Source organism: Zootoca vivipara, chromosome 3, assembly GCF_965207765.1.
Source record: "Zootoca vivipara chromosome 3, rZooViv2.hap1.1, whole genome shotgun sequence".
Classification (NCBI taxonomy): domain Eukaryota; kingdom Metazoa; phylum Chordata; class Lepidosauria; order Squamata; family Lacertidae; genus Zootoca; species Zootoca vivipara.
Window position 1 is genome coordinate 118,550,147 of NC_142586.1, and position 117,840 is coordinate 118,667,986.

Consider the following 117,840-nt stretch of genomic DNA (forward strand, 5'->3'; position numbering starts at 1 on the left):
ATACTTTGGCCACCTCATGAGAAGAGAAGACTCCCTGGAAAAGACCCTGATGTTGGGAAAGATGGAGGGCACTAGGAGAAGGGGACGACAGAGGACGAGATGGTTGGACAGTGTTCTCGAAGCTACGAACATGAGTTTGACCAAACTGCGGGAGGCAGTGCAAGACAGGAGTGCTTGGCGTGCTATGGTCCATGGGGTCACGAAGAGTCGGACACGAATAAATGACTCAACAACAACAACAAAGTAAATGGCTTGTATGTGGAATCAAACAGAATATTATAATCTCAGGGTCGTGGGTTTGACCCTCCATGTTGGGTGAAAGATTCCCAAATGGCAGGGGGTTGGACTAGATGACCCTCATGGTTCTTTCTGACTCTATGATTCTCTTAATCCTCACGGGTGCACAAAAACACCTCACACCAATTCAAAATTTCATCTTCATTATTGACATTTTTGGCTGCAGTGTAGCAGCCCCGGTGGCCTTTCAATCAGTTGCCTGGTAGCCAAGCAGGAGAGGTGGTATCTGTTCCTATACCCAGGACCCCTACATGTCAGGATGGGTGGGACAAAGAGGGAACCCCTAAGGGAATCCCCAGAGGAAGAAGGCCCAGAGCCAAGGGTGGGGGGTGGGACATCGAGGAGAGGTCAAAGGGAGAAGATTGGGAGGAGAGGAGGGGATGGGTGCCAATGGGGCAACGGGGTTTAGTGAGCAGGAAGAGCCGGCGATAGGGAGCAGTACAGACTGTAATAATAATAATAATAATAATAATAATAATAATAATAATAATTTATTATTTGTACCCCGCCCATCTGGCTGGGTTTTCCCAGACACTCTGGGCGGCTTACAACAAAAATACAAAATACACAAAAATGTCACACATTGAAAACTTCCCTGAACAGGGCTGCCTCCAGATATCTTCTAAATGTCAGGTAAAATAAAAAAAATTCCTTCAGTAGCACCTTAAAGACCAACTAAGTTTATATTTTGGTATGAGCTTTCATGTGCATGCACGCTTCTTCAGATACACAGGTAGTTATTTATCTCTTTGACATCTGATGGGAGGGCATTCCACCAAGAAGGCCCTCTGCCTGGTTCCCTGTAGCTTTGCTTCTCGCAGTGAGGGAACCACCAGAAGGCCCTTGGTACTGCATACTCCAAGGGTGAAAGGGGGGGGGGGTCAAGAGGCTGATGGAGAATCCTGGGAGTCCTTGAACACCTCCTCCTGGCTGGTGGCACATGACTTTTTGCAAACACCTTTGAGGTGTGTGTGTGTGTGTGTGTGTGTGTGAAATTTTTATTTATTTATTCCACAGGGCAGGCTCCACCACCAAGAAGGCCCTCTGCCTGTTTCCCTGTAACCTCACTTCTCGCAGGCAGGGAACCGCCAGAAGGTCCTCAGTGCTCGATCTCAGTGTCCGGGCAGAACGATGGGGGTGGAGACGCTCCTTCAGGTATACAGGGCCAAGGCCAGGGGTCAGCAAACTTTTTCAGCAGGGGGCCAGTCCACTGTCCCTCAGACCTTGTGGGGGCCAGACTATATTTTGGGGGAAAATATGAACGAATTCCTATGCCCCACAAATAACCCAGAGATGCATTTTAAATAAAAGAAGATTCCACCTAAACATTAGGAAGAACTTCCTGACAGTAAGAGCTGTTCGGCAGTGGAATTTGCTGCCAAGGAGTGTGGTGGAGTCTCCTTCTTTGGAGGTCTTTAAGCAGAGGCTTGACAGCCATATGTCAAGAATGCTTTGATGGTGTTTCCTGCTTGGCAGGGGGTTGGACTGGATGGCCCTTGTGGTCTCTTCCAACTCTATGATTCTATGATTCTATAAAAGGACACATTCTACACATGTAAAAACATGCTGATTCCGGGACCATCTGTGGGACGGATTTAGAAGGCGATTGGGCCGCATCTGGCCCCCGGGCCTTAGTTTGGGAACCCCTGGCCAAGGCCGTTTAGGGCTAGTACCCACCCATAGCCCTTTCATCCTCCATGAATTTGTCCAATCCTTTTTTCAAGCCACCCACCTTGGGAGCCATCACTGCCTCCTCCTGTGGCAGGGAGTTCCACAGTCCTGCTTGCCGGTTTCTCACAGGCGTCTAAATTGGTTTCTGGGAGGGTCCATTAATGCTCTTCTTCCTTATGGCACCGGGACAAGCTGGCTTCATGCTCACTCCCATTCCAGCACATGGCAGGGGTGGCTGTGGGTAGCAGGAGCACGGAAGCTGCGCTGCTCCTGCCAGGTGATCTGGGCTTGGTCTTCCTGCCAGTCTGCGCTGGACCACCCACAGAGCCTCGCTGATCCCTCCCCCCCACCCCTGCCCTTCCCCTTTATAACTCCCACATTTGGCCCCAGTCCCAGAAGGCAGAGTCAACTGAGGACGCCATTCCCCCACCCCACCCTAGCCCTCCTGCTCCCCTCGTGGGCCCCTGGTCATGCCATCGGACTTTGCCCACAGCCCTCTGGGCATCATTGCGGCTCCCATCCAGGGCTCCGCTGAGCCATCCCCAGTTTACATTGCAGCACATTTCTGGAGGAATGCAGCGGTTAGCAAAATATACCTCTTCCCTCCCCCCCCCCACTTCCACTCCCCAAATAATTAATTAATTGATTAACGGAGAGGATAATCTCTTCTGAGGAAGCACACAGGGGGGTGACTGAGACTTGGCTAGGTTTAATCCCAACTGCAAGGCTGTTTGCCAAGCAACCCCGCCCCCACCCCCTTGGCAGCAGGGCCAGAGGCCATTCCCACCCTGGAGGAGAAGCCCCCTCCCCACCCAGGGCTGGAATGATGCTCAGCAAGGTCTGGTGCAGAGAGGCCTCCCCCTGGATGGACCAGGCGGGGAGAGGAGCGACTGAATGAATGAAGGCCCTAGCAGAACGACCAGCAGAAGGGCCCAGGTTTATTTCCTGGCATTTATTTCATGAAATTTATATACTACCTGATTATATATATAGCTGTGTATCAGCTCCATCTGGTACGCAGACTGAGACCCTCCCTGCCTGCAGACTGTCTCGCTAGAGTGGTGCATGCTCTGGTTATCTCCCGCTTGGACTACTGCAATGTTCTCTACGTGGGGCTACCTTTGAAGGTGACCCGGAAACTACAACTAATCCAGAATGCGGCAGCAAGAGTGGTGACTGGGAGCAGCCACCGAGACCACATAACACTGGTCCTGAAAGACCTACATTGGCTCCCAGTACGTTTCCGAGCACAATTCAAAGTGTTGGTGTTGACCTTTAAAGCCCTAAACGGCCTCGGATCAGTATACCTGAAGGAGCGTCTCCACCCCCATCGTTCTGCCCGGACACTGAGGTCCAGCGCCGAGGGCCTTCTGTCGGTTCCCTCGCTGCGAGAAGCCAAGTTACAAGGAACCAGGCAGAGGGGCCTTCTCGGTGGTGGCGCCCGCCGTGTGGAACACCCTCCCATCAGACGTCAAGGAAATAAACAACTATCTGACTTTTACAAGACATCTGAAGGCAGTCCCTGTTTAGGGAAGTTTTTAAATGTTTGATTCTATTTTTAATATCCTGTTGGGAGCCGACCAGAGTGGCTGGGGAAACCCAGCCAGATGGGAGGGGTATAAATAAATAAATAAATAAATAAATAAATAAATAAATAAATAAATAAATTGTTGTTGTTGTTGCCGCCACATACCCTCCGAGTGCCCCTATTTTCCAGGGACAGTCCCGGAATTACAGAAGCCACCCCGGTTTCTCAGCTGATTCCAGAATGACCCCCCCCCCTTTCCTTCGTTTCTCCCATCCATGTCTCGGAGAACATGGGTGGGTGGGTGAAAAAGGGGAGTCCTGTTTGTACTGAAAATAAAATCCCCGCACCCAGTGAAGGAGGTGGTGAAGCTGGCAGACAAAGACCTCCCTCTAATCTTGAAGGAAAAGGTCACCCATCGCCTGGCGATGGAAGCGGGAGGGACTGCCCCTTCCCCTCCCTTCCCAATGTGCTGACTTGGTAGCAGGAGGGGGGGCTGGGTGAGGGAGTGGGAACGCAGCCTCTCCCTGGCTTAACTGTGCCTGGCAAAGCTGCCAGGGCCTGGCGGGCGGAGGGGGTGGGGAGGTGGCCCCCTGACACTCTTCTCCTGGGATTCAGGCTTCCACAGGCCGGCTCCATCCCTCGCTCAGGTCTGCCCGCCGACACTTGCCTTTTTATGGGTGGCTGCAAATGTCTTGCTGGGGGCTGGCTCAGCAGCTCTCCCTTGAAGCTGAGGAAATTCTCTCTGAAAAGGCAGGAATTTTTGCTTTCCACAAACCCAAAGCGGAGAGTGTGCCAAACTCCAGTTTCCCAGAAGGCTCAGCAGCTGGCGCAGTGCGCTGGGTGTCTCAAGGGAGCTTTTTCTCCAAGGCTAGACCACTGGGCGACCATGGGGCTCTCACCTTTGCCGCTCGCCTCTCCTGTCTTTGACCTTTGAATGTACTGTGGGATTCTTGCAGTACCATTTGGGGGGGGGGCTGTTTTTAGGATGATTCTGTCCCCCTCCTGCTTTAGTTGATGTTGTTTGGCATGGGTAGGGCTGTAGCTCAGTGGGCAGGCAATCCACTCTTCATGAAGAGGGGCCTGGGTTCAAGTCCAGCTGGCATCTCCAGGTAGAGCCATTGCTGCCAGTCAGTGTAGGCAACACTGAACTACCGGTAGGTGGATTGGCAGTGCTCAATGTTCCTATGTTTGTTTTTATCAGTGATATATACAGTACAGTAAATGTGTGTGTGTGATATTTATTGTTCAAAGATATACAAAAGTTCATGCCCAATGCAAAGTATTTTTATAATACACTGAAATAAAAGAAATGTTTGAATCTTAAAGGGAATGGAGTTGGAAAGAAAAAATAAAAGGGGAAAGAAGAATCATTAATATAATATTATTATAACAGTGGTATATTATGACGATGACAATGATGGTATACTATAAACCACGCCGAACATTTCTGCTGAAGGATGGTGTGTTTGTGTGTGCTTAATAAACAAATAAATAAGAAAAGCTAGCTTTTCAAAAGCTCTGCAACCTCTGAGCATCTTCCCCCCATGTGCCTTGCCTCCGCTGCTACAGAGAAGGCCTGAGATATATGTGGATGAAACCTGCTGTGGGAAATGCAAAGGGCAAATCTTCTGGCATCTTCCTCCCGCCTTACTTAATGCTCCACTGGTAAACTTCACCTGCCCTTTGAACTTGTGCAGGAGAAATTCATGAGAACACAAGGGGAGCCTGGCGGCAGGATCCGACCCAAGGCCTTCCTGGTGGTTCATGCCTTGTGAGTGACATCTGCTTGTCCTTTCCTCTGCTGCAGCACCCAGATCAAGCCATCCCCTGTCCAGGCCATGCCTCATGATAAGGCTGCCAGCCTGAGCTCAGTGTTCACTTAGCCTGGAGAAGAGAAGGTTAAGGGGTGATATGATAGCCATGTTCAAATATATGAAAGGATGTCATATGGAGGAGGGAGAAAGATTGTTTTCTGCTGCTCCAGAGAAGCGGACACGGAGCAATGGATTCAAACTTCAAGAAAGAAGATTCCACCTAAACATTAGGAAGAACTTCCTGACAGTAAGAGCTGTTCGGCAGTGGAATTTGCTACCAAGGAGTGTGGTGGAGTCTCTTTCTTTGGAGGTCTTTAAGCAGAGGCTTGACAGGCATATGTCAAGAATGCTTTGATGGTGTTTCCTGCTTGGCAGGGGGTTGGACTGGATGGCCCTTGTGGTCTCTTCCAACTCTGTGATTCTATGATTCACAACCCCCAACTTGCCAGCCAAGCGAGACCCATAAATCATAGAATCATAGAATCGTAGAGTTGGAAGAGACCACAAGGGCCATCCAGTCCAACCCCCTGCCGAGCAGGAAACACCATCAAAGCATTCTTGACATATGCCTGTCAAGCCTCTGCTTAAAGACCTCCAAAGAAGGAGACTCCACTACACTCCTTGGTAGCAAATTCCACTGCCGAACAGCTCTTACTGATGGTAACAGCTCTTAATGATGATGGTGTTTTAAAGGGTCACCCAGAGGAGAGGCCGTATACACAGAATGTGCTCAAAATATGCCCAGAGACCATCATTCAGTCCCTCCAACAACCCTGCGAGGCAGATGAAGAACCTAAGCCCAGGTGGGAACTGGCCCCAGGTCACTCCCAGGTCACTTCATGGCCGAGGGACGGCATACGAAACCCGGTCTCTTCCAGGTCCAAGGAAGAGCACTCCAGCCAGCAGCACTCTAACCACTACACCCCGCTGCCGGCTCCCACTACCCTTCTCAGCCCCTGCTGCCTCGAGCAGCCGGGAGTCTTCCCGCTGCAGAGCGCTGCCCACCCTCGCCCTGGCAGCAGAAGCCAGCCTGCTTTGCTCTGCGGCAGCAGCGGCCTTGGGTACCAGCCGCCGCGCATCCCTCTCTCTCCGCCGCTGCATCCCTCCCTCCCGCGCGCAGCCTGCAACAAAGGCGGGACTCCAGCCCCCGGCGTGCTTTGCGAGGCATGGGTGGGGCCAAGGAAGGGAAGGAGGGGCTGCTGGTGGGCTGGGTCTGGGGACAAGAGGGAGCCCTCCCCTCCCCCTCCCCCTCCCCCCCCCACCGCTCGGCAGCATCAGCATCTCGCCCCTCCCTCGCGCCCTCCCTCCTGTTTTGCTCCTTCATTCTCTCGCATCCGCGGAGGCAGCAGCTGCTTCTGCTGAGCTGCAATGAATGAGGCTCCCGCCCGGGGAGCCCGGAGCCTTGCCCGGCCGCGCCGCCGCCTGGAACCGCCGGTGGGTCCCCTCGGGAGGAGGCGCGGGCACTAGGCGGGCAGCCAGCTAGCCCCGCGCCGAGGTAGGAAGCGAGGCCAACCAGCCAGCCTGCTAGCCAGACCCCCCCCCAGCTCCAAAACAAGAGGGGAGGGCTGAAGACCTCTCCCTCCAGCCCAGCCCAGCCCTGCCTTGCCCAGCGGCGGGATGCGGCAGGATGCGTGGCCCGGGGCGCTCCAGGGCTGCGGCGGGATGCCCGGAGCGGGTGACGCCTAGCCGCATCCATTGTGCCCAGCGAGGGGACCGCTAGCCGCCAGCGCAGCCTCTTGCTGTCAGCAGCGGTGCCAGTGTCGCAGCAACAGCAGCCCGAGGGAGGAGACGCCCCCATGCCCAGCCCGCCCCCCTGACAGCCACAGGTCGAGGGGGAGCCCGCCAGGGGCAGGGGTGCCGCCATGGCCACCCGGCCGCCCAAGAGCAGCGAGGCCCTGAAGGTGGTGGTGCGCTGCCGGCCCATGCACCGGAAGGAGGAGGCGGCAGGCTACGAGCGGATCCTGGACCTGGACGTCAAGCTGGGGCAGGTGACCATCCGGAACCCCAAGGCCTCCCCGGGGGAGCTGGCCAAGACCTTCACCTTCGACGCCGTCTACGACGCCAGCTCCAAGCAGGCCGACCTGTACGACGAGACCGTGCGCCCGCTGATTGACTCGGTGCTGCAGGGCTTCAACGGGACCATCTTCGCCTACGGGCAGACGGGCACGGGCAAGACCTACACCATGCAAGGCGCCTGGGCCGAGCCGGAGAAGAGGGGCGTCATCCCCATCTCCTTCGAGCACATCTTCACCCACATCTCCCGCTCGCAGAACCAGCAGTATCTAGTGAGGGCCTCGTACCTGGAGATCTACCAGGAGGAGATCCGGGATCTGCTGGCGAAGGACCAGAGCAAGAAGCTGGAGCTGAAGGAGAACCCGGAGAGCGGCGTCTACATCAAGGACCTGTCCTCCTTCGTGACCAAGAACGTCAAGGAGATCGAGCACGTCATGAACCTGGGCAACCAGGCGCGCTCAGTCGGCAGCACCAACATGAACGAGTACAGCTCCCGCTCGCACGCCATCTTCGTCATCACGGTGGAGTGCAGCGAGGAGGGGCCCGACGGCGAGGACCACATCCGCGTGGGGAAGCTGAACCTGGTGGATCTGGCCGGGAGCGAGCGCCAGAGCAAGATGGGCACCCAGGGGGAGCGCCCCAAGGAGGCCTCCAAGATCAACCTGTCCCTCTCCGCCCTGGGCAACGTCATCTCGGCCCTGGTGGACGGCAAGAGCACCCACATCCCCTACCGGGACTCCAAGCTCACCCGGCTGCTGCAGGACTCCCTGGGCGGGAACGCCAAGACCATCATGGTGGCCACGCTGGGCCCGGCCTCGCACAGCTACGACGAGAGCCTGTCCACGCTGCGCTTCGCCAACAGGGCCAAGAACATCAAGAACAAGCCGCGGGTCAACGAGGACCCCAAGGACACGCTCCTGCGGGAGTTCCAGGAGGAGATCACCCGGCTGAAGGCTCAGCTGGAGAAGAGGGGGATGCTCAGCAAGAAGAGGAGGAGGAACAGCCGGAGGAAGAAGTCGGCCGGAGGGGAAGGGACCCCCGAGGCAGAGGACGGAGAGGAGGACGGGGGCCTAGAGAAGGACATGAAGAACTACTTGAAGGAGCAGGAGGAGAGGCTGGAGGAGGAGAAGGCAGCCATCCAGGACGACCACAGCCTGGTGAGCGAGGAGAAGCAGAAGCTGCTGCAGGAGAAGGAGAAGATGATCGAGGAGCTGCGGAAGGAGCAGGAGGCCACGCAACTCCTGGCCACAAAGTATAAGGTAAGGCTCGGCCGTTTCTAAGTGGCACTTTGCACATGCACATAGCATGGGCTGGGCCTTGTATTCATGGAATCGTAGAATGGTAGAGATGGAAGGGACCTTGAGGGTCCTCTTGTCCAACCCCCTGCAATGCAGGAACCATATCTAAAGAACCCCTGAGAGATGGCCATCCAACCTCTGTATAAGACCACCTTTCGAGGGAGACCGTTCTACTGCTGAACATCTCTTATTGTCAGAAGGTTCTTCCTCATGTTGAGTCGGAATCCCCTCCATTGTCCTTTGAACCCATTGGTTGGGGTCCTTCCCTCCAGGACAGGAGAAAACAAGCTTGCTCTGTCTTCCATGGGGGCAGCCCTTCAGATCTCTGAAGGTGGCTCTCATTTCATCTTTCAGCCTCCTCTTTTCCAGGCTAAACAGACACAGCTCCCTCAACTGTATCCAGGCCCATTACTCAGGGGAGCGAGCAGGGGGGTGGGGAGGGGGACAAAGACTCTGCAAAGGACACCCAGGCTGTCTTCAAGGCCACATGCACGATGGTTGAAGGCAGGCCTTTGGCAGCCCTGCCCACTTCCCCTCCCAGCTCTCTCCCTTCCATCGGAGGTGAAGCTGGCCTTCTGGTTCTCAGTGCTGACTGCCAGTGGTCCTGGGGATGTTAGCTATCTGAGGAATGGTGGGATCCTGCGAGCGGCGGCTCCAGGGATCCACAGCTCACATTCCGCCTGCTGGGCCGCGATGCATCTGGGCGCACCTGGGTGTCCGGCTTGCGCTGGCCGCAGTGGCGGCTGGGCCTGCTGCCTCGGTTTCTGCGCTGTCATGTCTCAGATTCCTTTGCAGGGGCTGTCAGAGGCCGCTCCATCTGGCCTCGCCATGGGAGTGGCTGAGCCGAGGGGGCAACAAAGCCCAGGAGGGGGTCCGGGGCTAATCAGCTCCCGCCACACAACAAAAGCAGCCGTGCAGAAACCGCCACATCCCTCCCAGTGCGGAGCTGACCTCCTGCACGCGCATTGGCCAGCCCGAGGCAGGGAGGGGGCTGGCTAAGAGGACCCTCCTGCCCCTCCAAGGGGGTCTCCTTTTGTCTCTCCAAGTGGCTGTTGACAGAAGCCGCTGCCGCTGCCTCCCTACCTATGGCATCTTCAGGGAAACCTTCCTTTCCCGCAGCATGGAAATGGGTCTGGGGGTGCAACTGAGGGCTTCTCTCCCCTGGCCCTGCCTTTGGCTGTGGACAAGCACAGTGTGTGCACCCTGGGGGGCGGGGAGGAGCACCCTGTGGACCAGGATGTGTCTCAGGACTCCCAGCGCCGCCCTCCCCCAGCCCAAGACTTGGCCTCCAGCCCACTCTGGGGAGAGATGCCTGCCATGGGGTGCTGGCCACTGTGAGTCAGGCTCCGTGCTGTCCTCTCTGGGGTGGCGCTGGGGGCACAAGCCCAAGTTTACAGGGAGGTCCAGGAGAGAAGGCCGGGGTCTTGGCGCCCAGACTCCACTCTCGGAGAGCCCTGCTCTGACCCACTGAGGTGCCCCCCCCCCAGAGAATCCAAGGATCCAGTTCTGCAGAAACCCCACACAATTTCATGCTGATGGCAGCAGAGACGCGTCCCAGGCTGGCCTGCTCCCCCACCCAAAATAAACGCAGCATTTTAAAAGTTGCTCAATCAGGGAGACCCAGGCGGAGACACTTACCCTTAAGGAGGCTCACTACGTGACCTTGCGCCACTTGTTCTCGCTCAGGCTGGCCTACCTCAGGAGGCCGTTGTGAGGGTAAAGTGTGTGTGTGTGTGTGTGTGTGTGCGTGCGTGTGTGTGTGTGTGAGAGAGAGAGAGAGAGAGAGAGAGAGAGAGAGAGAGAGAGAGACCCTTCCAGCCTTCCCCCATGCCTCATTGGAGGGAGAGCAGCAATAAACGAAAGATGAAAGTAGATCGCATTCTCCTTAAAGAAATCGTATTCCACACACCCTGCTCTCTCTTTCTCTTCTCTCTCTTCTCTCTCTTCTCTCTCTTCTCTCTCTCTCTCTCTCTCTCTCTCTCTCTCTCTCTCTCATCTGTGGAGGCCAAGGCTTAATTGGATCACGTGAGGAGGGCCGTCTTTAGCCTATGTGCCGCCGGGGTGCAAAGATCCACCAAGCACCCCAAATTTAGTTAATTTTGCATGCACGGCGCTGTTGAGAATGACAAGCGCCGCTGCTGGCACAGCGCGTCTTTGGTAAATAAATGCACAAAGTCAAAAGTCCTTTAGTGAAACAGTAGGTATACATTTTGGTAATAACTAACAGGTGGATAGTTAAGAGCTTAGGAGGCTTCAGCAGCGGGCGCCTGGCGCTCCCCAGAATTCGGCCCCCGGGTGCCCCGCACCCCTTGCAGCCCCAGGTAAAGACAGCCCTGCATGTGAGAGCCTCATAACAAAGAGGGTGTCTCTGAGCATAGCCAGAGTGCTTCCCCCTGGACCCCCTTTGAGCTCTGTCTCTGCCAGGTGTGTCCTCCCCTGTCCCCCCCCCCACGACTCCCAGGGGCTTGCCTGGGGGGCTCAGCCTGAACCAGAACAGAGCAGGAACTGCACCCTGTACTCAACCTGCACCCAGTATTCAAAGCGTATTATATATATATATATATATATATATATATATATATATATATATATATAATGATTTTTATTAATTTTATAAACACAAAAGAGAAAAGAAAAAGCAGGAAAATCAACAACAACTTAAAGAACAATAAGACACATTAAAATACAATGTTGTTGTTGTTCAGTTGTTTAGTCGTGTCCGACTCTTCGTGACCCCATGGACCAGAGCACGCCAGGCACTCCTGTCTTGCACTGCCTCCCGCAGTTTGGTCAAACTCATGTTCGTAGCTTCGAGAACACTGTCCAACCATCTTGTCCTCTGTCGTCCCCTTCTCTTTGTGCCCTCCATCTTTCCCAACATCAGGGTCTTTTCCAGGGAGTCTTCTCTTCTCGTGAGGTGGCCAAAGTACTGGAGCCTCAGCTTCAGGATCTGTCCTTCCAGTGAGCACTCAGGGTTGATTTCCTTCAGAATTGATAGGTTTGATCTTCTTGCAGTCCATGGGACTCTCAAGCGTCTCCTCCAGCACCAGAATTCAAAAGCATCAATTCTTCGGCGATCAGCCTTCTTTATGGTCCAGCTCTCACTTCCATACATCACTACTGGGAAAACCATAGCTTTATCTATACGGACCTTTGTCGGCAAGGTGATGTCTCTGCTTTTTAAGGTGCTGTCTAGGTTTGTCATTGCTTTTCTCCCAAGAAGCAGGCGTCTTTTAATTTCGTGACTGCTGTCACCATCTGCAGTGATCAAGGAGCCCAAGAAAGTAAAATCTCTCACTGCCTCCATTTCTTCCCCTTCTATTTGCCAGGAGGTGATGGGACCAGTGGCCATGATCTTGGTTTTTTTGATGTTGAGCTTCAGACCATATTTTGCGCTCTCCTCTTTCACCCTCATTAAAAGGTTCTTTAATTCCTCCTCGCTTTCTGCCATCAAGGTTGTGTCATCTGCATATCTGAGGTTGTTGATATTTCTTCCAGCAATCTTAATTCCGGCTTGGGATTCATCTAGTCCAGCCTAAAATACAATAACATAACAATAAAGAAAAAAACATCTAAATCCAAATCCAAATTTCTTTAACATTGTATATAGGGACCTCCTCGAGTTCCCTCCATCTGCGCTTCATTTCATTTTTATCTTTTGGCAATTTCCAATGCATTTTCATATAAATTTCTTAGAATTTCAAATCTATCCTTTCTATATACTTCACTCAGACTCTAAATCCTCAGCTTCTATACAATTCTAAATCTAATCTTAATATACAATTTTTGTATATTTTTTCAAATAGGTTTTAAAACCTATTTCAAAGCGTATTCTCAGTCCCGGGGCCTAGGAGGCGAAATCATGCACCAACCACTGGCCCATCTTGGTCAAGGAACCACAGCCACTGACCCAGGCACACTTCTCTCTTCACGCTCTCAGATGCCCTACAGGATGAGCGTGAATTAAAGCATGCACCGACTCCCTTACCAACCTCCACCCATTGCCCACAGCCTTAGGCAGGGAGGGTCACAATCCTGCTTCTCTCCCCCCCCCCTCCCCTGTTTCTGACTGTGCAAAAGGGTCTGTTGCATGACAGAAAAAAATCCCCTTGAATGTGTCGCTTTGACCAGACAGGGCTGGAGAAACTTCCCTGAAACTCTTGGTGGAGAGGGATTTCATTTGACTCTGCTCACTGGTGTGGGAACAGTCCTCTCTGCACATGCCCAGAGGCACTCTCTTCTAGGTTCTCTGGGAGTCTTCTTGACACTGAAAGCTGAGCCGTGGAGATCCTTGAGACAGAATCCAATCCAGGGCCCCTCTGTGGATTTGTGAGCCTGGGAGAAGGCAGTGTGGGGGACAGGATGGCATGTCTGGTGAGGTAGAGATCAGAGGACTCAGAGCATGTGCAGAGTGCAAAAACTGGCCCTTGAGTAGGTCTCCCCTTGGGACCTTGGAGGAGGGGCTAATGAGCCACAGCAAATCAGGGAGAGAGCGAGTTCTGTGGCCAAAGCATCTCTCAGGTAGTAGGGGGGTGGAAGTTTTCATTGGGACTGCGGCAGGGCGAAAGGGTTAGGCCAGGCACCCCCAAACTGCGGCCCTCCAGATGTTTTGGCCTACAATTCCCATGATCCCTAGCTAACAGGACCAGTGGTCGGGGAAGATGGGAATTGTAGTCCAAAACATCTGGAGGGCCGAAGTTTGGGGATGCCTGGGTTAGGCTGTCAACACATTTGCATGTTTCCAATATGAGTGTGAAGAATGATATTTAGCCTGGCGAAGAGGAGACTGAGAGGGGACCGGAGAGCCATCTTCAACTGTCTGAAGGGCTGCCCCATGGAAGAGGGAACAAGCTTGTTTCTGCCTGCTCCCGAGGGTAGGACTTGAACTCATGGCTTCAGGTTACAAGAAGGGAGATTCCGGCTGAACATCAGGGAGACCTTTCTGAGGGCAAGAGCTGTCCGGCAGAGGAACGCTCTCCCCTGGGAGGTGATGACCTCTCCTTCCTTGGAGGTTGGGTGGCCGCCTGTCAGGGATTCTTAGGCCGTGATTTCTGCATTTCATGGGGTTGGACTAGATGTCCCTTGGGGGTCCCTTGCAACGCCATGCTTCTGAGAGAGGCAGGGTTTGGCTGGGACACAGAGTGGGGCCTTCCTAGCCACCAGCATTTTACCTCGCAACATCCCCAGATCTCCTGCCCCACCCACCTCCTTCCACTATGATGATATCCTGGAACCCGTTGGCTGCCATCTCTGGATCCTGGCTGCAGTTGCTCAGTGGTGAGAGACACGCCCTCTGCGCATGCCCAGGGACACTCTCTTGCTTGTTGTTTCTGGGCTCAGCCAGGCTCATCCTTGCTTGAGCTTCCAGAGGGTGCCTGCTGCATCCGGCCGACCCCTCGCAGCTGCACAGGAAAGGGGGCAGCGCCTGCATGAATGGCCCCCTCTGTCCGGCACTGTAGCTCCCCCCCCCCAGTGAACAAGGACAATGCCATTAGCGAGGGGCAGGCGTGGGCCGAGGGCAGCCTTGGGAATCAAGGGCCCTGTTGTCTTCGGATGGCGATTGAGGTGGCTTTGCGAAGAGAGGGGTGGGAAGGGGGTCACGCAGGGAATCCCTCCCTGCCTGCCCCCCCCAAGGGGGGCTCCAGCGGCCGTCCAGCTTCCCAGTCCCCTATCTGGGCTGGTCGGGTGTGTCATCTCCACTCCCCCCTTGCCATGGGAGTCCTGGGGAAGCTGCCCTCTCTCAGTCCCCACGGTGTGGGCAGAAGGAGAGCAAGTGTGGTCAGAGTGTTGGACATGGAGAAGAGAAGGTTAAGGGGTGATATGATAGCCATGTTCAAATATATGAAAGGATGTCATATAGAGGAGGGAGAAAGGTTGTTTTCTGCTGCTCCAGAGAAGCGGACACGGAGCAATGGATTCAAACTACAAGAAAGAAGATTCCACCTAAACATTAGGAAGAACTTCCTGACAGTAAGAGCTGTTCGGCAGTGGAATTTGCTGCCAAGGAGTGTGGTGGAGTCTCCTTCTTTGGAGGTCTTTAAGCAGAGGCTTGACAGGCATATGTCAAGAATGCTTTGATGGTGGTTCCTGCTTGGCAGGGGGTTGGACTGGATGGCCCTTGTGGTCTCTTCCAACTCTATGATTCTATGCAGGACCAGGGTGCGAATCCTCACTCAGCCATGGAGCTTACTGGGCGTGAGCTTGGGCTAGTCACTCGCTTTCGGCCTTGCCTACCTCGCAGGGGGGTTGTGGGGATTAGGTGAGGAAGGGGAGGACCAGGGGCTTCTTGGAGGAAAACGTGAGACAGAAACGCCCTGGATGAATGAATGAATGCATGGATACTCTGGGCTTTTCATGGCAGGGGGAGATGGGGAGGGCTCATCTGCCCCCGCCCTTTGAACAGGAGGGTGAAGGGGCTGCCAGGAGGCCCGTGTGACCAGCTGCTAATATAGTTGCACAGAATTGTAGAGTTAGAAGTGACCCATGGGGTCATCTAGTCCAGCCCCCCTGCAATGCATGTTTAGGAAGTCCAAGATCCAGTGTCAGAGTCAAGCCAATGCCCCAAGCATTTCCAAGTCAGGTGTGTGTCCCCCTCAAGAAAACGTGTGTTTCCTCCTCCTCCAACTTCCTTCCTCCAAATTGATAATCATAATCATTACTATTAATTGCCCCCCCTTCAAGCTAAGGACCTAGGCGAAGCCCCCAGGTCCAATGCTTGGCACAGCCAATCCAGAGGCTCCTTCGGGAGAAAGGGGGGGGGTGTACATTTCACAAAGTAAAGAAAGGGAGAGCCGCCCCTGCCCAGAGGATGGGACTCAGAGTAGGGCCAGCCTGGGGAGGGGAGGGAGGGAGGACAGCAATCCTGGTGCCTGATAGCTTCTTGAAGGGGCTCCCTGGCTGGAGGGATGTGAATGGCAGGAGGAGGAGGGGGCAGGCTCCCCTGCTGCTCCCCTGGCGATGCTTGCTGCTCGCCTTAGGTGAGCCAATGAGAAGCCAGCGGGCAGCCTCTGCTGGTGGCCAAAGTGGCCTCTGCAAAAGGCCGCCTTTCACAGGGGGGGATCTTCAGGGGCAAAAGGGAGCAAGCACAATGCATTCCGCCAACCTCCATGGCGTTGAGGACTCTGAAGGGCCAAGCGGTCAGGCGCTTGGAGCGACGAAGGTCCTTGCTGGGCCAAAGCAGGCCAAAAATCCCATTAGCCTGTCTGTTGCCACCGGCAGCTGCGCTCCAGGGTTCTAGGCCAGTGGCTAAGTGGGATGGAGGCCAAAGGGAATGAACCCGGGTCCTTAGAATCATAGCGTTGGAAGGGACCCCCAGGGGTCATCTAGTCCAACCCCCTGCAATGCAGGAGCCTCGGCTACAGCATCCATGACAGATGGCCACCCAACCTCTGCTTCAAAACCTCCCCTCCACACAGAGCAGGTTCTCTACCACCGAACAACAACCTGGAATAGCAGGAGATGGTCAGCAAAGAGTTTGAAAAATCAACAAATACTTTCTCTTTCCCATAGCCCTCCCCCCCCCCCAATCTGTGACTCGGGTATTAAAACACCTTTGTGTTTGGTTTCCATTTGCAGGATTTGTAGCACTGATAACAATGGCGTGCTTTTTATAAAATGTGTGTGTGTGTATTACTACCATGTTACGAAGAAATCATTTCTGAGCAGGGATCTTGAGAAGCGCAATTGTGAGAGGAGCCTGACCTAATTTTGACAGCAAATGGGGCGAGAGTCGTACTGAGTAACCAGGTTTCCTCCGGGAATGACTCTGTGTGCAGGCAGAGATGTGATTCTTCCTGGCAGAACAGTCTGGTGGAGGAGGCAGCGGCAGCATCCTGATAATGGGGGCGGCGGGGGGGGGGGAACAGTGCTGGGCAACAAAGCCCGGCTCCTCTCCCTCCCCCCTCCGTTTCGCTGGCATTCAAACGGAAGGCTGTTGCTGGACAGCTTTCAGCTCTGCTCATATTTTGCTCTCTCCTTCCTGCAAGGCCGTGCGGGAGCGTTGCAGTTGTGGAGGAGCAGGGCGGAAGCGCAGGAGGCTGTGGAGGGCATCTTCTCCCAGCCAGGCCTCTTGAGAAGGTCAGCTTCCCTTTGGTGGCCAAGTGGGCCTTGAGAGCCTAGAGCTGGTGTCAGGAAGCCAGAGGAGGGAGGGATCTCAGGTGGCAGAGGCCGTTCCCTGCCATCAGCAATGCTGGGATGCTGGGAAGGAATAAGATAAGAACTGCAGAGCAATTTTTTTTTTGCCCAAGTACTACACTTGGGCAAAAAAAATGAAAGGCACAAATACAGGATGGGGGACACCTGGCTTGAGAGCAGTACATGTGAAAAGGATCGAGGAGTCTTGGTAGACCACAAACTTGACATGAGTCAGCAGTGTGATGCAGCAGCTAAAAAAGCCAATGCAATTCTGGGCTGCATCAATAGGAGTATAGCATCTAGATCTAGGGAGGTAATAGTACCATTGTATTCTGCTCTGGTCAGACCTCACCTGGAGTACTGTGTCCAGTTCTGGGCACCACAGTTCAAGAAGGATACTGACAAGCTGGAACGTGTCCAGAAGAGGGCAACCAAAATGGTCAAAGGCCTGGAAACGATGCCTTATGAGGAACGGCTTAGGGAGCTGGGTATGTTTAGCCTGGAGAAGAGAAGGTTAAGGGGCGATATGATAGCCATGTTCAAATATATGAAAGGATGTCATATGGAGGAGGGAGAAAGATTGTTTTCTGCTACTCCAGAGAAGCGGACACGGAGCAATGGATTTAAGCTACAAGAAAGAAGATTCCACCTAAACATTAGGAAGAACTTCCTGACAGTAAGAGCTGTTTGGCAGTGGAATTTGCTGCCAAGGAGTGTGGTGGAGTCTCCTTCTTTGGAGGTCTATAAGCAGAGGCTTGACAGGCATATGTCAAGAATGCTTTGATGGTGTTTCCTGCTTGGCAGGGGGTTGGACTGGATGGCCCTTGTGGTCTCTTCCAACTCTACGATTCTATGAAATAGCGCAAGGTAGCAGGGGTGGTTCAGGTTGCAGAATTCACATTTCCCTTGCTCTGTTTTGTTTTGTACATGCAGCCCCATGCAAGGGGCATCCTGAGAGGCCCATCGGTCAGGCCCAAGATGCCTGGCCTGGCCAGCTGCTTCATAGAATCATAGAGTTGGACGAGACCCCTGAGGGTCATCTAGTCCAACCCCGGCAATGCAGGAATCACAACTAAAGAATCCCCTGACAGATGGTCCTCCCACCTCCTCTCTCTCTCCCCTGAACCTTCCTCTCTGGCCCCCGGTGGCTGCTCTTACCCCAATTTGCTCTTTGAAAACACATTTGCAGGGCGGGGGTCCATCCCGTGGGTCTAAGATACACATCTGCTGCAGTGTGGGTACACGATGGGCAGGGAGTGGGGAAGGAGGATCTGTGCCCCTGCCTTGCAGTCCGTCCAGGCTGTTGGCACCATACGAGTACAGAGACCAACATCAATACAGGCAGATCTTGGAGGCTGGAGAGTAGGAAGAAGCATTTGCCAACACGAGAGATCTTTGAGCAGAGCATCTCCGGAGGGAAAAGGTGGGAGGAGAACCTGTTGCCTGGCAACCGACTCCGCTGAGCATCGTTGCAGGGAATTCTCTTCTCCAGAGCAAAGATCTGTAAGGCACCTCCTTTGGTGGCATTTAGGCAGGATCCGTTACCATAGCTCCCCATGTTCATCTTCGCCCCACAAAAGTCGAGCGGTGGTGGTTGCTTTTTTGGCTTAAAGGTAAAGGTAAAGGGACCCCTGACCATTAGGTCTAGTCGTGACCGACTCTGGGGTTGCGGTGCTCATCTCGCATTATTGGCCGAGGGAGCCGGCGTATAGCTTCCAGGTCATGTGGCCAGCAGGACTAAGCTGCTTCTGGCAAACCAGAGCAGCACATGGAAACACCGTTTACCTTCCCGCTGTAGTGGTACCTATTTATCTACTTGCACTTTGAGGTGCTTTCGAACTGCTAGGTTGGCAGGAGCTGGGACTGAGCAACGGGAGCTCACCCCATCATGGGGATTCGAACCGCCAACCTTCTGGTCGGCAAGCCCTAGGCTCTGTGGTTTAACCCACAGCGCCACCCACGCTGTCCTGGACTGGCTGGATGGTGAGGTGTGGTAGGAGATACCAGTTAGGGAACCCCCAAGAAAACCCTCAAAGGAAGAAGGCTCAGAGCCAGGGAATGGCGGTGGGATGATGATGCCTGGTCAGAGGGAGCAGACTGGGGGTAGGAGGTGCCGGAAGCAGAAGAGGCAACAGGGTTTAGTGAGCAGGAAGAGTCTGTGGCAGAGAGCAGTACAGATCCAGAGGCAGCAGTTAAAGCAGGAGGCCAAGAGGCAGGAATCAGTCAGGGGGTCTCCCCCTCCTGCTGCAACAAGCTCTCCTCCCAACTGGTCTCCCAAGACCAGGAGAGATATGAAGCAGGAGGAGCAAAGGCAGAGACACCGGCATAGTCTCAGATTGCTTGGGAAGGACTGGGGGGGGGAAAGAGATTTAGGCAGCTGTGGGAAGGCAGGAAACCTCAGTCCCCACAGCTGCCCTATAGGGGGCAAGATCTCCTGGGATGAACTGCTGTGCTCACTAGCGGCAGGTAGACTGGTGACTGGGAGCGGCCCCCGAGACCACATAACACCAGTCTTGAAAGATCTACATTGGCTCCCAGTACGTTTCCGAGCACAATTCAAAGTGTTGGTGCTGACCTTTAAAGCCCTAAACGGCCTCGGTCCAATATACCTGAAGGAGCATCTCCTCCCCCCCCCATCGTTCTGCCCGGACACTGAGGTCCAGCGCCGAGGGCCTTCTGGCGGTTCCCTCGCTGCGAGAAGCCAAGCTGTAGGGAACCAGGCAGAGGGCCTTCTCGGTGGTGGCGCCCCCACTGTGGCACGCCCTCCCATCAGATGTCAAGGAAATAAACAACCATCTGATGTTTAGAAGACATCTGAAGGCAGCCCTGTTTAGGGAAGCTTTTAATGTTTAACAGACCATTGTATTTTAATATTTTGTTGGAAGCCACCCAGAGTGGCTGGGGAAACCCAGCCAGATGGGGCGGGGTATAAATAACAACAACAACAACAACAACAACAACAACAACAACAACTAGGCCTGGCCTCCTGAGTAGACCTTGTTTCCATTAATAAAGAGTTAACTGCACTTACACCGTGTGATTTATTGCTGACCTGCTCCTTGGCGTGGCTGTCCAGACTGATAGCTGCTTTGCATGCAGAAGGTCCTGGGCTCAGCCCCCACGGTGTCTCTGGGTAAGGCTGGCCACCACCACCCCCGCCCTGTCCAAAACCCTTGAGAGCTTCTGCCGACCAGCGTCCTAAGCGCTGCTGAGCCGGGTGCACCCAGAACGGTCTGACCTGGCGCCTAAGGCAGCTCCCTGCGTTGCGGTGCCGATCGCCTGCCCTGCACGGGTCTGGGGAGGTGATGCCAATCAAAGGAGCTCTCGGGCAGCCTCAGCTGCGAGGAAAAAAATGTTGCCAGCGCTTGTTTGCCTTGTCAGAGTAGCCGAGCTGATGTTGAGCTCAGACCCGGGGTCGTTTCTGCCTGAAAGCAGGGAGTGCCCTTTTAAAGGCCGGAAGTAATTTCCCACAATGTTATCAGCATGATATGAAGAGGAGCTGGCGGAATAGGCAGAGAGCGACACGAGGGCCTGTAATATCTGGGAAATTAATTCCATGCCGTCTCAGTTACGGCCGCGTCCTTTCGAGGGTGGGCTGCTTTGCAAGCATGCAGCCACTCTCCCCTTTTTGCACACGGGCAAACCGTGCGGCAAGCTCAGCCGTGTCGTAAGTTGCCGAAGGATGCTGCGAAATCTCAAGGAAGGGCTGGCTGGCAGGAGAGTCTTCTGCAGCTCTCCACCATCCTCCCTAATGATCCTAGTTTGCTTTAGGGAAGAGAAGTGTTCCCAAATGGCTTTAGGTCCCTCTCTTGGTTCCCTAAACTCATCCCCAGGGCCTGCCCTGCAGGAAGCATCACTCAGAATAGCAGCATGCACCAAGGCAGACAGCAACACCATAACATTCAGAACGATGAATTCCACATTGATTCAAAATCCTATCAAAACTATTTAGTTGAGTTAATTCAACAAAACTGATGAACTTGATCCCATGAAACCAGCTTTCCAAAGTCATTTCCCCCGTTGCCTCCTAGCACCCCCCGAGGTATTTCCATCACACATGCACCCCTAGATATTTGGAAGACCAGGTGACCTCAGAAGGTGGTGGACTCTCCTTCAGGGGAGGTTTTTAAACAGGTTGGATGGCTGTGATCCCTGCATTGCAGGGGGTTGGACTAGATGAGCCTTGGGGGTCCCTTCTAACTCTTAAAATTCTGTGATTCTATGGGTGGTCTGGCTGAGAAGGCTTCTTTCAAGGGTGCTTCCTCCAGCCAGTGGTGTCGCAACGGGGGCGGGGGGAGGCGGGGGGCCCTGGGTCCCATGAAAGCGGGGGTGACAAGAAGTCACCCCGCAGGGGCTTACGGTGGCACGAGCAGCCATCGCGCCACCACAGCCACATGTGGAGGATCCTCTGTTCACGGCTGCAGCCGCGAGCAGAGGATCACGGCACCGTCCATACGGGCACTGGAGCGCCGTCGCCGGCAAACCGCTATGTACAGCGCATGTGCGCCATCGCTATGTAAGGCGCATGCATCATACGTAGCGACTCCCACCCCGGGTGTCACAACGCCTTCCTTTGCCCCTGCCTCCAGCATATTCCAGGGAGAGAAGTGGGAATGGAAACAAAGCATGAGATAATGTTTAAAAAAGACAGAAAGGGGAGGGGGGCAATTTATTGGTCCCTGTTTGACGGATGAAAAGCTTTCTTGTGTAATGAAAGACAAAGATGAGTTCCTGGCGGGGGCTGTTCGTCATCCCTCCCAGATGATCCCCAGACTACCAACCACATGGCATCATTTAGCATTTAATATTGTCTGAGTCTCTCAATCTAGGAGGGAGGGGGGAAGGAAGAGAGATGAGGAGATGAGAAATAGTCAGCCCTCCGTTGAACTGAGAAGCATTTTTTTTAAAGCCCAGGATGCCCTGCCACATCACAGAGAATGCTGAAATATGACCCCTGGATTGCACAAGATGCCTCTCAGAGTGGGGAAGGGCCATGTGGTTCAGTGGGTGGAGCACACGCTTTGCATGCAGAGAGGTCCCAGGTTTAACCCCCCCCCACACACACACCCTGCCCCACACCCATCTCTCTAGGGAGGGCTGGGAAAAGACTCTTGCCGGAAATCCTGGAGAGCTCTTGAAATTCAGCGCAGACGGTCAGGGCAGGGAAGAAATCCTGTTCCATTTGCATTCCTGACTCCTTGGCAGCTGGCCTTTGAAATTCTCACTTCTCCAGATTCTGTGATGTGGCTCCCCGACCAGATAAGACAAAACCACACAGAAATGAGGCTGTGTAAAATGCACATGGTGGTGACAATAACTGTAGAAACATGGGTGGTATTAGCAGGCGTTGCTTGCGAAAGCAAAAATGTGTCTGTCAGGGAAAATAGCACACAAACTGTTGCAGAATGTGGAGGATTTAAGCTTGGAGAAATGAGAAATAGAGAGGAAAAGAAACGGAACCATCCACTTTGCTTTTGACTTGTTCTTAAATCTCCTTTTGAACTCTTTGAAGGATTGTTCTTCTCTGACCAATCCAAGAGAACCTTTTATTAAAAAAGAAGAAGAAGAAAGGAAATATAGATATCTCTCCCCATTGCAATAAGCCTCCCCACACCAGCGCTCATCCCAAACTGCTCTCTGGGCCTTGATAATAATCAGAAGCAGCTTCCCCCTCCCACAACTGCATCGCCCAAAGATCGCGTCTGTTCACTGGAAAAGAGGGATGCTCACATACAGAGACATCCCAGCTTGTTCCAATTATGACAGCAGCAGTTATCTTTTGTTCCAAAAGCACAACACAGTCGCTTCATGCAGCCTGGCAATGCCTGAACCTCCTGCCAGGGAGAGAGGGAAAGTGTTTGTGTGACTTTCACCATTAGACAAATTCATGGGGGAGGAGAGGGCTAGGATGGCTCTGCTCTGCCTCCACGGGAGGGGAGAGTCGCAGGGTTAGAAACTCAAATATATAACTGAATTGCCAAATGGCACCCTAAACTTAGGTTATGGTCGCCAAAATAGAATCAGAACCTCCAAGTGTCCCTATTTTCCAGGGACATCCCTGATTTAGAGAAGCCGTCCCAGTTTCTGATTTGATCCCGGAATGTCCCGCTTTTCCTTAGAACGTCCTTATTTTCATTGGAGAAATGTTGGAGGATATGGAGTTATCCGACCCCCGAGCCGTCTGAAGGCAGCTCGGTATGTTGTTGTTGTTGTTGTTTAGTCGTTTAGTCGTGTCCGACTCTTCGTGACCCCATGGACCAGAGCACGCCAGGCACTCCTGTTTTCCACTGCCTGCTGCTGTTTGGTTAGACTCATGTTCGTAGCTTCGAGAACACTGTCCAACCATCTTGTCCTCTGTCGTCCCCTTCTCCTAGTGCCCTCCATCTTTCCCAACATCAGGGTCTTTTCCAGGGAGTCTTCTCTTCTCGTGAGGTGGCCAAAGTACTGGAGCCTCAGCTTCAGGATCTGTCCTTCCAGTGAGCACTCAGGGCTGATTTCCTTCAGAATGGATAGGTTTGATCTTCTTGCAGTCCAGGGGACTCTCAAGAGTCTCCTCCAGCACCACAATTCAAAAGCATCAATTCTTCGGCGATCAGCCTTCTTGATGGTCCAGCTCTCACTTCCATACATCACTAGTGGGAAAACCATAGCTTTAACTATACGGACCTTTGTCGGCAAGGTGATGTCTCTGCTTTTTAAGACGTTGTCTAGGTTCGTCATTGCTTTTCTCCCAGCTCGGTATAGGGAAGTTTTTTTATGTTTCATAATTGTTACGTTTTTATATATTTTGAAAGCTGCCCAGAGTGGCTGGGGCAACCCAGTAAGATATGTGGGGTATAAATAGTAAAATTATCGTTGTGGAGTGGAACGTTCCTATTTTCAACAGGGAAACATTGGAGGGGATGTCGAATGCCTAGGTGCCTTTGTTTTTTGTTGCTGTTTTCATTTCTATACTGCATTATATTTTAAAGAACAAGTCTCAAGGCAGTTTACAAGCACATTAAAACATCAAATAAAACAATCCAGAATAAAACAAAATCAAGCTTCAAGGAAATTATTTCGGGTCCATCTCTGAGAGACTCTTTGCTTTCCCCAGTTGCCAACCTGGCACCCAGAGATCTCCGTGCGGTTGCCATTGGACCTGCGCCTGGCGCAAAAGGCGCCTGGCTGATTTCTAACATTGGAGAGATGGCATGGTGCTTGAATCCTCGCAGGTGTCCTCTCTGGAGCACCTTGTTGAACAGGATGCTGGACTCGATGGGCCCCTGGCCTGATGATGATGATGATGTTATTCTTCTCCTTGCAATGCATCCTTGTGAAACTGAAGAAGGTTGTCACGGAACGGTGTGTGACGTGTTAGCCCTCCGAGATGGATTCCTCTGGGTCTCCTCCAGAGCAGATGGCGCACGTGCTCGGTCTGTTAGTGCCAGGCTTCCTCCGAAGGCGCAGCGAGTGTGCCTCTTAAGTGCAAATAAGTGTGTCATTGGCAGAGGTGTGTTTACGGCGCCGGCGGTTTCCAGTTTCACTCTTTAATCTATTTCGTTAGCCTGCTCCTGACGCAAGGGCCTCCCCAGAGCCAGATGCGGGTGAAATTGCAACGCAGGCAAGGAGAAGAAGCAGGCAGAAACCCTTTCGAGCCACCCCCACAACACCCGCCTGCCCTGGGAAGCACCCCCTGGGAAGGAGGGAGGCTTCGAAGCATAGAATAGCTTGAGGGGGGGGGAGGAGAAATAGTTACAGCCATGCCAACGGAAGTGCATTGGCTGCTTGTAGTGACCTATATAAGCGTGCTAGAAGCAGGGTATGTGGAGCAGTAGACCCCCTGAGCTTGCAGCCAGTGAGCAGCGAAAGGTGGTCAGGAGGCCTCCTTGCTACCTTCCCCCCAGTGCCCCCCCCCGAGACCATCCCTTCCACGCCCCTTTGCCTTCACCCATCCATCCATCGCCTCCTTGCGCGTATCTTCCTTTACGCAAAAGAACGAGCCTCAAAAGACATAACAAAACGTGAATATAGGTAGAGAGCAGAAGAAAACCCCAAACCAGAAATCTTAGAAGGGAAAGATAAAAAGAGAGAGGAGAAAAAGAAATAAGGACTACCGATTGTCCATCGGCCGATGATGTATATAAAGATTATTCGAAATGTTCAATCCAGGATCATGTCCAGCTGTTCTTCAATCTGCCAGGCGGTGTTTCAAGTGAAACAGTTTTTTTAAAAAATAAGCAAGTAAATAAATACACCGATGAGTAGCACTCCAAACCCTCCCTCCCGGAATTTATCCCCAGAGACCAGTGGGACTTTTTGTTCTCTCCCTTCCTTGAGTGGCCGTGTCTGGAAGTGTCTGTCTTGCAAGGGCTGCACAAGCAGCTGTTTCATCCAAGGTGGGCAATTTCCAAAGAAAGCTTACCGGTATTTTGCTGGTGAGCTGAGTTGCAGCAATAATCCCACAGATTACAATATACAGAAATTGGCTTACCTCCAAGGGCTCAGTTTAATGGGATTGTGCATCAGTTGGATGGAAAGTTTGCCCTAATGGATCGCCAAAATCTACTGTACCTTGTTGCAATTTAAACTCACTGATGCACATCTTTTCTCCGGGAGAGGAGATGAACAGCAATTCCCTACTTCCTCATCCTTTTATTTGAAAATTGTCAGCATATCTGCACACAGACACTCCTTCTCTGAAGGCAAAACATTCTCCTGCTCCCTTGGTGCAAGAACTCGCTAGAGTCAGCAAATGAAACAGGGAGCTCCTCCGGACGACCTCCTTATTCAGCATTCATCCTGATTTGTTTGTGGAGTGGTTATATGAAATGAGCATCCCTTCTCATTTGGTTTGGGGATGTTATAAGAAAAAAATACTGCTCCTTTCCCCTTATGGGGTATTCCGGAGCCCATATCGAGCTCTTCCCCTATCGGTAGGAGAAAATAACAGAGGCCAAGCAGAGAATATTGAGAAGCAAAGCAGCTAGGAAGCCTGATCTTTATTCAACTGTTGCAACAGGGTCCTCACCCCATGCAGGAGGGAGGAGAGGAACCCAGAACAATGGTGTGCAAGCTCTTATATAGACTTTTGAAATTGTCCATTCTGTTGTCCAGGACCACTTCCAAAACCATCATACATACATCACAGAAGGAAGCGGTCTACAGCAGAAATCCTGCCTGCCAGGATACCTGATAATGGTCACTGATTGCATTACCTGGGCAGCCTGGCCATTCTTTTGCATAGCTGCCAAGTTTTCCCTTTTCTCACGAGGAAGCCTATTCAGCATAAGGGAATTTCCCTTGAAAAAAAGGGATAACTTGGCAGCTATGTTCTTTTGTGATGGTCAATACTTCAGTTCCTGAATCCAGGTCACAGCCTCACCCTATTCATACACAAATACTCCCTTAAGACAGTATTTGTAAGCAAAAAGACAATGAGAAGGCTTTCTCCATTTCCTCCCTCCTGGCAGAGAAATATATTGAGGTCAATTTGTGAGAGTCAAAATGGCTCCAGGATTGCTCTCCTGTACCATTTCAGACTATGGTTCATTCAGACTAAGCTATGGTTTTCCCAGTAGAGATGTATGGAAGTGAGAGCTGGACCATAAAGAAGGCTGATCGCCGAAGAATTGATGCTTTTGAATTATGGTGCTGGAGGAGACTCTTGAGAGTCCCATGGACTGCAAGAAGATCAAACCGATCCATTCTGAAGGAAATCAGCCCTGAGTGCTCCCTGGAAGGACAGATCCTGAAGCTGAGGCTCCAATACTTTGGCCACCTCATGAGAAGAGAAGAATCCTTGGAAAAGACCCTGATGTTGGGAAAGATTGAGGGCACTAGGAGAAGGGGACGACAGAGGACGAGATGGTTGGACAGTGTTCTCGAAGCTACGAACATGAGTTTGACCAAACTGCGGGAGGCAGTGCAAGACAGGAGTGCCTGGCGTGCTATGGTCCATGGGGTCACGAAGAGTCGGACACGACTAAACGACTAAACAACAACAACAACCATTTCAGACACGTGGTTTATAGATGTACAGTGGTGCCTCGGGTTACAAATGCTTCAGGTTACAAACTCCACTAACCCAGAAATAGTACCTCAGGTTAAGAACTTTGCTTCAGGATGAGAACAGAAATTGTGCTCCGGCGGCCCAGCGGCACCAGGAGGCCCCATTAGCTAAAGTGGTGCTTCAGGTTAAGAACAGTTTCAGGTTAAGAACGGACCTCCGGAACAAATTAAGTTCTTAACCAGAGGTGCCACTGTATGTGTTTGCCTTGTACATTCATGAACATTTATTTTATATTTGGGAATTTATAATAATTCTTATAAAAGAGGTGTTCTGATGTCTTCTCATTACTCGTTTGCTCATCCAACATTTTGCAGTGCATTCCCCCCTCATTTTCCAAACTGCAATCCTATTTGTTTCTTCTTTAAAGTGGATTTGTTAGGCTAAGGCAACAGAGTGCTTTTAATTCAATTGCACAAACCTGTCTTTCTCAGTATGGGCTTGGACCTCCGCCCCCTGTGAAATACTGACACTCTGCCAGTGTCCTGACTCTGTTCCTTCATACCAGTCTGAACTGGTGGTGACCAAGAATGAGACCTTGGGGTTGTAGCAGATTGCTCAGTGAAGCTGTTCCTAGTCTCTGCTTCATGTTTCTTAACCACTTACTGATGCACTAGACTAGAGGATCTCTCTTCTCCTATAGCTGTTGTTGTTGTTTAGTCGTTTAGTCTTGTCCGACTCTTCGTGACCCCATGGACCAGAGCACACCAGGCACTCCTGTCTTCTACTGCCTCCCGCAGTTTGGTCAAACTCATGTTCGTAGCTTCGAGAACACTGTCCAACCATCTCATCCTCTGTCGTCCCCTTCTCCTAGTGCCCTCCATCTTTCCCAACATCAGGGTCTTTTCCAAGGATTCTTCTCTTCTCATGAGGTGGCCAAAGTATTGGAGCCTCAGCTTCATGATCTGTCCTTCCAGGGAGCACTCAGGGCTGATTTCCTTCAGAATGGATAGGTTTGATCTTCTTGCAGTCCATGGTACTCTCAAGAGTCTCCTCCAGCACCATAATTCAAAAGCACAATTCTTCGGCGATCAGCCTTCTTTATGGTCCAGCTCTCACTTCCATACATCACTACTGGGAAAACCATAGCTTTAACTATGCAGACCTTTGTCGGCAAGGTGATGTCTCTGCTTTTTAAGATGCTGTCTAGGTTTGTCATTGCTTTTCTCCCAAGAAGCAGGCGTCTTTTAATTTCGTGACTGCTGTCCCCATCTGCAGTGATCAAGGAGCCCAAGAAAGTAAAATCTCTCACTGCCTCCATTTCTTCCCCTTCTATTTGCCAGGAGGTGATGGGACCAGTGGCCATGATCTTGGTTTTTTTGATGTTGAGCTTCAGACCATATTTTGCGCTCTCCTCTTTCACCCTCATTAAAAGGTTCTTTAATTCCTCCTCGCTTTCTGCCATCAAGGTTGTGTCATCTGCATATCGGAGGTTGTTGATATTTCTTCCGGCAATCTATAGCTGTTAAGCTTACTCAATCTTTGGTGAAGTACTTTGTCAAAAGCTTTTTGAAAGGCTAAGGCTAAGGCCAACTGCATCACCTTCCACCTATTTGCTTGTTGACGCTCTCAAAGACGCGGTTTACTTACCCTTGCAGAAGCCATGTTGGTTCTGCTTTGGCGAGCCTTGTTCTTCGATATGCTTCATAATTCTACCTTTAAGAAAGTCTTCCACCCTGGCTGGGGCTGCTGGGAGTTGGACTCCAACAACCTTATGGAATATAGGAAGCTGCTTAGACGAAGGGAGCCTCCAGATTGTCTGTCTTTTGTGGGAGGGATTCGGGAGCATCCCAGAACTTTACATGCATGCATTTACAGTGGAGTAAAAGCACTCTGTCTGGCAGTAAGAGCCGTTTGGCAACGGAAGGGACCTCCTGTCTTGGACTCTCCTTCCCTGGAGGTTTTTAAACAGAGGTTGGATGCCCACCTGCCAGGGCTTCTTCAGCTGAGATTCCAGCATTGCAGGAGGTTGGCCTAGATGACCCTCAGGGTCCCCTCGAGCTTTACAATCCTGTGATTCTGCGATCCCCAGCAACTGGGCTTCTGAGGCAGCCTGGCTCTAAATATAGCCACCCGTGTGGGAAGCAGCCGAGCCCGTTGACAAAGGCCAGGGTGAGGGGACCAAGAAGGGGGGGGCAGGCTTTGCCCTTCCTGTATGTGCCTGAAAGGGTGGGGGCGATGGTGGCCAGGCTTACCCTCTGCGGTGGCGGGGGGGGGCTTGTTGATGTGCATGGGGAGAGCATGTTTGCTTTCCCAAGGCCCCTGAGATGTTATGAGAGCTGACAGGGACCTCCTGTGGGAGAGGAGGGAGGGAGGCGGAGGTTTTGAGAGGAAGCTGGTGGCTGCATCCCCCTGGGAGCTTGGCAGTCTCCGACAAGGACTCTGTCCGATTGTGTGGGTGAGCTGCGGTGCCTTTGCCTTTTTTTGCTCCTCTTTTTTCCTCCATTTGGGGAAAATCCTGGAGTGGAATCCAATGGCGATGATTTTTCAGGATGCCAAATTATTTGGGGCCAGGCTATTTTGGCACCTGAAGAATTCATGGCCGTTACCTGTTCATTACACCTGTGCCCTGCCTTTTTCCTCAAAGAGTTCGAGGTGGCAAGGGCGTACCCACCATGCGGCAAGTTAGGGCAGCTGCCCTACTCTAGAAGCAGGGCTGGTGGGCAGAGGCGGAGCACAGCCCGGCGGAGCGCGAGTTCGCCATTCCCGCTGCACCGCGCCGCACCCTCCCTCCAGCTCCCCGGCGCGCCCTCAGGCAAGGCCAAGCGCGGCGGGGAACCAGGGAGCGCGGCGGGTGGGCGGGAACGCCAAACTCGCGCTCCGCTGGGCTGGGCTCCGCCTCCGCCCACCAGCCCTGCTGCTAGGGAGGGGCACAGCCCGGCAGAGCGCGAGTTCGCCGTTCCCGCCCGCCGCGCTGCGCCCTCCCTCCAGCTCCCCGTCGCGCCCTCTGGCAAGGCCAAGCGCGGCGGGGAACCAGAGAGCGCGGCGCGGCGGGCAGGAACGCTGAACTCGCGCTCCGCTGGGCTGGGCTCCGCCTCCGCCCACCAGCCCTGCTGCTAGGGAGGGGCACAGCCCGGTGGAGCGCGAGTTCGCTGTTCCCGCCCACTTTGTGGCCCCTCCCCTTCCGTGCCTTGGCCCCTCCCCTTGCCCCCCCCTAGTTTTGATCCTGGGTACGCCCATGCGAGGTGGCGTAACATAGCTGCCTCCCTTATTTTACCCCAACCACCCCAATGATTAAGTGGGCCCAAGATCTCGGATATAACATCAATACAGTATAGAACAATGGGAGAGATTGTGGGAGAAAGATCTAAAATTTACAGCATGTTATAACCTAAGAGAGAATTGTATGAAAATGATATACCGTTGGCATTTAACACCATGTAAACTGGCTAAAATGTATGGGGGTATAAATCCGAGGTGCTGGAGGTGCAAGAAAGAAGACGGCACGTACTACCACATGTGGTGGTCCTGCAAAAATATAAAAGAATATTGGAACAAGATATACGAAGAACTAAAGAAAATGTTTAAAATAATATTTAAAAAAATACCCGAAATGTTCCTTTTAAATATCTTACCACCAGAAATAAATAAGGAAATAAGATCTATATGTTTATACGGTGTGACCCCTGCTAGAATTTTGGTAGCTAAAAATTGGAAGAGCGAGACGCTGCCCACGGTAATAGACTGGCAAACACAAATGTTAAATTATATAAGGATGGCAAGGTTGACAGACTCAAGGAGAGATATACCCGTACAAAAGACAGCGAAAGAGTGGAGTGTGTATAAGAATTATCTCAAAACATGTTACCCAAACAGTCCTCTACTCACGGATATTGAATGATGCTTGAGAAAAATAGAAATGATTAAAATGATAATGAGGAGGAAAAAGGGATACCGTTAACATAAGCCTGTGAAACATAAGATATTGAAAAGTGTGAAACAAAAGGGACAGGAAGTATCTATATGTAGTGTATCTGTTTTGTATTTATATTTGTTTTGTAAATTTGTGAGGATAAGTTTCGATGAAATATTGTGAGACAAGGTTTTTTTTCTTTTTTTCTTTCTTTTTTTCTTTCTTCCTCTGTACTTTATTGTTGATTTACTGCTTTTTATCTTTATTTATTTTTTCTTACCCTATTATCCCTTTTTATGTATATGTGTATTTGTTGCTTCTGTGGTTTTTAAACAATAAAAATTATTTTAAAAATTTTAAAAAAAACCAACGACCACCCTGCGAGGTAGGTTATGCCGAGAGGCAGTGACTGGTTCCCGCCCCCCCGCCAGGTCAGCCGGTGAGCTTCATGGCCGAGTGGGGGATTTGAAACCAGGTCCTAGTCCAACACGGCCAGCTCCCCACATGGTTAGCATAGCAGGGGCACAGATTGGCTGGGGGTCCTCAGGGTCCTAGCCCCCTTCAGATGGGAAGGAGACGGGCATCGCTCGGTTCAAAAGGGCTTCCTGGAGGATTTTGCAACACGGATCAGGATCTCGGCAACCTTCAGTGAGGCCACAAGTCCATCCCCTGGGGCGGCTGCACAGGGAACCATTTATTATTATTATTCTTTTATTATTCTTTATTGAATTTATGTACAGTACCACCCTATACCTGGGGGTCTCAGGGCGGGTCACAGAATAAAATCAAGATATAAAACCACAAAATACATAGTAAAAATAAAAACAACAACCCACTCGCCCCTCACCCCACCAAAAAAACACATTTTAAAAAGGGCATAGGATGTCAGTCGAATGAACCAAAGGCCTGGTTAAAAAGGAACGTTTTTGCCTGGCACCTGAAGGTGTCTAATGAAGGCACCAGGCAAGCTTCCCTGGGGAGAGCATGGCATAGGCAGGGAGCCACTGCAGAGAAGGCCCCGTTCTCATGTTGCCAACCTTCCGAACCTCTCAAGGAGGAGGCACATGATGGAGGGCCTCAGGAAATGATCTCAGGGTCCGGGTAGGTTCATATGGAAAGAGGCGGTCCTTGAGGCATTGCGGTCCTGAGTTCATTTGCGGTCCTGAGTTCTTTGGTCTGGTACCTCCTCATTGGCGCTTCTTCCTCCCTGTTCCAAAACATCGCCCCTGATCTGCTTCCTTGGAGGTTTTTAGGCAGAAGTTGATGGCCATCTTTAATTGAGATTCCTGCGTTGTAGGGGGTTGGACTAGATGACCCTTGGTGTTCCTTCCAACTCTACAATGCTGTGATGCTGTGATCATCTCAATCAAAGTCCACATCTTCCCTAGTTCTCTGCCCATGGAATCCTGACACCCCCGAGTTGCCCCAACTCAGAACCCGAGCTTTCTTTTGCAAAGAAAACAACTTCTCTGCCCCTCATGAACGGACAGCGGGCGCCAGGGGGCGAGTTCACATGCCCTCATAGCTCCAGCCAGATCCCCTTCCGTGGGGGGGGGCGGTGGCCCTCATTGGGGGCTGGTTTCTCCATGGAAAATCCCCAGTCCCTGACTGCCTTGAAAGCCCCTTGCCTGCCGGCCTTCCAGGTGGGGGCTTCCGCCGCTGGGGTTTGTGTGGGGAGGGGGCTGCTCTGGGCAAGAAGGGAAGGGTGCCTTGCAAGGTGGGGCTGCAGCTGTTTTGCAGGCGGCGGCAGCAGCTGTGGAGCCCGACAGCTGTGCGGAAGGGAGGGAGGAAGGAAGGGAGGGAGGGAGGAAAGACAGAGGGAGAGACGTGGTCCTGGCCGTGGGCCAGGCCAGCGTGGGATGTGTCACCACCAAGGCCTGGGAACAGGCGCCCAAGGGGGCACGGTGCCCACAGCTCCTTCCTCACCAGAGGTCGGCAGGCCCTACGTACGGCTGGGGGCATTCTTGAACTCTGCTAACTGAAGTCTTTGCCTTTGCATCTTGATTTTGTGTGTTTCTTATCAGGGGCCACCGCACAAGTGCTGCTGAGATGCCGGGATTCATCCCTATCCTACTTACTGTGCTGGGATCATAGAATCTTAGAGTTGGAAGGGACCCCCAAAGGTCATCTAGTCCAACCCCCTGCGATGCAGGGTTTCAAATCTTGCTTTGCTTTGGCGTCTCAACAGCCTTGTAAGACCGTGCTGCGCTCTCTTTTCCCTCTTGCATGTCCAAAAGGAGCCTGGGGCTCGACTGGGAGGCCCAGCAGCCGTGCCACACTGGTCCGTGGAAGCCACCTGCAAACCACGGCTTCGGGTCCTGTTGGCTTGCTTTGGGTGGTAAACAAACCATAGTTCAGCTGCTGTTTGTGCACAGCACTTCATACTAAGCCATGGCTTGATAACCCATCGTTTTCCTCCTTCCTCCCTTCCTTTCTCCAGGCGATGGAGAGCAAGTTGCTGATTGGCGGAAGGAACATCATGGACCACACCAACGAGCAGCAGAAGATGCTGGAACTGAAGAGGCAGGAGATTGCAGAGCAGGTAGAGAGGCGGGCGGGGGGTGAGCAGGGCCAGGAACAATCTCCCCACCTTTCCTCCCCTTTCCCCTCCCCAAGGCTGGCTGATGAATGTGACCCTCACCAGCTCACTGCAGCCCCAGCTGGCAGCGTTGTCCCCTTCGTTCCAGGGCTCTGCAGGAGAGAAGCCCTTGAGAAGTCCTCAAGCCCTTGACGGGGGCCATGGGGTCTCCAGTTTGCTCCCCTTCTTGTAGGCTGCAAATCTGGCGTCCCTCCCCCAGGAGCGACTCAGGACACCTCGGCGTAAAGGCGGCATGGGCTGATGTCAAGGAGCTGTCAAGTCAGCCCAGGTCATCTACAGGGCAGGGAAGAACGTGGCTAGCTTTTTATTAACAGAAAATAGCTGGTCTTAATCCAGCTGAGATGTGGCTGAAACAGACCACTGGCCCTGCCATCCCCCCACCTCTAGCCTCTCCCTCTGGACCCCTCCCAAGCAGACAAAAGTTGGGTCGAGAGGGCCAACTCTGGGCCTGTCTGGCCCTTTGCTCAGCAATGTGCAGGACTCTCCTCCATTGGGGTTTCAGGGGGGGGAAAGAGAGGCAGCGGGGCCGAGACTGCCCTCCTGCTGGGTAGCAAGGACAACCTTGGACACACGGCGACTCTCGGCCTCCAACCCTGTCCTGGAAAGTTCTCCTACTCCTGACCCCCCCACCCCTTGATCACCCCCCCCCCCGCTTCTAGAATCTCCCAGCCTGTCCTTTCCCCAGGCTGCTCCCCAGCGTCCCACCCCCAGGGTCCGCCGGTGGGAGACCCCTACCCCTCTTCCTCCCCCCCCCAGCCCTGACAGCAGGTGGAAGTTTGCAGGTGGAAGGGTGCTTCCCCCCCCCCCGGGTAGCGAAAAGGCACGGGCGAGGGGGTGTTAAGATTCTTCCCAATGAGTAATTTAGTTAGCTCATTAGGGGCTTTGCCAAAGATAAGATAAGATATCTTTATTGTCATTGTCCCCTTGCGGGAACAACGAAAATTACTCGGTTGCTACATCCACTCAGATAAAGCATTCCGCATAATCCAAAATCTATTTTGGCAGGACAAGAAAGCCAAATTCTGAGTTAGGGAGCAACCAGCCGCTGCGTCTCCATGCGCCGCCATTTTAGATCTGCTAAACTTCCCCTTAGCAGTCCAGCCCGCTTCCCTAGTAGCTGCGGACCTCGGCAAAGATAGCAAACTCCTCAAGGGGCCGCAGGTGGGGGTTGCAGCGGAGAAGCCCCCCGACCCACGCAGACTAAGGCTTTTTCTGGGCTCCACCCACAGAAGCGACGGGAGCGCGAAATGCAGCAGCAGGTGCTCTTGCGGGACGAGGAGACCATGGAGCTGCGGGAGACGTTCACCTCCTTGCAGCAGGAAGTGGAGATCAAGACCAAGAAGCTGAAGAAGGTGAGCAGCCGCCGAGGGTGGGAGCGTGGGCAGAGGGAGGGGGGTCCCGTCCTTCTCCGTAGCTGCAGTCCGAGGCACAGGGCGAGAGCCCAGGTCAAGGCCTCACTTGCCAGGGATCGGGACCCAAGCCAGAGACAAACTTTTTTTTTTAAAAAAAAGTTTTTTTTGTTTATACTTTTCAAATTTATACATTTCATTAGCTTTACAATCCATTGAACATTTCAAAATTTGACTTCCTTCCCCCTCTTTCTGTGGTTCCTTAAATTTATTTTTTAATACCTACTGTAAACATATACTCTTATAAAACTGCAGGTTTGTTGCAATAATCCTGCCAATGTTTTTTATCTGCTTACAATTTATCTGTAAATATTGAATAAACCGTTTCCGTTCTTTTATAAAAAAAACTTTGTTATTTGTTTGTTATTTCTTATTCTTCTGGTAAGTTTCACCATTTCTGCATATTCCATAAGTTTCAGTATCCTTTCTTCCTTTGCTGGGACTTCTGCTTCTTTCCATTTTGGGGCAAGTGACATTCTTGCTGCTATAGTAGCATACATAAATAAAATTCTATACAATTTAGGTAGTTCTGTCCCCATAATTCCCAGAAGTAAAGCTTCTGGGGTTTTTTTTTTCAAAAAAGTTATTTTAAACATCCTTTTTGATTCATTATATATCATTTCCCAGTAAACTTTAACCTTACTACAAGACCACCACGTATGATAAAAAGAACATTCTTTCTCTTTACATTTCCAACACTTATTTGATTTAGATTTATACATTTTTGCCTATTCACTCGGTGTCAAAGACCATTGATATAATATCATATTCATATAATTTTCTCTTAGACCATAACATGCTGTAAATTTTACATCCATATTCCACAATCGTTCCCATGCTTACATGTCTATATTATGACCGATATGATTGAGGATTTTACTTGCTCATCCTTTGTCTCCCATTCCAATAATATTTTCTACATTTTAGACAGCACTTTTACATTACATTCCAACAGGTCTCTCTCCGGTTGTGATATTTGTTCCCCAAACCCTCGTATCCTCTCTTTCCCAAATACTTCCTTCAAATGATGATATTGTAACCATGTTGTTAATTTCCCAGATAATTCCTTAAATTTAATTTGTACTCTGCTCCCTCTTGTTTTAATAAATTTCTATAACTTGTCCGCCCTTCTGTCCATTTGGCCTTCCGTGCCCGTGGCAGCTTGTGGCGTGGGGAAGGGCCCATTGGACGGGCCATCGGCTGGCAGTGGCACAACGGCCGTTCCCCTAAACGGGCGATGCCCTTTTTCTCGCCCCGGCAGCTCTATGCAAAACTCCAGGCCGTGAAGGCCGAGATCCAGGACCAACACGACGAGTACATCCGTGTGCGGCAAGATCTGGAGGAGGCACAGAACGAGCAGACGAGGGAACTGAAGCTCAAGTGAGTGTCTGTCAGGGCTCAGCCGGCAGCAGCAACAGCAACAGCGGGGGGGGGAGCCCAGCCCAGGAGGAGCCCAAGCCACAGTTGCCCCCCCTGACCCTCCCCCTGCTGCCCCTGCCACTCTCAGGGGCTGGTGGTCTGGAGGCCTGAGGGGGTGGGCAAGCATGCCTCAGGTTGGCGGAACCAAGCAAGAACCAGCGGCTTTTTAAGAGCAGGTGGGACTCTACAGTGGTACCTTGGTTCTCAAACGCCTTGTGCTCTGGTGTTCCTGGCTGGTGTCCTTGTTTTTTGTCCAAGGGAGCCCTCAGATTTCTCTGTTAACAGGACTCAAACAAGTTGGAACCCAAATAAAAAAATTCCTTCAGTAGCACCTTAAAGACCAACTAAGTTTATATTTTGGTATGAGCTTTCGTGTGCATGCACACTTCTTCAGATACAGTTATACGAAAGCTCATACCAAAATATAAACTTAGTTGGTCTTTAAGGTGCTACTGAAGGAATTTTTTTATTTTGCTTCGACTCAGACCAACACGGCTACCTACCTGTAACTAGAAGTTGGAACCCAAACACTGCAAACCCGGAAGTAAGTGTTCCGGTTTGCGGACTTTTTTTTTGAAGCTGAACGTGCTCCGTTTTGAGTGCCACGCTTCCGTTTTGAGTGCTACGCTGAGGTCTGTTTTTGCAATTTACTTTGCATTTTTGTTTTTGCAGCTCTTTTTTGTTTCGTTTTTGCGACTGTGTGGAACCCAGTTCAGCTACTGACTGATTGATGGTGCGACTGCAGTACATTGTTTATTGCCTTCATTTTATGGATCAATGGTCTCGTTAGATAGTAAAAATCATGTTAAACTGCGGTTTTAGGCATTGTTTTTAAAAGTGTGGAACGGATTAATCCACTTTGCATTACTTTCTATGGGAAAGGGCGCCTTGGTTTTGGAACGCTTTGGTTTTGGAACGGACTTCTGGAACGGATCAAGTTTGAGACCCAAGGTACCACTGTATTGGCCCTTAGCGTTACCTGAGCCCCCTCCCTAAACTGGACGCTGCAGTATCTCGTTCTGGCCACCTATGGTGGGGGTGCTGGAGGGCAGCGGATGGCCGGCCAGCTGATCCCTCCCTGGCGCGAGGAGGAAGGTGAGGGGGTTGACCTGTCATCTCACCTTGCTGGGCCCTGGGATGAGATGTCAAGGGCTCTGAGAAGCAGCATTGGGATGGGTAGAGCCGGGTGTCCCTGGATGGGCAACGGAAAGAGGGCTCCTGAGGAGGGGGTTGGTAGGAAGGACTCGAAGGAAGGCGGAGGAGCCAGCAGGACCTGGGGGGGGGGAGAATGCTGCTGCTCTAGGAGTGAGGGTGGCAGGTGGACATCTCAGTGCAAATGGGGTCAAACTGGTTTTGCACAGCTCCTTCGAAGGGATGTCCTAAAATGTGAGAACACAAGGCGAGCCTGGCAGCTGGATCTGGCCCATCTAGTCCAGCATCCTGTTCTCACAGTGGCCAACCAGATTCCTACACTGGTATGACCAGTTGACACCTTTCAGAACAGGTGGTAAAATAAACCCACTGTCGCTCGCTCGCTCGCTCGCTCACCCACCCACCTGTTTTCATCTGCCCCCAAGCTGTCCCTGCCTTCTTTTTCCAGCCGTGGGGGAATAAATAAAAATCTGAAGTCCCCATGCGGGCAGACCCCCCGCTTCCTTCGGCAGCCTGCCTCCTGCTGACGCTGCCCGTTCCATCTTTGCTCAGGTATCTGATCATTGAAAACTTCATCCCCCCCGAAGAAAAGAACAAAATCATGAACCGCCTTTACTTTGACTGCGAGGAAGACCAGTGGAAATTCCAGCCCTTGGTGCTAACGCCAGGAAGGTGGGTTTCTGAGCCCTTCGGTGGGAGGAGGGTCTGCCGACAAGGGCAGATTATTGTGATTATTATATTTATTATTATTATTATTATTATTATTATTATTATTATTATTATTATTAATATTATTATTAATACCCCGCCCATCTGGCTGGGTTTCCCCAGCCACTCTGGGCGGCTTCCAACAGAAAAATAAAACACAAAACAATTAAACATTAAAAGCCTCCCTAAACAGGGCTGCCTTCAGATGTCTTCTAAAAGTCTGGTAGTTGTTTTCCTCTTTGACATCTGTTGGGTTGGAGTTCCACAGGGTAGGCGCCACCACCGAGAAGGCCCTCTGCCTAGTTCCCTGCAACTTGGCTTCTCGCAACGAGGGAACCGCCAGAAGACCCTCGGTGCTGGACCTCAGCGTCCGGGCAGAATGATATTCCACCTTTACCCCAGACTGGGACTCAGGGCAGCTTTCCTCTTTGGGCTCCGGCTCACGAGGAGACCTTCCCAGAGCCAAAGAGGATGTGGGGGGGGGGTCGCAAGCCACGCACCACTTCTGGGTTCCCAGTGCCATGCAAGTGAGCGGTCGCATGCAAACAGATTGCATGCAAGTGTCTTTTTCTGTTGTGAGCTGCCTTGGGATCTTTGGATGAAGGGCGGTGCACAAATTTAATAAATAATAGCAAAATAATTAGATGGGGCAAGGCCATAGCTGCCAAGTTTTCCCTTTTCTCGCGAGGAAGCCTATTCAGCATAAGGGAAAATCCCTTAAAAAAGGGGATAACTTGGCAACTATGGGCAAGGCAGAAGGGGAATCCTTTGCCCACCAACTCAGTGGCAGAGATGTGCCATGCATGAATGAAGCTTTTTATCAACGCTGGTGACCCTGAGCCCAGCCTCCACCCATTCTCCATTCTTGAAAACCAATCTCTTTGCAGCAACACTGGGAGTGGAAGCAACAGCCCCGCCATGGCCACGGCCACGCAGATGAAGAAGCGGCCGATCTCCGCCGTGGGCTACAAGAGGCCCATCAGCCAGTACGCTCGCCTGGCCATGACAATGGGCTCCCATCCTCGGTACCGGGTGAGACGAGAGGACCTCAGAGGAGGGGGAGGGGAGGGAGAAATGGGGTCTGGGGGAGGGAAGGGGACCCTGAGATGACCGAACTTCCTGGTCGCAAAGGAAGCACCGTCCAGATGGACCGATGGAAAGTCTCGGGTCTGGAAAGAAACATCTACAAGGCAGCCGACAAGATTTTAAAATTCACAACACAAAAGTACCATATTTTCCCATGTATAAGACTAGGTTCCCCCCCCTAAAAATAATGTCAAAAATTAGGGGGCATCTTATACACTGATACATCTCCCCCCCCATTTTCTTAAATCTGAGTCCCCCAAAATAGGGGGCATCTTATAAATGGGGGCATCTTATAGACGGAAAAATACGGTAAATAGCGATCAAAGCCGAGAGAAGAATACAGTAAGTCTGAACAGTGGTGGCCAAACTTGGCCCTCCAGATGTTTTGGGACTACAGTTCCCATCATCCCTGACCACTGGTTCTGTTAGCTAGGGATGATGGGAGTTGTAGTCCCAAAACATCTGGAGGGCTGAGTTTGGCCACCACTGCGAGTAAGATAATAGCAGGAGGCAGCTGAGCACTTGTTTGGTTCATGGGCTTGGAGCCGCCCATGGGAAATGCAGACTCAGAAAGCCCCCCCTGAGAGAACATGGCCAGCCATGCTCAGTTTCTGAAGGTGAGCAAGGAGCAGGGGGTGCAACACACACACACACACACCGGGAGGGGATTCGGCAGCCCTGGTGCCAATGGCGAGGAGGTCTTCTCTCCCAGTGATGGAGGACCTCAAAAGAGGGAAGGCTCCGTATGGGAGGAGTGCAGGACCCCGAGGAAGCTCTCTTGCTCCCCGCGGCTGCCATTTCGAGGGCGCAAACCCGTCTCAGGGAAGTGTCCATCTCGGATTTGGAGGAAGGTTCATATAGATTTGTAGGGACACCATCTCCTAGGGCTGTGGCTACAGCAAATACTGTATGCTTTACACAATGGTCTTTGTTGCCACAATCTAGGCTAATTCATGGGGAATTAGCAGAAGGCAAAGGTTATCAGTATTTCTTTACCTTCAAGATGATTTGAGGAATCCTCTTTCTTTCTTTCTTTCTTTCTTTCTTTCTTTCTTTCTTTCTTTCTTTCTTTCTTTCTTTCTTTCTTTCCTTTTTTTAATTTTATAAAACTTTTTAAATTATCTGTCAAATGTTGTTGGGGGGGGTTGGACTAGATGACCTGGAGGTCCCTTCTAATTCTACCATTCTGTAAATCAACGAGAGGACAAATCCCTCTTCGTATTTTCTGTGTTGCGTTCTCCCTTCTCTGCTCCACCTCCTTGGCAAACTGGCCTCTCCTTTCTGAATGTCCTCCCTTCCCTAATTTCATCCCAGGCTGAGAATATCATGTTCCTGGAACTGGACGTCTCCCCGCCGGCCGTCTTTGAGTTCGAGATCACACGGGACCCGAATGAGCACGACCCGCGGGCCCTGCACCTGGAGAGGCTCATGCGCCTCGACAGCCTCCTGGAGCGACCGGCCGCGTCGCGAGTGCGGAAGTCGCGGTCTTGGTGAGTGGAGGTCTTTTCCCACATGGAGCCTAGAATCTGGGGCCGCCAGAGAGGTTCAAAGGGATGACATTAGCCAAGTAAGATGGTTAGGAATGGGCCGCAGAGGCTGAGGAGGGCTGTCAAGCAGAAGCAATGCAGTGATCACCCAGGACCAGAATTTGATCTGTTCAGCTACATGCCAGCCAATCAGAAGAGCAGGCTGGGAGTCAACCGGGCCCTGGGACGCCCTGCATAAACAACAGAGAACCGTGGGGGTGACTTCAGGCCATTTTCCAGATTTGGGGGATTAACAGCTGTGAGGGGGCATTTCCACTATGTCCCCCCCCTCTCCAAACTTCCCTCTGGCACCTGAGAAGTTCAGGCTGCTGAGTCTGGAGAGGCTGTTGGTCTGCCCTGAGTTCTTCTGCAATGGGAGGGGGAACTTGCTTGACGGACAGGGGGCATTTGGGCAGGCAGGGAAGAAGGAAGGCAACACGGCCCCTCACTTCCCCCAGGGCCGGCTCTAGGCCCGCCTCCGGTGGTGCAGGGTGCCAGGCCACCAGGGGCGCCGCTGCGCCCGCTGAGAGGCGCGGCTGAGGCTGCCCCAGGCGCGCCTCCGCTGTTCAGCGGCTTCAGGCCGCTCTCCGGAGGCGCATGGGCCTGGGGCCGCCTCCGTCGCGCGCAGGGGTGTCGCAACAGGGGGCGGGCAGCGCCCCTGGCCCAGGGCCGGCTGGGAAACGGGGCGGGGGGGGCGCCGGAGGGATCCGTCGCACCACGGAGCCAGGGCGCCGGGCATGCTTAAGACGGCCCTGACTTTCCCCCTCCTTCTCGCCTCTCTCCTGCAGGTGCCAGGCTCCTCGTTCCCTGCCGTCGTCGACGACGCATGTGTCCCTCGCCTCCAGCTCACAGAACGCTGCCACAGCACTGGCTCACGAGTAACAACGCCCCGTTGGCCCTTCCTTTCGCACATGGAGGCTGAGGCTCCCTTCTCCCGTCACCTGCTGCCTCGGAGGACACGTGGTCCAGGGAGGGGGGGGGGTCCCCTGCACTAACTCATCTTTGTCCGTAGCTACTTTGTGTGTGTGTGTGTGTGTGTGTGTGTGTGTGTGTGTGTGTCTGTGCATCCATACGGGAGGACGGCTCCGGGGGGCCCACCCCCCCTGCCCTCTCTGGACCTGTCGCTCTATTTATTTAACATATTTATTTATGATGTGTCTTTGTAAGGATGCGGGCTGGGGGTTCTCCTTTGGGGGCCGAGCCGCATCCTCCGTGCCAGCTGCTCCCCTGGCAATGTTGGGGCAGCCTGGCACCACGCACAACCTTCCTAGAAGGCGGACTCTTGCTTTTTCTTCACCCCGTCGATGTTCTGAGCACAGAACGGACACCTGTTTGGGGCAAGCGGAGCCCAAACCACCTGCGCTTGGCTCCCAGCCGCCTCTCTTCCCTCCAGCCTCGGAAGAAGTCACTGTCTCGTTGCGGTGTCGGCGCTGGCAGAGCTCGGAGGCAGGACTCGACCTCCCTGCCAGCCACGGAATTCTCTGTTCTCGCACCAAGACCAGCGGCTCCGCCTTGCCTTCTGTTCACCCCGCCAAAAAACGCACCAAGTGGCTCCGTGTTGCACAGCGAGAGCCTGTGGACTGATTATGCAAGCAGATCTGTGAGGGGGCTGTGACACTATGAGCAACCTTCTCACCAGAACCAGTTACAGGCCATGGCCCACCAAGTGACTGCAATGGCCGACGTGGTCGGGGATGCATATTCCCTCTCCAGGACAGGAATCATCCATATTCTGACTGGGAAGAGACGTCCTGAACTTAAGAACCAATCATGTGCATCACATGGGGAGAGAGGCAGAGGGTCCCGTTCCCCCGAGAGAGCAGAGGGAAGGGCGCCTCTTGAGTTTTACTTGAAATTCATGGCTCTCTTGCAGCAGCACCGATGGAGCGTCCAGCTGGTGGCAAGGACCTCCTGGGGCCATATTGAGGTCAGGAGGGGAAGGCAGAGAAATCAAAGAGAAAGGGAGAGGGCAAGGTGGAATAAACACCCCCACCACCAAACCCTCACGCCCCCTGCCTTTTCCTCATGTCTTCCTGACAGTAAGAGCTGTTCGGCAGTGGAAATTGCTACCAAGGAGTGTGGTGGAGTCTCCTTCTTTGGAGGTCTTTAAGCAGAGGCTTGACAGGCATATGTCAGGAATGCTTTGATGGTGTTTCCTGCTTGGCAGGGGGTTGGACTGGATGGCCCTTGTGGTCTCTTCCAACTCTACGATTCTATGATTCTATGTCCAGTGTCTATCTACATAAGTTGACCTTTGCCCTTTGGCTTCTAGTCAGTTAGCTTTGTGGCTGCTCCTAAAATTGGCCTGGGAGGGGGGGAATTTCCTAGAAATAAGCAAAACTCTGGGTTCATCCGCTTTCTCACGGGGAAAACCACTCTTTAGTGCTCATTCAGAGCCAATGGCAATCTTCTTGTTCCGATTTAAGGCTACAGAGCGGGCTTTTTCCTGGGAAAGGAGAGGGGCAAGGGGGAAATGGCTCAGGCACAGGGCAAGCAGAAGTGTGAATGAGCCGTCTCTCGGGGGGGGGGGGGAGCCCGCAGGCTGCATTTAGCTAGGGAAGGTGGAGAGCGCTTGCTGCCTGGTGTGATAGCTGCCCCTACTCCGTTGCCACCAATCCTTGCGATGCTGCTCACAAACAGACCCCCGGGTGCCTAGGACTTGGGCAGCAAACAGAGCCACCATGGGCAGCAAACAGAAAGGTGTGAGGGCAATGGGATGGCCAGGAGGTCAGCAGGAAAGATTTGGTGAGCCACCTTTCTTTGAGAGAGGGAAGCCGCAGAGTTTTGCAGTGCTCTGAAGGATCTGCTCTGTGCCTTCTGCAGCTTTTGTAGCAGAAAGACTCTTCTGCTCTCCGCGGTCCAAGACCAGAAACCAGAGGAAGGAAAAAGGAGGAACTTGGTGAAAAGGCGGCTGTAGCACAGAGCTAGGGGCTGGGCCGTGGCTCAGTCGGCACAGACACCTGCTCTGCGTGCAAAAGGTCCTGGGTTCAGTCCTTGTCATCTCCAGGGGGGGCTGGGAAAGACCGCAGAGAAACTGTGGACAAGCAGGGATGCCAGTTGGTGCAGACCAGATTGATCTCGATGAAGCAGTGGTCTGATTCTGTCGATGGCAGCTTCTGATGTTCCTAGCTGGGCAATCCCACGAGGTCGGCCTGAGAGAGAGCACAGCCTGAAGCATTTGGGAGGGTGGTCCAGTTTGGGGTGTGGCTACAGATCCCCTTCGGTCAACCCAACTCCCCAAGTTTCCTTCTTGCCAGTCTAGTCCTGGCTTCTTGTTTACTCTGGTAAAAGGTAAAGGTACCCCTGAAAGTTAAGTCCAGCCACGAACGACTCTGGGGTTGTGGCACTCATTTCACTTTACTGGCCGAGGGAGCCGGCGTACAGCTTCCGGGTCATGACTAAGCCGCTTCTGGTGAAGCCAGAGCAGCGCACGGAAACGCCGTTTACCTTCCCGCTGTAGCGGTACCTATTTATCTACTTGCACTGCGTGCTTTCAAACTGTTGGTTGGCAGGAGCTGGGACCGGACAACGGGAGCTCACCCCGTTGCGGGGTCTCGAACCGCCAACCTTCCGATTGGCAAGTCCAACCAGCCACAGTGGTTTAACCCACAGCGCCACCCGCGTCCCTTGTTTACTCTGGAGTCAGCCCCAAATCGCCTTAAGTCCCTGTGACGGCTAAAGGAAAGGTTGCAGGACAAATTCTTGCCCCCTGTATGAGACTTCTCTTGAATGACGCAGGGATTCTGATCCATGCTGGGTGGTTGTGAGTATGGAATTTGGCTGAGGGTTGTTTGGGGGGGGGGGCGGACCAGCAGCAGCAACAGCTATAGCGGTGTGTGTGTGTGTCTTGAGTTTGTGGTCTCTGCTTCTGAAAGGCACAAACCGCCAGAAGGTGGGTGGAAAGGGGGGAACCCCTGGGGGCTGCTTTTGGGCAAGGGCATAGAAACAGCGTCTTTTCTATGCTATGGTTTCTTTATACAGTATACCGCTTTTTAACCCAAGGCTCCAAAAGCAGTGAACAACAATATATATTATTAATGTAGAAAAAATATACACCAAAAGTAGAATGTATCTAGCAAACACTCGATGCAGAAAAGGCTTTCCAGGGGTGGTCCTGCAGCAAGCATGCTGTCTTGCTATGCAGTTTAACAGTGTGTTATGCCCCTTGGTCCCCGACCAGCTGCTCCGGCTGCTCCCAGCCCATCCTGTACACTGTTGGCCCTCCAGAGATGCTGAGTTGCCATGATTCGTTGGGGTCCTGCACATGCTTGGGGAATTAATAGTGCCCAGGACAGGGACACCATCAGGCAGGACAAGCAGCCGAATAAAAGCTGTGCTATAGGAACAGAGGAAGCTGCCGTACACCAGGCCAAACCATTGGTCCATCTGCCTTCGTAGTGTCTTAATTTATGGGCTCTCCAGGCTTTCTGCCAGGGGGTCTTTACCTGCCCTCAATGCAGCTGGCGAGTGAACCTGAGACCTTCTGCATCCAAAGCAAGGAGGATTGTCTTTCCTGTTGGGCTGGAAGAAGTTGCTGGGCCAGCCAGAGAGGGTCAGGGAGGCTGAACGCTTACAAAAGAATGTGCATTTCTGTAGTCCAACAGCTGGAAGAAGGCCCCTCTCACTCCTTCACCTGTCTGAAAGTGGATTTGAATTAACTCAGCACTTCCTTGCCTTTGATTCCCATAAACTCAGAGATCTGTGCATGGCCCTGGAGCCAGGATCAAGCACACCCAGGGGAAGCTGCTGGGTTTACTTCACAGCACAACAGCCACACGCACTAAAGGGACAGCAGCGACTTTTGAAGGCCAGCCCCACGTCTAGAGGTGCACCTGAAGGCTCAACGGAGCTTTTTGTCCTTTGTTTACCGTGGGTTAGGAAAGTGTGTTTTCTGGAGATCTGCCAGAGGAGAGGAGATGCATCCTTCCCAGTTTCAAAGGCTAAAGACGTTACTTCTCCCCGAGGAATTGTTTTCTACAGCACCACAAAGATGAGAGCAGCCATCACAATGGGAAACTACACTAGAACAGAATTATTTCCATTCAGCCTGGACGGGAAATGGATGTCAGTGTCTTGAGGCCGAGCGACGCCTCCCGCGCTACAGATTTTGGCTATAGGGAGTTGGAAGCATCACTGGGAAGTTAACCTCACTCACCCAGCCCCCTCCCCACCCACCGGCGGTGGTGCAAACAAGGGGTCCAACAAGCTATACTTTTTACGCCAAAGCCTGCCATTTCCTCCTGCCATGTACTTTGTGTTGGAAGATCTCTCGCACTCTGCGTTTCTCAATCCACCACTGTGCTGCCAATAACCTCCAACGCAACGCCCTTCCTAGCACAAAACCCAAGGACAGCTGTAAAGAAACACTGTTATTTAAGACAGGAGCCAGTTCCCATTGGCGGAGGTGTCTCTGTACAAGGGGTTGGGTCACGACAACCTCACATGTAGATTTCTGACGTTCTTTGTTCTTTGTATGTTGGCGAGTCTGTATTTACATATGAATGTGTGTGTTGGGGGTGTGTATGTGTTGTGTGGCTGCTTGTGGGTGTCCCGCCCAGGGGAACTGGAATTTGCGCCTAATGTGGGGGGGGGGGGCTGGAGACTCGGGGGGGGGGAATTCCAGAGTGGGGTGGAAAGTGGGAGGGACTTGGTGGATCAGCAAGACAAGGGCCTAGACTGGGACCAAAATCGTCTGTGCCTGTTGCTGTGGTGGTGATTGACTTAGGGAGTCAAAAGTCGGTATACGGTGGTGGCCGATGCTTGTTGGCTCTATACATATGAATATACAGGACATATTAAGCATAGTTATATTATACATAATGTACTGGCAGAGGTTGTCGTCCCACACCCCCTCTGGTCCTGGGTGGAGAGCTCTTCAATACCCTTGTGACGTCGCTTTGATTTGGTGTGGGCCGGGACATTGTGGTGGCGGCAGCACCGTTCCAAAAAGCCCAGCCCTGACAATAAAGGAATGAGCATTGTTGAAAAAGGAGACCCGCTTTATTCATTGGCATCTCTCCCGACTTTTTTTTTGGGGGGGGCGGGACAGGACACTTGCCCTAAACTATCCCACCATGGTCAAATCCGACCTCCATAGTAGAGCCCCACATCACAAGCCGGAAAAGGTCCAGGCCAGCAGAGAAAGTAGATGCTCAGGACAAACAGCAGAATAGCGGGGTGGGGGGGGGGGAAGCATGATGAGAAAGCCCCAAAGTCTGCAGTTTATAACAATGAAAATAAAAGTATGTCAGCTAATTAAAGAGATTTCTGATTGTGTCTGGCTGTTTCTTCCTCACGGTGGCTGGCAGGGTCTTGTGAGTCTTTCCGTCGGGGAATCTTCTGCCACCCCCACCCCACCCCATTAGCTTCCCAGAACAGGGCATCACAGTGCTGAGCTCTGATGAATGCAGAGCAGAGTTTGGCAATCAGCAGGCAGCATGGGTGGAAGTCACGGGGGAACTCGCTGTGCCATCAGCCGGGCACGTTATTCCTAAATGTCCAGGAAATTGCGCGCAAAAAGCTGGCAGGCTTCTTCATGCATGGGGTTTGGCATGACGACATTTGGAGGGCCACAGCGGCGCCCCCCCCCCCCGGCCAGAACTCCTCTTGGCCAGGTGTCATGTTTGTTTAGGCATCATGTTATCCTGCCTTTCCTCCAAAGTTCTCAGGTGAAATACAGTGGTACCTCTACTTACGAATTTAATGCGTTCCGAACGCACATTTGTAAGTCGGAAAAATTTGTAAGTCGAATCCCATAGGAATGCACTGGGAGAAAAAAATCGTAAGTCGAAGCAACCCTATCTAAAAATTAGTAAGTAGAAAAAATCCTATCTAAACCGCATCCAAGATGGCGGATGGAGCTCCATTCATAAGTAGAAACATTTGTAAGTAGAGTTATTCATAAGTAGAGGTACCACTGTACATGGCTTGCCCCCTATTTATTCTCAGAGCAAGCTGGTGAAGCAAGTTGGGTTAACAGACGATGCCTGACCCGGGGTCCATGAGTATTGTAGCTGAACAGGGATGCAAAAGCAAGTCTTCCTCATCCATGTCCACACCTCCCCCCCCCCGAGCTGGATGGATCCCTGGGTCTTACTCAGTATAAGGCAGCTTCCTGCGGCTCAGGACTCCCACCTGCGCATCAGCAATGCAGCACAGTCGCCACATCTAGCTGTGGCAGGGCTGGTTTCCTCGGCAGGGCTGATTCACCACCTGCCCCTACCTCTGTAAGGTAAAGGGACCCCTGACCATTAGGTCCAGTCGTGACCGACTCTGGGGTTGCGCGCTCATCTCGCATGATTGGCCGAGGGAGCCAGCGTACAATCCAGGTCATGTGGCCAGCATGACAAAGCCGCTTCTGGCAAACCAGAGCAAGCAGCACATGGAAACGCCGTTTACCTTCCCGCTGTAGCGGTTCCTATTTATCTACTTGCATTTTGACGTGCTTTCGAACTGCTAGGTTGGCAGGAGCTGGGACCAGTTGGCTCCAGCCCCCAAGAGGTTTCTGCTGGGTTTGATTTGCGACCTGGCAGCTGTCATCTTAGAAATGACACACCACTCGTGCCATTACTCAGCCAGTGCTACGCTTCTTCTTTTTCAAAGAGGTGTTAGGTCAGGCCCATCAGATTTGGAAGGTCTAACCTTTTATCTCCGCTGCAGGGAGGAGTTTCTTAGCATTCAAAACAAGTCCCATGTCTTGAGTTCACGGCTGCTATGCAGAGGGATCTCGGAATTACACGGCCAGCTATCATAGCTGCCAAGTTATCCCTTTTTTAAAGGGATTTTCCCTTATGCTGAATAGGCTTCCTCGCGAGAAAAGGGAAAACTTGGCAGCTATGCCAGCTATCCATCTCCTTTTGCTAGAGTTGTGAGAGCACCTAGTGGCCTTTCTCCCGCATTGCTTCTAGCATGCAAAACGGATGTACCGCTTAATTGCACACTGGGCTCCAAACAAGACTGTGACAGGCTACAGACCTACAGTATTGGGCTGCTGCTTGACCGCTGTTCCAAAAGCCTACGGTCAAGGTCCCTTAATTCCTTCCACCACAGTGATGTTACCCAAATCGTCTGGGTTGATGTGCTTCCTAGATTTCCTGTGATAATGGGAGAAGGGGATGGGGTGGGAGTTCCACCTGTTCCAGGGAACCCCAAAGTGGGCAGGTAAAGGTATCAGATCCCTGGGAAGACTCCGTGGAGGCTTTGGGTGAATGGCAGTGAAGTGCCAATTCAGGAACACCCAGAGAAAGGGCTGTGGAGGGACATGAACCCCCCCTCCAAGCCTCATGCCCACTCACTGTGGTTTGTCCCGTCCCCATCCCCCACCCCACAACTGAAATAAAAGGTCCACTTACTAGAACATATTCTTGGTTTTTAAATGTCTTTCCATACTGCAGAGGTGGCACTTCTCAGGTTAAAAAGTATCGTTTTTGAAAACATATTTAGCAGACAGTCAGTGTGGTTGTTGACTAGCCTTATGTTCTCTACCCATTCCTATTAAGATTGTTTTCTGCTGCTCCAGAGAAGCGGACACGGAGCAATGCATTAAAACTACAAGAAAGAAGATTCCACCTAAACATTAGGAAGAACTTCCTGACAGTGAGAGCTGTTCGGCAGTGGAATTTGCTCCCAAGGAGTGTGGTGGAGTCTCCTTCTTTGGAGGTCTTTAAGCAGAGGCTTGACAGACATATGTCAAGAATGCTTTGATGGTGTTTCCTGCTCGGCAGGGGGTTGGACTGGATGGCCCTTGTGGTCTCTTCCAACTCTATGATTCTTTGGTTAGGGTAACTTGGAGCCAAGCACGAAACGAAATGGGATTTCTCTTTATCAAACCTAGAGAAATCCCCAGCGGCCACTTGTCACTTAGCTCACATGTTGTGTGTGTGTGTGTGTGTTTTGCTTGCCTTGGCAGGACTGCAGTTTCATGCTCCAGTTACTACCAGGCAGGCAGGCAGGCAGGCAGTTTGCTAAAGGTCATGCCGACAAGGGCTGCAAGGAGAGTGCAGCCTCCTGCCACAAATGGCAGAATAGAGCCAGTGGGAACAGCTCCAGACTGATTTGCATGCAAGAAATATTGGAATGCTTTAATCATCCAGATCAACATCTGTATCACAAGGCATGCTACCTTTTAGCAGGTGCATATTATTGGCAAGCTTCTTTTTCTGTGTGATAGCTGCACATCCCTCAGCGGTGATAGCTGAGGCCACACTCTGTGGACAGATGGATCATGTGAAGTTAACTCTAATTTCCACCAGCAATTCCAACGCTACGGAGTCAGTCGTGCCATTCCTATATACTCAGGCGAAGATAACTAGGGAAGAATCCAGATGTGGAAAGAGAGAGCAGTCCTTTTTGTGGAAGAAGTGGGATTTAATCATGTGGTCAATTAATAGGAATGGGTAGAGAACATTTTTTTAATCCCTTTCAATTTTGCAGGCTAGATATCACCGATCCACTGATACTGAATGGCAACACCTTCAAAAGGCAGCACTTTTTAGTGTCTATTCATGGACTGTCAGCTTTCAGTTCCTCGGCAACTACTATATTGCTGGATACAGGTAGGTAGCCGTGTTGGTCTGCCATAGTCAAAACAAAATTTAAAAAAGCACAAATACAGGATGGGAGACACCTGGCTTGAGAGCAGTACATGTGAAAAGGATCTAGGAGTCTTGGTAGACCACAAACTTAACATGAGTCAACAGTGTGATGCAGCAGCTAGAAAAGCCAATGCAATTCTGGGCTGCATCAATAGGAGTATAGCATCTAGATCAAGGGAAGTAAGAGTACCACTGTATTCTGCACTGGTCAGACCTCACCTGGAGTACTGTGTCCAGTTCTGGGCACCACAGTTCAAGAAGGATACTGACAAGCTGGAGCGTGTCCAGAGGAGGGCAACCAAAATGGTCAAAGGCCTGGAAACGATGCCTTATGAGGAACGGCTTACGGAGCTGGGTATGTTTAGCCTGGAGAAGAGAAGGTTAAGGGGTGATATGATAGCCTTGTTCAAATATATAAAAGGATGTCACATAGAGGAGGGAGAAAGGTTGTTTTTTGCTGCTCCAGAGAAGCGGACACAGAGCAATGGATTCAAACTACAAGAAGGAAGATTCCACCTAAACATTAGGAAGAACTTCCTGACAGTAAGAGCTGTTCAGCAGTGGAATTTGCTGCCAAGGAGTGTGGTGGAGTCTCCTTCTTTGGAGGTCTTTAAGCAGAGGCTTGACAGGCATATGTCAAGAATGCTTTGATGGTGTTTCCTGCTTGGCAGGGGGTTGGACTGGATGGCCCTTGTGGTCTCTTCCAACTCTATGATTCTATGGTCTGCCTTTGTTCTCTGCCATCATTAGAGGCCAACCTGTTGTACCTGTTCCCAGGTTAGCTCTGCTATCAATGGGAAACAATATCAGTCCCAATGCTGAGCCTAAGGGTTGGTCTTACTTCTTATGGCAGCCATGAGACTAATAGTTGCTCCCAATTAGGGTGGAAGCACCCCACCCCCACCCCCACCGTGGGAACTTGGACCCAAGATATGTGGCATCTAGCACTTACAATGCTTAACTCATGAATAACAAAGAAAGAGAGTAAAAAAATTCCTCCAGTAGCACCTTAAAGACCAACTAAGTTTTTATTTTGGTATGAGCTTTCGTGTGCATGCACACTTCGTCAGATAAATAAAGCTGTGCTTGAAAAATGTAAGGATATATGATTTTGGACATGATTCAGAATCGCAGAGCCAGGGAAGGAGAACTTTAAAGTGATAAGATCGGAATGTGGGAAACACTGTTTGTATTGGATAACTAATTAAAATGATATTAGAAAAATAGAACAAATTTCTGTATGCTTTTTACAGCTGTAAGCCGCTGCCAGAGGCTTTGTGTATTTTTCATTATTATTTCTTGAATTTCTACACCACCTTCCCCCGAGGATCCCAGGGCAGTTTACGATAGAAGAACACAAAAAATCGCACCCTAGTTAGCAGCCACAAATGATCTATTTATTTGATGGGGGGAGCAACTCTTGGCCCCCCTTTCCCGACTCCCCTCGTCGCCTTCCGCCTTCTCCTTCTTCCCGCCTCTCTGCATTGCGCAGACGCTCTGCGGATTCCCCAGGTGGCGACAGCCCGCGAAGCAGCCCCCCCCGAACAGCGGCGGCGGCACATTGCGCATGCGCCTCCAGCCCTCGGCCGGGCCTAAGGAAATGCGGGCTTCGAAGAGGGCGGCGGTGGACCGCGCGTGCGCCGTGCTTCTTCGGCTCCTCTTCCTCCCCCTCCCTTTCAAAGGGCGGAGCCTCCTGCCCACACTCACCTTTTGACTCCGCCCCGACCGGGCACTTTTTCCTCCGGGCGGTGGGCGGGGCCTCGCGGGCGCTGGGCGGGCGGGGGGGCCGAGGCGCCGTCACGTGACTGCCGAAGGATTCCCAATATGGCGGCCGGGGGAGCCGCTGGCGTCGCTCGCCTCAGGGTGTAAGCGGCGGCCGCGCAGGCCGAGGCCTCCTCGCTTTGCCCTTCCTCGCCCTCGGCCTCCTCCTCCTCCTCGCCGCCCGCCCGCGACAGAGAGACCCCTCGCCCGCCTCGGACGCGCCCGCTCCCCTTGCTCGTCCCGCCGCCCGGCCGCCATGAGGGAAAAGGGCCGCAAGAAGAAGGGCCGGACCTGGGCAGAGGCCGCCCGGACGGTACGCGGGGCGGGGCCCGGGGAGGAAGCGGCGGAGGGGCGGGCCGGGGCGGCGGGAGGGGCAGCCCCTCTTCCCGCCGCCGCCGCCCTTACGGCGCCCGCCGGCGGGGCCGCGCTCTCCCGAGCTCCCCGCCAGGCGTGTGAACGAAGGGCTCGCCGGACACGTGTCTGCCCGCCCGGCCCTCCTGCTCGGGGACCGGGAGGAAGGGGAACCCCCGGGTCATCCAGCCCAACCCGCTGCAATCCCGGGATCCTTGGACCCCGCGTGGGCGCTTCCAAAGGAGCTGTCCGCTTCACTGCCATTGCAAGGGGGGGGAGGGAGAATATGTCGCCGGTGATGTTCTGCTTAGTGAGGGCTGTGGATCTGGCCCTCGGGGGGCTGATGGTTCCAGAACATCAGGAAATAGCTTTTCTCTCTCCCCCCCCCAGTATTTGGATTGTCATCCCTTGCAGGTTGAGTTGACAAGCGGGGAGCCCTAAAGCCGGCTTCTGAGGCAGCTGCCGTGGAATATCTCTCTGCCCTGTCAGTTGTGGCAATCCCTTAACTTTGCAGGGCTTTGCACTGTCTTTCATGGCACTGAGGTGATTCTGTATCTGAGCTGATTTGAGCTTTTCAGAGGCAGAGTGGCAAATTGCAAAAGTTTGCACCTGACGGTGGTTCTTTGTGGAAACGGCTCCTGGTGACCACAGCCTGTGTGTAAGGAAAGCTGACAGCTGAAATGACTGTGCGTTCTGGAACCCTTTACTCATCACACAGTGAAATGGACCAGCAAAAGAAAGCTGCTCCCCAAAACTTAAAAAATATGTATGTGATCAAATAAAACTTACTACTACTGTCTGTTTTAGTTAGACGCGGGTGGCGCTGTGGTCTAAACCACTGAGCCTAGGCCTTGCCGATTGGAAGGTCGGCGGTTCGAATCCCCACTCCCTGCTCCTGCCCACCTTGCAGTTGAAAAGCACGTCAAAGTGCTTCCGGCGGGAAGGTAAATGGCGTTTTCATGTGCTGCTCTGGTTTCACCAGAAGCGGCTTAGTCATGCTGGCCACATGACCTGGAAGCTGTATGCCGGCTCCCTCAGCCAGTAAAGCGAGATGAGCGCTGCAACCCGAAGTCGTCCGCGACTGGACCTAACGGTCAGGGGTCCCTTTACCTTTTTTACTGTCTGTTTTTACAGCTCTCATCTTTGCAGGCTATCCCAATTTTTGCTCTGAGTCTTGCACCCTATTGGGTATCTGTTCCCATGAATCATGTGAAAAGGAGGTTGTAGTTAACTGTGGGTGACATGTAATTCTGTGTTCCCACTCTTGGTGATGGGGTGCCATGAGATGCAATGTGACCCCCATTTCAAAACAGCAGTCCCTTGTGAGATGCTCTTAAAGGCCAAGCCCACATGTGTAGGCCTCTTTCTCCTCGTCTCAGTGATAAAGCACATGCTTAGCATGGAAAAGGTCCCAGACTTAAATGCTTGGCATTTCCTAGCTGGGCTGGGAAATGCTCCTGCCTGCCTGGAACCACAGAGAATTGCTGTCAGTCAGTACTGAGTTAGATGGACTGTTTGTCTTGACTAAATAGAAAAAGATTTCTATGTTTTATCCAAGCTGTCAGAACTGTAGTTTGCCTCTTCTTTCCTCTTCCTAGAACTTCAGTCTTAATGGTGGAACAGCCTGTTCAACCAAAAGCTATTTGCTACTCCGGAAAGCTCTGCTTATGGTAAACATACATGATGACTACAGTCTCTTAAGCTTCTAAGAGCCCCATCCTGTCTGGAGTTGAAGACTCCAACACTCACTGAGGAGTGAGCTCGCAGACTAACTTGCATTAATCCCTGCTGTGTTTGGAACAGTATTTAGCTAGATGCAAGCAAAGACTTAATAACAGCTTTCAGGTACCAGTTAACAAGAAAGTTCTCCAGCAGGCACCAAAATAACTCAAGCTGTTTCTGGGCAGGACTGCTCTTAATGTCATCAGTTTTTAAAATTCAGGGTAACCAAAAGAAAGAACTAATTAGCGGTAACTAAAAATGTTGAGTGGGCACAGACTCTTTGTCTGTCAGTGAAATGCCCATCTTTTCCAGCACCTTCATCTGAGTAAACAAAAACACAAGTTCAGTTTTAGAAAAATCAGGTCCAGGCAACATGCAGGATGTTTCTGTCTCCTGGGTGGGCCAGGGTGCGTCGCAGTGCAAATTAGTTCCTGGAATTGACAAACCTCTGTTCCCAGGAGGTTCATTATGGGTGTTTTAATAGTTCTGGAGGTCTGCTTGTGCACCTGAGTCATTGTAGAATTCAGTGGCATTAGTACGGTAGTAGAAAACGGAAAGGGAAATTGGTTCATAAAGTTGTTGGTATGTACTGTTTGTTGTCAATTGAATCATCTGCAGAAAATCACAACCCACATAATAAAACTGTTCCTGTGACTTTCATATATATAGAAAAGTAAAGGAGAACGTGATAGAGGTGTGTAAAATGATACATGATGTGGATTGAGAGTAGTTCTTATCTCTCAAAGTGCTAGAACCCTGGCCATGCAATGATTCAGGATGGACAAAAGGAAGCACGGCTTCACTCCGAGTGTAATTAAACAGTGAGAGTCACTAATACAAGGTGTGTTGGTAGTGACCACCAATGTTAAAGGCTTAAAAAGGGTCTTGGACAAATTCATGGCTATTAGTCAAGATGGTTCTATCCTACCTCCAGAATCAAAGGCATCTCAGTCACAGAATCACAGCAGGAGAGGGCTTCTCATCTGGTTGGCCACTGACAGCAGAGTCAGAATAGAATGCTGGACTAAACAGGCCATCGGTTTCATCTGGTAGGCCTGTTACTTGGGTCTTATGAGGGGCAAAGCCTTTTATTATTATTATTACATATAGTGAAAAGGAGGGCATACATTTTAAAAATATCTCTCAAAGCGGCTTACACTTTTAACAGCATAATAATAATTTTATTATTTCTATACCCCACCCATCTGGCTGGGTTGCCCACATGTAAAAACATACAATATACTGTAAAATGTTTAAAATATAGATAAAATATAGTATAACATTGGAACTGCACATGGAAACCATGGAGGAAGAGGGAAGTTTAGACAGATAGATGAAGGTAAATAAAATTTGTATGTATTAAAATTTTGGAAATTAAAAATAAAATAAAATTGAACTGCATGTATGGTGCAAAGGCTTCCTGAAATAAAACCATTTTAATCTGAAATCTGAGACTCAGCAGAGATGTCGCCTGCCTGGTTTCTAATGGAACTTGTTTCTGAGTAAACCTGCAGGAGCTTCTGTCTGAAGAAGTGTCCATGCACACGAAAGCTTACTGGACAATTTTTAATTTTTTTATTTATTTCGACTGCGTCAGACCAACACGGCTACCTACCTGAATGCAGGAGCTTCAGTCATGGGAATAGACATCAGAGAACCACGCCCTTAAAAGGTTCCAGTGTGAAAGCAACAACTCCCAGTCTCACCTTCCTTGTGCTGTTGTTAGGAAGAAGTGGTAGGAAGGGATGCAAAAAGAGTTATTGTGATGTAACTGATTAAGCTGTTGATGCTGTGCTTAGGGTGTAAAAAAATGTTTTTATGTGCATGCGGATTATTTTTAAAGGTGACAAGAGCAGGCAGATGCTGAGGATTGTATCCAGCGAAGTCCTTCCATTCACACAAAGACTTGTGCAGTAGACGTTCCCTGCCCTGTGCACTCCCTCCAAATGTGTTCTGCCCCCATAACTCTGAAACAGATAGGAAGCGGAGGTTTCATGGGACTAGCAGATGTCCTTGCGTAAATGGGACGACTTTGTTGGATACAGCCCTGAATGTCACAATACTGAGCGCAGTTCAAGGTGTGAGTGGTGGAATACAAAACCCTAAACAGCTTAGGGCCCAAGTACTTAAAGGGGTGCCTCCACAATCCCTCCTTCCCTTTAGGGTTGGGGCAGACAGGGGAGGCCCTGCTCATGTTCCCATGGACAGGTATGGCCTATGGACTGGTGACTTGAGACAGGGACTTCTCTGTGGTGGCACCTTGATTATGGAACTCCCTCCCTCCCTGGGAAATGCAGCTGTTTCCCATGTTGTCAAATTTTAGATGTTGGCCACACTTGCTTGCCTGGGCTTTTGGGAGATGCTTTTGCTTTGAGTCTAGCATTGTGCTTTTTTCAGCTTTAATTATTGTGTGTAAATTGTTTGTTTTCCTTACACTGTACAGTGCCCTGTGCTCCTTCAGGAGGAAAGGGTTGTATGTAAATACAATAATATCAAACGAAACTGGCTTTTGTGTATGGTTGTTGTTGCTGCTGATGCTTTATGTGGTGATGTGTTGCCAGGCTGCCCCCTCGGCTGCTTGACAAGTTTTGCCATAGTTTTGTAGATTGCGCTATCCACCATGTTGGTTAAACAGCACTGCACGACACCCCTCCAGGGTTAGCTTGGCTTTTTAGATTGATATGCATTGTCAGCGGAGGCAGTCTTAAAAAGTTTACTGTGGGTGGAGAAAAGTGGCATTTAAGCTTCTGTTCCCTGACAGCGGCTGAACCCAGTTGCCTGTTCTTTCTCCTTTGCTGGAAATGAGTTTTGGCTAGAAGACAGACCTCCATCTCAAATGTTGCATCTGATGACTTCTAGGATTCCTCTTTTGTTGAACTCTGACTACTTCACCATCATCATCATTATCATCATATTTATGTGTGTGCATTTTCAGATTTAAAAAGAGCAAATCTTTTTCTCTAGTCTTTCTGTGGCATATACGGTACTGACAATATGCTTGGGTTCTGGAATGTTGCAGTAGGTTGGTGTGATGCCTTCCTTGAAATGAAACCCCGAAATGGTTCTGTGCAGACAGAGCTTTAAGCTCACATCCACCTGACATTGACAGTATCATGACACTTTATCATGACACAGTATCATGACACTCTGGGGGAATCTGCCATGTGTTGCATTTTTTCATGTGGGATATTGTGGTGTGTGGCATAGAGTGCCAGGCTGGGACTGAGGCTCTCTCCCTCCCCTGCTAAAACCTCTGAGAATACCATGTCAGGTCATGTAGAACCACCTTCATGAGGCAAACATGATGGCCTCATTGACAGTCCTCACTCCTGGACACTTTAGACCAGGCATCCCCAAACTGCGGCCCTCCAGATGTTTTGGCCTACAACTCCCATGATCCCTAGCTAACAGGACCAGTGGTCAGGGAAGATGGGAATTGTAGTCCAAAACATCTGGAGGGCCGAAGTTTGGGGATGCCTGCTTTAGACAGCTTTAGTGGGGTTGCTGCTTTTTCTTCCTTTTTAAAAAAACCAAAACAAAGCAAAAATGTGTTCAGTCTTTATTATTATGTTTGCATACTGCCCTTCCTCCAGAAAGAGCCCAAGGTCATGCACAACGCAACAACATATCAGTCTGTGTACAGCAAAAGATAAAACATCTAAAAAACCAGCAAAGCTAAAATAAACAATACAGCCCAATACTGGAACTGCTAGGCTCAGATCGGCTCCCATCTCCCCGCAGACTGAGTGAGCCAACATGTTTTGTCTTTGCATCTAAGAGGGAGCAAAATGAGGGGTAGCCTTACCTTCCCAGGAAGGGAATTCAACCCGGTCTAGGTTTGTGTGCCTCGTGCCTCTGAACATTTGCAGAGTTTCTTTTGCCAGCAGAAAAACCTTCATAAGAAAAGGTATGGGGACTATTCTTTGCCTCTGCCCCAGCCAGCCATCCTGGTATGCAGTGTCCCCAAGGACATAGGGGGCTTGCGTGGGATGGTAGCCCATAGAATGAGTGGGGAAATCCTAGCTAGCAGCCCCATAAGCTCTGCCAGCTTCATGCTTGGTGTGTCCAATAGGAGAAGTTAGGCCATGTGGGTTAATTAGGAGGGGGAAGGGGTGGGGCTGGGAACTCTCTGGAGCATCATGGGAGGGGGGGCTGGGGGGAAATAGCAGAAATCACCTGACTTTCCCAAATGAGAAACCCTGCTGTATCTCAATCCCTCTTCCACTTTCAGGAGGGCAACTCTGGATCCAACCCTTTGTGTTAGTTGTAGTGATTTTATGCTAAATCTTCATTACTGTACATATCTTTAGGCGCCAGGCAGAAACATTTCTCTTCAACCAGGCATTTGGCTGATTAACACTCTATGGCCTTTTCAATGTATCATATCTGAGGGAGGGGAGAGTGTTTTGTTTTTCTTTTATAATGTATTTGGTGTTTTCATAATTGTATTTTTATGTTGTGACCCGCCCTGTGATCTTCAGATGAAAGGCAGTATACAAATTCAATAAACAATAAACAACAAACCTTGTATGATGAAGAATGGTGAGAAATTTCCTGCACTGAGCAGGGGGTTGGATTAGATGCCCTTCAAAGCCCCCCTCAACCTCTATGAGTTTATGAAATAAATAATACTTGCTGATTGAGGATAGAAAAGGAGAACTTGGTGGCCAAAAATGGAAATACATTTTAAACTCACCTGATCTGAGCAAGTGTGCTTAAGCAAGTTTGCTTCCTCCCCCCTTCCCTCTTTTTCTTCTATTCCCCCCCCTTTCCTTTCTGGCTGTTTCCAGGGTGAAACAGGTACTGTTAACTTTGGAGCTGATTTTTCACACGTCTGTTGACAGTTCCAGTGTTCAGATCCTTAAATCTTCCTGCAGGCATAGATTGTCACTAGGTGGCTCTTAATTTGATGTTGCTTTGCTTCCTCTCCTGAGCAACTCAGTGGCTGCTGCTGCTGCTGCTGCTGCCTCCTCCCTTCTGCTTTCTTCAGGTTAGCTACCGTAGTTGAGTTAAATGGAACACTGACTGTGTGTTTGTATTTCCATAAAATAAAATAGACGGCAGGCAGAATGCAGACACACGTGATCTCTAATTACCTGGCTGCTTCTCCTTCCCTCATGACCCCAATTCTAATTAAAGCCTTGAACAGCATTTGGCTAATTGGATGAGTCAGAGGAGCAGTAATCTGGGTCAGGTCCTCCTCAAACCTGTCCCTCTTTACCCACCGCTGGCTTCCCCTTCTTGTTTTTTTTAGGCAGTGATGTGGAATTCCTGGAAAATTTTGAATGGTGGCCATTTTCCAGGGTAATTGGCAGCAGAAAATTTCTATGGAAACTTCTCTGGTGCCCTGAAAGTGATCTAAGTTAGCATATCTATTTTATTTGCATTTTGTAAACAAAGGCAAACACTTCAAAACATGCAAGCTTGATTAATACTATATTTGCAGTTCATTGCTTTTAATGCATTTAACTAAATGGTATAATTTCCATGGGTGGGGGGGAACGCTGGAAGAAATTTCCAACCCTTATCGCTGCTTCCAGGTGAAACCGACACTTACTTCTTGTCAACAACAGCTGCTGCTATTACAGAATCCTTTAGAAAAGTAGGAAGATGAGATCCACTGCAGCCATTAAGCAAATTCACACAATTCCTTTCAGGTGCAAGGCTCTCTGTGAGACACCCCTTCCCCTATTTGTTGGGCAAGATGGTCTTGCTAAAGGGGCCATACACCATCATTTTTTCCATGTCTTTTCAGCTATGATGTAAAGTGGAAGGACTAGTGGGTTTGGAAAACCTGGGTTGAAATCGCAGCTCCATTGACTGGAAAAAGTGAGAGTAGTAGCCCTGTTCCTGGTTGTGAGGGAAGGATGCTAGCAGAGTGTCCTTCTCAGGTGCTCTCTTTGTCACAGCCAATTTAGGGCGTGTAATTTGCAAGGCCAATTTCATATGTGTGTGTTTGCACATGTATGTTGGTAGAATGGCAATTGCAGCTGGTCATCTACTCTTCATGGATCAATGCCTTGTTGTGGCAAAGGGGCTTGAATAACTCAGAGAAGCTATGAGCTATGCCGTGCAGGGCCACCCAAGATGGACAGGTCACAGTGGAGAGTTTTGACTAAACGTGATCCACCTGGAGAAGGAATGCCGGAAGAAATATCAACAACCTCAGATATGCAGATGACACAACCTTGATGGCAGAAAGTGAGGAGGAATTAAAGAACCTTTTAATGAGGGTGAAAGAGGAGAGCGCAAAATATGGTCTGAAGCTCAACATCAAAAAAACCAAGATCATGGCCACTGGTCCCATCACCTCCTGGCAAATAGAAGGGGAAGAAATGGAGGCAGAGAGAGATTTTACTTTCTTGGGCTCCTTGATCACTGCAGATGGTGACAGCAGTCACGAAATTAAAAGACGCCTGCTTCTTGGGAGAAAAGCAATGACAAACCTAGACAGCATCTTAAAAAGCAGAGACATCACCTTGCCTACAAAGGTCCGTATAGTTAAAGCTATGGTTTTCCCAGTAGTGATGTATGGAAGTGAGAATTGGACCATAAAGAAGGCTGATCGCCAAAGAATTGATGCTTTTGAATTATGGTGCTGGAGGAGACTCTTGAGAGTCCCATGGACTGCAAGAAGATCAAACCTATCCATTCTGAAGGAAATCAGCCCTGAGTGCTCCCTGGAAGGACAGATCGTGAAGCTGAGGCTCCAATACTTTGGCCACCTCATGAGAAGAGAAGACTCCCTGGAAAAGACCCTGATGTTGGGAAAGATGGAGGGCACTAGGAGAAGGGGACGACGGAGGATGAGATGGTTGGACAGTGTTCTCGAAGCTACGAACATGAGTTTGACCAAACTGTGGGAGGCAGTGGAAGACAGGAGTGCCTGGTGTGCTATGGTCTATGGGGTCACGAAGAGTCGGACACGACTAAACGACTAAACAACAACAACATCTACTCTTACTGGCTTATCTGAAACAGAATAAGGATAATTCTGCATCTAAAACATCTCCAATGGATACCTGTCCTTAAATAAGTTTTCTGATTCCAACTACTAAGCTTAGGCACCATCTTTCTAATGTTTACCCTAGACTTTGCCTTTCAAGTTTAAAATCAGTTCTCAAGAGCTGTTCTTTCCTACAACATTCTGAGAACACTCCAGGGACTAGAAAGCTGAATATGGATTCAAAGAGATATTATCTTTTCTCTAGGCCAGATGCATTCTCGAAGGAGTCACTTTCCAGACCATTTGCCGTCAGCTTCGTTCTCCTCTGATTCCATCCATTAGGCTCTGTGTGTGCTGTAAACAGTATGTTGGCACCTGTCAATCTCAGGAGACAGTGGGAGAATGTGCCTTCAGGGGGTGAAGTCAAACCATTGGAGAATTGCAGCACTTACTGTGGTTGGTAAGACCAGTATGGGAGAGACATGTTTAATTGCAGCTGCAGCAGATGAAGGCGTCCAGTTTCACTGCTACAGATGCACCAGGCTGTTGCATCTTTTCTCTGCACTGCTCTCAGTGGTCATTCCTCCTCTGGTCACTGCTGTGGATGTACGATCTGTCTGTCTCCAGCCACTGGGGTCGTCTGCAAGGGGTTCCCAACCTTCATATCACGTTTGCAGACATCTATGTAAATGCAGACTTGGTCTGCCAACGGGTCTAGTGCCAGAGGCCAGCTCCCTGTAGAGCACGTCCTTGGGGATCCTGCCATCTTCCATTCTGCAGACGTGACCAAGCCAGTGTAAACGTTGCTGAGATGGAAGAGCAAACATGCTGAGAATGTGGGCTTGGGAGAGCGCATCTTAGTTTGACACTGTCCTGCCATGGGATGCCCAAAATCTTCCTGACAAAAGTGCATACGGAAGGCATTGTGGCGTCAGCATCCAGACTCTGCTTGTCTTGAAGAGCTGGACACCCCTCCCTCCCTTGAGGAGCTTAAGAACCCCATCAACTCTTAGGTATGAGGGAAAGACCCAGGAAATGATGGAATACCAACAGAAGTGCTGAAAGCGAGCTTCACTTCTTCATGGCCTCCTCTTGCAGAACTGGGAACAAGGATCCACGCCAAAAGACATAGGGGACTCCAGCATTGTGACCCTCTACAACAGGGATGTCCAACCACTCGACCGGTCAATCCCCTGGAACTAGCGCTCGATCGCGGGCTCTTCTTCCTTTGCTTCCTTTGCCGGGGAAAGAGGAACATCCGGCCCTGCCCTCTCACCCTATCCTTCACTTGTGCACGATTGCAAAAATGGAAGACGGAGTTATCGTTGTGAGGGTTTTTGTTTCCTGAGTGACCGTTTGGTGAGCGACCTTTGACTGGCCCCCTAAAAAAAGGTCAACAACTTCGACCTGCCTCCCTCAACAACTTGGAGTAAGGATAAATCACTGCCAGTTTTTTATTCTGGGAGTAGAACGCAGTCTCTTGGGAGTTGGACGTCCCTGCTCTACAAGAATAAAGGCAACTGCAATGATTGTCACAACTACTGTGGGATCTCCTTGCTGAGTGCCATGGGGAAAGCCTTCGTGGCTTCGCCCATGTCGTTCTCAACAGATTACAGTCACTTGCTGACAGAATCTATCCCAAATCACAATGCAGCTTTACAGCTCAGAGGTCAACCATTGACATGATTTTCTCACTGCTGCAGGAGAAATGCCGAGAGCAGAGGCGCCCCTTGTACATCGCCTTTGTAGAGCCAACAAAGGCCTTTGGCCTTGTCAGCCGACAAGGACTCTTCATACTGCTCAACAAGATCGGATGCCCACCTGAGCTTCACAAGATGATCATGTCATTCAATGAAAACATGCAGAGCACCATCCAGTATGATGGCTCACCTTCAAGGCGCCTTCTCTATAAAGTTGGATGTGAACCGGCTGTGGTCTTGCCCCAACTCTCTGGCATATTCTCCCTGTTGCTCTCATATGCCTTCAGCTCAACTGAAGACAGTATGTACTTTCATTCAAGGAGTGGCACCTCTCCATGCCAAGACAAAGGTGAGGCAGGTTCTTACCCACGAGATGTTGTTTGCAGATGACGCAGTCTTGACAGCGCACTCTGAGGAAGCTCTACAGAGACTCATCAACTACGTATTTTCAGCAAGCCTGCACAGAGTAGTTTTAAACAGTGTACTTTATAATTTAGAATGGTGTCCCCCTCTATGTGGTTCAACTTTGGGCTTCAATATCTTTCAATGTATTGTGTGAGACTTAACAATATTACTGTTGCATTGCTATGAGCAGAGCTAGCAGTAATAACTTATTCTACTGCTTATAGGACTTAGTGTGCTGTTGGTGTTTATGCACAGAGCATAGAAATAGCATTCTCTGTTCAGAGTGTGTGAACTAGGGGTTGGGAATTGCCTGTCTCAAAATCTAATCTGTCACCTGCAAGGCAGAGGCAATGGGGTGGCAGCAGAGAGAACAGTAACTTGGGGAAGATTGACGTAGCCCATCACAGACTGACCACTGAATCCCAGATCTTAGAATCATAGAATCATAGAATCATAGTTGGAAGAGACCACAAGGGCCATCCAGTCCAACCCCCTGCCAAGCAGGAAACACCATCAAAGCATTCTTGACAGATGGCTGTCAAGCCTCTGCTTAAAGACCTCCAAAGAAGGAGACTCCACCACACTCCTTGGTAGCAAATTCCACTGCCGAACAGCTCTTACTGTCAGGAAGTTCTTCCTAATGTTGAGGTGGAATCTTCTTTCTTGAAGTTTGAATCCATTGCTCCATGTCCGCTTCTCTGGAGCAGCAGAAAACAACCTTTCTCCCTCCTCTATATGGCATCCTTTTATATATTTGAACATGGCTATCATATCACCCCTTAACCTTCTCTTCTCCAGGCTAAACATACCCAGCTCCCTAAGCCGTTCCTCATAAGGCATCGTTTCCAGGCCTTTGACCATTTTGGTCGCCCTCTTCTGGACCCATTCCAGCTTGTCAGTATCCTTCTTGAACTGTGGTGCTCAGAACTGGATACAGTACTCCAGGTGAGGTCTGAATCATAAAGTTGTAGAGTGGGAAGGGAAACGAAGGGTCATCTAGTCAGTCCATTCCCCTGAAGTGCATGAATCCCAGCTCAATAATCCCTGACAGATGGCCATCCAACCTTTGTTGTAAAGACCGCCAACAAAGGAGAGTCCACAACTTTCCAAGTGAGTCTGGTCCACTGTTGAACAGCTCTTACTGTTGGAAAGTTCTTTCTGATGTTTAGTTGAAATCTTTTTCTCTGGAGCAAGAGAAAAAAGCTTTCTCCATGTGACAGCCCTTGAGATATTTGAAGATGGCTCTCATATCGCCTCTCAGTCTCCTTTTTCTAGCAGAGCAAGAGAGGATTAAGCCCACCTGCTTTTCAAGCTGGCACATCAAATCCACGAGGGTCACAGTTCTACCACTCTGTGATGTATCTAACTTCAGGTGGAGAAAGACGCCTGGTTCTACCAGTCCAGGCTGCTCTCCAAAGTAAAGAGGCGTATCGAAAATCTGCGACAATTCAACTGTCACCTAGGCTTATAGCAGGAAATTGCTTGCCCGAGTGCTGCTCTCCATCTCACTTGGATGGCGTGTGCTGGCACCTCACGTTGCTAGGGTCCCTTAATTCGTTTCTGTTGCACAGACTAAATGGCTTTCCTGCTTAGTCTGTTTAGTTTGAAGAACTGACAAGAAAGCTCTCCTGCGCCTTCTCACAGAAGGCGGTAGATGGGAAGAGGAGAAAACAGATGTGTGTGAAACACTTGCAAGGTACGGACCCTATATATATACAGAGGGTGGTGGGGGTGGGTGGGAATGGGAGATGGGCTGATGGGAGTGGTAAACCTGTAGATGGGTGTTAATGGCTGATGATGGCTGCAATTAGTCCTGGGCTGAGGTGCTAAAGAAAGCTTGATCATGCATAATGAGATAAGAATCCGATATCTCTATTCATCCCAGGTGCTTCCATGGTTTTAAGCTTGGTAATGATTTCCAATTCAGCAACTTCCCTTTCCAGTCTGTTCCTGAAATTTCTCTGTAATAAAACAGCTGCTTTGAGATCTTGTATAGAATGTCCTGGGAGATTGAAGTGTTCTCCTACTGGTTTTTCAGTCTTATGGTTCCTGATGTCAGATTTATGTCCATTTATCCTTTGGCGTAGGGTTTGGCCTGTTTGTCCAATATAGAGAGCTGAAGGGCACCGTTGGCATTTGATGGCATACACAATGTTAGAAGATGAGCAATTAAATAGTCCTGAGATGGTATGTTGGATGTTGTTGGGGCCAGTAATGATGTTGTCCGGGTGTATGTGGCAGCAAAGTTGGCATCTGGGTTTATTGCTTGCAGCCATCATCAGCCATTAACACCCATCTACAGGTGCATGATCAAGCTTTCTTTAGCACCTCAGCCCAGGACTAATTGCAGCCATCATCAGCCATTAACACCCATCTACAGGTTTACCACTCCCATCAGCCCATCTCCCATTCCCACCCACCCCCACCACCCTCTGTATATATATAGGGTCTGACACTTCTGTTTCTAGTGTATCTGAAGAAGTGTGCATGCACACGAAAGCTCATACCAAAATATAAACTTAGTTGGTCTTTAAGGTGCTACTGAAGGAATTTTTTTATTTTGCTTCGACTCAGACCAACACGGCTACCTACCTGTAACTTGCAAGGTGTTCTGTTGAATGAATCCCCCATTGTCTTGATGAGAGGGGCATAAGGAATCATAACCCTAGAGAAGAATGATGAGCTCTTGGTGGGGCGTGCAGTTTTTCCCAAGAACACATTCCCCAAATGTCCAAACCATGGAATTGAAAGCAGGGCTTTTAAAAGGGTAGCAGTGTGAGTGTGAGTGTGAGTGTGTTGGCAGGTTACATTGAGGTGAATCCGTCCGAGCGACTTCCTTGTGGTTTTTGGTGTTCAGGAAGGCGACTTCTGTCATCCTGGTGGTAGAGCTGCATCATCACTAGGATGACACATTCCAGTCGCCTTCCTGAATTAAAGATGAGAGAAGAGCAGGTGCTTAAGAAATGGAAAGCAGTTAACCAAGTGCCAGGGCAGGTTGAAGGATGAGGCTGGCTCAGAGGTTGGATTGCAGGAGGCTGAGAGCAAAGCAATGCAGCTGTGATAGGATCAACAGAAGGTTTTTGAAAGACCCACCAGCACCCCTGGAGATTGCAGGTGCAGGATGCTGCAGCCCTTGGTTAAGGCTGTACGGCTCTTTGGAGAGATACTTATGCAAATACTTCCAGTCCAGAAGTCATTGCATCTTTGTGGGAAATGACTATTTTTCTTTTGTCCACTGTGCCTGCCATTTAAAAACATAACATGTACAATCCAATCGATCGCATCTGATTTTGGCAAAACAGCTCCAGACCTATACGGCACAACAAGAAAACAAGTTGTTAAGTGGGGCAGGGAGACAAGCTGCTGACCATTTGGCGTGAAACCAAAGAGTTCATTGACTTTACCTAGGCATTATTTGTTTATTTCTACCGAGGAGTCTTTTCCCATGAAATATCTCAAAGCAATTTCACAGTAAAAACAGGTTACAGGTATAAAAACTTAGTTGGTCTTTAAGGTGCTACTGAAGGAATTTTTTTATTTTACAGTAAAAACAGCTGCACAATTTCATAGGTAAAAAGTATCAGAATGTCTAAAACAAAATACAGACGCTTCAATGCGTAACAGAACAATTTTGTATGTAAAACAGTTTCAGGTCTAACACAACCACAGATTGGGATAAAGATCTCAGCTTCAAAGGCTTGTTGAAAAGGGAAATTCTTCAGTAGGTGCTGAAAAGTCCATTTGGATGGTGCTTGCCTGATGTGTACTGGGGAAGGCATTCCAGAGGGCAGCTGCCACCGCGCTAAAGGCCCAGTTCAGGCACCTCACTAGAACAGACCTCCTGATGTTGAAATGGTACCTGCAAGATGGATGGGACAATCTTTTAAGTATCCCGATCCCAATCGATAGAGGGCTTTGTAAACTAGTTCCAATATCTTAATCTTAGCCAAGTAGGTGATTGGCAGCCAGTGCAATTTTTCCAGACATGGCATAATATGGTGGAAACAGTCTGCTCCATTTTTACCTGCCGCAAGCTGTGGGCCAACCTTGTGGGCGGCACCACCATGTGTGATGAGGCTCCTGCTTCGAGTGGGCAGTTTCCAGTTGGGGGCAGAGTTCTGCAGCCTGGCTCCAGGTTTCTCCTAAGAGCCTTGCAGCATTCAGAAAGGGAAATTCCCAGAAAGAGTTAGCGATATCATGGCAGATGAAGCCAGCTGGTCAAGTCGGGTTTTTTGGATCTTTCTTTGTTTGCCGTGACCGTTCGCAATAACGCTCCCTTGGTTGTTCTTCATGCCAGAGGGGCTGTGCCCGCGCTAGGCAGGTTCCGCTGGGGCAGTTTTGTATTTCAACATCAACGTGGCGGCAATAGGGAGTCCAAAAATTGCCTGCAGGTGGCTGCACAGAGAATTTGAGGCAGGCGGGAAAATGGGCTGAAACAAGTGGGTCTGTCATCTGGGGGGGGGAGCCCTCTCCGCTCCCTGCATAGAAACACAGCAGGCTGTGTGTGAGAGGAGAGAAAGTGGCAGAGCCCTCTGGCCCTTTGCAAGCCAATTGGGTCCATCCCCCCCGCCTTGTTTACTTGTTTACAAGGCCAATCTAGGGCGCTGTTTTTAATTGAGAAAATAACATGCTGAGTGGGATATTCTCCATTCTGGGCATTGCAACAAGGTTAATTAAAGGTGCTGGTGGTCCAGGTAGGCCTCGGATCTCAACCCCTTTAGTGGGGAAGTTGCTGACACGTAGATATGTGTGGCATCTGTGTGTTGGCATCTGCCTTACCCATCCCTCCCCCTTGAACTCTCTTCTTGGCACCAGCCCTGTTCCCCTAAATTGCTTTGCATCTAGTGGTTTTGATACCATGCCCAGTGTCCTGTCCATTCAGGACTGCTGGCACCAGTTTCCCATCACTCTGCGGAGTCCACGCAGCTGGAATTTGAGAAGCCATTGTATGCAAAGAATGTGCTTCCTTAGTCATCCAGGCCTTTGCGTTTGCGGCTACGAGGTGGGTCATGAGGTGGAAACACAGCAACGCTGTGCAAGGGGATAGGGCAGGCAACTGAACCCCCACAGTGCCTTTCGGCATCTGCTCAAACTGTACTTCCGAGAAGCCCCACCTCTCTTGGTCTTGAAAGAAGCAAAGTTACCAGGCACAAGCTTTCCCTTTTATTAGAACATTCATACGCAGACTCCTTGGGGAGATGTTGGACGAGAAGCTATCATTGAGCATGTTTTTTAAAAAATTGTTTATGGTCTTGGTTAGAGAGGGCCTTACATGTGCTGACTTTGCATCCTGCATCAGGGAAAAGGCTCTGCGGCTCATATCTGCTACGTTCTTGGGAAACGGCGTCTCCCTGGGAGCACTTGCCCTACCCCTTAACCAACAGATCTACCAGCTCCTGGGCCAGGTGGGCCAGGCTGTTCCTGCTGCCTAGTTTTTCTCTCTCGCAGGGCAGAGCTTTCCTTCGTTGTGTCGGTGGCAGTTTGGGTTGCCTTGTTCTTGGTAGCGTTGCAAAGAGCGTTCCCGTGCCCCCCACCAGTTTGATCTGGGACCACTTGGTCACTGTGCGTCTCTAAGGAGGGTGGGTCTTGGTCATGGTCAGGTCACGAATGTGAGAGAGCAAATAAAAAGAGACAGCTGTGGTGATTCATTCTCTCCTCTGGGCTGATTCAGTGATCTTGCAAACATAGAAGATGGATAGGAGAAATGGAAGGGGGGTGGGGGGAGAGAGAGTTAAGTCTAGAGCTAGATTAAATTTATGACCTGGCAGCCGTAGGAGGGGGGGGGGGCAAGGTTCTTTAAAGTCTCATCCATCATCACTGACATAGCCAGAGCTTGTATTAACTTCCTTTTTCCTTTACAAACACCCGTCCGTAAAAATGGATACAAACGATGGCGTCCACAAAGGAGGGGCAGCAATTACTCATTATATCGAAGTCTGCATCTGAAACGCTGCAGCTGTGACTCCCATGCATTTCAAATACTTGCTTGCCACGTGGCTTACGTGGGCTGCGGAAGAGGGCCGGTCACAACAGTCATCTTTTAAAGGGGATCTCGCCCAGGTGGGCCTTCTCAGCTCCCAGTTTGGCGTGTGAGGCCGCTCCCCACAAGCCACAACCACCAGTCACATCAGGGATGGGGCAGGTATGGGCACAGCTACAGGGGAAGAGTGATCTCCCAATGGTTCCTTTGCCAGCTGGGCCCCCTGATGGGTGCTGGCAGGGAGCCTCACCGGGATGGGCTTCCCTAGGATCTTCCTAGTGCAGCCAAGGGCCTTGCATTCTCCTTTCTGCAGATGAAGAAGCACACACACCCCTTCTGCAACATCCTCTGAAGTTGGGCGGGTGATTGAGTTGACCTGGGCTGGGGAGATGGAATTGGGGATCTTTGTTCACTGACCAGATCCATTCCGCCACCCCTGCTGTGCAACAGGAGCAAACATGAACACAGGAGTTCTCTGCCCCAAGAAGCTTGCAGTTTAAAGTTGGGCCTTGTAAAGTGAGCAGAAGGAATGAAAAGCAGAGATCAAATGGAATCCATGGGGAAAGTGAAACTGGGTTCCCATGTCTGTATTGCAAAGTTCCTGCTGTGAAGGAGATTGCCTGGGGGGTGAACAAGTTTGTTAGAATTTCATATTTCATATGCCACTTAATATTCATAATCTCTGAGCAGCGCACTTAAGATCTTTGAAGAAACACATACAAACCTTTGAGCCCCTCACCTGCTTTTGCAGTACCTGTTTGGAATGTCGTGCACCTGGAGATGTTCCAGCTGCAAATCCCTGTGGTGCTGTGAGTGCAGAAGGGACTGGCAAGAGCATTCTCTCTTGCTCCCTTATCAGTGGTGTCTTGTATGGAAAGCAACTTTATCTTTTTGACTCCCTCACAAATACTAGATGTCTGCAGGACTTGGCTTCGTTTCTTTCAAAGCTTGGGCTTCTCTTTGCTTTGAAAGCAGGATCCTTGCAGTTTTAACATTGCAAAAGATTTTTGGGGGGTGTTTAGTTTCAGAGGCAGATTTTGGGGAGTGTGGCCGGTTTGGGTGCACTGGGTGTGGAGCCTTGGGGTGCCACAGGGGACACCACAACTATTATTTAGAATGGACCACGAGAGATGTGGGGGCGCCGACTTTTGGCATTGCACAGAGCGCCACTGAAATTTGGGACTCCGAGGTCCCCCACTGTTAGCTTGCTGCAGTCTGTAAGCTTTGGTCATTGTTTTGGGGTCCCATGATGATTCTGGTGATGTGTGGTTTGGGGCAGCTTGAGTTTCTTTACATTAGGTGCAAACTCAACTAATTGGTTATTTAAAAGAGAGAGAAAAACCTTACTGAATGGACACTATTACATATAGCAACATAAATGCTCTGCAGCATTTGAATATATTTTTGTTGAGGGTATTTTTGTTCTGGGGAGCTTTCCCAGTGGGATAAATGAATCCTTGCCATGTGTATCTATATTGTGTTTTTTTTATAAATATATCTGATAATGTGTTTTTATTTAATTTTGCACATCACCTTGAGACATGTGTGGAAGATGATAAATGAATGATGAAGATCATCATAAATAAGAAATTTTTGCCCTGGTTTTCTCCATATGTCTCAAAGCAGCTTACGAAAAAAAACTTAGTGAAGCCTTCACACCAGTTTAAAACATGAACTAAAACATCTGAGAGTACAATGTTCGAACTGCATTTCATGGTCATAGAATCATAGAATCATAGAGTTGGAAGAGACCACAAGGGCCATCCAGTCCAACCCCCTGCAAATGAGCCTACTTCTGAGTAAACCTACAAGAGCCTTGGCCATGGATACAAGCATTGCAGCATGCTACATTGCTATCTTATATTCATTGCTAGGTGGAAGCACTGTTTTAATTCCATTTCCAAATGGCATCAGAAGACCAGGGCCTTAAAGTGTTCCAGTGTGGAATCAGCTGGATTCCTAACCTTCCTTGTTCTGTTGTTTGGAACAAGTGGTAGGATAGGAGGCACAGTGAGTTTGTGTAATGCAACTGGCTTAAGCAGTTGATTCTGTATTTGGAGTTTTTTTTAAATAAATAAATAAATAAATTTTGCATTCAGATTATTGAGCAGGCAGATGCTGATCGTTGTATCCAGCAGAGTTTTCCATTCACACAAGGACTTGTGCAGTAGACGTTCCCTGCCATCTCCTGTCCAATGCACTCCCTCCAAATGTGCTCTGCCCCCCACAACTCCCCGAAATAGATAGGGAGCAGAGGTTTCGTTGGACAAACGGAAGTCCTTGTGCAAATGGGACGACTTTGTTGGGTACAGCCCTGAATGTCATAATACTGAGCCCAGTTCAAGGTGTTAGTGGTGGAATACAAAGCCCTAAACAGCTTAGGGCCTAAGTACTTAAATGTCTCCACAATCCCTCCCTCCCTTTAGGGTTGGGGCAGACAGGGGAGGCCCTGCTCATGTTCCCATGGACAGGTATGGCCTATGGACTGGTGACGAGACAGGGACTTCTCTGTGGTGGCACCTTGATTGTGGAACTCCCTCCCTCCCTGGGAAATGCAGCTGTTTCCCATGTTGTCAAATTTTAGATGTTAGCCACACTTCCTGGGCTTTTGGGAAACGCTTTTGCTTTGAGTCTAGCATTGTGCTTTTTTCAGCTTTAATTATTGTGTGTAAATTTTATGTCAGCTGACAAATGAATCGATCTGCTTCATTACAAATTAACGGGTAATTAAAACCTTGTGGCTTCCCAGGCTTCAAGCAAGATGTTGTCTCTTGCTGCCACCTCAGTGTTCAAAGGGAAGAGAGCCGGGTTCAAGTGGCCTCTTGCTGTGTGTTGCCTAGTTCCCATGGCTGCCAGCCAGTTGCCTTGGGTGGGGCAGAGCGCAGTCAGGCAATTCTGCATCATGCGTTGTGTTTGCCTGCAATGCTGGCAGCAGGAGTGCTTTGCTGCACGTGGCACCTGCCAGGCTGCATTTGATTTAAATCAAATCGATTTAAATCACTAGTCAGTAAGACTTGATTTAGATCATTTTTTGTACAGAAAGACTCATTCTTCTCGTATAATCTTAATATTTACAACCAGATGAAGGTTTCATTTTTGGAATAATAAATTTTCAGAGTAGTTTTTACAGTTATATCAAAAATTACTGATTTGGTTATACCAGGCATCCCCAAACTTCGGCCCTCCAGATGTTTTGGACTACAATTCCCATCTTCCCCAACCACTGGTCCTGTCAGCTAGGGATCATGGGAGTTGTAGGCCAAAACATCTGGAGGGCCGCAGTTTGGGGATGCCTGGGTTATACTATTAGAAATACATAGACAGGGGGCTTCCTGTTTCCGGCGGTGAGAAATGGCTGACTCCCATACGATCGGAACCCAGCCGTGCTAGTAATTCAGGGTTGATATAGAGGTAATTAGCCCTGGCAGACTCCCCAGGGTGGGGGAGGACTGTCTCGTAGACCCGCAGATTGTCCCAGATTGTCAGCTTGCATCAAGGTGCAAGCGGCAGGACACTGGGTCCCAGAGCACAACATGGCTGGCACTCTCCGAAGCCACTCCCATAGCCAGAAATATCTGTTTGATAAAATAATTAGATTTGGACAATAAGCCGACATAGTCTGGACCAAAGAAGACTGAGAAAAAACCTGTAGAATGGCACAGTCCCTGGTGTTTAAGCTCAGATTTCAAAGAGATTCTCATCATGGTGTTTGGATTACGGAGGTGATTGGTACGTTCTTTTTTTCCTTCTCAATATCTACAATTGGTTTTCGATGCCAAGCCTCCTTAAGAAACCTTTTTTTAAAAAATAAAATAAAATACAGATGGACCTCTATTCATAATTAAGTATTCAATTGCGCAGCTTTACTAAGACTTGAAAGACTTGATAAGGATAAAAGAAGAAACAAGATGGCACTTGTTAATATGATGCAGTACAGAAAAATGAGAGTCCCTCCCTTTTTCGAGGGAAGTGGGAGATGCTTGTATTTGAACATGGCTATCATATCACCCCTTAACCTTCTCTTCTCCAGGCTAAACATACCCAGCTCCCTAAGCCGTTCCTCATAAGGCATCGTTTCCAGGCCTTTGACCATTTTGGTTGCCCTCCTCTGGACACGTTCCAGCTTGTCAGTATCCTTCTTGAACTGTGGTGCCCAGAACTGGACACAGTACTCCAGGTGACGTCTGACCAGAGCAGAATACAGTGGTACTATTACTTCCCTTGATCTAGATGCTATACTCCTATTGATGCAGCCCAGAATTGCATTGGCTTTTTTAGCTGCTGCATCACACTGTTGACTCATGTCAAGTTTGTGGTCTACCAGGACTCCTAGATCCTTTTCACATGTACTGCTCTCAAGCCAGGTGTCTCCCATCCTGTATTTGTGCCTTTCATTTTTTTTGCCCAAGTGTAGTACTTTACATTTCTCCCTGTTCAAATTCATCTTGTTTGCTTTGGCCCAGTTGTCTAATCTGTTAAGGTCATTTTGAAGTGTGATCCTGTCCTCTGGGGTGTTAGCCACCCCTCCCAATTTGGTGTCATCTGCAAACTTGCTCAGGATGCCCTCAAGCCCATCATCCAAGTCATTGATAAAGATGTTGAACAAGACTGGGCCCAAGACAGAACCCTGTGGCACCCCACTAGTCACTACTCTCCAGGATGAAGAGGAGCCATCGATGAGCACCCTTTGGGTTCGGTCAGCCAGCCAGTTATAAATCCACTGAATGGTAGCATTGTCTAGCCCGCATTTTACCAGCTTCTTTACAAGAATATCATGGGGCACCTTGTCAAAGGCCTTGCTGAAATCAAGATAGGCTATATCCACAGCATTCCCTTCATCTACCAGGCTTGTAATTCTGTCAAAAAATGAGATCAGATTAGTCTGACATGACCTATTTTTCAGAAACCCATGCTGACTTTTAGTGATCACAGCGTTCCTTTCTAGGTGCTCACAGACAGTTTGCTTAATGATCTTTCCTGGAAGATTCCTAGAATCTTTCCTGGTATTGATGTCAGGCTGACTGGGCGGTAATTGTTTGGGTCCTCTCTTTCCCCCTTTTTGAAAATAGGGACAACATTTGCCCTCCTCCAGTCTGCTGGAACTTCGCCTGTTCTCCAGGAATTATCAAAGATTATTGCCAGTGGTTCTGAAATCACCTCTGCCAGTTCTTTTAATACTCTTGGATGTAGTTCATCTGGCCCTGGAGACTTGAATACATCTAAACTAGCCAAGTATTCTTGTACTACCTCCTTACTTATTCTGGGCTGTGTTTCCCTTGCTGAATCATCTGCTCCATATTCTTCAGGTCGGGCATTGTTTTCTTTTTTGGAGAAGACTGAGGCAAAGAAGGCATTGAGGAGTTCTGCCCTTTCAATTTAGTTGCTTCAACTTCCTGCCCAGAGCCTCATAATCACTTTTGATCTTCTGAAGGCTATGGCTTGCAGTGTCATTGGTTCCCACATGGACCAAAAGGAAGGGGTATTTGTCAGTGGGTGTTATGATTCCTTGAAGCCGTTCTGTTACATCTTGGATCTTGGCCCCAGGGAGACAGCACACCTCTTGAGACGTCTTTTCAGGCCCACAGATCACTGCTTCTGCACCCCTCTTTACAAATAAAGCTGTATTCGATGGATGAAAGAATACATGATTTCTGACATGATTGAGAGTCGCATAGCCAGGGACGGAGAACTTTAAAGCGTTAAGATTGAATGTGGAAAATATGAGAACAACAAGAAGAAGGCAGGAACGAAGATATTGCAGATTTACTTCAAGAGGTCCAGACGATAGGGAGCCCGGAAAAATTAATAATTAATAATTTGGACTGTAATTTGGTTTTTTATTTTAGTTCATTGTTTTTTATTGGATTATGATTAGGGGTATGTTAATTGGCTGTTTTTATTGGAAAATTAATAAAAATTATTTAAACAAAAAGAAATACAGAGACAGGTAATTATGAAATTATTGTGAGGTTTAATAAGTTAACTGTTTATATTTGGACAACTTTTCTGCTGTACTTTATCGGAAAGAGAAAAATAATCATTTCCTCAATAACAATTTAAACGATTTATTTAACTAAAACAATTACATTATAGCATATGTATCCATGTTAACTGATGAGGTTAAATGATTTTTTTTAAAAAAACCTAGACTGAGTTTTAGCACACATGAAAAACTTAAAACAAATCCTTATTTCCTGATGAATAGCCTTTGGACTGTAATGTAACTTAAATAGAAAACTATATTTAGAAAGATGTTTTTCTCCAAAAGCATTTTATTTTAAAAATCCAATTTAAATTTTAAAATCCAATTTAATTTTTTTTTAATTTTCTATTTTTTTAAAAAATCTGTTGTGTGTTTTTTAAAAAAATCATTGATTTTTATCCACCCTGGCATCTGATCACTGAGTTGAAGTTTCAGGGCTTTTTAGCTCAAAGATGGGAAAGCGATGAAATACCAACAAAAGAACAATGGCAAGAAAAGTTGATAGAATACACTGAAATGGCAAAGCAAACTGAGGGACTGAAAGGACAACGATGACTTCAAAAAAGATTGGGAACCTTTTATGATGTATTTACAGAAACAATGCATTGAAATGAACTCACTTGCAGGATTCGAGTAATACACTTACAATGGACAAATATAAATATGAAATATGAAAATGACATTAAAATGTTAAGAATAGATTGACAAAGTACAACTTTAATTTTAGTACACAAGGCATATAAAATTAAAAGCAGAAGAAATTAACATGCTATAAACCAGAATGGGAAGTTTGGGGTGGGGGTGTAACTGAAAATGTAAAATGTAATTTGAATTTTTGATTATGCTAAAACTTCTTGTAAAATGTTAATAAAAATAATTTTTTTAAAAAAAGTTTTGAAGCTTTTTAGTCAGAGAAAATATGATACATGAATGGAGATTATAAAACTATGCATGTTCTGGAGAAAGTGGATAGATAAAGACATTATTTTCCCCCTGTCTCTTTTTAAAAAAATAATAAAAAAAATATTAAGAAGAAATGAAGGATCCATAAAAAGTAGCATCCGAAACAATAATAGAGAGCAGAGCAGTTATGCATTATGATAATAAAATAAGGCATACATCATGTAGCAAGGTCTTCAAAATAACCACATTTCACAACATGAGGGAGATCAGGAATTCAGTACCTTGCAATCTTTTCCCTCTCGTAGCCATCAGGTGAAGCTTAATGTTGGAAGGTTCAGGACCAACAAAGAGGAGGGACTTCTCCCCCCAGTGCAGAATGAAGCTCTGCAATCTGCTCCCATGAGAGGCCGTGGTGTCCGCCCACTTGGATGGCTTTAAAGGAGGGTTGGACCAATTCATGGAGGGAGCAAAGGCAGGGTTCATGGCTTCGAGCCTTGATGGACATGTTGACATCCACTGTCAGAGGCAGCCTGTTTCTGAGTGCCAGTTTCTGGGGAGCACAAGGGGAGAGAGGTGCTGCCCTCGTGTCATATTTTTGGGCATCTGGTTAGCCCCTGTGCGACCAGGATCCTGGACTAGACGGACCGTCATTCTGTTCCAGCAGGCTCTTAAAAGGTAAAGGTAAAGGGACCCCTGACCATTAGGTCCAGTCGTGACCGTCTCTGGGGTTGCACGCTCATCTCGCATTATTGGCCGAGGGAGCCAGCGTATAGCTTCCAGGTCATGTGGCCAGCATGACAAAGCCGCTTCTGGCAAACCAGAGCAGCACATGGAAACGCCGTTTACCTTCCCGCTGTAGCGGTTCCTATTTATCTACTTGCATTTTGATGTGCTTTCGAACTGCTAGGTTGGCAGGAGCTGGGACGGAGCAACGGGAGCTCACCCCGCCACAGGGATTCGAACCGCCATCCTTCTGATCAGCAAGCCCCAGGCTCAGTGGGTTAACCACAGCGCCACCTGGGTCCCATATAAGCAGGCTCTTATATAGTCTTAAATGCTGAGATGGTATCGAGGATAAATGCCCCTTGTAAAAGGAGTTTTGGTGAGTGGCTTTCTGTGCTGATTCTGGAGCTCATAAGTGATGCCTCTGCTGCTACATTTTTTAAATCTTGGTCTCATCAGTTAGGTGTGCGGTACTAAGTGTGTGTGGCTATCATGTACCCTGAACAGAAGTTTACCTGCCACAATAGCTTCAAGGGGAGAGTGAAGATGGGATTCCTATAAAAACAGAAAGCCTGAAAGTCCCCCACCCCTCTGCCCAAGGCTTGTGCCTGGTTCCTGTTCATCAGCTTGTGCCCGGGGAAATGAACCGTTGGCAGAATTGGGTCCGAATCATCCAGCATACAGCTGGAGGCCAGGTAGGCAGACATCAGCTGGCAGAACCAAATGGTCTGTTTTTTAACCTTCCCTCTAAATCTGTTTCTTGCCAGGTCCTAGAAAAAAATCCCAACACTCCCATGAGCCATAAAGAAATCCTTCAAGTTATCCAGAAAGAAGGATTGAAAGAGATCAGGTGAGTGTTGATTGAGTCACATGGTTACAACTGCTTTGGGAGGTTTTAAGCACCATCATTGACCTGCTACGCTTTCCAGTTGTATTGTGAGCGGAGTGCCATTCAGCTAACACAGTTCCCTTTTGGGGTCATATTAAGTGTTTCACATCTCCACCTCCCAAATAAGTGCACATTCAAGCATGATGCTTCCACTTCTCCTCTCAGGGTGTTGAGGACAATCCACAGTTCAGCCTGCCATTAGGCATGCAGCTTTATCCTGCTTAGCATTTTCTGTACATTTCATTTTGTGTGTGGACACTCACACATGCCAGTTAAACCCATCAGACACAACGCACTACAAAACCACACACACACAGGAATGCAGTTGAAAGAAAGAGGATAAGTCTCATCTGTTTAATGGAAACACCACTGTTTTAAATTATAACAAGCTGTAAATTATGACAAAGCAATTACAGTGGATTACGCATGCGGCAAACCTGGAAGTATTTTTCCGGGTTTCACCACATGCGCAGAAGTGTTCTGTCATGCGCAGAAGCGGCAACTCCAGTTGCGAATTCCTCGGGATCCGACCAGCGCTCCGGAACAGATCCTGTGCGCAACCAGAGGTGCCACTGTATGGTTCCTATTGTACCTTGTCTTGCAAAATTCTGTAAAAGGTTACAGCTGCACTATAAATTTCACTTCCTGCTGTGTCTCAATCTAAAAACACATAATTAAGTTAACTACACTGTCTGCCAAACATTATTTATCCTCTCTCTCTATGTTGGGCCACCTGAAATATATTTATTTCTTAGCAGTAGTAATTTTAGCAGCTATTGGTAGGGTTGGGATTATTATCCAACGAGTTCTCTATGTATTCACATTATTAATTTCTAAAAGCATTGGTTTTTGTTTCATTGGTAATGCCTATCCAGCCATCTTCTGTAGGTCTCTTCTAGGTCAAATCTAATTTGTATACAAGGACAGGAACAATAAATGTGTCAGTGACCTGCTGCAGCTAACCCACATTTCCAACAAGCTGTATCTGTAGTAGATTTATCTCAGGTTCACACACATAACCTCACTTGCACCTTCTATGAGAGATGTTTCATATTTTGTAATAGCTGTAATTACCCCAGCTTGACGATATTGTACAAGATCTGGGCAAGTCATTCTGTCAAAATAGGTTGGCCTAGCTAATTACACTCTGGTTTTGTTCTTCTGGCTTCTGGTTTCTGTTCTTTCTGGCTTGGAAATGATGGAAAATGTTGCTTTGCTAAATATTTAAAGAATTCTCTCTCTTTCTTCTTTTCTCTCCCCCTCCCCCCACTCTTTTTGGATTTCAATCAATTCCAGAAGGTAAGAACTACTGTTGATGTACAAATGCCATTGAATGCAGCTAGCGAACATCACTGTTGATTAACTTTAAGCAGCAAGCTTGTTTTGCCCTGAGGCTTAGAAGCGGTGTGTGTGTGTGTGTGTGTGTGTGTGTGTGTGTGTGTGAATGAATACTATTTAGGTTAAAGGGTTGTTTTCCTGCCTGCCTGGAGCTGGAGCTTGTGGGGCGCAGCGGCAGCTGAATGGTGTGGGAAGGGCTGGTGCGCTCCTGATTAGCACAAGGAACTGCCTTTTGTCCTCCTTGACCTGAGCAGCCCTCTTGGCTTGGGCTGTGGCTTTGCTGAGCAAAAGGAGCTTAGTGCAGCTCTTCAGTCTGGATGATTTCATCTCTGATTAACATGCCAAGCTTCTCTGAGCCATCTTGTGGCTCACGCCAGAAACTCCTGAATGCTGCATTGGACCACAGGCATGCCTGCATGGGAACCACCAGCTGGGCTGCACTAGTGCCAAACGCAAGATGCATCTGTGGCGGAGAGCAAGTGCCTTACACCCCTGGGCTCTCTCCACTGCGGTGGGGCCAGCTACGTAAACTACGGCAAGGCCCATGCAGGTGGAAGCCCCTTTGGACACACTCGCAGGACTGGAGGCATCTCTGGAGTGCATCTTCAGTCCCCCAAATAAGCAACGTTGCGAACTTGCCTGGCATGTGATTGCCAAAAGGTTTATGCACAGGGTTGTGTTCTTTGGTTTCGGGTGCAAGGATTGGAAAGGACACAAGCTAAGCTGCCAAAATGAGTCGACCAAAGCAAATCTTTCACCGATATTGTGGCCTAATGTAAACCAACCCAACTGTATTGTGGGGGTCGAATTATTCTTAAACCTACAACACTCTAGCCAGTGTTTTTGTTGTTTGATTAAGTGCCTGCTCAACCTTTAGCAGATCCTAAACAATAAAATGTTGCCGTTGCGTTTGTGTCTCCAATGGACTTCTGTCCAATGAAGGCTTAAAGCATTGCGTAGAATCAGATCTCCTTTAATTGTGGATGCTTGTATTAGTTGCCTGTTATCTGTTTACTAAAAACGATAAGAAAGAAAGAGCCAGTATTTTAAAACCATATAAAGAAACGCATAAAAACAGCAGCAGAAAGAAGCTGATTTATTTTAATGGAGATTTGATAAACTGCATTAGAATCCGCTTGCAGTCGTCTAAAAGTGAACCTTGGAGCCTTTCTTCTCCGACTGATTGTGGACATAAAGCAGCTGATCCAGAAGCCCTGTACCTCGGTCCCAGCCCAGCACACTTATCCTTGGCTCCTGCTTGTGGGCTTCTTCCCTTTGGGGCATCCAGTGGGCCACTGAGAACAGGATGCTGAACTCGATGGGCTCCTACTGGCCTGACCCCAGCAGATTCCTCTTACGTTCTTAGGACTGGAAGGGAAACGATGGAGAAAGGAAATTCCGCCCCGTGCTCTGGGGACGCTATTCTCCCTCCTGACCTCAAGAAGAAATGGGCAGGACAGGAATGCATTGCGTGTGAGCCCTCCAGGCAGTATAAGCTGCAATAGACTCCCTTTGGGGGTCCTCTTCGTTCAGCTGTTGGTTGTCTCCCAAGCTCCCCTCGAGTACCACTGCCTTGTGAGCTCCGTGCTAGTCAGCCTGGCCTGGCTCGGCTCCTGGAGAGACTGGCTTCCGTTTGAAGTCATTAGCAGCTGAGCAAGGCCTCTGACAGGGCTGGGCAAATATGAAGTCTGGCAGCATTCTTCTTGTGTGTGCCAGGGGGGGACTAACCCTGCACTTCTCTTTTCAGTGGTACTTCTCCTCTTGCATGCCTGAATGCTATGCTGCATACAAACTCCCGCGGGGATGAGGGCATTTTCTACAAGGTCCCAGGGAGAATGGGCGTTTACACCCTGAAGGTAAGTGAATCTCCTGCTAGGAATCCTATGGACTGTCAGGATACGACAGTCCCTCTAAGCATGGGGGTACTGTTGTGTTGTTTTTGTTTTTATTGTTTACTTGTGTTTTTAATTAGTGCTTTATTCCGTGAACCGTCCTGAGAGCTTGTGATCAAGGGTAATATATAAATTCAATAATAATAATAATAATAATAATAATAATTATTATTTTGCATCTTTGTTCCTGGTGTGGTCTTTAATCATCTGGATCATAATCCTGGTATTGGCTGGCAGAAATGAATTTCTGAGCCCAGGGTTTCCCCCCTCTGTTGTCCTTACGCCAGTTATGCTGCTTAAAGCCACTTGCTTCGCTTGCAGTGAAAGTCACAGTTAAATGAAAATGGGCCTTCAGTGGACACGTGTCTGGGATGGGCCTATTGGGGTAGTGCTGTAGTTAGATTTTGATCAGGAAGGCGGCGATGGAAGAGCTTGCTAGGCTCACTTGGCTAAGCAACCTTCGCCAACACACATGGAAAGTCCCCCCCCCATCCCACCTAGTGAGGCTGCCTAAGGGGGTTTGTGACGGGGCAGCAGCATGGAGAATGGCAGGAGAAAGAGAGCAAGGAAGAGCATGGCAGGGGGGGGGCTCTGTAATACCTGCCAATGGGGGCAGTTCAGTATAGTATAGGTGGATTTGAGGTGGGCTCTTTGGGGGGGGGCTGCTTCTTTTTAAAAGTCTGCTCCAGGTCCTCTTACACAGCTGAGGAGGTGCCCGGGATTGCTTTATTTTACCTGAGATCTTCCTAATTAACCAGAATACCCCGCCAGATGGGAGGGGTATAAATAATAAATTATTATTATAATATATTGTTCTCGTGTCCCCTTTAAGCTTAAAAGAATGGCATGGCTTTGGGGAAGCACCTGCAGTGCCAGAGGTTGAATCTAGGGCTCTTTTTTCCTCTGTTGCTCTGACGAGGTTTGTGCCATTGGGGGGGGGGGGGTGATGGACAGCTTGGCTTGACTTCTGCTGCGAATCATTCCAGGAGCAAACTCGGTAACAACCTGGTTGTGACCTGCCTGAAAATTGGAAACAGATTTCTCTTTTTTGTTTAAAACCCAGTTTGGCTTTGTTAGCCACAGGAGCTGTTGGGCCTGAGATGGCCCAACGTCCAAGTGGCTTCTTGATGAGTTGCTTGGGCCCAAAGGTGCTCAGGGCAATGCGGCCTTGATGAGTTGTGCCAAGATACTGGAATGGACCCTGGCAAGAGGTCATAGAGCACAACCTTTGCCTGCTGCCCCTTCCAGACTTGAATCACTCTCCTGTCCATCTGAAGGGTCTTGGGAGAAGCTGCCTTCTGTGCCCGAGGCCCTGGAAGGGCTGCTGCTGGTGAGGGTTGGCAGCATTCAGGTGCACAAGAAGGCAATATATATATTTATGCTCTCGGGTTGGAAAGAATTAATCCGTAGGAGATCCTCGAAGAGAAATGCTGTGCAAACAGGCCATGAGAACTGGGTAGAGAAAAGGAGATTGGACAGGATGGACTACACATAATGGGCTGACAGCCAGGTTTTTAAAAAGAGCATAAAAAAGTGGAGAATGGTTTCATCTGTGTGGGCTGTGGAATCCCATTCCTTGGAAGGAGGCTGGGCGGGTTGGGAATGCTTTGGGGCAAAAGGGAGCCTTGTTGTGGAGTGGAGGAGAGTCCCCTGGCCCTCGGGACCATAGTCGAGACACAAAGCCAGCCTGCAAAAAGTCTTACACAGTTGCCACTAATTTAAAATGCAGCTATGGACAGGAGGAACCTCCAGGTGGGTTATTCTGCCCCCTGACTTTTGAGCCAGAGGATGGCGCTTGCGATATTCTTGTCCTCAGTTCTCTCTTCCTCTCCCCGCCCACCCACCCCCCAACCCCATGGCCCAGTCTTAGTGATTGTTGAACTGGCGTAGAGATAAAGGCACCAAGGTCTGCCTGCTTGTGTTTTGTCTGCAGAAGGATGTTCCAGATGGGCTGAAGGAACTCTCCGAAGGCTCGGAAGAGAGCAGTGACGTGCAGTCAGACTCCCCCAGCTCAGAGAACAACAGCAGCAGCGGCAGCAGCAGCGACAGGAGCAGCAACAAAGGAGGAAGGAAAAGCCGGTGGCGAAGGAAAGGTAGCTATTCCTGAAGAAACTCACTGGGTGCCATCTGAATATCATCCTGAATAGAGAGAGCTTTTGTCCCTGTCCCTCACAGTCGGGAAACGGCCAAGCTCTCCCTTACTTTGAATGGATCTTTCTGGAGGTGGGTAGACGCTAGAGTTCACCTTTGGGATAGGAATTCCAACAACCCTCCCCCCCCTCAGTTGAATGTAGCTTTGGGGCGCTTGGGGAAGTGGGAAAGGTTGTTTGCTGTTTGTTTGGAATTCAGAATTGCCTGCAAGGCTTCTGATTCAGGGGGCACTTCGGATTTCTGGATGTGCACGGACCCTTAGGCAGGGCAGTGGAACTTTCAATCCCAGCGCAACCCATTGATGGCGTAATAATAATAATAATAATAATAATAATAATTTATTATTTATACCCCGCCCATCTAGCTGGGTTTCCCAAGCCACTCTGGGTGGAAATATTAAAATACAATAGTCTATTAAACATTAAAAGCTTCCCTAAACAGGGCTGCCTTCAGATGTCTTCTAAAAGTCTGGTAGTTGTTTTTTTCTTTAACATCTGGTGGAGTTGTTTTTCTCTTTGACATCTGGTGGGAGGGCGTTCCGCAGGGCGGGCACCACCACCGAGAAGGCCCTCTGCCTGGTTCCCTGTAACTTGGCTTTTCACAGCGAGGGAACCGCCACCTTGTTGCCCACCTTCAGTGAATAAATGGGGGCTGGGGAGACCTGCTATGTCCCTGGAGTGCCACAGTCCATGGGCCGGCTGGGTTGCCCTCATTGTAGTGCGACTCCTGCTAGAAATCCTGGACACGGAAAGAGCAGGCTGCAAGGTGAAAGGCTTTGGTGGGGCAGTGGGGTGATGTTCAGTTTACTGGACAAGGAGTTGGAGGAGCCAGTGACCACCACGACGAGTGACTGCATTGTTGTTCTTCATGAGCAACATTTGCAAAATGCTCTTGCTAGTGAAGAGCACCACTTAGCAGTGGAGTAAATGATTTGTGAGCAGCGAATCATATAGCGCTATCTGCATGTGTTCAGCACTCTGATTCAGCCAGGAAAGTTCGCTCAGTGACTTAGGGCAAGTACCCATCTCTTGCTCTCTGGTGTAGGAGACGGGACTTCTCACACTTGGTAGACCTCCCCAGGTCAGAAAAACAGCGTTGTAAGACCTCCCCATGCAGCAGTGGTTCCAGCGCCACTGAAGCTCCGTCGCAGCAAGAGGGGAGGCATGCAACAAGTTGCCAAATGAGAATTGGCTGGTACTTGCTGCTTTGATGAGGGGCAGTTCAGAGTTGTACTAGATGTGTTATCAGGGGGAAAGTTGAATAGTGCACACTTCTAGGAGATGTGGAGAGTCTTCCATGCTGAACTGTGAATCATTTCTGTAAAATCTGATGTGGCTAATCCCTGTTGGGAATGTAACATGAGCAAACTGAGACGTGAAAAGCTTGGGAGAGCCAGATTGCAGCTGAGTCATCATCCCTCTTGGATTTTGAAATTCTGTTGAGATTAGATTCTTATCAAGTCCGTCATCCTCATGGTTAACTGGTGACTGTCTGTCTGAGTTTGCTAGAAAAGATAGGAGCTTGTGAAGGTCAAGTATCGTCTGGGATCACAAGAATGAATCTGTGCTGAGCTGGTGTATCGATAGCAGTTGAGGCCTTGAAATGTGAGGCAGCAAGTCTCTGGCCCAGGCTTTGTTCAAGCAATGGCAGGGGCTTCGGCAAGCCAATAATGGGCTAAATAATGAGATAAATTTAATAATCTCCCCTCAATAATGTAATACAGAGATTACGGCACTGGTCTACCTTGCAGAGTTGTTGTAAAGATGACTGAGACCGTGCATGAAGAACATGGATCACTTTTTGGAGAAACTGTGCTTTGCAACTCCAAGGCAATCCGTGACCACGTGCTGCTGCGGTAAAAAATAAAAATGCAGCCCTGACTTCCTGTAGCCAAAAGCAGCAGTTGGAAGAGGTTAGGTACCTGCAGCTCTTGGAGGTGTCTGTTTCTACCTCGTTGTAATGCATGGTGACGATCCAGAGGAGGTCGACTGCAAAGGTGCCTGCTCAGGGCCGTGAGAACTGGCCTAACCCTGTTCCATGGGCTCTGTGTTTTCAGCAATGCTGCTTTTCGTCCATATGAAACGGCTCGTCAAGATGGCCCAGTGCCCTTTTGCTCACTAAGCCTCTGGGAGCAGCCAGCTTGCTTGCAAACCAGTATCTGAAGCCAGTGGGTAAGCAAAAGGAAGCTGAATCCTGGCAAGGCAGAGGCAGCGCTGATCTGTTTGTGCTTTGGAGAGCAGATGATTGCTCCATCTTGGCAATTGCGGAACCCGGGGCTGCTTCTGGGTGAACAGAAAGCAGTTGTGATCAGGGCCCCCTCTTCCCAGCTGAGGTCATACTGTCCTCATTCTCTTCCTCTTATTGCTGAGAGAGCTTCCCCTGCTTATCCTATCCCCACTTCCATAGGCTTCAGGATGCACTGCTATCTTAAGCTTGCTGTGAGGTTGGTGTTGAAGACAGCTTTCAAGCTATCCTGGTGCAATGGCATCCCAGGAGGTGAGAGCTTGTTTAGCCAGCTCTGCAGCTGCTGCTTGGGCTGGATCCCAGGAGCTTCTTTCTCCAAATCAGGCACCTTGTTAATACTCAGGATCATAGCTGCCAAGTTATCCCTTTTTTACAGGGATTTTCCCTTATGCTGAATAGGCTTCCTCGTGAGAAAAGTGAAAACTTGGCAGCTATGCTCAGGATGCCAGGATACCTCAGAGGTGGCCTCCCTTGTAGAAGCCATTTCTGCTCTTCTGCACGGCAGAAGCGTTAACTTTCAGGAGCAAGGCTTCTGCTGCCCCAATTCCCCCAGGCACTGGAGGGGCCTCCCTGGGGAGGAGTTTTCCTTTGCAGAAGTGCTGCAAAACCCTCTTAACTCTGGGTGGCCTCTTGGTGGAAGGCCTCTCCTAATTTTGTATGTTCTCCGTTGGGTTTTTAATCTGTTTGTGATGCTTAATCCGAGTTGCAAATCATTTTTGTATTTGGCACTTTTTCAACGAAAGGCGAAGGAGAGGCAATTGATAGAAGTTTATGAAACTACGCCTGGCATGAAGAAAGCGGGTAGAGAGTGTTCCTCCCTCTCTCATGAGACTCGAACTCGGACCAGTGATGCTGAATGCTGGGAAGTTGAGGACAAATAAAGCAAACCTTCACACCGTGCATAGTAAAGCCGTGGAACTCTTTCCCACAGGAGGCAGCGATGGCCACCAACTTGGATGCCTTTAAAAGAGGATTGGACCAACTCATGGAGGTGGCGAGGGCTATCGGTGGCTACTAGCCAGGACGGCTCTGCTCTGCCTCCACAGTGAACAGAGGCTGAATAGTTCTGAACACCAGTTGCTCGAAACCCCAGGAGGGGAGTTGGCTCTTGTACTCAATTCCCGCCTGCATGTTTCCCTTTGGGGGTTCTGGTTGGCCACTGTGAGAACAGGATGCTGGACTACCTGTGCTGGTGGTCTGATCCTGCAAACTCTTCTTCTGTTTTTATATGTTTCTGGTGTTCCAAAAGCTGTGCCATCCCTTTGCACAGGCAGCAACTGGGCAGGAGAAAGGCTTCCCTGTTCCTTCCTAGCAGAGAGGCAGCAGGGGATGGGGGTGGGCACCCTGCACGGAGAGAGAGCCTCTGGGGTCACAGCTTGGGCTTTCCCAACTGTCAGGCAAATGGTCCACCGAATGATCACATTGGTTGCTAGTTAATCTCTGTCTTGAATTTTAGCTACTTGGTTTTTTTATTTAAAAAAACATAGAATCGTAGAGTTGGAAGAGACCACAAGGGCCATCCATTCCTGCCAAGCAGGAAACGCCATCAAAGCATTCTTGACATATGCCTGTCAAGCCTCTGCTTAAAGACCTCCAAAGAAGGAGACTCCACCACACTCCTTGGGAGCAAATTCCACTGCCGAACAGCTCTTACTGTCAGGAAGTTCTTCCTAATGTTTACTTGTATCCTGCTCTTCATCTTATGACCTTTTAAAGGACCTAGATCAGTGGGTTTGTGTGCTAACCTCCAGCAGCACAATCTAAGCATACTGGTTAGCACAAAGTTAGGAAATGGGTCGCAGAGAAAAGGAGGAAGATTGATGTCCCTGGTAAGTAATTGTGTCCAACTTCATATTAAAAAACACACACATCCTTAAGCACTGGGTGCTCATCAAGCAATATACAAAGGGTATGTTATACAGTCATACCAGTCCTTAGTTTGGTGTTTATATCTTGGTGAGATCCTTGGTAGAGGCTTTAGCACCATTAACTGGGCAGTTTCCCCACCTGTGAAGCTCCAGTCTTCCTGCTTAGTGGTCCTCCGGTCTTCCTCCTTTCCTCCTTTACACGCCAGGCAAACTCTTGAGTCCAGGGTTCGGTGTTTCCCTGCAAAAAACAGACGGGATCCCAGGTTCCTGGAGCAAAGGAGGAAACAGCAGCTTCTCTTCTTTGTTATTTGTAGGTATTTGGTGCCGTCAGCCGATGCTGAGGAAACACAGGCTTCTGAATTTGGGCCTTGCCAGGTGAGTAAAGGAGGAACTGGCACTTTCAGTGGAAAGGGAGGCTGCATTCGGAACACTCGCAGTGCTGCTGCTGCTGTGTTTTGGCATTCACCTGCAAGTTTATAACAGTGTTGAAATATTCAGAACTAGCAGGAAAGGCCTGTCCGCTGAGAACAAGGGTCCACCTGCCTCCAGACTTTAAAACTGACTGTTTTACTATGTAAACCACACTGCAAGCGCTTGAAGCTCTTGGGGGTTTGCGTCAGAGTGGCGTGTTAGGCAGGGCTTTCCTAAGTGTGTCTGAGCCAAGGGTTGGGAGAGTCTGTTCTTACCTGTTCCAGTAGAACACCCAGAACATAATGAACAGGTGAGTCCCTCCCGTTTGCACAGCTGAAGATGGTGAAAGGTGCTTTAAACAGCCAGCTCCTTTGTCTGCCTCTCAGCCCCACTCTGGTGCTGTAACTAAACGGAAGGTCACTGGGAGTTGCAATGGACTTTGGTGCAGATCTGATGTTCAGGGAGGGTGTTGCCCGCTGCTTAAATGAGTGGCAAGCACAACAGAGCAGATGATTGGCTCGGGAGACAGCTGTTTCAGTCCTTTGGTGGTAGATTGCCTTGATAAATCTAATGAAGAACAGGGCTTGCGCCTTGCAACCCAGCTTGTGGGAGCACGTGTATGTTTCTACTTGCTTTGGATAGTGAATAAACTGAAGCCTCCATAAGACATGTTTCCCCTAAAGTCCTGCACTGAAGGGGCCAAGTGCAGGTGACTGTGGGGGCCTCCACTGAAAAGGCCCTGTATCTCTCGCATGTCAACCTGGCTGGCGCCACTGCATAGCAGCAGCTGAACACACTGGCTGCATCGTGAGCTGACAGAGAACCCCGAGCTCTTCTTAGGAGAACACCTGTTTTCTTTGCAGGGGGGGGGGTGAGCGGAAGGACGTAGCAGCTGAGCCGTGTATTTTGTGCCTTGCGGGGAGAAAGGCTGGCCATGGTTAGCTTAGCAGTTCGCCATAATGTGGTTCCACCATCGTTATTCATATACATACAAAACAGGAAGCACTTTCAGATCATATCAACAACCGACTTCCTTATATGTACAAAAATAAAGCTTTGTGACAGCAATGAGACTGACACTTAAAGCGGAGACCAGCTTCGCGTTTGTGGGTCCAGCCAATCCGGAGCCCCTATGAGGCGTGTGGGGTGCTGAAAGCCAGCCCTGGCCGGAGCTCTTTTTCTGTGAGAACGAAGAGAAGGCGTCTGTTTTCTCTGTATGCAACAGCCATGTCCCGAGAGAAGCTTTCTGAAATCCCGTTGCGAGGTAAGGCTGAGTGGCCCTGCCTTGCAGGGAAGCCTGGTGACAGCTTCCACTGCGTGTGACCAGCTGCTTACGTGGCTGTCCAGGGAGGGAGGGAGGAGGGAAGGAAGGACAGGGAGCCTCCCTGTGTGTGCTGCTTCCTCCAGGCAGAACAGCTTCAAGGCTTAAGGCTCAGCAAAACTCGTGGCTGCCGACTATCACTGCCCTGCTTTCTGTGCAGCTTCAACCTAACTCAGCCAAGCATAGGGGGCATTCTGTGGGGCAGGGAATCATCATAATGTCAGAAGAGCCCTACTGGATCTGACCTAGGGGCCTGTCTGGTCCAGCATCCTGTTCTCACAGTGGCCAACCAGAAGTCTCTAGGAATCCCCGCAAGAGGCCTGGAGTGCGGCAGCAGCAGCAACACTCTTGTGGTCTCCAGCACCACTTCCGACTGGAAGTGAATCGCTGGCATGGACCCAGGTGCGCCTGCAGTTGGGCTGACTTTGAGGAAGCCACCCAGCCACCCTTGTGTCATGAAGAATGAATTCTGCTTGGGAAATGTGACTTTACTAACTCTGGAACTCGGGGGTTTGACTCTGAAGCAAGTTGGCATTTTATAAGTTGCGCCAACAGAAACGCTTCCTGTTCGCTCTGTCGGCTGTAGGGGGTTTGAGCGCTGCTGTGTCCAGTTTCAGTGGCCGCAGCTGCAGAACCACCAAGAGTCGGCAGCCGTGGGCTTGCAAAACGCTGCAGCCGGAATGGCTCTGAGTCACCAGCAGGCTTTGTAGGGTTAGGACCCCATAGGAGAATAAAGTTTATGAGAATTGAGAATCCCTTTAGCTGCGAGTTGGAGGATTGTGGTGTCCAAGCCTGAAAACCTGTTCAGAGTTAGTCGTGGAATGAAAATTATGGAAGCTGTACTGTACGGAGTGGCTGGCTGCAGTTTAACATGGAGTTGAGGCATCGGGCCTTCTGAGGCCCTTCTTGGTGTGCCTCCTCCTTGAGAGGTCCGGAGGGTGGCAACATGAGAGCAGGGTCTTCTCTGCAGTGGCTCCCCATCTGTGGAATGCTCTCCCCAGGGAAGTTCGCCTGGTGCCTTCATTATACACCTTCAGGTGCCAGGCAAGAACGTTTCTTTTCTTTTTGAACCAGGTCTTTTGTTGATCTGATTGACATTCTATGGTCTTTCGTTGATTGTCATCCTATGCCCTTTTAAAATTTGGCTTTTTGGGGGGGGTGTTATTGGGTTGTTGTTTTTATTCTGATTATATATATTGTAGTTTTTATGTTGATCTTTTCTGTGAACCGCCCTGAGACCTCTGAGTATAGGGCGGTATATAAATTCAAATAATAATAATAATAATAATAATAATAATAATAATAATAATGGCCTGGGCTTCTGAGCAAGGGCAAATTATACTATAAGCTACTATTAATGGTGGGCAAAGGCCAATGAGAATAAAGGTCTTAGCAATAAAGGCCTTATTTCATAGGGGAAACATAATAAACATGCAGCAGTATGATACAAAATTAATAGCAAATGTCTTACATGGAAGAGGACTGGACTTCTTGAAAGGGCACCCAGCCTTGGCTTGGGCAACTCTGCTCTTGTGGCCGGACTTCACAGAGGATCAGAGTGGGCACGTCAAGCATGGGTCATTCAGCCCCAGACGCTGGCCCCCTTAAGCGTCTCTCTTTGGCGTCTTCCTGGGCAAGCATATCTCGCCGATATATTAACAGAATATTACAGCGTGGGTGGCACCGTGAGTTAAACCACAGAGCCTAGGGCTTGCCGATCAGAAGGTTGGCAGTTCGAATCTCTGCGACGGGGTGAGCCAACCTAGCCGTTCGAAAGCACGTCAAAGTGCAAGTAGATAAATACCGTAGGTAAACAGCGTTTCCGTGCGCTGCACTGGATCACCAGAAGCAGCTTAGTCATGCTGGTCACATGACCCGGAAGCTGTACGCCGGCTGCCTCTGCCAATAGCGCGAGATGAGCGCCGCAACCCCAGAGTCGGTCATGACTGGACCTAATGATCAGGGTCCCTTTACCTTTACCTTTACCTTTACAGCACACATATATATACACCTTTCTGAATTTTCATCATATATTAAAGACCAGAGGGTTGTGATAAAATTAAAAACCATGTTGTTGAATGTAATTGCACTTAGACAGATAGAATAAATATATTTAAGGAATCTAATAATGAGGTTTGGCAGAACTATTCAAAAGTACAGTCATACCTCGGGCTACAGGCGCTTCAGGTTACGCATTTTCAGGTTGCTCACCGTGCCGAACCCAGAAGTACCGGAACGGGTTACTTCCGGGTTTTGGCACTCGCGCATGCGCTGAAACACTAAATTGCAACCCGCGCGTGCGCAGACGTGGCGCTGCGGGTTGCGAACGCTGTGGGTTGTGAACATGCCTCCCACACGGATCACGTTCACAGCCTGAGTGTCCACTGTACTCCACTTGACATTACAAAGAAGAAGAAGAGTTTGGATTTGATATCCCGCTTTTCACTACCCGAAGGAATCTCAAAGCGGCTAACATTCTCCTTTTCCCTTCCTCCCCCACAACAAACACTCTGTGAGGTGAGTGAGGCTGAGAGACTTCAAAGAAGTGTAACTAGCCCCAGGTCACCCAGCAGCTGCATGTGGAGGAGCGGGGAAGCGAACCCGGTTCACCAGATTACGAGTCTACCGCTCTTAACCACTAAACCACACTGGCTCTCCTCATTGCAGAGAAGAGAGAGTGCTGCCTTTAATGCTTTCCTGTGTTTATCCCAGACTTTGTAGTGCCAGGAGTGCAGTGCAAAAACACATCCCCGCTAGATTCCCCCGGCATGTTGCTGGTGGGAGCCTGTATGGGTATGGGAGCTGGCAGACCCCCTGGGATCCTCGCTGCCAGACACTCCAAATGAAGCCGGTCAAGCTGCCTGTGAGCAGTCAGAGAAACTGAAACATATCTTCCCAAATAATATTTTCCTCTGCTAAACCAATTCTGTCACTTACTGTGACAGGCATCACTCGTGGCTTTGTTGACAGCCCCCCCCCCTAATGTCAGCACCAACCCTTTAAGCCAGCTGCCTCTTCACAAAGTTGTTCTTCCAGGATGCTTCTGGTTCATGTTTACATCTCCAAATCTTGCTCAGCAAAGATTTTGGGAAGATAGGTTTGATGAATAAGTTCCTTAGGCCTTCTGTCACCCAGATGCAACTGTGCAGTGTCTATTTTTTATTATATTGAGTCATGGGGGGGGGGGGGTCCCATTGGCTTCAGAGTCTGACTTTCCCAGATGAGCTTGTTTAAAACAACAGGACTCCTGAAAAGACCATTTCCGACTCATAGGTACGTTTTTAAACCCACTATTGAAGTGTGCATGCACACAAAAGCTCATACCAGTGACAAACTTAGTTGGTCTCTTAAGGTGCTACTGAATTAGTCCCTGAGTTTGCTTTTTTCCTCTTCCTTATCTCCTCTTCCTATGGTGTTACCTGTTTTAGGCAGGTAAGCCTGCAGGCAGAAGCTGTCTTCTTTTTTCCGGTTTTTGTAAGCCACTTTGGGGTCTTTGGGCGTTGAAAAATGGGTACAGATGCTCCAGATAAATATAAGCAGCAGAATGAGTGATAGGTTATTTTCCTAAAACAAACAAACAAAAACTTCAGCCATTGATGGGCGTGTCAATTTATTTCAGCCACTGGGGAATTTTCCAAGCAAAGGGTGGGCATTTTAGCTTAGGAGACCTCTGACAACACACCAGCTTGAATTCATAACTGAAAACGGTCAGCTCAAAGCTCAGCTTCCCAGCAGTGGTTTACAAATTGGTCACAAGGGTTGTTGCTGCCTTTGTTCCCCATTGGGGAATTTATCATCACGGCGGTTGCCATGTGTGCCACAGGTTAAGACAGCTTTCTTCTATCCTATGGCATCAGCAGGGCTCCAGCAAAGTATGAACCGCTAATGCAAACATACAGAAACAGAAGCACTCTCCGTTTAGAAAGTCTTCGGCAGCCTCTCTTGTGCTCATCCTTGCCAAAAGTGTGCGGAAGGGGAGCCTGTTGGGACAAGGATGTGGTCTGAAGGCCGCCCTGCCAGGTCCAAGCCCAGCTCTGTCTGCTGGGGGCACAGTGGGCTCCAGGAAGACGGGCGGGGGCATGATCTTGTGGGGCAAAGGGCAAGCGCTTCCACCAAATCCTCTGAGCTCTCACCGCTCTCGGCCACCACTGTTGCTCTTTGCTCTGGTACACGTGAGGCAAAGCACATGTATCACATGCTCTGCGCCAGAGTTAGGCAGCCTTACATCCTCCAGGGGTTGCGGAACTGTGTCTCCCATCATCCTTGACCCTTGGCCTTGCTGGCTGGGGCCGGTGAGAGTTGGGAGTCGAAAGCCTTGGGAGGGCAGCGCCTTGGCCATCCCTGTTCTTTATGCTGAAATTCGGCACATGAGATTACCTGGGAGAAACTCTGGGGGGCACAACATGAGACCTCCGGGTATAGGGCGGTATATAAATTCAATAAGTAATAATAATAACTTCTCAGTAAATATCCACCTGTCTGTGTTGTTAAGGTCCAGCTCTGTTCGTTTACATTACAGGGAAATTCTCCATTTAGATTACAGGAATTTTATACTTTTTTAGGTATGGTCTTCTGTAGATGTTATTCTTACTCTTATGCTATTTATTTCCTGACCTTAGGCTCTTGTGCTAGTGGACAGATGATTTGCGATGTTGCGCAGCAGAGGAGTCCAGCCCAACGGCTGCGCTAGCAGAAACTTGCCACGCAGCAGGTCACACGTTCCATCATGCCGCAAAGTGAACTCGCAACCTGCTTGTGCGTTCTCTTGCGCAGGGGAGTGTTCTGCTCTCAGAAAACATTTCCCCAGTGGAACGAGTGGACCGCCAAGTGACTTAGCACTACATTGGAGACACAACCTATTTTGATGGTTTCATGAATAGCTACACCTACTGTTCACTTGCTATCCTGTGATCCATTTCGGGAAAGGGTCATATAAAAAGATGGCAATAATTCTTGTGATTCTCTGGGGCAGGGTGGGGCCTATTATTGGCCATGTACCTGTGGGGTGGGCAGAGCAGAGGGCCTTTTCCTCGCCTTTTGCAGAAGGTAACTTCAGCGTTCGAGACTCCCATTGTTCTAGGCGCATTTTCAACAGGGAATTTTATTAATGCGAGCCGTTTCTGAGCTCTGGGCATAGTGCTGCGCCTAAGATTTAAGATTCAAACTGCCCCTGCTGGAAGAAATGGAGGAGCCTTTTCTGCCTCCCCACTGGAGAAGGGACCCTCATAAGAATATTAAGGAGGGTGGGCAGGGGAAATGTGGCTTTGTTTTTTGCAGTCTTCAGATGAGGACTAGACCATGTGAAAAGTGAACATAAGATTTTAGCTGCAGTTCATTCCTTTTCAGCTTTGTATTCTTGTTATGGAAAAGCAGGCCCAGACACTCGGTGCCCTTTAGCTCCTAGCTTTCCTATCTCAGTTTCTAACACTGGGTGCCTTGTACCTGGCCTGGGATGCTGGCTTAACTTCCCTGCACTGTTTTTCTCTTCCTTTCTCTAGCGTCAGCCAGGCTCCTGCAAGTGGCCTCTCCCCAGCCAGGCTGCCCATCTCCTTCCATTCCACCAGGTAAAGTCATCTCCTCATCTCAGAAGCTCAGCAAAAAGGCGCTCAAGCAGGTGAGTGGAGAAGCGAGGGGCAGGGTTCTGCGTTTCAGGGGCACGCAGGCCCAAAAGCCTGGCGGGCATTCCCTCTGCGGCTCCTTGTGCTTGCTCTGAGTCAGGGAGCCAAAGCCCTTTGGTATGGGGCGAGTAGAGAGAGAAAAGTTTTTCTCTGTCTCTCATAACGCTAGAAGTCATGGACACCCAGAGAAGCTGAGTGTCAGAAGACTAAGGGCAGATAAGTGGAAGTACTTCTGCAGACCCAGGTGGCTCTGTGGGTTAAACCACTGAGCCTAGGGCTTGCTGATCAGAAGGTCGGCGGTTCGAATCCCTGTGACGGGGTGAGCTCCCGTTGCTTGGTCCCAGCTCCTGCCAACCTAGCAGTTCGAAAGCATGTAAAAATGCAAGTAGATAAATAGGAACCGCTGCAGCAGGAAGGTAAACGGCGTTTCCATGTGCTGCTCTGGTTTGCCAGAAGCGGCTTTGTCATGCTGGCCACATGACCTGGAAGCTATACGCCGGCTCCCTCGGCCAATAATGCGAGATGAGCACGCAACCCCAGAGTCGGTCACGACTGGACCTAATGGTCAGGGGTCCCTTTACCTTCTGCAGATCAAGCATAGTTAAACTATGGGACTCGATCCCATGGGAGGCAGTGATGAGCCCCAGCCTGGGTGATTTTGACAGTGGATTAGCCAAATTCATGAAGGAGGGCTGCCAGTCATAATGGCTACGTTAATGTAAAACAGTTGTTAGAGAATTGGGGGGCACCCCCCCCAGCAAAACAGCAGACAAACCACAGCCTCTTCAGGCTCCCCCAGAGGCCTCCATGGAAAGCCTGGGTGCAATGCTGGAATGAACTTAGAGATGGGGCCAGTCAGGCTTCATTGGGGAGGGTGTTCCCACATCGGTGTGCCACAGCTAAGAAGGCCCTGTTGCCTCCTCTTTCTTTCTCTCTGTCTCCTCCCTCTCTTCGTAGGCTCTGAAGCAGAAGCAGCGGAAGCAGCAGCAATGCCGAGGGGCCAGCGTGCAGCAGCCCGTCTCCTCCAACCACCACCACCTCCAGCAACACACCAAGGCCGCCAGCCCCTCCGTCCCTGCCAAGCCTGGTATGAGACCCCCAACGCCTCGCTTGCCCCCTTGCCTCTTACAGGCACAACGGCCGGCCTGAAGCGGCACCCAGCAGTCCGTTGTTGTTTCTTACTGCTGTCAGAGCTGTTGGCCAGAAGTGGCCCTCGGCAGAGAAAGGTCATTCCAAGCCCCTCCGATTGAAATGCTCTTTTTAGCTGCCCAGGCCATTCCCTGTTTGCATGGGGGTTATGTGCCGGGTCAGCCTGTTCCGCCTTGGTCACACACAAAAGGGTCATTCCCTGCAGATGCCAGCGGCTGGAGCCTGTCACTTCCCGGCTGCTGCCCAGCAGGGGCTCTTTTTGCTCCCCAGGAGAAACCCCTTTTGGGATGGTTCCCACTGGGATATCCATAATAATAATAATAATAATAATAATAATAATAATAATAATAATAATAATAATAATTTATTATTTATACCCCACCCATCTGGCCGGGTTCCCCCAGCCACTCTGGGCGGCTTCCAACAAAATATTAAAATACAGAAATCCAGCAAACATTAAAAGCTTCCCTAAACAGGGCTGCCTTGAGATGCCTTCTAAAGGTCTGGTAATTGTTGTTTTCTTTGACCTCTGGTGGGAGGGCATTCCACAGGGTGGGTGCCACTACCGAGAAGGCCCTCTGCCTGGTTCCCTGTAACTTGGCTTCTCGTAGCGAGGGAACCGTCAGAAGGCCCTCGGCGCTGGATCTCAGTGTCAAGGCAGAACGATGGGGGAGGAGATGCTCCTTCAGGTATACTGGAGCGAGGCCATGCAGGGAAGTTGTTAGCTCAGGGGGTGGGGGTTGTGTGTGTAAACTGCTTAGAGGTTTTACTGCAATCAAGCAGTATATAGATTTTGTTAAATAAGTAAGTTTGGCTGTGTAGCCCATGGCTAGATCTCCAGCTCCACCTTCCCCAAGGTGGGCAACCTGGGGTTGCGTTCAGTCTGCTGTATCTGCCGCTGGTCCTGCTTCTTTGCTGTATCACTCAGGATTAGACCCCCATTAGGAGAGTTCAGGCGGATGCCCCGCAGAGACAGGAGGCTTTCAGGAATTAGGAAGGTGTGGTGTTGGTTAAGGTATTTTAATAGTTAAGGCCAGTTTGCAATGCTTTTTGTAGTTGATTTTGGATCAGTTTGCGAAACCTGGATTGGAGAAGGTTGACAGTTTGAAAACTGAAACTAAGATCACTTGATCCTGATCTTAATTCTCTCTTTTTTAAAAACCACAACAACAGTTTTTATCAAATATTTTATTGGTTTACGAAAGTACGTGCATTGTCCTTTTTTTTTAGGTTGTAAAGACTTTTCTACAGATCAAGTTACAAATGATATGAGACATTAATGTTGCGTTCAGTATAAGGTTGGGGGAGAAGAGAGGAGGGGTGCTGTGGTGAAACGTACATTCTTTTCTATAATGTCCACGTGGGGTTTTGTGTCAGCATCAACTGGGTAGTTTCTCTTTCTATTCACTAATTAGATTTCCCTGGTAGTGGGAGGGCATGATTGATTGTCTGTAGTGCCTGCATCTGTGAGGGAGGGGGGTTGTTGGGTCAAGGATGCTGTCGACTGTGGTTTCTTCTTGTTGCCTTGTTGGGCTGCGTATGGGATCAAGGGGAGCCACACCGGGTTGGAGGCATCCTCTTAGTCCCTGGGTCAGTTTCAGTCTGTTGGTCAACTTTTCTAGTAAGCCTGATTCCAATACGGTCCAGTTTCACTCCTGACAGGTCTCTCCAAGGTGTGGCTTGATTCTGATGCCTTTTCCCTTTCCCCCTGCAGCTTGGGAAGGAAAGCAATCTGATGGACACTCGAGCAGCTCTCAGAACTCCACGTCCAGCTCGTCTCCCTCCGTTAAAACAGAGCCTTCCTTGCCAGTTCTGGGGAAGAAGCCCTTCCAGAGATCGGAGAGGCTTCATGCAAGTAAGACAACAGTCCACTGTTGCTGCTTCCTTCCTTTTTTTAAAAAAGGCCTTGCCTTCCAGAGGCCAGTGATGAGGTTGTGGGGAGGGGGACATCAGGGGGCTCCTAGCTTTGAGAACAAAGGCTTGATGAGCGGGAGGTCTGTCAGGGGGGGGGGGGAGAGCAGGTTGACCAGTGTGTCTCCCCACCAAATATCTTCTGCCTGTCCCCCCTCTGGAGCACACCCCACATTCTCAGAGGCGCAGGGGCAGATACCACAGTCATTCCATTTTTGTGCTGGGCAGGCTCATAAGGGTATTTCACGTGCTCTGAAGGTGCAGAGTCCACTCCACTGAAGGTGGAGAACAGACCCGGGTTAGCTCCTGAGTGTAGGGCAAGGAAGAGGAGAGAACCCTCCTACCTCCTGGTGGTGACAGCCTGGCATTGCCTTAGGGAGGTGGAAGAGGTCCTGCCGGAGGACACGGAGCCTTGGGGGGGTGGGGTCCTCCAAGCCCAGGTTTTGTGGTGCTGCTCTGCCCCCCACCCCCTGTGCTGTGGGGCAGGCTTTCCCCTTCCTCGCAGATGACCAGGGCCCTCTGCGCCTCTTTGCCCAGGGCAGCTGAAGAGGACGAAATGTGCCGAAATTGACGTGGAGACTCCCGACTCCATCCTGGTGAATACCAACCTGAGGGCCCTGATCAATAAGCACACCTTCTCCGTGCTGCCGGCCGACTGTCAGCAGAGACTGCTGCTGCTGCTCCCCGAGGTGGACAGGCAGGTAGGTCTTGTGGACTCCTACGAGTAGGGAGGGTCCCCCAGTGCCCATCTAGTCCAGCCCCCCTGCAAGCATCCCCAACAGATGGTATCCCTGTGGAGCTTTGGTGGTGGGGCAGGAGGGCAGCAGGGCATGGGGCAGGGTGCGTGGTCTGCATGGCTCAAGTGGTTGAGTTACCCGGGACAGACTTGTGGTCCCGAACCTTGTTCTGTTTCCTCGGAACATCAGCAGAAGCAGCTCCAAGCTGAGCAAACAGCCGGTTGGTTTGCACAAGCTGCAGCTTGTGTTCTGGGGCATCAGCAGGAGTTGAGCTGCTCTGCGGCTTCTCTGCTCATTCAGAGCTGTGTGCAGAAAAACAGGAACCCCAAAAGGACCCAGACCCCACCCCCTGTAGCTCCTGCTGCTGCAGCGCTGATATTTTTGGAAAGGAGAATTAAAGATGCCGGTATTTCCACATGCTGACCTGCCTGTCTGGTGCTATGTGCCCCTCCCCCTGGTGTTTTTCATTCTCGTGTGTGTGTGTGTGTGTGTGTGTGTGTCGTATTTTTCCATGTATAAGACTAGGTCCCCCCCCCTAAAAAAAATAATGTCAAAAATTAGGGAGCGTCTTATACTGTACACAGATTCCCCCCAACTTTCTTAAATCTAAGTCCTCCAAAACAGGGGATGTCTTATCCATGGGGGCATCTTATAGACGGAAAAATATGGTGTGTGGGTTGTATATATATGTTTTACTAAATTTTCTGTTTTACAATTTAGAATGCTCATTTAAACATCCTTAAAATACCAATGAGATCCCTTCTTCTCTTTCCGTGGTTCATTTTGCGTATCATAAATCCTTGCATATTTTACAAAAACTAAACCATTCAGTATTCCATTATTACATCCATCAAAACTTACTTACACTGTTGAATTTATCTTAGTGCTGCCAACATTTCCAGGTGTACACAATTTCCCCCCCATATATTCAATAAACATTTTCCAATCTTCTCTAAATATATGTTCTTCTTATTCTATATGTTAAGTGTGCAAGCTGTGCATATTCCGTCAACTTAAGTTGCCATTCTTCTTTAGTTGGGACCTCGCTCATTCTCCATTTTTGGGCTAACAAAACATGGGCCACAGTAGTGGCATACATAAATAACCTTTTTTGAAAGAGCCCCAACAAAAAGGACTCTGGTTTGTTTTGGTTTTTTTTTAAAAAAAGTACTTTAAAATACTTTTTGAAATTTATTCTGGTTTATTTCCCAATACAGTGGACCCTCGAGTTACGTACCTCTCTGGCTACGTAATCTTAGGGTTGTGAAAGCGGCAAACCCAGAAATATTTTTGCCACATGCGCAGAAGCGCTCCATCGCGCCATGTGCAGAAGCGGTGCCTCTGGTTACAGATTTTTCGGGGTGTGCATGGACCCCCGGAATGAATTAAATCCGTATCCTGAGGGTCCACTGTACTCTCTTACCCTTTTACAGGTCCACTTCCCCTGGTGTTTTCCAAGGACCTTTAGAGAGAGCGGCCCCTGCTACCCAGGGCAGGGCATGGGCTGAATTCCTTAGTTCTAACCTTCCAATTCTGCCTGAAAAACACAGTGCTCCCTTCTTCCCTTCAGGAAAAGCACCTCTGCATTCATGTGGCGTTTCTAAAGTCTCTTCCTAAATGAGCAGGTCCCAAGCAGGGGGGAAGGGGCTGCAGGGGAATTTGTGGACAGGCAGGGAATAAGTGTGCCTGGAGCTTCCCAGACCCAGACTCCCTGCTCTCTAATCCTGAGGCTAATTCTTTTTTTAATAAACATTGTTATTAGATTTTCCAATTTAAATACCTAATCCATCTTCCAATTATACAAATTATAAAAATATCAATTAAACATTTTCCCAAATCTTCTGCCAAATTATACAAATTTATCGACTTCCCATGCTCCAGACTCAGAAGGCCTCTGGCCCTCTTTTTACGCTGCAATTCTTTCCCGTTGTCCAGATCTTATTCCATAAGATCTTCTTCTTTTTTTCAAGTCACTGAGTCCCTTCCAGCAAGCAAATTTTAATCAAATCATATTTAACTCCATATGAATTTATATTATAGTCATAGAATCATAGAGTTGGAAGAGACCACAAGGGCCATCCAGTCCAACCCCCTGCCAAGCAGAAAACACCATCAAAGCATTCCTGACATATGCCTGTCAAGCCTCTGCTTAAAGACCTCCAAAGAAGGAGACTCCACCACACTCCTTGGTAGCAAATTCCACTGTCGAACAGCTCTTACTGTCAGGAAGTTCTTCCTAATGTTTAGGCGGAATCCTCTTTCTAGTCCCCTTTTATGGTTTTAGCATAGTCTCCTCGCACGCTGGCACCCTGCCAAATCCTGAGGCTGATTCTAATTCTCTGCTGGGAGACCTGGCAGAGGTGGCGTCGGGTCCTTTGCACCCCATTATTATTCTTCCTTCTCTCTTCCTCAGGTTGGACTGGATGGCTTGCTGAAGCTCAGCAGCTCTGCCCTCAACAACGAGTTCTTCACCTCCGCTGCCCAAGGATGGAAGGAGCGGCTATCGGAAGGTGAGGCCACTGAGCCGCAAGTGAATCAGGACAGCAGCCCCTCACCGCCAAGGGGAAGCATTTTGGGGTGCAGAGAGGTTGCAGCGGCTGCTTTGGAGAAGGCTGCTTCGGACCCCTGAGCTCCTGCGCTTGGCTCAGCAGCTGCTGGGTTTGCTTTGGCTGGGCTGGGCAGGGGAGTGGAGTGGGGCTCCTTCTGCAGGTGCTGGGGGGACGGGACTGCCTCTCCCCTCCTGACCCCTTCCTCCCCTTGCGTTGCGTGTGCGGCAGGAGAATTCACTCCGGAGATCCAGCTGAGGCTTCGCCAGGAGCTGGAGAAAGAGAAGAAAGTGGAGTTGTGGAAGGAGCACTTCTTTGAGAGCTACTACGGCCAGAGGTGAGGAGGGCAATAGCCCTGCGCTGCGCTCCCTCTTCCCTAATAATAATAATAATAATAATAATAATAATAATTTATTATTTATACCCCCGCCCATCTGGCCGGGTTCCCCCAGCCACTCTGGGCGGCTTCCAACAAAATTCTAAAATACAGAAATCCATCAAACATTAAAATACAGAAATCCATCAAACATTAAAAGCTTCCCTGAACAGGGCTGCCTTGAGATGCCTTCTAAAGGTCTGGTAGTAGTTGTTCTCTTTGACATCTGATGGGAGGGCGTTCCACAGGGCGGGTGCCACCACCGAGAAGGCCCTCTGCCTGGTTCCCTGTAACTTGGCTTCTCGTAGCGAGGGAACCGCCAGAAGGCCCTCGGCGCTGGACCTTGGTGTCCGGGCAGAACGATGGGGGAGGAGAGCTCATGCTTAGCTCTTCAGAGGTTCTAGGCTTCCAAGCACACCGTCACATAACAGGATTTTCTCTCTCTCTCTCTCTCTCTCTCTGTGTGTGTGTGTGTGTGTGTGAGAGAGAGAGAGAGAGAGAGAGAGGGAGACGGCATGCTGTGCACAGCACTCAGGAGGAAAGCATCTTCCTCTCCCTCCATCCCAATGTCTGAAAGGGCAGCAGAAAGAGAGAGAGAGAGAGAGAGAAGCAAGAAGCTTCTCTCTTTTTTTCTTCTGAAAACAGTGCCCATTTATTTATTTATTTATTTATTTATTTACACTTTTAACATTTGTCATCATACATAAGTCATAATCATTTTACAAATAGTATTCTCAGAATCCTCAAACTTCCCTCCACCCCACCCCCCATGGTTTCCCCAGATATTCTTTTCAAACTGCATTGTATCACATTTCCCCTATTTTCTTAAATCTCAATTTGTATCATAGTTCTCCCTTCATTGCAAGTGTTTTTAAAACCCTGCCAATGTTTTCAGTTGTTTACAGTGTTCTTTCAGGTAACTTTAAAAAAATCCCTCATTCTTTATTAAATTGATTGTCCTCTCGATCTCTGATTTTCCCGGTCATTTTCGGCAGCTCAGCACAGTCCATCCTCTTTATCAGCCCAGAAGCCAGGAGTTTCTCCTTTGGCGCTTCTGGTCAAGCGTGGGGCAGGCCAGGCCAGGCCTCTCCTGTCATGGGCAGCTGGCTGGCTACCAGGCCTGGGCAATGTATCGCTCTTCCTAATGCCGGTGGTGGTGTGAGATTCTACTCCCCCATCGCTCGGTCAGAGTAACTGGGATTCAGGTTGTTCCTCGTCCTCCTCCTCCCATCCAGCTAGCCATCTTATGTTTGCCTCCCAAAACTGGGCGCCTCTGGGGCTGTGTGGTTTTGAGTGCAAGGGGGAGCTGACCTCTGCCCCATGGTGCTGTGGAGAGGGCGTCTCACTGGTGTCTCTCCTTTCTTTCTCTCCCTGCCTCTCCTTCCAGCTCCGGGCTGAGTCTCGAAGAGTCGGTGCAGCTGACCTCCAGTGCCCCACCTGCTGCTCAGGACCAGCCGCAGGCCGAGAGCCCAGCCACGCAGCTGCCCAAATCCACGCCTTGCAAAGACGAGGCTGCTCCTGCGGCAACTCCAAAGGCACAGGATGCCCCGGCGGCGCCACCGCTGCCAGTAGCAGCCAGCAAAGAGACGGCGGAGGAGGAGGAGAAGAAGAAGCAGCCCCAGGCTTCCATGCCACCGGAGGAGCTTGTGACGTCGTCATCGTCCTCCTCCTCCTCCTCCAGCAGCACCCCTTCCAAGCCCATCAGCCAGGCTCCCCGCAGGCCTTCCAGGGGGCTGGAGGAAGAGGCTCTGGCAGGGCAAGAAGAGGAGGCAGGAGAAGCCAAGAGGCCCCACCCGGCCTGCCCGGAGTCCCTTCTGGGGAAGGGAAGCGCAAGCCAACCAAAGATCCCCACCAGCACCGCCACGGCTGCCGCTTCCGCCGCCACCAGCACCGGCCTGGAAGGAGAGTCTCGGGTAACGCCTGCCAAGGATGCCCTCCCTGCCAGCGTGGAGCAGATGGACACTGGAGCGCAGACTCTCAAGAGGAAGCCCGGGCCCCCTGAGGAGGCAGCCTTGTCTACACCGGAGAAGCGGGCCCACGTTGAGGAGAAGTGCCCCCCCAGGCCGCCCTTTCAGAGCCCTCCGCCGCAGCCCTTTCCCATCGCTCCTGTGCCGAAGGTCCCCCCACTCCGGGTAAGAGAGCTCTCTGCCTCACGTTGGTTATGTCTGGGGGCAAGGGGCTCTTGGGGGGGATGGAGGGGTGCCCTGCGTCTGCCTGAGAGAACTGCACGCCATCTTGAGCTCCCAGGATGCAAATGCAGGAAACCAACAAGCATCCCTCACAACAGGGGGGGTGGAGGCACCGTGAGGGGTGGGGGGCGGCCGCAGGCTGGGCACGTCTCAACTCTTGGGAAGTTGGCTGGCAGGCTGCAGGGTCTGCTTGCATGTCACCCCAAGCTGAACCTTGGCAAATCCATTTAAGAAAGACTTGTGAGGCCACGGAGAGTGTGGAACCCGCCTGGTTGCCAGCACTGGCTTCAGGGGGCCAGCAGACTTTTGTACCAGGCACCCCAGAGGGGGAGGGACCTGCTACCCATCATGACAGTGTAACCCAGTGGTAGGGAAACCTTTTTGGCTTTAGGGCCAGGTCTTTATAAGGATCTGCCTCATGTCCCCAAGTGGGCAGGTGGGTGGGATATCCACCTGTCATTCACCTGACAGGTGGTTTTTTTTGTCCTTTGACGTCCCAAAGTTGGGACTTCAAAGCACATAGAAGCCATAGAATTGGAAGGAACCCTGAGGATCATCTAATCCTAGATAGCGAGCTGCTGCTATGAACAAGCATTTCCCGCCTTCTTTCAGCAGCTGCTTTGCTGCAGACCCCCCCCCCCCTCTGAGTAGTGCCTGGCTCTCTGCTGCATGCATTGAAAACACAGCAAAGCTGAGCAGGTTTGGTGTGCGAGAGCTTTCTTCAGGGCGATCTCTTGCACACCCAGAACAAGCAGGGCTGCCCTCCCTTATCAGTTGGTTGTTGGATGCTGTGACCAAGGCCTGCCCTTTCCTGTGGATATCAGATGGGGGGGGTGAGTTGCCCCAAAAAGTGGCCAAATGCGGATGTTGAGCAGCCCAAGATCGGTCCATGAGCTGGAGTGTGAAGTCTCCTGTGGGATTTTGCCTGATGGAGCTTGTTGACAGCGATGCTCTCACTTCTGGGGAAACAAATCCTTTCTTGGCATGGGGGCTGGCCAGCTCAGAGGTGCCACTTTGCCAGGGGTCCCCCTCCCCTCCCCTCCCCTCCTGCCAGCTCACCTGCTTTCCTTCTCTCTTCCAGATCCCCGTCTCCAGGATCCAGGGTTCTCCCTCGCCATTTCCTACCAGCCAGGTCTCTCCCAGGCCCGGCTTTCCCGTCGCCATCACCAGTCCCAGGAGGACAGGGGCCAGGACTCTGGCGGATATCAAAGCCCGCGCCAGGATGGCCAGGGCCCAGCGGGCAGCAGCAGCCGCGGCCGCGGCCGCCTCCGGCACTGCTCCTTCTGCGTCCTTTGTGGGGGCCATCCCCGGCCCCGGCCCCGGCGGGGGGAGAGGAGAGGAGCCGAGCAGCGTCGCACCAGGGAGGCCTCATGGAGCTGCGCTGGACCTGGCAGGCCCTGGAGGCGGGGGAGGTCCACGGAGGGCCCCTGCTCCAGGAGCCGCCTCCGCCTGCCCCCCAGCAGCACCCCCCGCCGCGCCCCAGCCAGCGCCCTCTGGCGGTGCTGCAAGAGCACAGCTACAGCCGGCTCCCCCTGGGCACCCCCCAGGAGCGGGCCCCAGGGGGGCGGAGACCCCGCCAGCCGCCCAGGCCGAGATAGGCTGCGCCAGCCACTCCCACTTGGCCACCTCTGCCGGTCGGGGGGTCCCTGCAGGGATGGTGGGTGGGCCTGGGAAAGCCTCTCCCACAGTCCTCCTGATTTCCGGGGCAGCCAGAGAAAGTGGGGCTGAAGCAGCTCCGGCTGCCAGTGTCACAGTTCCAGGGGGGAAACCCCTTTCTTCAGCTCAGGCATCCCCCGCCTCTCCGGCCGGCCCACTGCCACCGCCGGCTGCGACATCCGTTTCCTCCTGCGGCGTTTCCCCTGCTGTCGCCTACAGCCTTAAAGCCCCCCCTGGCCCCTCGAGCGGAAGCAGCACCGTTGCCGCCCCCCTCCTCAAGGCCAGCTCCAGCATCCCAGCCAACAACCCCCTGGTGGCCCAGCTGCTGCAAGGGAAATCGGTGCCCATGGAGCAGATCCTCCCCAAGCCCCTGACCCGGGCCGGGGAGGTGAAGACCCTCCCTCTCCCCGCAAAGGAAGGCAGAGAGCCCGCAGCTCCTCCGCAGGGGGAAGCTGGTGAGAGGCAGCCGCCTCCCCCAGCCGCCTCGCAGCTGAGCGGGAAGCCAGACTCCAGCCAGGGCAGCCAGCTGCTGCTGCCGCCCCTCCACGGCCCCACTCCCTGCTCCTCCTTCCCAGGGCGGGACTTGTGGGGCGTCAGTGCCGCCCCCTTCTCCAGCCAGGAAGCCCAGGAACACCACCTCCAGCTCCAGGCCCTGATCCAGGCAGCACCCAGGCAGGGCCACCTTCCCACTGGTGCTGCCGCCCCTTCCTCGCCCCCTCCTCAGCTCCCTCCCTTCCCTGCAGACTTCCCTGTGGAGAGCAGCAGCTCCCCCAGCCAGAGTTTTGTCCTGGGATTCGCCGGGAGGAGGACGTCCAAGCCTGCCATGTCTGGACATTATCTCCTGAACATTTCCACCTACGGGCGCTGCCCCGAGAACCTCCGGAGGAGCTTGGCCGTGCCCCCGGAGAGCCGCCTGTGCCCCGAGGGGCCCAGAATGGAGTTCAAGGGAGGAGAGGCGGCTGCCGTAAGTGGCGGTGGCAGCAGCGGCGGGGAAGACGGACGAGAGACGGACGACGCGGAGGACGAAGAGGCGTTTGTTGCGATGGAGGAGGAGCCCCTGCCTCACAAGGGGGCAGGAGGGGGGGAGCCGGCAAGCACCCCCAGAAGGAGCACCAAGAAGGGGGAGCTGGCCGAAGGCAATTCGGCAGAAGCAACCACCCGCACGCTCTCTGCAGGCCAAGAGTTTGCCAGGAGTGCCCTGGCGAGGGATTTCCTGCGGGCAGCCCAGGAGCAAGTGGCTCAGGCGGTGAGGGGGGAGAGGAAGGCCTGCAGCCTGGAGCTGCCTCCCTCGGTCGCTCAGCCGGAGCCCCTCCCGCCCCGGCCCCCGCTGCTGCTCTCCCCCTCGCAGCCCCCCCGCCTCTTCGGGGGTCCCGTCGGGGCACAGCTCCTCGGCTCAGGCTACAGCGGCACCATCAATGTCTCTGCGTCTCCTGACCTGCGCCAGGAGGCCCTCTTGACGGGGCTCTCGGACCCCGGGCCCATGGGGGACGTGGTCTCCTTCTCGGTGACGGTGACGACCATCCCCGCTGGGCAGCAGGGGGCCACGGGCCGCGGGCCCCCTCTCCCGGGCCAGGCCTTCTCGGAGGACGGCGGCTTGGACCTGCCCTCCAAGTGCTACTGCCGCTTGAAAGCCATGATCGTGTGCAAGGGGTGCGGGGCCTTCTGCCACGACGACTGCATCGGCCCCTCCAAACTCTGTGTCTCCTGCCTGGTGGTGCGGTAGCAGATGCAGACGGGCTGCTGGGGGGTGGCGTCCTGTTTGGGGAGCAGGAGGGGCGTGCTGCCGAACTGGGAGCCCTTTCCCCCGCACCCCCACCCTTCCAGCCATCAGCTCTGTTTCCTCCAGAGCATTGGAAGCACCTTGGGCAGACGGACGGACGGACGGCAGGAGCTCTTGGGACAAGTGTTTGCACTTCAGGAATCATGTAAATACGTTGCGTTGTGTGGTTTTCTTTTTTTTCTTTTTGTCTTAAAAGAGAAATGTTTCAAATTGCTTAAGATCAATCTGATTGAGTTGAACTCTCATGTTCATCGAGCGTCTTGCCCCACGCCAGAAAAGCGTGGCTCTGGCCAGGCCCCTCCCATGGCTGAACTGGGCTTTCCAGTGTGGCAGCCATCCAGCCCCCTGGCATGCCATTCTTCTCATTGGTGGTAGAGGTTGGCACACAGTTCTGGCTGGCTGCCCTCTTTCCTTATGGCGCTGTGTGCGCACTCATGAACCCAGCAGTTGTGGGTCTTGTGCACCAGCAGCCATAAGCAGCAGGAGGAGCGTCAAGCAGACAGGTGCGGGCCCGGCTTCCCTGCAGGGTTTGGTAGCTCTGGATATTGTGATATTGTGGAAAGAGGACTCGAGTCCCCTTGGGGGCCCACCCAGCTTAGCACTCTCTTCTCACAGTCCCCAACCAGAGACCCATGAGATGGGAAGCTGCCTGCCATGCGTTGTCTCTTCACACACACCCTCCCTCCACGGGCCCCACACATGCAGGGTTTTGCATCTGAAGCAGAGTTCAGGGTTCTTCGGAAGGAAAGCTTCCTCTCTCTTTTCTCAAAGGCAAGAATACTTGTGTTAGCATAGGAGACTGGCTTGAGCTGAATCAAGCCCCACTGGGCCAGCCGCCCACCTGTTTCCCCGCCATATTATGCCTCGGCAGCGTTCTCACTCGGGGCCCAGTCAGTTGCCATGTCCTGGCTTCAGGTGTTTTGCATGGAAGTGGAGCGCAGATCTGAGTTGTGGGGCTAGCGGGGGGATCCAGCTGGCAGCAGAGGTGGGTTGCAACCTGGCCCCACCTCTGCCCTTCCTCAGAATTGCTCTTGGAGACCACTTCGGAAGCTGCAGGTGGGAGACGGGGAGAAACTGTGTCCCAGGGGGCATCATGGCTTCCTGCCAGGAGGGCTGGGGAGCAGAGCCCAGCCTGGGCTTCCTCCTCCTCCTCCTCCTCCTCCTCCTCCTGCAGGGCTTGCAAGCTCACAGGGCCACTGGAGCCACGGCAGGGAGCTCCCTCTCTTATCCTTCCTTTTCGTTTTCTGCCCCAATGCAATATATTTGATATGACTGAAAATCGAATTAAGAGAGTATAATTAATATATTTTAAGTAATATATATTTTAGTACCTCCGTATTGTGAAAAGAGAATGGCAAAGGACTTGTGAAGCAGATACGCAAGGTATTTGTGTGTGCGCGATTTTGAACATCTCTCCCCCCCACCCCAAATCCTCCCCCAGAGGAACTGAAAGCGCTTGTGTTGATTGCAATAAAGAGGGTGGTCAGAGAGAAATGCAACACGGCTCATCAGAAGGCCTTTCGCTTCCCATAGAGCAGGAGACGTGTTGAGATACCTGAGGGAGTGCAAAACTTTCATCTGCTGTTGCCTTTTAAAAAGAGACTTAAAATTGGAACTGAGAATATGTATAGAGACGTCAGGTTGACACCATTTAAAAAAGTCATATTTTTTCACAAATAATATAGAAAGAAAAGAGTATTTTACTTAAGAGTTTTAAGTATTTGAAATAAATATAGGTATGTAAATATGCTGTATGTACTTCATATATTCTTTTATTTTACATTTTATTGTAAACAAATGGATATTAAAATCTTGGAACTGGTTTGATGGTTGCCTCCGACTTCTGGAAAGCGAAGGGTGAATCCTGAAGAGGAAGAAGCGGGGAGCCTGCCCCCCCCCCTGCTTTGCTTTGTGTTCTCTTTCCCCATTTCTCCTTTCATTCTTGGGATGGTAGGTGGTGGGTGTTTAGAGCAGTGTTTCTCAACCAGTGTGCCTCCAGATGTTTTGGGACTACAACTCCCATCATCCCTAGCTAGCAAGACCAGTGGTCAGGAATGATGGGAGTTGTAGTCCCAAAACATCTGGAGGCACACTGGTTGAGAAACACTGGTTTAGAGCATCCTTGAAGTTCACGTCGACCCTGTGGGGGAGGAGAATCGGAGGAAGAGTGGCGTCCCCAAAGGCCCACCAGAGTTGGGAATTCCTGTGTCAAGGCCATCATCTCAGCAGCAGCAGTTTGCACCACAGACAGTGTGATTCTAGAGGCGCTCTACATGGAGGGCTGAGGGAGGGACTGGTGGTGAACAGTGGGGCAGAATCTAGTGATCAAGTTCTCGGTAAGGCATTGGAGAGAGGTTTGAATGGGGCAGCAGGTTTTGAAAAAGCAGACGGGTTTGCTGGCGTCGGCAGAGGAGGCAGCTGGCCACAACAAGGCTAAGGCTCGAGAGCCGGGTTTCCCAAACTTTGGTCTCCGGCCGTGGTTGGACTACAACTCCCATCATCCTTGACCTTGGTCCTGCTAGCTAGGGGTGATGGGTGTTGTAGTCCAACAACAGCTGGAGACCCAAGTTTGGGAAGCGCTGCTCTAGAGCCAAAGAAGTAGAGAACATGTTGCGGGTGGTGGTGTCATAACGACTAGAAGCCTGAAGTTAAAGTGGAGCGTGATGGAGCCAATTTGGAGATTTAACTTGAGAGCGGTGATGGACAGTGGTTTGGGATGTGCTTCCGCCAGCTTTCCTGAGCTAAAATACGGTGGCTTCCCAATCACCTGGACTTCCACCCAGCTCTCCCAATTCCAAGGCCTCTCCGTCTGCCGGCACAGGGACTGCTTCCAGGAAAGACAGTCTCCAGTGTCCTTGGGGTCTTTGCTCGCTCTCCAACCCTTGCAATCAAGGAAGGCTCCAAAGGAGTGTCAGGCAAAAACTGCTGGTATTGCACAGAGGCAGTGGTTCATGCTTGGGACATGGAGACCCACCCACCTTCATCTTTCCTGTGACCCAAATCAAAGTTCTTGTTGGGAAGGTGGTCTTGGAGCACATTTTGATACATTCGGAGAGCACGGTCTCATCCATGCCACTGCCTGGAAGATGTCCTGAAAGAACAATTTCTTCCCAGGCCTGACAGTGCTCCAAAAAACCTCTTCACCACACAAGCAATGTAGGGCAGCTTCAAATTACAACGGCTGCCTTGTGTCGCAAATGGCCATCCATCTGCCTCCGAAGTACAAATTGTGTGTGTGTATATATACACACGGAAACTTATTGAGGGCCGGATCGTGTTCAGCGAGGCAAACGGATCTGGCCCATGGGACACAATCCACCAAGGATTGCCCTTTGTGCAAACCCCACTGAACTGGGGGGAGGGCAAAGGCCTTGGTGGGGCTCTGTTTCTTTCAAAACTCCCTGTTCCTTTTAATTTCTATGGGGAAGGAGCCACTTGGGCTCAGGCCCCCGAATGTATTGGTTGGAAATGTGCCAAGCACATCTGGGGGTAAATACATGCCTTGCAGCCAACGCTGTGTTTCTCCACCCCACTTAGATGGAACCAAGTTTTACATGGCGTTGACGCAGTAAAATTTAGAATTGCACAGAGCAGAAGTATTAAAATGCACACATTGTGTGTTGTGGGGTGGGTGGCCTTTTGGAACACCCCCTGGGCTGAATGTTCCCCTTTGTTGCATTTTGAAATTGCATTGTCAGGGCGGAGGCTTGGCTGGAATTCCTGCAGGAGCCCTTTGCCAAGATATTTCTGGGCTTCTGTCTTGAAGGCGCCTTGCTGGAAAGGAAATCCCAGCAGCAGCTCTGGAGTAATAAAGAGCAGGGCAGGGATCTGGTGAGGACCACGTTCTGAACCTCAATACTACCGGCCAAACGACAAATTAAAAAGGCTGAAAACTTAAATCGTGGCAGCAATTCACACTTTGAGAGAGAACAGTACAAGTGTAAAAGCTCTAGTATTAAAAGTGTAAAACCCAGACATGTCCTCTTTTGGGGAGACAACATGCCCATCTGGGTGGATTTTTACATTTTAAAGGAAATGTCTGGGGGTTTTTTTGCTTGGGAGCAGCAGCGGCTCTGCACACTGTGGCCGCTGCCAGCCTAAGTGTGGGTGCAGAGGCCCTGTGTGCATGGGCGTAGGCAGGGGGGCAGGAGGGGGCAGCTGCCCCCCCTAGAAGCAAAAAAATTAATGTATTTTACAGACCATAACCAGCACTTTTCCCCTCCAAAAACTGAAGTGGAAAGGGCTTTGCTTTAGCAAGAGCAGCTAAGTCTCCGCTTGCTGGGGGGGGGGGTGACACACAGCAGTAACAAAAACACATCAAATAAATAAAGCAAAGTGGCTACCAGTAGTTAAGCAGTTAAGACAATGGAGCATATATCCCCAGGCAAGATTCGATAGCTGACCATTTCACCCTATTGTTCTTAAGTGGGAGCTGTTAATGAGCATTCAGGAGCATTAAGAGTTCTATTGGCGATTTAATGAGGGTGCAGACTCAGAGGATTCAATTTGACTAAGGTGGCTCTGCAAGGCTAAAAAGAAGTGAATAAGAAAGGGGGGGCTGTAGCTTTGACAGACACAGTGATGTTTATAAAAAGCATTGGTGTTCCAGTCTGCCCCTCCTCCTGCATCTGTATACTGTAAATCAGGGGTGGCCACCTCCCAAGAGACTCTGATCTACTCAGAGTTTAAAACTGGGGGTGATCTACCCCCTTTTGGGGGGTTCAGGTCAAAGCTGTTGAGTTTTTTTAAAGGAAGGGAAGCCCTGTTTTTTGGGGTTTAGGTCAAACTTGTTGAGCTTCTTTTAGGAGGGAGGGAGGTCCATTTTTGTTTAGGGCTTCAGGTCATAGTTCAACTTTTTTGAGGGAGGAGGAAAATTTTGGGTGAGCTTTTTTTAGGGGTGCCAGTGACCTACCAGTGATCTACCACAGACATCCAGTGATCTACTGGTAGATCACAATCTACCTGTTGGACGTGCCTGCTGTAAATCAAGCAGAGCGAAAGCTGCTTACAAGGCTCCTGTACATGCAGAGTTCCAGCATCCCAGCGTCACCCAGAGGCACCCACAAATATGAGTTATCCCTCTCTCTATTTCTTCCTTCCTTCCCTCCCTCTTCCATCTTTAATAAAATACGGGGGGGCAGATAAGCCCCACATAGAAAGCCCATCAACATGGGGGGATGACTCTTTCAAATACGGTATTTACCAGTAATTGGGGGGGGGGAGAGGGGCACCTAGGCCTCTAGGAGTTGGCTGCTATGCCTAGGAGTAGGGCAATTCAAGAAAGCAGAACGATGCATATGGTATGGTAATATATCAATAGAATCGTAGAATTGTAGTCGGAAGGGACCACAAGGGTCATCTAGTCCAACCCGCTGCAATGCAGGATTTTTTCCTAAGGTGGGGCTTGAACCATGGTTGAAATATTATGCTGATATGCAGCAACGCCTCGGAGCCGTCGTGGCTGCGGCCATGCCTTGCCCCGCCCTCGCCCGCCCTGCCACCCCCTCTCGCCTGCCCGACCCTCCTGTCCTCTTGCTGCAGAGTTCCAGCATCACAGCGTCATCCAGAGACACCCACAAATATGAGTTATCTCTCTCTCTATTTCTTCCTTCCTTCCCTCCCTCTTCCATCCTTAATAAAATACGGGGGGGCAGATAAGCCCCACATAGAAAGCCCATCAACATGGGGGGGTGACTCTTTCAAATACGGTATTTACCAGTAATTGGGGGGGGCACCTAGGCCTCTAGGAGTTGGATGCTATGTCTAGGAGTAGGACAATTCAAGAAAGCAGAATGATGCATATGCTATGGTAATATATCAATAGAATCATAGAATTGTAGTCGGAAGGGACCACAAGGGTCATCTAGTCCAACCCCCTGCAATGCAGGATTTTTTCCTAAGGTGGGGCTTGAACCATGGTTGAAATATTATGCTGATATGCAGCAACGCCTCGGAGTCGTCGTGGCTGCGGCCGTGTCTTGCCTCACCCTCGCCTGCCCTGCCACCCCCTCTCGCCTGCCCGACCCTCCCGTCCTCTCCAGCCAAGCAGGGTAGCCGCCAACGCTACCAGCCCCAGAAGCACAAGGTGGCCGCTGCTGCCACCGCCACAATGTCATCAGGCCCGTTGGCCCTTTAGCCCCGCCCACTTTGTGGCCCCTCCCCTTCTGTGCCTTGGCCCCGCCCCTGAACGACCATGGCTTGCCCCCCCCTAGTTTTGATCCTGGCTACGCCCCTGCCTGTGTGCCTCTTTCCCCAGCTCTGGCGGCTCTCCTATTTGCTCTTCAAGATACGGCAACCCTAGTAAAACCAGCGGGGCACACATGAAGATGCCCCCTCTGGATTTCTACTCTTTCCCCCCCCCAAAAAAAGGACACCTGCAAATTATTTACTTCAACCATTTATGTGCCACTTAACACTTTCCTGAGTGGTGTATAGTGAGGTTGCAGAACATAAAATCAGTTAAAAGTAACCGTGAAATTAGGAAAAATTAGGAAAAGAGCTGGGTTCGAGGGCTCAGCCTTGTTTCTTTCCTCAGGTCACCGTTATCCTCCCCTCTTTTAATTTCAGTCGTTCCCTCCTTCCTTATCATGCTGCCGACATTCAGCTTCATGTTTCCTCTCTGTACCCTCCTTCAGCTATTAATAAATTACCGTTTCATCTTTGGACAAAATCTCTCGAACGCAGAACTTGTGGCCTGGCCTCATTATCAGTTGTTTCCTTCTTTCCCTTTGGCTGCCATTGTCTCTTGTGGTTATTTTTGATTCCACTTTGTCTCATCTCCTTTTTGTTCACGACACAGTGAAATTCTGCCATTATTATTTTGAAACTTCTTTCAGCTCTTTCTCCTGCTGCAACCTAATAATTCCACAAGCACACACCCTGGTCTTATTTGGTCCTGCCATGTACATCTTTTTCCTTTTTGCTAAATTCTCATCTTCATTTCTTTTATCCATTTGCAGACCTGCTGCTGGTCTTGCTTTTTCCTGCTTCCCAGTTTGATATTTCTCCTCTCTTTTCTGTGGTCCACATTTCATCCCTTTTGGACTTTATTTCCTTGGCCGCCTCCGCCTCTTCTCTACGCTGTAGTCTTCTCCCTGTTCCCACGTCAGCCCCCTTTGACCCTCTTCTGCTTCTGCAGTTCCCAGCCCTCCTCACCTCCCAGCCTACAAAGGACATAACCCCCCCCCCCACCTCTTTCCCCTTTTGCCATGTTGCGGCAGACCCTCCTGATCTCGACCGCTCTCATTGTAAGCTTGCAGTCTGCAGAGAGCTTGTAACCGCTCCAATTGTTTTAAAATGAAAAGCAGTATATAAATATTCTTTAAATCCATTTTGGAAAAAGCTATACTGTATAAATCTTTTAGCCTGTGTGATAAGAGTTTTGAAAAGGCATGGTACTAATTATTGGGGCTCAAGGCAGGAGCAGGAAAGGGGAAGGAAGGGATTAGGCTAGGGAAGCAAGGAGAATACAGTGGAACCTCGGTTTACGAACGCCTCGGTTTACAAATTTTCGGTTTACGAACGCCGCGGACCCATCTGGAACGGATTAATTCACTTTCCATTACTTTCAATGGTAAAGTTCACTTCAGTTTATGAATGCTTCAGTTTAAGTACTCTGGGGACCATCTGGAACAGATTAATCCACTTTCCATTACTTTCAATGGGAAAGTTACAGGTAGGTAGCCGTGTTGGTCTGAGTCGAAGCAAAATAAAAAAAAAATTCCTTCAGTAGCACCTTAAAGACCAACTAAGTTTATATTTTGGTATGAGCTTTCATGTGCATGCACACTTTGTCAGATACCAGTGTGCATGCACACGAAAGCTCATACCAAAATATAAACTTAGTTGGTCTTTAAGGTGCTACTGAAGGAAAAAATTTTTATTTCAATGGGAAAGTTTGCTTCAGTTTATGAACGCTTTATGAACAGACTTCCGGAACCAATTGTGTTCATAAACCGAGGTACCACTGTAATTTGCTAATTCTTGGAAGAAACAATGTACAGTATAAGCAGGCATATCTCTTAATGAATGAAGAAAGCTAATGCCAGGAATGCCAGCCGTGCTCTCAAACGTCTGTCTGGGGCCACCATACTAGGCCTGTTGACCTTGGTGACACTCCCACCGGCCTCATCAAGCCAAGTGCAGCCCGAAGGGGGCGAAGGCAAGGGCCAGCTGTGTGCCTGAGAGCATCTCCCTGCATGCTGGTGGTCCTTGCCCAGCTCTGATGGGCCAAATTGCCCCGAGGGATTCCTGCAGACGGCGGCTGCTACCGCCTTGGTCTGCTGCCTTCTCACCCTGTTGACCCTGGCTGGAGCTCCCAAGCGGATTCTCTTTCGCCCACTCTCATTAAGCTCCGGCAATGGATCAGCACCCTGTCCTCCTTCGTGGCACTTCCTCAGGGCATGCTTTGAAAGTTGGTCTTCACCCGTCTCTTTTCCTTCCTCCTGCTTGGTTTTTTGGCACACCCCTCCCTTCTCCGATTTGTCATTTGTGAAGGCATTAAATGTGGCCACAGCAAGTAGGCCTGAAGCCAAAAGGTTGCCTATCCTCCTCTTCAGCTATCACTTTCAGAAGAGCATCCTTCTTCCTGATCTCTGCTCACCCCACCAAGGCAAAGACTCTCAACCAGCACTTCGCTTTAATACTTCATTAGGTTTTTAAAACGTCAGAACTTCCCAAGAAGAAGTGGGGTGCCACGGGGTTCTGTCTTGGGCCTAGTCTTATTCAACATCTTTATCAATGACTTGGATGATGGGCTTGAGGGCATCCTGAGCAAGTTTGCAGACGACACCAAATTGGGAGTGGTGGCTAATACCCCAGAGGACAGGATCACACTTCAGAATGACCTTAACAGATTAGAGAACTGGGCCAAAGCAAACAAGATGAATTTTAACAGGGAGAAATGTAAAGTACTATACTTGGGCAAAAAAAATGAAAGGCACAAATGCAGGATGGGTGACACCTGGCTTGAGAGCAGTACATGTGAAAAGGATCTAGGAGTCTTGGTAGACCACAAACTTTACATGAGTCAGCAGTGTGATGCAGCAGCTCAAAAAGCCAATGCAATTCTGGGCTGCATCAATAGGAGTATAGCATCTAGATCTAGGGAAGTAATAGTACCACTGTATTCTGCTCTGGTCAGACCTCACCTGGAGTACTGTGTCCAGTTCTGGGCACCACAGTTCAAGAAGGATACTGACAAGCTGGAACGTGTCCAGAAGAGGGCAACCAAAATGGTCAAAGGCCTGGAAATGATGCCTTATGAGGAACGGCTTAGGGAGCTGGGTATGTTTAGCCTGGAGAAGAGAAGGTTAAGGGGTGATATGATAGCCATGTTCAAATATATCAAAGGATGTCATATAGAGGAGGGAGAAAGGTTGTTTTCTGCTGCTCCAGAGAAGCGGACACGGAGCAATGGATTCAAACTACAAGAAAGAAGATTCCACCTAAACATTAGGAAGAACTTCCTGACAGTAAGCTGTTTGGCAGTGGAATTTGCTACCAAGGAGTGTGGTGGAGTCTCCTTCTTTGGAGGTCTTTAAGCAGAGGCTTGACAGGCATATGTCAAGAATGCTTTGATGGTGTTTCCTGCTTGGCAGGGGGTTGGACTGGATGACCCTTGTGGTCTCTTCCAACTCTATGATTCTATGATTCTAAGAATGCATGCCTTCAAGATACAAAATGTATTCTCTCCGCTCTTCATAAAGTTACAAAGAGGAAATGGCAAAATTTATACAGGACGAGAGTAGCCGGAGTCCAACGTATCGTTGGAAGATGATGTTGAAATATTGCAACGAAACTTTATTGCTGTGTTCCTTTCAGCTCCACTTCCCCTTGCAGCCTCTCTCCCGTCTTGGGTTAATCTCCCTACACCCCAATCATCATTTTTTCATGTAAGACCAGGGGCAACATCAGCATTCTTCAGCATAGGTACTTCTGCATGACCTAGAAAGCTGAGAGTCCAAGGCATCCCCGCATTCCTGGAAGAATCTCTGTCAGCAGAACACCTCTGGGCTCCTGCAGCTCTTCAGGTAGGCAATAGAATCAGTTTTCCTCTGATAAAGGCAATATTAGGCATTGGAAGGAAGTGGGCTGCCCCTACCCCAGGGGGAAATTTCAGACAAGTTAAACAAGAGCATCTCTCTCTCTCACACACACACACACACCGGTTGCTGGGAGTCTATACTCTGGAGTGTCCTTCAAGAAATGGTTCATTGAGCCCTGCAGTACTTTAAAGTACAAAAAGCTGATGCTTAATGTAATCAGAAGCACTTGCTTGCCAGTGGCTAGAGCCTCAGGCCACGCGAGAACCTACCCCACAGGGTTGTTGTGGGGATTAAATGAGGGGGCAAACCAGGCACACCACCCCGAGCTCCCTGGAGAAAAGGGGAAGTAGAAATTAAATACCATGAATTAAATTACGATCGTTTCAACGGCAAGTATAATGGGAACAAAATAAAAAAAAATCCTTCCAGTAGCACCTTAGAGACCAACTAAGTTTGTTATTGGTATGAGTTTTTGTGTGCATGCACACTTCTTCAGATACCAATCTGAAGATAACAAACTTAGTTGGTCTCTAAGGTGCTACTGGAATGAATTTCCAGCCCCATACACCTCGGGGCGGTCTGCAAGCTGGGAATTAAAGGAGATACTCTGTTCCCTCGGAATGAGCAGCTCAGGCTGTGCTCCATCCAGCTGTGGCAGTAGTTTTTAAAAGAATGCTGGGCATGGAAGCCCTGCTTAAGCGATGAACTACACTTCCCAGAATTCTTGGATGGGCCCCTTTTCCCTGACGTGCTAGCTTTCTGCATGCAGGGAGCTCGTCACGTGGTGTGGAGGGGCCTTCGGTCCTGCGGCACAGACTTTTGCGCATGCGCTCTGCAGCAGCCGAGAGTGAGCCCAGGGCGGACTGGGACGGGGATGCAGTCGCTTCCCGTCACCACGGCAACGGGGTCCGGGCGCCAGCTGCGCCTGCGCAGGAAGGGGATCCTGAAAAAGGCAGCGCGTGAAGCGGTGGCTAGGCAGCTGCGCGCGCATGCGCCCCCGCTCGCCCTTGGGAGGTTGTGCGGCTGTGAGGTGGGGAGGAGGAGGAGGGAGCGCAGCCCTTCGGCCCTCCCCTCACGCCTTCGGATTGGCTCCCGCC

At 50.2% G+C, this 117,840-nt stretch overlaps 2 protein-coding genes across 4 annotated transcripts; both read left to right on the top strand.

The window, feature by feature from the left end:
* Positions 1 to 6,520: 6,520 nt before the first annotated feature.
* On the top strand, positions 6,521 to 46,543 carry KIF3C (kinesin family member 3C). The gene is made up of 8 exons (XM_035111072.3): positions 6,521 to 8,582; positions 33,096 to 33,197; positions 34,484 to 34,606; positions 35,925 to 36,043; positions 37,787 to 37,906; positions 38,830 to 38,974; positions 40,343 to 40,518; positions 41,343 to 46,543. Exons 1-8 carry the CDS (start codon positions 7,173 to 7,175, stop codon positions 41,434 to 41,436), a joined length of 2,289 nt encoding a protein of 762 aa, XP_034966963.1. The 5' UTR covers positions 6,521 to 7,172; the 3' UTR covers positions 41,437 to 46,543.
* Positions 46,544 to 51,935: 5,392 nt separating this feature from the next.
* Positions 51,936 to 108,519, top strand: ASXL2 (ASXL transcriptional regulator 2). 3 transcript variants are annotated; one of them, XM_088667013.1, is made up of 12 exons: positions 51,936 to 52,221; positions 77,389 to 77,471; positions 80,596 to 80,704; positions 82,674 to 82,833; positions 94,234 to 94,349; positions 95,311 to 95,440; positions 97,217 to 97,357; positions 97,951 to 98,114; positions 100,564 to 100,660; positions 100,928 to 101,033; positions 102,460 to 103,204; positions 104,343 to 108,519. In XM_088667013.1, exons 1-12 carry the CDS (start codon positions 52,165 to 52,167, stop codon positions 106,638 to 106,640), a joined length of 4,206 nt encoding a protein of 1,401 aa, XP_088523139.1. In that variant the 5' UTR covers positions 51,936 to 52,164; the 3' UTR covers positions 106,641 to 108,519. The 3 variants fall into 3 exon arrangements, with proteins under 3 accessions (XP_088523139.1, XP_060129201.2, XP_088523138.1); XM_060273218.2 differs by lacking the exons at positions 51,936 to 52,221; positions 77,389 to 77,471 and having other exon boundaries at positions 77,519 to 80,704; XM_088667012.1 differs by lacking the exons at positions 51,936 to 52,221; positions 77,389 to 77,471; positions 80,596 to 80,704; positions 82,674 to 82,833 and adding an exon at positions 87,407 to 88,678.
* Positions 108,520 to 117,840: the final 9,321 nt, after the last annotated feature.

Coding starts and splice junctions, on each gene's coding strand:
- KIF3C (XM_035111072.3), top strand. CDS start 7,173: ATGGCCACCCGGCCGCCCAAGAGCAGCGAGGCCCTGAAGGTGGTGGTG. Junction 34,607..35,924: donor AGACCAAGAAGCTGAAGAAG/GTGAGCAGCCGC, acceptor TCGCCCCGGCAG/CTCTATGCAAAACTCCAGGC. Junction 40,519..41,342: donor GTGCGGAAGTCGCGGTCTTG/GTGAGTGGAGGT, acceptor TCTCTCCTGCAG/GTGCCAGGCTCCTCGTTCCC.
- ASXL2 (XM_088667013.1), top strand. CDS start 52,165: ATGAGGGAAAAGGGCCGCAAGAAGAAGGGCCGGACCTGGGCAGAGGCC. Junction 80,705..82,673: donor TGGGCGTTTACACCCTGAAG/GTAAGTGAATCT, acceptor TTTTGTCTGCAG/AAGGATGTTCCAGATGGGCT. Junction 82,834..94,233: donor AAGCCGGTGGCGAAGGAAAG/GTAGCTATTCCT, acceptor TCCTTTCTCTAG/CGTCAGCCAGGCTCCTGCAA.